Below are 140,213 nucleotides of genomic sequence, written 5' to 3'. Positions count from 1 at the left end.
CACGGGCTCCTCCTGCGCTCTCACTCCGCCCCCTCCCTTCTCTAACCCCCTCCTCCTCTCTGATCTCACTCCCCTCTACTGAGCCCCCCTCCCTTCTTCTAACTCCTCTCCACTCACGGTTGCCCTCCTTTCTCTGAGTACCACCTCCCTGCGCCTCCTCCCCCTTCCTGAGCCTCCATGACCCACGGAGTTGCCTGCCTTCAGCCGGGGCCCTCTTCCTTTCTCCCCTCAATCCCTTTCCCCTCTCGATGAGCCCAGATGTTGGAATTGAGAAGGAACTCCCCCATGTCTTGCCCGGCTGCTCCTCCCCCAACACAGCCTGAACCAGAACCAGTGGCCCTACCAACACACTCCCCCGGCAGGGCTCTGCCTCATTTCTTTAGAGCGTCAGCTGCAAAGTCTCTTCCTCTCCCCAACACTCTAAGAATAAGCCTCCACCACTGTACCCCGGCTGCTCCCCTGGATATACGACCCATGTATATGTGTCCTGGTGGGGCGGTAGGGGGTGGGGTTCCTGGGATTTTGTGAACAACTCCGGGAGGAGTGGGGAGAGCATCTTTAGTGTCTCTGCAGGTCACCTCAAATCTTGGGCCGGGAGGGCTCCATCCTGGCTCGGCCATAGAAGCACAATCTCCTCGTGAGCCACTGGGCCTCTTCTAGCCACATTTTCCTCTTTTGAGTTAAGACCCCAGGTTTGTAGTTAGGAGGGATGTGGGTGCATGGGCTAAGTCACTTCAGTCATGTCCAGCTCTTTGCAACCCTATGGACCATAGCCCGCCAGACTCCTCTCTCCATGAGATTCTCCAGGCAAGAACACTGGAGTGGGGTGCCTTGCGCTACTCCAGGGGATCTTCCCAACCCAGGGATCAAACCCACATCTCTTATGTCTCTTGCATTGGCGGGCAGGATCTTTACCACTAGCACTACCTGGGAAGACCCCAGGAAGGGGATGGGTGAATTTTAAATCTCAGTTCCAATGAATAAACCTAACCTTCATACACTGGGAATGGATTCTACCTCTGCTGATGGAACCACAGGCTTCCTGACACGCAAATTTATGGAGCAGAGAGATCTTAAAATCTTAGTGCTGGCAGGGCCTTCAGTGGGGGGTCGGGGGTGGGGGTCATCTAGTCAAACCCTTTTATTTTATGGTTGAGGACACTGAGGCCCGCAGACAGGAAGGGACCTGTTCAAGCTCACACAAGGAGCAGAGATGGGCCCAGAAGGAAGATCCTTGAACTCCATCACATGCCCCTCTCCCCCGTCCCCCCATCCAACCCCTGCCAACCCCCAGTGCCCTGGCTGGTTCTCACGCAGGAGAGCCTGGGGAATAGAGGACAGAGTGGTGTTGTGGGAGCCACAACAGGCCCCTGAGGCAGTAGCCTAGGATTGCCCCGAGACCTTGCTCTGTGACCTTGGGAACATCACATCCCTTGCAGGTCTCGTTTTGCTCCTCTGTGAAAGGGAGACGGTGGCAGCTTTGGCACCCGGTTATGTGAGGACGACATGAGATAATGCGTGAGAAGTGACAGGCCTGTGGCAGGGGCTCAGAGTGTGTGTAGGAGTTAAGGAAGGCGGTGGGGGGGGGCTCTCCCCCATCACCTCAGAGGCACCCTGGCTGGCTGCTGGGACCAGAGGAGCTACAACTCTGCCCCACCGGCAGCAAGAAGCAGGCAGAGGAAAAGCCTGTGGGGGAGGCTGACAACAGCAATGCTGGCAGTTGCTCTGGACCATGGCCTCATCACAGGGGTGAGGGCTAACCGCCCAGAGAGGAACAGGCGGCCACCAGCTTGCCGAGGTCAGCAAGAGGCTGGCAGGCAGAGAAGGTGAGAGTGGGTGGGGCGGTGAGCAGATGGGCCTCCCAGACCCAGGCTCCCCCTCTGGCAGGTGTGGTGGTGGCGGGGCTGGGTTGTGGTGGGGGCACCCAGCTGGACAATTCAAAGCGTGTTCCACCTCCAAATATCCCAGTGACCTTGGGGGAGTCGGCTCCTCACTGCATCACACCTCCTCACCCATACGCCTCAGGCTTCTCACCTGGAAAGCTGGCATCATGAATCAAGAAACTGACATTTAACTGGGTCTTGATATCAAGGGGCCATGACAGGATATCATCCACTCCTGTCCCAGGGAAGACAGCTTGGGTGGCTTCATGACCTTGTGAAAGTCATTCAAGTCTCATTTCTCGGTTGTGAAATGGGGACATTGATGGCTTCCTTGTTAAGTTTTCATGAGGATGAACTGAGTTAGCTCTAGCCTAGTATGGAGCCTGGTATGAGACCCTCCGCCAATGTCTACCCACTCTGAGAAAAGAAAGATGTGCTTCAAACAATACTGAAAACATTCTCCCCTTTGTGCAGCTTCTCCTTAAAAATTCTTACTTGTGTTTGCTTTATTAAAACTTGCCCAGCATTGGATAGCTTAAAATTAGTTTCCTATCCAATAAATAGTTGAATTATTTCTTTGACCACCAAAGCAGATACTGTTAACACTATACCTGTTTTACAGATTGGGAAACAGGTTCAGAAAGGTTAAGTGGTTTACCTGAAGTCACACAGCTTAGATGTGAACCCATGTCTCTCACACTTCAAAGTCCATGACTTTCTACCCACTCAACTCCACCTTTTAAAATCCAAACCACTCTTTATTCGCTCTTTAAGAATTCCTCCTCCATTGCTCACAGGAGAGTGGGATGGGGCATAAAGTTAGGGAACCAAAAAGCTGATGTTGTGTGGGAGCAATTTCTAAGCCAGCTTGGTCCTATTTCTGGCTGGGTAAGGATCTGACACCTGCTGAGACCATGACCTTAAGATGCCCCCTCTACAGAGAAATTCTCCAAACCCTGCTCAGGTCTCTATTTAGGCACCTGCCTTTTCTCTTGTCATGGGACAAAAGGTCAACCCAGGCCCCTTGAGCCAGAAGTGGATGAGTGAGTGAGGTCTTGGGAAAGTGAGAAGTTATGGCTGGGATAGAGCACAGACACTGGAGCACCAGGTCAGACCTGGGTGCCCTTCTCTTGCTCCCCTTCAAACCCATCCCCACAATGGACCTGTCGCCAGGAGCAGGAACTGCAGGAGGCTTCACACTGTCCAGGCAGGAGCTCTGGGAGGGAGGGTGAGGAGGAGGCAAGAAAGAGGCTGCGTCTCTTCTCTCTCACCAAGAATTTGTTCTGGGGTTGGTTGGACTCACTGTGAGCCCCCAAAACCCTCCCTGGGCACCCAGAGAGACCACAGAGAACCCCCCCAAAAAACTCCTAATGGTTATTATCTCTTCTGTGTCCTTCATTTTCTCCCCCGTGAGAGAGTAAATGCCATCCTGTGTGAGACCCAGTTCTTGTTGCCAGCTTCTGCCTCCCCAGGGGCATTTGGGCAGCTGGGAAAGGGGCCAGACTGTCCCTGATGCTGCCACCCTGTGCTGGACAGAGGCCCAGCACTCAGGTGGGGGCCTGCTCCCTTCATCCCTCCCAGTGACCAGCATCTCCACAGAGTCTCTTCACTGGTCTTTCCCTTCCCTAGGGAGCAGGTCCTTCTTCTCAATTGCAAGAGGGCAACTGGACTGCAGTTGGGTGCCTCTCTAGCATCCTTATGGACCAGGCCGTGGTCATTTAAGCTCAGTGGAGTCCTGCCCGTGACCCGGCAGGGTTCTCACTTTCTCCATCCCTCTCAGTGAAATGAACAATGTTCCTCATCTCTGTTCCCCAGGTGCCTCGCACCCCCCGACCAAACACACAGACAGTCCCCCACCCGCTATCGTCCGCTCTGGGTTCCGTGGACTCTGGGCCCTGGCCCAGCTGGGGAGGCCCAAGATCCAACCCAGCCCCAACCCCTCTGGGAAATGCCCCCGCCCCAGCCGGGGCTCTCACCTCCCTGCTGACTGCTGCTCTCCGCCGGGTGCTGGAGCCAGGCCCTCTGGTCCCGCTTGTCTGGGTGGCCTCCGGGCCGCCTCCTCGGCTCGGCTCGGCTCGGCAGGGTAGCTCCGCGGCCCCCGCGGCCCCGCGCCCTCCGTCTCCCCGCGGGCGCCGCCGCCGATTGCTGAAATGCTGGACAGCGCACCACCATGGAGGCGGCCTCCCAGCCCGCCGCTTGCCGGCCAGAGCGGCCCAGCACCTACAGCGCCCTCCACAGGCCTGGAGGCCGCCCGCAGTCGAGGCAAGGGACTGGGCGTCTGTCGTGGAGGAGGGGGATGGGGGAAAGAATCTCCACTGCAGTGACCTGTTCCACGACTTAGGGGTCGGGGGAGGAGCAAGAGATCCCGCTGGGATGCCCCCTTTCATCGTGCATCCTGGTAGCCTGACCGAGCCCAGGCGGGGTGGTGGGAGACATCCCAAAGGATGGAGATTTTTGAGAACGGAATCGCTGGACCTTCCGTGGTGCTGCGTTGGCTGTCTGGAGTCCTGAGTTCAAGTCCCCCTTTGGTTACTCTCTTCGTGACCTTGGAAGCCTGTCGTCCTGCAGCTCCCACCTGCGTTTCCTCTGCTGGACAGTGAGCCGGCTGAGTGGAGGGAATTCAGGGGTGGGGCAGACTCTGCAAGGAGCATTGTAAGCACAGAGACCTTTCTGTCGTGGGAGGAGGCCAGGGAAGACAAGGCGTTTGCTTGGAGCCACGAGCAGTGACCCTGTGCTGTCTTAGGAGGCAGGGCTGAAGTCCCAGAGCAGGTCGGAGGCTGCAGAGGGATGGGGTGAGGCAAGGGAGGCACCTGGGGTGCAGATTATAAGAAGGCCTTTGCGGGACTTCCCTAGTGGTCCAGTGGTTAAGAATCCGCCTCACGGTGTGGGGGACCCGGGTTTGATCCCTGGCCAGGGAACTAAGATCCCACATGCCCTGGGGCAGCAAAGCTGGTGTGCTGCACCTAGAGGCCGCAGGCCACAATGGAAGATCATCGTGTTGCAACTAAAACCTGATGCAGCCAAAATTTAATAAATATTATAAAAGAAGAAGAAGAACATCTTTGCATGACCCTGAGAGTCATCCAAGTAAATGTTTGTTGTGAATCTTACAAACCCATCTGTATATATGTGTGTCTGTTTCTATATTCCGTCTGTACCCTCCTCCCCTCCCCTCTCCTTTCCCCCAAGTTTCTTCACCTACTGTATGTCTTTGGAGTGTATGGTCGGGGTCTGTGTGTGAGTGGTTGGGATCCGGGCACTGCAGGCCCAAGTTTGGGGGTGGGGGAGAGGGGTGGGGGAGAGGGGTGGGCTACAGCTGCTGCCGCCAGTACTGCAGCCTCATAGCCCCAGGGGCGAGTCCTCTGCTGGTCTCCTGCCTTCTGGCAACATGAATATTTCATATACTGGGGCCTTGAGCTGGCCTAGCACCAATGTGTTTGCTTCCCCTGCCTTGGAGGGGGCTGCCCCGTTTTGCCTGGTGGAGACTCCCAAGACAGAGCTGGGAGTAGGCAGATCAAGGGCTGGGAGAGGGCCCCTTGCCTGGGGAGCATGGCTGGGTGTGTGGAGGGGCAAGGGTGAAGGAAGCCATAGGAGGAACAGGGGGGCGGCACCCTCCCAGGGTAAAGCCCGTGCCTTAAATGAAGTCACATTAGTATTTTGAAGCGTCACTGCACTGATTCGGTTCCTGACCAGCCCCAGCCTCAGCTCTGTTTGGGGCTAGTGCCTGGGAACACACTGCCCCGAGCTGGGCACCCCTCTTCCTGCCCTCCCTCTTCTGCCTCTGCAACCCTGCCCCGTGGATTCACAGTGGGAACTGCTTTAGTGAGAACGGCGGAGGGGCCTGCAAGCTGGCTGCAGGCAAGCCTCCTCCGCTGCCTTAGGCCCTCTCTTCTACCAGACCTGGGATGAGGGAGCCCTGGAAACCTAGGCAGCCTCTTAGCCCGAGTCGCCCCCTCACCCCTTGTACTCCCGTGCCCTGGTTCAGAGGAATAGACCTCTGTCTTGTTTTCCCTACCAGCCTGCCAGTTTTCCAAAAGGGCTCCTTTCCTTGTGTTGTTTATTTTATCAGTGGCATCACCATCTGCGCTGGTTTTCCTCCGCTCGCCCCTCTGGTCCATGCTTCTCCTTCTCTGCCCTCTTCTGGGTCTTGGGAGGCTGACCTCTGCAGATTGATTACCAGGTTCCCTTCTTCTTGGCTACCAATTGGGTTCATCACTAGCAGAACGAGGGGAAACATCACTAGCAGAACGAAGGGCGGAAGGAGAGAGGTTAGGTGTTTATTCCCTCTCCATGGAGAGCAGTTCCTCTCCAGCTCTGGTCCAGCATCCCCACATCCACGGCTCCATTTTCCTGGGCAAGCTCTGGCATTAAGTTCCCTCCTGGTGGCACTTCAGGCCTGGAGGTGCTAAAGGCTCCCGCTGTGATAAGTTGCTGGGTGCTTCTCTGTCCCTCACTGGTTCATTCTCCTATCCCCACCCCCATCTCTGTGTATAGTCCCTTCATCAGACTCTCTTCCATTAAACTTTTGGAAGTGCTGGCGACTTCATTCTGGGTCCCTGGCCCATCACCTTCCCTCTTAAGTCCAGTTCCTAAGTCAGAATCCTGTGAGTCTTTGAGCTTTCCAATTCCCCCTTCTCCCTGCAGACCTCCTGGATCTGTATCTTTTCTTCACCCCCAGGGTGTCTACATGGCCCAAGTCTGGGTCCTGGATGCCAGCTAGTGCCTGTTCCCTCCCCATTCACTCTCCCCAGAAGCATACATCTTTGCTTGGCTAGCACTCAATCAATGAACCCTTCCAATGAACCTCATAAAATAGCATCTCCCAGTCCCACACTATCATTCATTCTTATTCTCCTTTAAAAAAGTTTATTGTGGTAAAATATTCATGACATCAATTGGCCATTCTAAGTGTTTACAACTCAATGGTGTTAAGTATATTCACATTGTTGTACAACCATCGTCCAAACCCAAGCTGAAACTCTACCCATCAAACTCCCCTGGTACCCACTGTTCTACTCTCTGTCCCTGTGAATCTGACAACTCTGGGGACCTCATGTCAGTGGAATCATACAGTGTTTGTCTTTTAGTGACTGCCTTATTTCACTCAGCAGAATGTTCTCAAGTTTCTTCCATGTCGTAGCATCAGTGGACTTTTGGGTTGTTGCCACTTTTTGGCTTTTGTAAATAATGCCACAGTGAACATGGGTGCACAAATGTCTGAGTCCCTGCTTTCAATTCTTTGGGTTCATACCTAGATGGAATTATTGGATTATATGGTAATTCTCAGTTTAATTTTTTCAGGAACCACCATACTGTTATCCATAGCAGGAAAGACCCTGAGATGAGAGGCTGGGCTGGGCCAGGCTCTGGTGCTTCACTCCCCAAAGTTCCAAGGCCCAGAGAAGGACTTACAGTGGCTTTGACCTCAGAATTGGCCCTGCCCTTTCTCTCTTATGGTTCCTGGGTGGCTCAGATGGTAAAGAATCCACCTGCAATGCAGGAGACCCAAGTTCAATACATGGGTTGGGAAGATCCTCTGGAGAAGGGAATGGCTACCCACTCCAGTAACCTTGCCTGAAGAATTCCACGCACAGAGAAGCCTAGTGGGCTACAATCCATGGGGTTGCAAAGAGTCGGACATGACTGAGTTACTAATACTTTCTCTCTTACTCTGCCTTGTCTCTGACACCCTCTCTCCGTGCCAAGCTGCGTCTGGAATGTGAATTCCATGACGGTGGGGCTGTGTTGCGCCCCCCTCCCATCACCCACTCTAGCCTGGAGGAGGCAAGAATCATTGCTTCCTGAGTTGAGTTGTCTGGTTTTCTGTCTATCTCCAAGCTGCTCTCTGTTCCCCACGCCCATCTCCCACTTTAGTTTTTTGTTTGTTTGTCTCTCTACTCCTCAAACAATGGAGACCTCCCTTTCTCTCTGGGTCTGCCTTGTCTCTTTCCATTTATCTTTCTGTATGATGTGACAGAGATGAGCCCCCTGGGGGCACTTGACTTAGGAGTCAGCCCCCTCCCTTCTGGCACTTCTCAGAGCGTTTCTTCCACTCTCTGCATCGAAACCACCTTAAGTGCTTGTTGAATGTGTTGGTATCAGAGTCTCTCTCCAGACATACTCTAATGGTTATCTACTGCTGTGTAACAAACACTCCAAAGCTTAATGACTCAAAACAACAACCCATATTTCACAAGTTTGTGGGTCAGAAATTTGGGCAGTTCTTGACTATAGGATTCTTCTACTCCACGAGGCATTAAATGGGGACACTGGGTGGTTTTCAGCTGATGGGTGGGTTGTGGACTGGAAGGTCCAGAATGCCTTCATTCACATGTCTGGGGCCCTGGTGGGGATGGCTGGGAGGGCTGAGCTCAGCTTGACTCCTCTCTTTCTGTGAATCATCTCAGGATTCTCCATATGGTGTCTCCAGCAGAGTCGTCAGACTTCTTACACAGCGGGTGAGGGCTCTGCGAACAAGTGTTCCAAGAGACAGGAAGGAGAAATTAGAGAGGAAGTAGAAATGAACTGAACTTCTAAGGCAGGTCAAGGCTCAGCAGACACAACATCACTTTCCCCATTTTCTACTCGTCAAAGCAGCTACAGAGTCCATTCCATTTAAAGTAGTGCTTCCACAGGCTTCCCTGGTGGTCCAGTGGTTAAGAATCTGCCTGCCCATGCAGGGGACACGGGTTCAATCACTGGTCCAGGAACTAGGATCCAACAGGTGCATGCATGCTCAGTCATGTCTGACTCTTTGCCACTGTATGGACTGTAGCCTGTAAGGCTCCTCTGTCTGTGGGGTTTTCTAGGCAAGAATACTGGGATGGGTGGCCATTTCCTACTCCAGGGGATCTTTCCTACCCAGGGATCAAACCCACATCTCCTGCGTCTTTTGCATTGGCAGGCAGATTCTTTACCACTGAGCCACCTGGAAAACCCCGAGAACCCACCTGCTGCAGGGCAACCACGCCTGTGCGCCGTAACCGCTGAGCCCATGTTCTAGAGCCTGTGCGCTGCAACAAGAGAAACCATCGCAGTGAGAAGCCCATGCATTGCAACTACAGAGGAGCCCCTGCTTGCAGCAACTAGAGAAAGCCCAGGCTTTCCAGCAGCAACGAAGAACCAGCGTGGCCAAAAAGAAATAAATAAAGATTAAGTGGTGGTGCTTCCTCACTCTTAGCCACAGGTAGGGGACAGAGATCACCCCTCGTGATGGACAAGGAGTTGGTGGCCTTCTTTAATCTGCCAAACCTACGAGTCACACCCTTTGGGGGTAGACCCACAATTGCGCTCCTGAACTTGAAGAACCAAGGCTATGGCCCTCATCTGCCCGAGACCTTGGCCTCCTCATCCCCTGGTTGTGCCTCACGGCAGCTGGAGCACCATGGGAGGGAGAGTTTTGAGTTGAGTTCAAAGGGTGGGGAAGGTGCGACCGACCCAGTGAGGGGAGGGAGGTCTGGAGTCAGACCCAGGCCCGAAGTCCCGGTGTGCTGCTGACTAGCTCTGTGGATCTGGGAAAGTGATTTAAGCCTCACTGAGCCTCAGTCTCCTCATCTGTAAAATGGGGCCAGCAATACCTGTCTCTGAGCATTATGCTCCTTCCCTAATTAGAGATCATCTCATGGCCACAGGCTGCAGTGAACCGGTGATGCAGGTGCCAGGTCAGTGATGTTTTGCTGTCTTTTATCTGGAAAATGACAAAAACCTGGGCATCAGGATCCCGATACCATAGCTGTTCACTCTTCTCCTGATCCAACCCCAAATGCATTTCCCCCCTGTTGTCCGTTCTGTCTCCTTGCTCCCTTCCTTGTCGCATGGCTGCCCCCTTGGAGCCCAGCACTCTGCTGGGTCCTCTCTGCGTTCAGGGACCACCATGTCTCTTTCTCTGGGTGCCTCTCTGCCTGGCCCACGCCAGGCCTCTTCCTCTCGTCTCCCTCCCCTCCTCCCAGCGCATCACTCTCTCATTCCCTCTGCAGAGCCTGGGAAATTGAGGAGTCCCTTGCGGCAGGGCTGACCTTGAAGCAGATCTTTAATAAAAAATGAGCAGAGGCGACAGCCTTCCTCCCACTCCCCCGCCTGCTTCCCCTGTGCTCCCCTCCTCCCTCCAGCCTGGGCTCTCCTGTCCTTCACCTGTAAGTCTCCCATAAGGGGCCATTGCTCTGGATTAAGCATTGCCCTCATTATGGTCCTTTTTGCTGTTATTCAATCGTTCAGTCGTGTCTGACTCTTTGCGACCCCATGGACTGCAGCACGCCAGGCTTCCCTGTCCATCACCAACTCCCGGAACTTGCTCAGACTCATGTCCATCGAGTCGGTGATGCCATCCAACCATCTCATCCTCTGTCGTTCCCTTCTCCTCCTGCCTTCAATCTTTCCCAGCATCAGGGTCTTTTCCAATGAGTCAGTTCCTCTTATCAGGTGACCAAAGCACTGGAGCTTCAGATTTAGCCTAAGTCCCTCCGGTGAATATTCAGGACTGATCTCCTTTTGGAGGGTACAAGTCCCTGGGCTGTGGGAGTGTGAAAGGAAGGAGGTTTTGTTAGAATGGGTGAGGGGTCGGGGTGGGGCAGGGGTGATAGTGTAGAGAGGAAGGGGGTTATGCTCTGAGTCTGGGGCCCTGCCTGTCTCTGCCTTAGAGTCTTTCATGAGAATTCCTCTCCTTGCCGAGGCCTCACAAGGAGCTCAGTGGTTCAGCCCCATCCTGGGCTGGAGTTGGGGGCCTGTCGTCAGCAGCCAAAGCTTCACCCGCAGACCCAGGTCCCACTCGGCCTGGGTGCAGGACTGAGAGGGTTCCCACTTTGAGCACTGCCGTATCCCAGCCTTTGGCCTCATTACCTCTGAAGCTCCCAGTGAGCCCCTGGGCCAGGCACCGGCCCATCTCACAGATGACAACACAGGCTCAGAGAGGTCCAATGCTGCTCACGGTCGCCCAGCCCACGGGTGGGCGATGACTTGGGCCACCGGCCCTGCCACTCAGCTGCTGCAGAGATGCCTCCTCCTGGGTCACCCCCTTCTCCTGCCTTCAATCTTGCCCAGCATCAGGCTCTTTTCCAGTGAGTTGCCTCTTCCCATCAGGTAGCCAGGTACTGGAGCTTCAGCTTTAGCATCAATCCTTCCAGTGAATATTCAGGGTTGATTTCCTCTAGAATGGGCTGTACCATGCAATGTGTAGGATCTAACCAACAACCCCTGCCGTGGAAGTGTGGAGTCTTAACCACTGGACCACCAGGGAAGTCCCTATGTATATTTTATTTTAATAAAAAGTTTGTTTTAGATGCTTAGGGGAAGGGAGGGTCAGGGTGAGGAGATAAAGAGAGTAAAAGAAAACAGAAATGGTAGCAGAGGGGCAAAGAAAGGGGATGGGTGGGCAGAGGACAGCCCTGCTCCTTTCCCCGTCACTGTGGCCTGGGATGTACATTTCCTGTTTCCTCAGCAGGACACCCGTAGGCCCTTAACTCATCACCTGTCATCTCGCCATCCCACACTTGGCGCCGACTGCATCCAGGTCCAGAAAGAATCCAGGTTATCCCCGGGGGTGGGTGCCATGGCCTGAGGTCCCTCATCCCCAACGAGTGTGTAGTGAGCTCTTCTTAAAGCCCTTGAGCGCCACACCTGGGTCCACGTGTTCACACCAGGACAGGCCCCACTTATTTCCTGGGGCCTTTCCTGGCTGTTCAGTGGCCCAAGAGAAGGCCGCAGGCCCCACCCCAGCTGGAACCCAAGTCAGGGTGAGCTGGGGGCCGAGCGGGGAGGCAGAGCCAGGGGCCTGGACCCCTCCACGTGCCCCTGCGCTCTGGGGAGGGGGTCGCTGGCCTGGGAGCGGCTGTCTGGGTGGGACAGGCGAGAGGGAGGTACTTGGGAACGACCTGCTTGCGTGTGTGTGTGTGTGTGTGTGTACACACAGTGGTATAAATATGATGCATTTAATTGCACACTACCAAAAAGCCTCCCTTTTTCTCCCCCTGGCCCTGCTTTAATGATCCCTCCAGGGACCCCAGCAGCCTGAACCTACTTCCCGAATCCCAAATCCCGGCAGCTCAGACAAAGCCAGGCTGGCCCAGCCCTGCGGGGTGGCGGGGTGGCGGTGGGGGGGGCCCTGCTCCTGTGCCCTTCCTGGGACTGTCCCAGGCCCCCAGCTTCCCCTTCTCCCAGCAGTCCCCACCCTCAGACCCGGAGACTCACCCCTGGGCCCCAGGAGAGCCCTGACCTCCAAATGAGTAACATGGCAAGGATGATCACCATTTACTGAGCGCCCACTGTGTGTTGTGGGTTTATTTATTTATTTTTAATTAAAAAAAATACATGTTATTTTTTGGTCATGTTGTGTAGCATATGGAATCTCAGTGCCCTGACCAGGGAAAGAAACCGTGCCTCCTGCACTGGAAGGGCAGAGTCCCAACCGCTGGTTCAGTTCAGTTCAGTCGCTCAGTCGTGTCTGACTCTTTGCGACCCCATGAACCGCAGCATGCCGGGCCTCCCTGTCCATCACCAACTTCAGGGACCGCCTGGGAATTCCCCAATGAGGACGTTAGACACTTAATCCTCTCAGCAAGCAGGGGAATGGCCACAATCATTTCCATTTTACTAGTGAGGAAGCTGATGCCCAGAGAAGTTAAGTAATTTGCTCCAGGCACTACAGCTTTGGGGGTGGAGCGTGGAGAGGAGTTTTGGGGTATGGAGTGAGGCAACCCCTTCTTGGCCTCCAGCAGCTTCATCTCCCAGGCTGTCCTTCCAGACTACACCAGTCCTGTTGGACTCTCCTTCTGGAGGGCTCTGTCACACTGGGAAGCTTGGAGTCAAATTTATAGCGTAGCAAGATGCCAGGGAAACTTCTGCAATTCTGGTCCCAGCTCCACATTTCTGTTCCTCCGAGTACCTTCTGTGCTGCTACTTAACTCTTTCTTGAAATCACTTCTTGTTTGTGCCGAGCCTCGTCTGAGCCGTGCTGTCCAGGGTGCGGCAGGCTCGACGCGCTGGTTTCCCATCTTGAGATGCTCGTCACGATAAATGTCCGAAGTCCCATCAGGGTCCCTTGGAGGGGCCTGGCCTGGATGGTGGCCTCCTCTGTGGCCTCTTCCGCAGTTGCTGGGACAGCCCCCCTCCAGCAGCCACGGATGACCCTGCTCCTCGCTGTGGAAAGCGCCCCAGGGCTGGGGTCTTCTCATGTGTCAGTGGGGACTTGGTCCCACCTGCCAATCACCACCTGCAAGGTCACATGACTGAAGCCTTAATTTACTGATCGTCCCACACTGTATCTGTGTCCAGGAGGTGCCCGGCACAGAGGAGCTGGCCCGTGAGTGCTGTCACTTGAGTCGTGTCCAACTCTTTTGCAACCCCATGGACTGTAGGCCACAAGCCTCCTCTGTCCATGGGATTCTGCAGGCAAGAATACCGGAGTGGGTTGCTAAGCCCTGCTCCAGAGAATCTTCCCGACCCAGGGTTCAAAACTGCACATCCTACATCTGCAGCATTGGCAGGTAGGTTCTTTATCATGAGCGCCACCGGGGTAAAAGGGGTCTAAAGCTGCACTGGGCTTTCATCAAGGCGGGGGCTCCTGGGCAGCCCCTCCCTGCTTCCCCGATTGTAACGGGGGCCTCCTCACGGCTGTGAGATGACAGACGTGGAAGGTTCTGGGTGAGGACAAGATGCTTGGTGATGCAAGCAGGCACCACCTGGTAAACATCAATGGGCAGTGGGAGGGGCTTGAGGGTCCCATCGCTTCGCCCTCCCCCACCCCTCCGTTCCTGAGCCAGACATTTCCTCCCCCCACCCCCTCCCCCAGCTGGGGCCAGGAGCACCTGCTCTCACAGGTCTCCGCTTTCACATCTTAAATACTGCCTGCCACTCAAAACATACACCCCATGTATACACACACCAGACACCTACACAGACACACACACACCACACGAAATCACCCAGGCCCGTGAAAGAAGCACTCCCAGTCACCCCTACCCCAGCCCCAAGCATCCAATCGCAGTCCCTGGCAGGAGTGGAGTTAACCTAATTACCTTCCCGCAGTCTGCCTGGCACGGGGCTCCGCCTGGCTGGGAGAGCATTAGCACCAGCAGGAGCCCGGGAGGGAGCAGCCTGGCCCAGAGGAGTTATTTTTAGGCAATGGAGGTGGGGTTTGTAGTCAATCTGGGCTGGAGGCTTCAGGAGGAGGGGGCTTCACAGAGTGATGGTGGGGGGTGGTGCTTAGATTAGGGGGCGGCCTTTCCTAAGAGGGACCAGGCTGGCCCAGGGCTCTCTTGGGAAGGAGGGGAGGGGGCCCAGAGAAGGAGAAAGAGACTTCCCAAGATCTTTTACCGAAGCCGTCCCGCTGGGCCAGGTTGCCAGCTGGGAGAATGTGAAATGGCTCTAAAGTGGGGAGAAGGCTCTGTGGGAGCTGACGGCTCCTCCCCCCACCCACAGACAGACAGACAGACAGACAGACAGACAGACTCAGGGTGTGAGCAGGGTGGTGCTTTCCCATCAGACCTCGTGACAAGCAGCTGGGCAGTGGCAGAGTGGATGACTTCCTGAGGGCACACCAGCCCCTCTGTGAACGGCCGGTCCCCTCCATCAGCCCCTGATCCCCCCATCCTCTATGGAGTGCCCCCAAGATCTTGCCTCCCTGGGTGGGGGTGGACATCAGGAACCTCTCCCAACTTCCCTTAGGGGGCATCAGAGCATGGGGAGTCAGCAACCCAAGAAATCCAAGGGTCTGGTGTCAAGACACGGAACCAGACTTCGTGTTCTAGACAGTGAACCAAGCTAACGGGCATTTACACTCAAACACAAATACATTTGGGGGAGCGGTTGTTGGTGGTAGGTCTTTTTATGGTATATGAAATCATATAATACCCATTTGTTTTCATGCAATAGGTTGTGGACCCACTCCAATATTCTTGCCTAGAGAATCCCGTGGATGAGGAGCCTGGTGGGCTGTTGTCCTTGGGGTCGTGCAGAGTCGGACACGACTGAAGCAACTTAGCAGCAGCAGCAGCAGCAATAGGTTGTAGAGAGGCTTTTTTTCTCTCTTTTTTTTTGTCAGATCAGTGCTTCCTTGGAGAGGAAGTGTGTGCATGCTAAGTTGCTTCAGTTGTGTCCGACTCTATGGACCCCACCAGTCTCCTCTGTCCTTGGGATTCTCCAGGCAAGAATACTGGAGTGGGTTGCCATGCCCTCTTCCAGGGGATCTTCCTGACCCAGGGATCAAACCTGCATCTTTTACGTCTTCTCCTGCATTGACCTGCAGGTTCTTTACCGCTCTCATCACCTGGGAGGCCCTGGAGAGAAAGAAGGGGCAGGTAAAACTGCTGGGAATCACCCCTAGCCCCATCTCTGGACCCTGCTCCCCTGGTTGAAGCCAGGCTGCACTGGGGGGCTGTGGGGGGCTGTGGGGGGGAGGGTGTCAGGCCTGCCGGCTCTGCTGGGGGTGCGAAGCTTGCGCTCTGGGACTGCCTCCCCCAGTCCCGCGGAAGGCGCCTCATACCACAGTGGTACTGAAGTATGTAAGCGTTGGCTAATGGGTTTGGGAGACGTCAAGCTGCCAGGTGGGACCCCTTTACCATGGGGCCGACCAGAGGGGCCTGGGGTGGGCAGCAGCTATGGATTACGTGGTCTAAGTGTTTTCCGACCAGGTCAGCTGTACTGGGGCAACCTGTCAAAGATCAGCCCGCCTGGCTCTGCCTTTCAGCGCCCAGTTCTGGGTGACCCTGTTCAGCTTCATGAGGGAATTTAATTAGGCATCTACACCCGGGCTGCCTTAGGGAGGTTGCCCCAAGCCGTGAGCCCGCAGGCCCAGGACGACAGGCAGCGGGAGGACGTGGGTGGCATCTTAAAGTGGGTTAATTGACGAGATCCATCTCAAGCCCTAGGGGATTAGAAAGTGGAGCCGTTGAGAAAGGACTCTGCAGGAACTCAGAGGCAGGCAGGGCCTGGCCCAGCTCCCTCGCAGGGCCCAGCTGCCCCTGGCACGCTGGAGGTGTCCACAGGCTAAGCCTTCCCTTCCGGCCACCCAGCGGCTCGGCCCACCCTGGGTTTGGGTTACTTAATCCCTACCCCCTCGGGGTGTTGAACGGAGTGGCCTGTCCCTACTGTCCACTCAGGGCACTGGAGATAGGAGGAGCCCATGGTTACTTGGTTAGCGTTAAGTGGGAAGTTATCCTCGGCCTACTCCTCTGGTGGGGCGCGTGGCCTTGAGTTATGAGGTTATGGTTATGGGGAGGTGGAAAGTAGTCAAAGGCGCTCAGTCATGTCTAACTCTGTGGAACCTCCATGGACTGTATGTAGCCCACCAGGCTCCTCTGTCCATGGGATTCTCCAGGCAAGAATGCTGGAGTGAATAGCCATTGCCTTTCCCAGGGGATCGTCCCGACCCAGGGTAGAACCCGGGTCTCCTTCATTGCAGGCAGATTCTTTACCGTCTGAGCCGCCAAGGGCGGGGCTGGGTATGGGTTTTCTTTAGAAACTCCCCCGCCTCAACCCTTCTGTGTCTCCAGGTTGGTTTCCAGACCTCCCTGGGCTCTCTCCCACCTTCACTACCCCTGCCCGAAGGTGGCTGCCCTCTCCCGTCGGGGTGAGCAGAGCCCATACCCAGGGCGAAAGCTGAACCTCCAGCCACCGCCTGACCCACAGTCCCCAGGACCGGCACTGCAGCACCAGCCTCCAGCTCCCTCTGCTGGCAGTTTGAGAGAACTGCCTGGGAGGTTTGGCCTCCCTCCTGAGAGGTCAGGCTCATTCTGGACTAAGCTGTCACCCCCTCTGCCTTAGCAGTGGGTAGGCAAAACTCCGTTTTCCTTCTAATTACCCCACGTGGCTGGGTCTACCCGGGACTTAAAGGGCAGCTTCTTTGCAGGACCGTGCATGTCGCCATCTAATGACCCCCGAGTGGGTGCCCCAGAGCCTCCTCTCTGCTATCTACAGGCCGGCTGTTGGCTTCCCCCAGCAAAGACTCAGCCAGCTCATCGTGGTCATTAACACCATCCACTCAGTCCCTGGGTTTTGTTCCTTGCTGAGCCGGACGAGAGTCGTGTGTCAAGAGGTGAGCAGAAGGCAGGGGCTGGCAGCCAGTTCACAGACTGCGAGGCGGATAATTGGAGCTTGAAAGCGGGGCGCATGGTTAGTTGAACCTATGCTGCCAACGGGCTGATGGTCTGCTGGAGGGTGGAAATGAGGCTGGGAGGTGCTGGTGTTTCCTCCATGTCCCCATCACCCTCTGCCTCCCTGCCACACTGCTCCAGTCCTTGCCCATTCTGCTGCCAAGTGTCACATGAGTGGTCCTTGTGGCATGTCTTTTCTTCTTAAGTGTGGCCGGCTGCAAAAACCTCACCTGGATCTCTCCAGGCTCCTGGGCCACAATCTGTATGTTGACAAGCCCCCTCCTGGGACCCTGTCACCAGCCTGCTCAGCACCTTTGACATCCTCCCAGTTTCCACACTCACAGGACAAGGTCCGAGCTCTGCAGCCTGGCATTCAAGACTCCCCGACTCCACCCTGGTTGGCCTCACTCCCCTCGTTGTGTGAGCACTGGCCATACCTCAAACCCATCTTAAGCCCATTCTCTTCAGCCCAGGAGGCTCCTGCTGCTGCCTGCCGTGTCCAGCCTGCCCTTCCGGCCAGCTGGAATCCTACCCCCCCTGCAGGGCCGGCTCTGATGGCATCTCCTCCTCCTCCCGGCTATCTCAATGGGCAGTCTCCTCTGGTCCTGGCTTCTACCAAGACGTCCTTGTTCTCTTTGGAGTCATCTGGTACTTGATCTGCATTTTTCTTACTGATTCTCTTGTCCCTGACTTATCTGTAAGCCCTGAAAGGCAGGAGCCTTATTGTGAAATGTCTTAGTGAAAAGAGCTCTGGGGCAGCCAGTGTCTGAAATGTGTTCACTGACTACCCCATCCCCTCAGAGTAATTTGGAAAAATCTGAAATATTATAGGTTCTTGGTAATTGCTCTCAGAACTTCTGAGGGGCGGGCACAGGAACCTGCATTACTTTCTTTTTTTTTTTTTTTAAACTTGACAGATTTCCTCAAGAATATGTCTGCCAATGCAGGGGACACGGGTTCCATCCCTGGTCTGGGAAGATTCCATGTGCTGAGGAGCAACTAAGCCCGTGTATCACAACTACTGAGCCTGCATGCTCTAGAGCCTCTGCTCCGCAACAAGAGAGCAGCCCCCACTCGCCCAGCTAGAGAAAGCCTGCATGCAGCAACGAAGACCCAGCGCAGCCAGAAATAGATAAATAAAAACTTGGCCACAGTGTGCCTGGGCTCTTAGCTCCCTGACCAGGGAATGAAAGCACCAAATCCTAACCAGTGGACTGCCAGGAAATTCCCTTAATAATTATTTTTAAAAATTGAAATATAGTTGATTTACAATATTGTGTTGATCACCGCCGCACAGCATAATGACCCAGTCATACATATGCATACATCCTTCTCATATTCTTTTCCGTTATGGCTTATCACAGGATATTGAATATAGTTCTCTGTCCTGTATAGTAGGACCTTCTTGTTTCTCCATCTTATGTATAATAGTTTACATCTTCTGCTGTAACCTACAAAACAGTTTACATCCCAATCTCCTACTCCATCCCTCCCCCTCGGCAACAACCACCGGTCTGTCTTCTATGCCCCTGAGTCTTTCTGTTGTAGATAAGTTCATTTCTATCACATTTCAGATTCTGCATATAAGTGATGTCATACGGTATTTGTCTTTTTTAGGAGGATAATCTCTAGTTGCATCTATGCCGCTTAAATGGCATTATTATTTCATTCTTTTTCATGGCTGAGTACTATTCCTCTGCATATACATAGCACATCTTCTTTATCCATTCCTCTGTTGATGGACATTCAGGTTGCTTCCCTGTCTTGGCTAGTGTGAATAATGTGGCTATGAACACAAGGGGGCATGTATCTTTTTGAATTATAGTTTTGCCTGGATGTAGGCCCAGGATTGGGATTGCTGGAAAGTGAAAGTGAAAGTTCCTCAGTCGTGTTGGACTCTTTGTGACCGCATGGACTATACAGTCCTTGGAATTCTTCAGGCTGGAATAATGGAGTGGGTAGCTGTCCCTTCTCCAAAGGGTCTGCCCAATCCAGGGTTCAAACCCAGGTCTCCCGCATTGCAGGCAAATTCTTTACCAGCTGAGCTACCTGCGTCATGTGCTAATTTTTAGTTTTCTGAGAAACCTCCATACTGTTTTCCACAGTGGCTACGTCAGTTTACATTCCCACCAACAGTATAGGAGGAAGGAACCTGAACTTAAGTAAATTGGAGGACGTTATGTGGTAACCACCAGTCTATGAAGATGGGCACTGACTGACCTGACCATCCTAAACCAAGACAACTTGCTGAGTCATCTGCACTAGGTCCTGCCTGTCAGGGTCACAAGGATCCCAGGAAATAGCAAACGCACCCCAAAGAGAGCTGGGACAGTGCTTCACATACAGAAACACCAGGAGGAATTAGTCCAACAGCACCATGACGTTCACAGCCATGCTCTTCCTAGGAGTGAAAACCCAAACCATCTGATTATGCAGCAAGAGTGGAGTACATCTTACAGTACATTCACCTTAATGATTACCCAGCAATTAAGCAAGAGATATGGGAAAACGCATATATACTTACAGTAAAAGAATCCCATGTAGCAGCTGATCTCCCAAGTTGGTTCCCACAGGACCAGGGCTTGGGGACTCAGGCCCTTGAGGCTTTTCCCACCATGGACCAGGGCTTGCCTTCTGACTTGCTTAAGCCACAAGGATGTAGCAGAAGTGATGCTGTGCTGGTTCCGAGCCTAAGCCTTAATGCCAGGCAGCTTCTGCTCTTACACTTTTGGGAACCCTGAGCCATCAAGTAAGAAAACACCTGCGCAGCCTGCTGCGGGAGCCTCATGGGGCCCGGCTGTCCCTTCATCACTCCCCGTAGCAGCCATGAGCCCGAGACATCATCTTGAACCTGCCGGGCCGGCCAGGCCCCTACACCTGGCGGAACAGAATTTCTGATTCACTGCAGAATCGTGAGAAATCCTGCACAACTACACTGTACGTGTTATACGGTAATAACCAGGACAGGTTACACAGTGGCACCAGAAACATTATCTCTGCTTCTGAAATATGCAAAATTAACAGCATAAATACTATTATCAGTGACAGTTTCCTGCTTTATTATTTGACTTCATTTCAGGTTTTCAACAATGAACATTATCACTTGTGTAAGAAAACGGCGATGTCACACTTGACATTTAATTGGGGGACAAGAAAGCTGCAGATAGATTGTCTGTCCACTGGGCGAAGCGCGCCCCCACCTGCCTTTCAAGGGAAGGTCATCACCTGTTGTCAGGAGGTTCTCTCTCCGGCACAGAGCTCTCACTTTCCATTTCGGAGGCCATGGCTTCTGGGGAGCAGCCTGTGTCTGAAGGGAATCGGGCCTCCCTTTAATCCCCCACATTTATCCTAAGCCCAGCTTATGCCACAAAGCTCCTGCCGGCTACTGACGAGGACAGTCCTCGTCATGTCCTCCCATGTCCTCGGCCCTGTGGCGTCAGCTGGTGTTCTGTCTTGGCTGTTCCTGCCCCTGCCCAGCCTTCCTCACGATTCTGTCATCACTGCTACTGAACATGAGGGCTCAACGAGAAGAGGATGAAATCCAGCCAGTGGTGCTCGTTGCTGGGCCAGAAAAACCACGGGACAGGAGACAGCAGCCTGGCGGTGGCCACTGACAGGCAACAAGCGGGTGAGAGGACACAGAGGATTCAGGCCTGAGCGGGCCCTTCCCCCGGCTCCTACACCCCAGGGCGTGACCGCTCACAATGCAGGGTTGGGAGAAGCAGTTACTGATCGAGCTTTTAGACCTGAAGCTACTGAGACCACGATGCTTCAGTCTAAATTTTAAATAACACGGAGTTCTGACTCGTGATGGGAGAGACGCCAGACAGACACACTGCAGTAGGCTCTAACGGGGAAGAAGCCACAGTATTTAACTGGAGGAGACCTTGAAAAAGAAAATCAAAGCCTGCTTTTATTGATGCACCGACAGACTGACCGAGATTGGGAAGGGGTGGTTCATTAATACAATCTTCCTCAACCAAGCAAATTGAAACAACAAAAGTATCTGCAAAGGCTTTACAGTGACATGATGCCTTAATAAGTTAAGGAGACCGACTGCTCACTAAGCGCCTTCTCATTTCATGCTCTTGACAAATTCCTCTCCTTTCTTGATGGAGGCTTTCAGCTCAGGGATGGCCTCAGCAATCATCTTCTCTTCGAAAGGGGAGACCTTGCCGATGCCTAGATTCTTCTCGATGCCCTTTTTCTGAAGGAGAGAGGGGAGGTGGTAACATTTTACAATAAAGCTTCCCTGAATGAGTTTGTTACAGAAGAGCCTGCTTGTAACTTTGCCAGCCCTGCCTAGCCTGTCTACATCAGCGGCCGGCAGCTTTGGGCAGCCTGCGGAGGGAGTCACACACATCAGGGATGGGATGGGATGGGGTGGGAAGGGATGGCTGTGAGCCGTGCCGGGAACTCAGGCTTCCATCAGCCAGCCCCGGGCTGGGAGCCAGGCCCCGGAACTTGCTGTGCGCGCAGCCCGGGCGCTCACACACCAAGTCTGTCTCCTCATCCACCTCCAGAAGGCTGTGAGGACAAACCTGGGTCAGCTGGTGCACAAAGAACTCAATAATTAGTACACGAGTTATTCTCCCCAACACAGAGCTTACTTCGGGGAGCTAGTTTCTTTCCCAAGTTGGTTAAGGGCTGAAGAAACACTTAAATGTCCACCTGAACCCAATGTAAGTAAGTAGGTAAACGCTGGTTATTAGGAAGACAGCAGCCTGGCCTCCAGGCCGCCTCAGACGCTCCCTGGTCGGAACCATCAGCCCATGGGCTTCACCATGCCACACACACCTGCTCAATGGGCTCCGGAACTAACCTCTTCAGAGTGAGTCCTGGGGACTGTGGACACCAGGGGGCTATGGGAAGGGCTTCTTCTGGGCATGAGAGGAAGGCGAGCACACACCAGCCTGATGCCAGCAGGTGCCCACGGCGGAGACATGGAGAGCTGCTCCCGGAACACCCGGGAGGAGTCAGGCAGACCAGACAGCTGCCCCAGATCAACCTGGCTGAAGCTGGCAACTTAACTAGAAGGGCCCTGTCTGAGCGGCCCAGGAACGCCGGCCCTGAACTTCTAACAGCGGTCCAGGCCTCGGTGGGCCCTGGGCTCAGGACAAGCGCAGGCTGGCATGGGGAAGCCGCTACCAGCAGCCGTCCGCAGGCCGCCTCGGGACACGAGGGTCCCGTTAGGATGGCTGCCCTGGTGGTCACTGCCAACCAGCTGTTGGAGCTGTGAGAGCCCGTCAGGCCCCCAGGCAGAGGTGTCTCCCTGCTCCTGATTCGGGGGCGCCTCTACCCTCTAGAGGAGCGGGGACGGTCCCTGGTCACGGACATTCAAGTCTTGGAGCGAAGGCTCCGGGTGGAGCAGGTGGCTCTCCACTACAGAACACGCTCCTCCTTCCAGCCGAGCCCCGGCCCCCAGGTACGTACCCCCAGCAGCAACGGTGTGGAGAAATACGGACAGTCCGTTTCTTGGGACTTAACGAAGGAACACTCGACAACTCCTTCCTTTCCGTTCATTGCATCCACGAGGGAGAAGACAAACCGGGCTCCGGCGTATGCCATAGACAGGGTGGCAGAGCCTAGGAGGATACAGGCTGGTGAGCCACGCCAGCGCTGTGACCTGGAGATCCAGGCGCGCTCTCCCGCCAGCTAAAAATCCATCTGCGTAACCTCCAGCCTTCTAGTCATCGGGTACAGCAGCATTCCCTGACCTGACGAATGCAGGAATGGCACGGAATTAGCTCTGCTGACCTCAGGCGCTACTCCACGCCACCCGGCAGGCAGGCTGAGCTGCCCTCTGACTGGATGGTGGCATGTCAAGCGGATGGATGTGAAACTGAGAAAAGGCCCTGCTCCGTGCCAGGTGCTCCTGTCTTCAGCGCAGACTCTAACCAGGGCCCGGGGCTGCCCCTGAGACCTACCTGCTCCAGCCTTCGCCTTGACCACCTCTGTGCCGGCTTCCTGGATCCGACCGGTGAGGGTGGTCAGCTGGTCCTGGGGAAATTCCACCTTGGGGGTGCACTGCAAGCAGAAGGCACAGGGAGCACGTGAGCAGGCCCAGGCTGCAAGGCCCCACGCCCTCCTGGCCCCCGTCCCGTGGGGGCCGGGCATCACGGCCACATGGGAACTCAAGACCCTTTCCTGACAGAAAAAGCTGACTCTGTTGGGAGGTGAGGTGAGATCCCTACTCATTTTTTTTTTAAAAACTTGCTCTTTTTTGGACTAATTTTAGACTTATAGAAATGCTGTAAAAATGGCAAGAAGATTTTCCTCACCCAGCTTACCCTGATGTTAACATCTTACGTAACCAGGATGCAGTTATGAAGAGCAGGGAATTAGTATCACGCGTGATGAACTAGACCACAGACCTTACTCACCAGTCACCAACTGCCCCCTACTTCCCTCTGCTGTTCAGGGTCCTGGCAGGGCCCACGGCACTCAGGGATCTCGCCTCTGACTGCTCCCTCCGCCCTCCCGTCTTTCATGACAGCAGTCAAGAGCACTGAATGCCCACTCTGTGGGATGTCCATCAATTCAGGTTATAAAGTGTTTCCTCAGTATTTTCTTCCGAGGTCATGAGGTGATTTATCTCGTTCCTGGAGGTGTTTACCTTGTCTCTCCTCATTTTTATACAAGGCGGCCTTGCCTGCTCTGACCTAATCGGGAAGGCAGCGGGTGCTTCCACCGGCAGTTTTCAGCGTGTGTGGGAACTGGCTGTCCTAACACCTTTTGGCCACACTCACTCCCACAGCCCCCAGGCCATCAAAGGCCCAGACAAGTGGGGTGGGGCTGCATCCATAATAGGAATCCTTTCAAAGCCACCAGGGAGGGTGAGGTCTGCCTGCCCCAGGGCCCCACCGTCGACCTCTGAAGGGCATGTGTGGTCTGGGGGCCTCCGGGCGAGGAGACAAACACATGTGACACGCACCTGAGAGATCAGGGGGATGATGGTTTTCCCAGCGTGGCCACCGATGACGGGCACGTTGACTCGGGCGGGGTCCAAATCCTGGTCAGGAAAAGCATGAAGTCGGATTAATTTTTAAACAAGCACTCTGAGTGTCAAACACGTCATATACACCTGAAGCACCAACACTGGGAATATCCACAAAACTCAAGAACAAAACAAAGAAGCCGGGCAAGAGGCCGGCGGGCGACTCCCGCCGCGCTCACCTCTCCCACCACCCCCGCGCTCGCACACTCTGACACCAGCTTGAACACGCGTAGCGAGCAGGACCTTGGCATCTGGTGAGGACACTGTGAGGCTTTCCCTCCACAATGGGCTGGAAACTGCCTCCCTGGAGGGTCCCAGCGGGTCCCCCTCAGTCTGACAGCTTCCTGGGATCAGAGGACGACAGCCCTCCTTCCCACACCTGCTGTCACGCCTTTAGCCCAGACTCACATGCCCACAGTGTGTTCACCATGAACAAAGCAGATTCTCTTCCCCTCGCATGAAAGCGAGATTCTAGAAAAGCCAGGGGTGAGAAGTCTGTCAACTCAGTGATTGGGACTGAAAGGAGGGAACCAAGTGGAAAGGGGTCACGACACCATAGTTCATTAAGCGGGGCTTGTTGGGATGGCTGATTCACTTGTTAAACCTGAGGCATCATGCCCCCCGAGAATCTGCGACTCAGGTATTACTTATCACAGAAAAAGACGCTGGTGGGAGTTATGGGAGGAGGGTGAGCAGTCCCCTAATGCTCTGGCTGCTAAAGAGAGATGCCCTGAGTTAGGAACCTGCTTCACCCAGCAAGGGGAGCCCAGTCACAAGGGTGGGTGGGCCCAGCAGCAGAGGGCTGACAGAGCAGGGTGCCAGGCTGGGCCCCAAGAACATGGCACCAACAATCTCACTCTAAACACACGTGCTGAACTGGTTATCCAATCCAACTGTCTCCGGAATTGTCGTTCAGTCGCTCAGCCGTGTCCAACTCTTTGTGACCCCATGGACTGCAGACTGCCAGGCTCCCCTGCTCTTCACTATCTCCCAGAGTTTGCTCAAACTTGTTGTCTCCGGAATTAAAGCGTCTCTTTCCACTTCACTCCACAGAGCTCCCAGGCCCTGGGGCCATGTCTCAGTATCTGCCCCCACATGGAGAACACAGCCTGAGGAACACGCCACAACAAGAACGACAGTGCGGGCACTGTGCCATCCACACCCTGGAGAGAGGCGCAGGGCTCAGGGGCGGAAGATGGAGGTCAAATCCTATGCGAGCCCTTCTCACCAAGCCACGTGCACAACAATTATTCCTAACTGGCGGGAGGCTGGATGGGAACCCTCCTCTGTGGAGTCACAACAAATGGCCTGAAGCTCAAGAGGGACATTTACTGGGGAGGGAGAAGTGGTTCTGCAGGGTCCACAACCAGGGAGATTAGACAGCGAGTTGCAAAACACACTGAGGACTCTGGACCCCGCGCTGGTGCCACACCCACCCCAGGACGGGTCTGGCAGCTCAGGAAGAAGCTGGCAGCTGGCGGGAGCAGAGGGGAGTCTAAGTCACTACCAGTTCCCGAGGAGCGAATCAGGACACAGAACCGGGGTAACAACACTGACACCATCTCAGGAGCTCGCCCAAGCCCTTCCTGTTTGCTGATCTTATCATTTGCCTAACGATGAGCAGGTCAATCCTGCGAAGGCCAGTTATCAGCAGCGGAGAGTACGAGGAGCACAACCTGCTCCAGCCAGCGAGAAACCCCGGGAAAGCCTGCACCCTGGATGGCGCAGGGAGTCCAGGCTGGTCCACGCAGGGGCCGGCCAGTCTCAGCCCACAGGTGTCTGCCGTCTGCATTCCCCACAAAAATGTGAGAGCTGCTTCCCATGAAGGAGGTGAGCTATGAAGACCTTTAACACCACCCTCAAGTTACACGTGATCTCTCAGGGCCCGAGTGTCTTCCACGCCCATCAGTGAGCCAAGGATGGACATGGAGGATCAGAAAGGCCGCGTGAAAGCTGTCCGATGCAGCTCTTACCTTCAGCTCTGCGACAAAGGCATTGGCTCGGACAATGTCCAGGGTTGTCACCCCGAAGATTTTATTGGGGTTGTACACTCCGTGTTTCTTGAAAACTTCCGCTGTGATTGGGATGGTGGAGTTAACCTAGTAAATCCAAGAGAAAGGCACAATTCGCCTGCATTCTGAGAGCAGAGCTATGCGACAGAAGGAAAACTCTCATCAGACTATTAGTAAGCCTGAAGGTGCCACAATAAGTTGCCCTGTCTGGTACCTGAGCCGCAGCAAGGAAGGCCTCCTACTCTAAAAGACTGCTTCGTCCCCTCGCCCCCAGCCCTGTGAAAGAGGACGCCCTTCACTGCTGCAGGCACTCTTCCCCTTGGTGACCTCCGACCCCAGTGTTCACATGTGCAAGTGATCTTTCAACAGTCAACTTAAAAATGGGAGGAAGGCTCCACAGGCCAAGTTCTGCTCCAGCTGGGCCTTAGGCCCTAAAGACCATTCTTTAAAAAAAAACAAAAACAGCCTAGTACAGGGCTACAAGCACAGATGGCCCAGGGCCAAGTCCCAGCTCTGGCACTCTGCATCATAACCCTGGCAAGTTACAGCAACTCCCTGGGACTCAGTTTCTTTATCTGTAAAACTGGAAGACAACTACCTCATGAGGTTACTATGAAGGTTAACAGTCTTAATACACGGCAAATGCTTACCATATTACCTGGTACATGGAAAAAAAATAAGACAAACCAGCAAGATTTATATCAGGTAACGATTAATCAGCTCCCCAACAACTTTTGGCCAGTGGCCCCCGAGGAAAGGGCAGCTGGTTGCAAAGGGCAGGACCCTCTTCTCAGAGGCCCTGGTCACAGGCTCTGGGTGTTCACCTGTGGCCACGTCCCTCAGTCAACAGCAGTGTCACCGCACTTTCACCCAGGTCCTTCTCGTACTCGGAGACCAGAGTCCAGATTCAATCAGGAGGGAGGGACAGAGGAGGCTGCTGTCAAATGCAACCAGGGGCCCTGCTGGGGTGGGGATGCGAGCCCTAGCTGACTTTTTGGGGGGACGCAGCACCCGACCCGGAGTTTCTGAACTGAGGAACAAGCTTCCTACAAAAACCAGCGAGCAGGGCCTGGGTAGGGGCGGGTGGGGGTGGCTGTGTATGTGATCAGGTGTGAGTGTGAGGAGAGAGAGGAGGCCGGAGCAGCGGAAACTGCAAAGCCTGAGTGGAACACAATAAAAGGAGTTAACAGGCAGTCTGAGGAACGGACCTTTCTCCAGGTGGAGGGACTAAGATACCGAGAGGGGAAGTGACCTGCCCAAAGGCACACGGCTGATGGGAAATCCAGGTTACAACTCACATGGTGTAGGCCAGAAAGAATCGTCAGGAAATAAATTTAAGGGCCTCTCGGTATTCATCCCCTTTATCCACTTCAGCACACAACCCGCTTATTCTCCACTCTGAGCATAGCCGCACCCTGAACTTTCACGCGGCACTTGCGGCCGCCCATCTGCCCGCGGCGGGCACTCACCGGATTTGAGATGATGCAGATCATGGCTTCCGGGCAGTGCTGGGCACACGCGGCGGTCAGGGTGGCCACGATCGTGGCGTTGGTATTGAACAAGTCATCTCGGGTCATGCCTGAGAACGATCCAATCCAATATTGTTCATAAACCACAGGATGAATTTCCAAACATGTGCCAAGTGCTGTGTGTTTATTGTTATGAAACTCAAACATGAGTGACACAGGGTCCCTGTCAAGTAAACCCATCTTGTAGGGAAAACGGCCCAGTGTGACAAGTGCTAAGACAGAGGTCGCTGCGGGTGGAGCATGGGGAGGGGAGAGAGGGGGGTTATTCCCGAGGAGGATCAGTAAGCCTTCCAAGGCAGAGGTGCGTGGAGAAAAGGGCGTTCCGTGCAGAAAACCCAAGAGACTGGGCGAGGGGACCCAGTGACCCATGCAGGGCTCTGTCTGCATCCCACAGGCATCTGGGAGCCTGGAATCTTTTCTGCAGCAGAGAAAAGACCAGCTCCATTTTTCAAGGAAAACCACATCCTCAGCTGACTTCCAGGGAGACGCTAGGCAAGGCTTTCAACACACACCTGGTTTTCTTGGGACTCCCGCTGGAATGACCACCACATCGCAGCCCTTCAGGCAGTCTGGCAGCTGCTCAGGTCCAAGGTAGCCTGGAAAAAAAAACAAACACTCAAGTGAGCAATTTCAGTTTCTGACCTGCAGAGGCCAGCACATCTACGCAGACAGAGCCCAGGAGGACAGCCCCACACAGGTCCAAATCTGACCACAGGCCTCAAGACAGGATGGAAGGGCTGTCTGTGAAGGGGTTCCTCTCCTTGAGAACTACCGCCATGGTCTGGATGACTCTAGTTGGCAGGACAGTCCCTTTCATTCCACTTTCCCCCAGCCTCTGTGGCCCAGCCCCCCTACAGAACGGAATAACCATCCAAGTCAGCCACTTGGCCTTATCTGACCCGACTTGCCAGCACCTCTGAGCCCTGCTCAGCTCCCAGTAAGAGCTGCTTATTCCATGTCACCGTCATCCTAACAAAAGCCCCACTTTGGGGTCAGACCAGAAGGTGCCCTGGAGGCCAGGAGAGAGAACCCCTGCCATGATAAACAGGGACTTTGTTTACTCCTATCACCTGTGGAGAAGAAGCTTCACTTTCAAACATCTCAGGGGAATTGGCTCCAATGACCAAAATCTGCTTGGATTTGACTATTCCTTGTTGCGCGTGCTTCTGGAAACTCTAAAACACACAGCCCAAGAGAAAGCAAGCAAACTAGTGCACAGGGACCTTAGCAGGCACACAAGCATGTGACCTGACAAGTCAACCTTCTGGGGTGTCTACACCCACCGAGGACACGTGCAAACACCATCAGCACAGACGGGAAGCAGTACAAGCTTCCTGCACAGCAATCTGACATTCTACAGTAAAAGCTGCACCACAGCCGGACCTACTCATTCTACTTTTAGGATCCTAATGAACAAAACGTAAAGATAAAAAGATGCTTATCACAGCTTACATAAATATTTATAATACAGCGCAACACAAAACAGCCCAGTGGCCAACAGCATGGGTATAACAATAAATAAGCTATAACTTAGAATACCTCTTTAAAAATGATTTTACCAAGAATTTGGTGACGCGGATAAACGCTGCTATAATGTGAAGGTTAAATGAGCAGGCTATATATAACTGTATGTGATTACGAACGACTTCTTGGATAATATACCTATGTTCATTTCAGATTTCCCTAAGTGGCTGTGCTTTGAAGAGGCTGGCGGAGGAAGCCCTGGGGTGGAGGGATGGCCCGGCCCGGAAGGCACGAGCAGCACACCAGGGACAGTACCGCTTACTGCCCCACGTCCCTGCAGGAGGTTCCCCCTACCCCTACACTCCTATTATTAAATTATAAAAAATTTTAAATGGGAACATCAGGCCACTGTTGTTTTTCTCAAAGACACTACTTGCATTTTTAGAGACAAGTCCAAAAAGTTGCAGTGATTTATAAAATTTAATTCTAAAATGGACACGGAAACCCCAAGTCTCTGAACACCTAGTTCCACCCAAGAATCTCACTCTAAACCTGGATCCTGGACTACTGGGGAGAAGACATGAACGGTCCATGGGGTCAGCAAGCCCAATACCTTTCACGGTCGCTCTGGTCTCGATGTGGCTCAGGTCAGCGGCCACTCCGGGCGTGTGAGCGATATCATAGAGGGTCAGGCGGCTCACCAGCGGGCTGTTCTTCAGAAGAAGCGAAAGCGGCTGCCCAATTCCTCCGGAAGCCCCCAGCACGGCTACTTTAGCATTGTTCTAGAAAGAGGCACACAGACAGAACTTTGAAGAGGGAATCAGCATTAACAGGATTCACATGGTAAAAACCGCAGACCTTGGCCCCTGGCCTCTTTTACTGCAGTGGTACCAAACGAAGAGGTGATAGTATTCCTACCATCCCTAAGGCCTTCTGGACGTTCAGGGCATGCCTCAGGAAAATGGGGGGACCTGTGCCTCCAGATGCTGTGAGGGTTGGGGCACATTTCTCCCATACCCTCGAGAGACGAGCTAACTACTCACTCGGCTGCTGGACTGCTAACAGAAGCTTCTCCTGCAACGTGAGGTTTTAAAACCTATAAACAAACATTTATGGAATCCTATCACTGGGCCAGCGCTTGGCCCTGGGGGCTGTAGGAGTGAATCAGACCCCGGTCAGCTCCCGAGTGGCCAGGCAGTGAGATGCCCAGTAGCTGAGGGCAAAGAGCGGTCCTGAAGCGAAGGCCTGCCCTAAAGCTCACTCCCCTTACACAAGAGGCACTCTTCCCTCTAGGTCTCGAGCAGGGCCTAACCCAAACCCCAGCCAACCTCAGGGAGGCTGTCTCCAGTCTAAACTCACAAACGAGGAGGAGGGCCTATCCTGGCAGGCAGGCCAGGAAGAAGACAATCTGAGAAAAGAGCAGCCGTGGGAGTTCCAAGGCCGGTGCAGTCCTGTAGGGCAGCATCTACACCACGGTTGCAGGCTGTGTCCCACAGTGACGGAACTCAGCAATAATGGGCTTCTGTCAACAAAACCAAACCCAGCAAACCAAAACAACCAAAACAAACTCAAAAAAACCACCTGACGCACAGTGTGATCTGCTTGAAGAAATTAAAACTTGCAAGGGCATATACTACAAGTAAGATTCGAATTCAGGTTTGTTTGTTTTTTTTAAGTTGGACCCCTGACTTCACAGAAAACTAGCTGGACCAACCATCCAGAACTTGAAGTCTGGCATCTCACCCATCTCTGAACCTTCAATGATCACCCCCACACCTTGTCCTGAATCCCAGGAACTCCCAGATTCCAACTCCACATCTCCAGTTCTGTTAGGCATTCCACTGGTCTCACTAACCCAACTGTGTAAATAAATTTATCCTCGCTACCTCTCCCATCCCTGTCCCCAAATGGCACCTGTGTTCACCCACATTCAAACCTTTATTCCTATCTCCTGCCTCTTTCCTTATTGGAGACACCCAGTTAAGACACAAAGGAGCTGGCATCTCAAACATCTTCCTAACCTGCCCCTGATTTCCATTCTGATTCCACTGTCTAACTTAGGTCCTCAGCTCTACCTCTCAACCATCCTCCCCTAAATTCAAAGTTTTCATCATTGCCTTGCTCAAAAATCCTCTCAAATTCCTCATGCCCAGATTTCTCAGCCTGGCTCCCATGACTGACCTGGGTTTCAACACGGGAAGCACAATACAGTCCCCTTGGTGTGTAGGATGTAAATGTCAAAGATTATGTCTTAATTTTTATCTAACCGGTAAAGAATTAATATCTACCAAGAAACAGACAGACCTGGTGTCCTCAACTAGGGTCCTTGGATCAATCAGTCCCTGAACAATCAAACAAGATGAATACAACACACTTTCAGTGGAATGAGGCCATGTTACTTTTTGTATAAGGTTTCATCAGCTCGGCTAATATTTATAAAAACATAACTTGTAAATGATGGGATCTTTACAGTGAGATGAGAATCTCTGGTATTGCAGGACAGCTCATGATCTCTTCCTAAACAAGCTGTTGCCAGATTTGACATCCTTTTCCACTGTTTGGCACACTGTTTAGCAATGGGCTTTGAAAATGGATATATAGTAACACTTCCTCCACAAGTTTGCTTTTTAAAGTCTGTATAACAGACTTGAACAGCTTATTTTTAAATTTCTTTCTTGTGTTATATTATATATATATATTAGAACAGTAGTACACACAAGAGACATAAATACATGGAGGTTGAATGCTCATTCCATTTTTCCTGTTAAGGACACAGGATCTAAAGTCTCTAGGCCGATGCACCATCTGGCTCAAGCTCATCTTTCTGACTTATACACCTGCCTTGTAAATTACTCTGTCTGTATGTCTAATAGGCATTTAAAACTCAATCTATCCAAACCTGAGCTCCCAATATTAATACCACACCCAACTCCCATCACTCTTTCCGAGCAGTTTTTCCTACCTTAGTAACTCAACCCCGAAATCCAAAGCCTTGGTTTTCTCCATGTTCCTCTTTCTCTCAAAACCCCTCATGAAATCATAGCAGCAAATCCCTGTCTTATCTCCAGTTAGTTCCCTTCCCCCACTCCTCAGTGTCACTGTTCAACACCTCCACCGGTCCTATGGGTGCTAAGTTTACTCACTTTTGGCATAAGTGTCGCTTTTCACTCATCCTGGTATCACCTGCAGCACCCAACACAGTTCTCGGCAAGAAGATACTCAAAGGTATTTATATGTATATTTATTTTCCAAATGAACTGAACACACAGGAGACTGGTCTGAAGGGCAGAGGCTAAAAAATGCAGAACCTCATGTTTAATAATCACCTCCCTTTTAGGGCAAGGTACTTAAGAGGAGATGTGGGCATTCCAGGGTTCTCATACTTGGGTTGTATTAGAATCACCTGGGGCACTTGTAAAAACAGAGGCCCCGCAGGTCCTACCTCCTTCACTGACACTCTGTCTCTGATCTTTATCAGTATTCTGGTGATTCTGACACACACCAGAGTTTGAGAATCGCTGCCCGAGACGGCTAAAAATAGCTTAGGCTTAAGCAGTCCCAGGCCAAGCCAGGCCCAGGCCTCCCACCGCAGGAAGTAGCCTTCAAAAGGTCTTTAAGAGGAAGCAGAGTCTTCGGGTTCTTAGAGGGAAGGTTTGGTGATCCAAAAAAAAAAAAAAAAAATTACAGTGGTCAGGAGAGGGAAATTTTAATCCTCTGGCCAAAAGACTGTGTAACCTTGGACCAGTGTTCTACCCTGGGTAGCCCTGTCTGCACTATGAACTTAAAAATTACACAAGTGCTTACAAGCACAAAGAAGCTCCAAGAACAAAGTTGGTCTCTCAAAATACTACGGAAGGTAAGTTACTTTAGCCCCTACAGCCCTGGCTTCTCAAGCTTTAGGGAGCACAGGTCAAGAGCAGACTCTGAGGGTGAACTGGCAGGCTCGAAGAAGCGTCCCGGTACTGGAGCTGGACTACGTCCCACCTCCCTGACTCCGGGACTTTCTCCCCCGCACCTCCCGCCCGGAATCAGGGTCGACCCAACCGACACAACTGCGGGGTCTGCTCCGGGCGGCTCTGCGGTCCAAGCTGACTGACCCGGGGGTCAAGGCTGCTCGCGAGCCAGGAACACACGTGGCCTAGGCCGGGGAGCCTCCACCTGCAGGCTGCCCCTCGCAGGGCCTACCTGGGCCGAGGTGCTGAAGCTGCGGCGGAGAGCGGCGCCGGCAGGCCGGGCGAGGGCGGAAAGCATGGCTGGGGCGGGCGGGGCGCGGACAGGCGGGCAAAGGAGCTGTCAGCAGACAAGTGACTCCAACGACCTCCACACTGCACAAGACCTCCCGGCTCTGCTCCGCCTTGTCTCGCGAGAGCGGCGCTGCTTCCGGCGCCCCCACTTCCCAGCTCTCGCGGTGTCTCGGCCACATCCGGGCTTTAGGGGAGGCCCGCTGAAGGATGCTACCCGGAGCGCAGTCCTGGGCTGGGTCATAGCGCGGGTCGTGTTGCGTGCGGCCCGTGAGGCAGACGCCATCAGAGTGGGAGGGAGAGTCCGCACTCGAGAGGTGGAAGAAGACGGGCTGTAGGCTTGGAGAGCCTTAGAGGAGCCATTTTGCAGGTGGGGCCCCAGACAGAGGCTCTGACAGGGCGACCGGCCGAGGTCAGGTCGGAGGCCCGACGGAATGGGTGCGAACCGAGCCATCCCCCTGCGCCAGTTCAGCCAAACCCACCCATCTTGCCCCTGGGGACTGGAGGGGCCCCCGAGCTCTGGAAAGCTCTGGAAAGGAAATGGGGGAGGGGAGGTTGAGAGCCCCGGGATGGAGGTGGAGGATGGGGGCTCCTCTAATCTGTCATTCCTGTGCACCATCCCTGATTATACACAGTCCGCCCACTTGTCGTCTCTCCCGATGCCCAGGACCTTCTGTTAAGTTTACAAATCGTTAGGGACACCACTCCCGAGAATGACAGACCCTGAGCACTGACTCATCGCTAGAGGTTATAGATGTGGTAACAGGTATCCAGGTGATAGAACTTGCAAAGTCACGCTGTCCCTTCACCTCTGGTCGGCCCAGCCGTGCTGTCCACCTGGCCACATTGTTTCCGCTTTAGGAGCCAAGAAACCATGTTGAGCACAGTTAAAGTGGATTTGTTCAGAGTCCACCACAGAGAAAGTCAAGACATGGTTTTTGCTCACTAGAAGTTTGCCATTCAAATGTATCAGCATACTTAGAAGCTTCCTTTTCCCTGCTGCTCTTTTCTGGGGGTGCAGAGAACTCTTTGCCCTCAAAAAGTTCAGGGTCAAGTGGGGCAGGTAGGTATGTTGCAGGCTGTTACCTTGGAGAAGTGTGCAAACCCAGTGAGGGGGAACCAATGACAGCCTACTTGGGAACGGGGAAGCAGGAGGGGAAAAAAAGTAGTTAGCCCAAGTACTGACGAACCTATAAGTAGGAGGGCATGCATGATGACGGGCTTACTCTTTCCTGCCTCCTTTCCATTCGTTCATTGAGCTACTAAGATCACTTGCTTCACAGATGAGCAAGGATCCACACATTTTCTGCTTTTAAGGAGCTCACAGTCTAGGTGAGGGAGGCAGGTACATTGCAAGCAGCATGATATGGGCAACACTAGAGAATTATGAGGGGCTATGGGAACACAAAGTGTAGGTTAAGGGAGTCAGAGAAAGCGAGGTTCGGAGAAAGAATGAGACCGATACTCTACAGGAACAGATGACCTTTAATGAGTAATGAGGCGAGAAGGGGCAGCAGTCAGATGAGTGAGCTGCTGCCCTAAGTGGAGAAAAGAGGAGGTATATATAGGCAACAGAGATGCGGAAATACATTGTCTTGAGGGGTCTGTTTTTCTTCAAGATTGTTTGGATTAGTTAACTTTTATTTAACTGGGGCAAGGAATTCCTGAGACTGGCTGGAGCCTGGGACCAGCTGGGAGCTAGACGTAATCAATCTTAATGTCCATTCCTTCCTTGGGGGAGGTGAGGGGGCTGGGGAGTTCTTTGTTCTGTATAGAATGGTGGGGAAGACCCCACCGTTGGAGGGGAGTTTTAACTCCAGGCTATTTTGAGCCGTGTTGCTTTCCTTCACAAAGGAGGTCTATTTAACTCAGATTTGGGGTGGAGGTGGGGGCCATGTGAGAGAGGACTTTGGAGGATGAAACCTCTAAGCTGAGATGTAAAAGAAGAACAAGAGTTAGACCATTCAGCTCCACAGAAGGGAGAGATCCACACACTTGGGCTTTGGAGTTCCCAAAGGAGGGTAACTGGGCAGTTAACAATAGAAAGTGTTCAGATGAGCAAAAAAGGGAGGGAAAAGAGCCCAAAGGAAAACCTGGAGGAGGGGACAGTGAACAGATGATTTCTGTTGGGAGTTGGGACATGAGAACAGTGTCCTTTATTGTATCGCTGACAGTGTTCTCTTGTTCATTGTTCACCCGTGTATCTTACCGCTAGAACTGAGGGCATTGTGCAGTCAGGTACTTTCATCTCTTTATTGTCCAGCACCTGACCAGGTTGAGAGTGGGTTTCTGAATTTGGGGAGAGTCAAGTGGTTTTAGATACAAGAATGGGAAACCCAGATTGTGCAGGGCTTATGCATGTTAGCTGAGTTATTCCTTGGGAAGCAAGTGTTTATCAGAGGCTTTTGTGATGCCACCAGAACAGTGTTTGAGGAAGATTATACTGACCTTGGTATGTCAAAGATTCCAAGGGGAAAATGTGCAGGGCAGGGAGGTTGTTCAGGAGGCTTATCTTCCATAGTATTTTGAGAGACTAACCTTGTTCTTCTTGCCACTTCTGTGCTGCAAGAGTCTTAGGAGATGATAAATAATCTGAGTTATGATGGTAGTTTTAGAAATGGGGAAGTGGGACCAATGAAGGAGAGGGAAGAATTCATAAGAATTGTTTGTGCCCATCTGGATTTAAATAAAAGTGCTGTGGAAACTCAGCCTGAGAGAAGTTGTGTGAAAGGAGAGCTGTGTGGAGAAAAAGTAAAGAGCTCTATTTTAGATGGGCTGAATTGGAAGTGGTGATGAATTGTCCACATAAAAATATTAGTGGACACTTGGGGGATTACTCCAAGAGGAAGTATGGGATTGAAACCCCTGAGAGAGGTCAAGGCTGAAGTCGTCCCTGTAGAGGGGAGAGTTGAGGCCATAGGAGAGGAACTTGAGTCAGATTCTCATGTTCACTGCTACATCTAGGGCTGGGGCTTCTCCCCATCCCTGCCAGCTCAGTCAGCCGCTGTCAGCATGTCTAGGGCAGGGAACCTCTACCTCCCATATTCTCTATTGGGCCATCCCCACCCGACGTAGAGAAGTGTCCTCATATTTCAGGGGATTAAAAAAATTGCCATGTAGTTTACATATGATACAGTATACAGATCTTAAGTGTGTAGTTTGATAGTTTTGACAGTTTGTAGTCTTGTAACCGCTACCCAAAACAAGCTATAGGAACATTTTCTTTATTCCAGAAAGTTTTCTTATGTCCCAGTCCCCCAGAAAATATAAATACCTGACTTCCTGATTTCTATCACTATAGATTAATTTTGCTAGTTCTTCATTGTATATCTTTATGCACAATATAGGAAATACACTGATACCCTCCTTGCTGCACCCCCACACAAGCCATACACATGCACATATGCCAACCATTTTGTTCCTTGCTATAGGCTTCGGACCACAGCCATGAGCTATCAAATTTTTGCTCTTAGGTGCACATATTCTGTGCTAGCTTCTCTTCTCTTCAACCCTAAAATTTTACCACAAGTGAAGTATTTTACTCAAGTGAAGTATTTTAAATCTTTCAGATCCTTGGAGCTAAAATGAAGAATTAGAAAGATGTTAACTGTCCAACCTGTATGACAGTTTTATTTTCCTCTAGGGGATCTAGAATATTGGAAAAAGGGGACATAAATTTTAAAATAGAACTATGTTTATATAGCTTAATTTTCAGTTGTGGCCCATACCTGCTGGACATCAAAGGATTTGGCTTCCCAAGTTACATGCCAGCAGAGCAGATAGGAGGTGGTGGACTGGTGACAGCAGAGGCAGCCTGAAGCTGCTGGTCAGCAGCCCCCAAGAGCAGAGATGCCAATGGTGGCAGTTCTGAGTTGGGAGCAAAGCCTTCAGTCCTCCAGGCCAGCCAGAGATCAGGGAGTGAAAACAAAGCTGGGTTCAGAGCTTGATCATATCCAGGATCCCATGTCAGGAGCAGAAGGTGGGGCTCAAGCCTGTCTGAGCACCTCATCAGTATTTGTTTTATGGTTTTATATAAAAGCTCGATATCAAAATATTCTTAGGACCTAAACGGTGGAGCCAAGAACCTCTCATACCCTTCAGAGTTTGGAGCAGGAATTCCCTGGTGGTCCTGTGATTAGGACTCCATGTATCCACTGCCAGGGGCACAGGTTCGATCCCGAGTCAGGGAACTATGATGCCTCATGATGCTCAGTGTAGCCAAAAAAAGAAACAAAAACAAGTTTGGAGTTGTGCTGGAAGGGCTGTTAGCTGTGTCCAGCCCTCTGCCCGCCCAGTCCAGTGGCGCTCCTCACTGTGCCTCACAGGGCTGTGTCTTCTCTCAGAAGGGTGCTGTTAGGGTCAGGACAGTGCAGACCCTCCTGAAGTTTGCCAGCAGGCAAGGCAGATCTTGCCTGACAAGGGAAAGTGCGCCCTTTGGGAAGGAGAGATGTCAGAAGGAGTTGTTTCCTGGGGCTGGACTAGGTTTTACCTGAAAGCCCAGAGACAGTCTCTTAACTAGTGAATGAAGAGATGGAGGTTGTCATGGGGAGAAGCAGGTGGAAGGGTGAGGATGGACTCTTGAGTGATCAACCAGGTATGTTAGGAGCCAGCTCTTTGGTTGGCTTCATGAAGTTTGAGGGCTGGACACAATCCATCCCCTTTCCCTGATGCTCACCACCTCCAAAATGGCCTGAGGTCAGGACTTTCAGAGGGAGAGGACCTGCGGGTATGAGTTGGGAGGTCCTGTAGGAGGGCTCAGTGTGTGGCATCTAGATATATGGCATTAGGTCAGGATGGGCCCATTGGTGAAGGCAGGAATGGTGAGTAGTAATAATGTATTCGTTAAACACGCGCTTATTGAGCATTGGTCTGCATCACAAGTCCTGGCTACTGTGGGGATACTGCAGTGAACAGGAAGGGCAAGGTCCCCACTCTTATGAGCCATGCATCCCACTATGAAGAGACTGATGATAAAAATAAGCAAACAAGTGAGTACAGTAGTGCAGATGAAGACAATGAACTCATACTTCACAAAGATCACCCTGACTACCATGTGAAGTTTAGACTATAGGGAGAAAGCAGAAGCAAGAAGCCCGATTGGGAAATATTGCGTCCTTGGGAGAGAGATGCTAGTACTTTGGTCTAGAATGTTAGCCCTGGAGATGGGCTTGAAATATATCTATTTAGGTGTTGCTTAGTCACTAAGTCATGTTCGACTCTTTTGGGACCCCATGCATGCACTGTAACCCACCAGGTTCCTCTGTCCATGGGTTTTCCAGGCAAGAATACTGGAGTGGTTTGCCATTTCCTTCACCAGGGGATCTTGACCCAGGGCTCGAACCTGCGTCTCCTACCTTGGCAGGCATATTCTTTACCACCAAGCCACCGAGGAAGCCCAATATCTTTAGGTAGTAGAGCTAATAGGTGGGAGCTAATGGAAGGGAAATGAAGGATTAGATATGTGACCTCGAGTAACTTGGTGAGTAATGGTGCTGTTTATTGTGACAGGGAAGACTAAAAGACAAGAAGATATTGGAGATGTGGGCCTCTGTAATTTAAACCTTCTTTTCTGGCCACATTATACTTGAGCTACCTGTCAGGCATCCACATGGAGTATGGAGATCAGTGGAGAGGTCAAGCAGAGGCTATGATTTGGGAGTCATTGGTATACAGGGAGGTATTCAAGGGACTAGATGAATCCCCTAGACTCTAGGGGAGTGGTGGTTGTTGACTAACGGTGACTTTGCCCTTCTTGCAGGGGACATTTGGAGACGTCTGGAAACACTTGTAATTGGAGGGTGGGAGTTGGTACTGGCATCTCCTGGTAGAGGCTGGGGATTCTGCTAAACATCGTATGGTGCACAGGTCAGCCCCACAACCAAGAAATACCTGGCCGCATGTGTCAGTGGTGCCAAGGCCGAGAAGCTCTGTCCCAGAGTGAGAGTGTAGGTAGAGAAGAGGGGAGATGACTGTGTCCGAGGGTGTGCTCATGGGGAGAGTTAGAATAGGAGCCATCTGAGAGGGAAGCGGGAAGCCTAGAGAGTGGGGGTTCCTGGGAACGGGGAGTGTTTGGGGAAGGAGGCATTCAAGTGGGTTACAGAGGAATGACTAAATGGATTAGGCAGGAGGAATATTTGTGATGACCTTGATAAGAGCAGGTTCTGTGGTTTGGGGTTAGAAGTTCCAGGGGAGAAGTTTGTACCAATAACTAACAATTTCCGAGCACTTCCTCCCTGCTCAGAATGTCTTCTGTGTGTAATTTCATTGATCCATACACAACAAGTACTATTATCCTTGTTCTACATAAATGGCAATACTATTTTTACCCCATTTTACAGAGGCAGAAACTGAGACACAGAAAGGCTAATCATTCCCTGAGGTCAGGCAGCCAAGAATAAGTGGCACAATAGGGTTTCAGACTAGAGTTCAGAGGTGAGGAAGTGGAGGCCGTGTAGACACATCCCTTTTGAGAGGTCTTGGCTGTCAAAGGGAACAGAGACAGGCACAGAGGATGCTGGTGTGCCACTGGGAATGACCGACATGGAGACTGAAACTGACAGTGTTGGAGGGGAGGCTGAGAACTGAGGTGCTGGAGGAGGTGAGAAGGTTCCAGGGCCCAAGTCGAGGGTTTAGCCTTTCTGGGGATCATTGTACTGGTAGTTCTGAAGTGGACCCTAACTGTTCACTTGAGCAAGATTGTCCCTGGACTTGACTGGCCTGCAGAGGTCTGCTGGCTGCTCCTGGTTGCTCCCTCCCCGGCTAAAAGGTAACCTCCTTGCAGGAAGCTGCTGCACAGGCCCAGCCTTCCCCACTCAGTGTCCAGGGGGCTTCAGAGACAGTCGTGCCCAGGAACCAAGAGCGGCCCTGTAAGCAGGAGCCACAGCCCAGGCTGGCCGGGCAGTTCTGTCAGTACAAGTGAGCGATGTTCCACCTTCCACGAAGCACCACGATCTTTACAACAAGCCCACAAGGCCTCTCATGAGGGACCTGCATCAGCCTCCCCAGGGTCTTCATCATCACTCTTTTCCCACTGTCCCCAGGCTCCTTTTGAAACCTCAGGTGCTAAGTTCCCTCCTGCTCTCAGGAGTGTTCCCACCTCCTTCATCCTCTCTGTCTCCTCCACCAGCCTAAGTCTTGCCTAACCTCCTGTCTCAGCTGTCACATCTCAGATAGCCCTTCTCTAACCACCCCCCAGAGCCCACCGACTAGGTTCCCTCCTGTGGCCACCTCCCGTGGCACTGGATGCTGACCCTTTTATAAGGCTTTCCCTACTTAACGAAGTATTTGTTTGTCCAATGTCTGCTTTCCATGCTGGACTGTAATCCTCGTAAGGGTAGGTCTAGTTGACCAGTTATTTCCAGCGCCTGGCATGTAGTAGACATTCAGTGATGATTTACTGAAAGAAGAAATGAATTGGTGACTGTTTTACAGCCTGTTTTATTCAGATACGTTGTGTGCAATGTTTGTCTCCCCTACACACATTTCACTATAAGTTCTTGAAGTTTCCTTGATCACTTTGATGATTATTTTCACCTTGAACACATCTTAAGAAAGTTTAATTTTGTGACTTGGTAGTCATTCATCTAAAATAGAAAGATGTGCTAAGCTTTTGGGCTTCCCTGATAGCTCAGTTGGTAAAGAATTTGCCTACAATGCAGGAGAGCATGGTTCCATTCCTGAGTTGGGAAGATCCTCTGGAGAAGAGATAAGCTACCCACGCCAGTTTTCTTGGGCTACCCTTATGGCTCAAATGGTAAAGAATCTGCCCGCAATGAGGGAGGCCTGGGTTCAATCCCTGGGTTGGGACGATCCCCTGGAGAAGGGAAAGGCTACCCACTCCAGTATTCTGGCCTGGAGAATTCCATGGACTATACAATCCATGGGGTCGCAAAGAGTCGGACACAACTGAGTGACTTTCATTTCACTAAGCATTTTTTTTTTTCACTAAACTTTTATTAATACATTATTGATTCTTTCCTGTAGGATGACCGGTTTGGTTTTGTGTGAACCAACAGAGCTTTACAACATCTTGAATCAGGTCACAAAACTATCCAGATTGACTGAACCCAACTACCTCTGTTTATTGGGTAAGTACTTTATGGCTGTGCCAGGTCTTAACTGTGGCAGGTGGGATCTTCCACTGCGGTGCGCAGACTCTCCCTTTGTAGTGTGTGGCCTTAGTTGTTCCAAGGCATGTGAAACCTTAGGGATCGAACCTGCACCTCCTGCTTTGGAAGAGGGCTTCTTAACCACTGGACCACCAGGGAAGTCCCAGTTTCACTTGTTTTTAAGCCAGATAGACCGTGTCTCTGACCTTTGCTCAAGACGATGCGATGAAGATTCACTTATGTTGTTGCCTGGAGCTAGAATGTAGTTGGTTCATTTTTGTTATTAGATCATGTTAAAGATAAACAAAGGGGAAGCAGAATTTAATCGGTAGTGCACTATTGCAACAGGGAAGAGCCCAGAGTGAACAGGACTCCGGTTTGCAGAGGCCTTTGAGATGGAGAGTGAAGGAGTAGAGAGGGGGAACGTGGGGCTCAGAGTCAGGGAAGTGAAAAACTACAAACTGGGTGGGAGTTGGACCATGTGAAACCCAAGGGGGCTTGCTAACTGGTGCTTGTTGAAATTAGGCTCTTACCCTCCTCAGAGGTGGGGGACAGGGGCCCTGTCTTCAGGTGTCAGCTGGAGCAAGCAGTAAGTTCTTTGGCGGCCTTGAGTGTCCTCAGGCAGACACTTCACAAAGGCAGGAGTCTGTTTGGATGTACTCTTGAGCTGTTTCTGAAGGTAAAGATGTCTTCAGATGTCTGTATTTTTTTTTCCCCCATTGATTTGTAAGTTCTTTATAAATTCTGGATACAAGATTTTGTTAGTTATTTGTATTCGAGCTATTTTCTCTGTTTCTGGCTCATCGTTTTACTTTAACATATTTTAATGCTCTCGTTGGTCACGTGTTCCTTTGCAAAAGCAGTTACTCATTCGATACTTTTCGTTTTCAGATGTGCGGTCCAAGCGGGAGTATGATGAAAGTCACGTGATTACAGCCCTCCTCGTGAAGAAGGTATACCGACAGAGTCCGAATGTGGGGCAGACGGGCTACCTTACTGGAGGGCCGGAAGAATGGGAGATTTTATCCGAGGTCCAGGAGGTGGCCCCTCCTACTGGACACTGTGGGGGGCAGAGGCAGGACCCCATGTGTCCACTACGAGGGTCTCTGACAGTGTCACACACTCCCTGAGGTTTCTCCCTGTCCTCCATGGTCAACAGCTTCATTAAGCAAATGTTGATTTAATTCTTTGATGTGCCAGGCAATGTTACGGACCCCGGGGTTGTGACTTTTGTCCATTCAAACCTGTCTGCTTACTGCCCTCTTCATGGCAGATTTTGGCTTTGGTCTCCCATCACCCACACCCTTCTGCAGAGGATGTCAGTAGTTCAGGTAGTCACGGCTACTCTCTCAGCACTTGTGCCAGGGCTCCTAATCGGCTGTGGGCTGGTCACTAGACCATGGTTCTTTGGGCAGGCTATCATCTCTGGTCCAATCAGCCGTGGACAGCTTCTCCAGGACGGACTGTGGGTGTGGAAGACTCTTGGAACGTGGCAGCCTCTCTGGTCCACTCTCAGGGCTTCCGGGCCTGTGTGTGGTCAAGGAAGGGGGCACTGTCCCACCTCAGCTCCTCCCAGTGGTGGAGTGCAGGGCGTGTGGGCTCAGCCTAACCCACCCGCCAACAGGCTTCTCCGGTGGTTTCTTTAGAGGGCAGGCAAATATCTAATCCCGGAGTCTGTGGATCTGGAGTGTGTGGAATACTGTGTGATATACGATAACAGCACCATCTCCCTGGAGCTAATGCTGAAAGACGAAAGCAGTGACGATGACAGCGCTGACGATGGCAAGCACAGTGAGTCTTTACCAGAGCAGCAAGAATAAGAGTTAAGTGACTGGGCGCTTTTGCCACATGCCGGGAGCTCTGCCTGGGCCATCTCTGTAGAACAGCCCTATGGGAATGGCAGAGTCAGAACCAACCTGGGAAGGGTCTAGGATGTTTCCTTCTTTGCAAGGTGACAAGAGAGCCTGCCGTGGTTTCATGGATGCTGGCGCAAGACCTGAGGATCCTGAGTCATAGATAAAAGGCTTTATTTCTCAGAGCAATAGAAGTAGCCAGAAAGCAGCGGGTGGTATTGTTAGAGAACTCTGAGCTTAGGGGGCCTAAATCTTTTCTAACAAACATGCAGACAGCCTGCATGCCCCTGACTCTGGAGGGAGGAACTCTCTACCATCCAAGGCTGTTTGTTACAGATATCCTTGAAAAGTCAGTGCCTTGGTTCAAAGGACATGTAGAAACACGAAAGACCGTGGAGAGTTGGCTCCTAGTAAGTAATGTCTCCATTTTATAGAGGAAGAAATTGGAGTCCAGGAAGGTGAAATAACTTGTTCCCCATGTTTGGGACCGTGGGTTTCTACTGCTGTGTAACAAATTACTCCCAAACTCAGTAGTTTAATACCATAATCATTAGTTGTCTATTTGTTTCTGTGGAATTCAGGAGCACTTAGCTGGGAGGTTCTCGCCTGTCCTGAGGCTGTAGACATAATGTCAGCCAGACTGCTGTCCCGTGAAGGTGAGATGGGACCAGGACGATATGCCTCCGAGATGGTCACTCCCGTGGGAATAGCCAGGAGTCCTGTGTTCCTCACTGTGTGGACTTGCGCAGAGGGCTGCTTAGACGGCCTCACGACAGGGCGGCTGCTTTCCCCAGAGAGAGTGGGCCAAGACAGAGGGAGAGGAGGGGACAGCCACACACCTATTTATGACCTGGTCTTGAGACGGGAATACTAGAAGCAAGTTCATTAGAAGCGAGTCACTGAGAACAGCCTACCCTCAAGGAGAGGGGAATTAAACTAAAGGGAGGCATTTGAAAGTGTTGGAAGAGTTTTTAAACCACCACACCTAGTAAGTGGTGGGGCCAGGATTCAAACCTGGGCTCTGTCTGGTCTCCCACGGCCTAAATCCTGGAGAACAGTGCAGTCACTGCATCCTCGAGCTGGGCCGTGGCCAGTCCTAGTCTGCTTCACTGAGTCTCCACTGCATTCTCCATTCAGCTCCTGCTTTGAGCTGGCCACACATTGCCGCTGCTTGCTGGCTCAGTGACTGATATGGGTGGATGAGTTCCATGGGCTGGGCATTCATACCAGTGGCCACTGGGTGGCGTTAGGCTTCTACCTGTAACACAACTAGTTTTCTCAGGAGGTCCTTAGCCAGGAAATTGTCCCCTCTTCTCTACATTCATCCCTGGTCTGCAATCCTAGGAATGTTGGCTGAACCCTGAAGTCCTAGGAAATGGTGGTCGCTAAAAAAAATCCCGTCTACACTCTACCTGATCTCACTTTAGCACTATGGAGCCGCCATCCTCACTCAGAAAGAAATCACAATCACAGAACAACAACCCCCCCAAACCACGCACTTATAATTTGCTTACTCAGGGAATATTGCACAGTCAGGGACAACTGCAGTGGCCAATGGCTTGATGGCCATAGTGTTCTTTGTTTACTGATATGGCAAGCAACATTCTTTGTCCATAGTATATACCAGAGAGAAATTAAACATGTGCACGTAAAACCTTTTACATGGGTGTTCCTGGCAGTCTTATAATAGCCACAAAATGGAAACACCTGAAATATTCATCCACAGATCAGTGGATAAACCAAAAATGGAGAGCCACACAGAGGAATATTATTCAGCTATGAAAAAGGACGGAGTGCTGACACTTGCTGCAACATAGATGAACTTTGACAACATCATGCCCAGTGAAAGAAACCAGACACAAAACACCACATTTGTATAATTCCATTTCTATAAAATGTCCAAAATAGATCAATCCATGAGAAATTAGGTTAGTGGTTGCCTAGAACTGAATGTTTTCAGGGAAGTGAGGAATGAAACCCTCTAAGTGGTACATGGTTTCTTTTGGAGGTGATTAAAATGTTCTGAAATTGACTGCAGTGATGGTTACACAACCGCGAATACATTAAAAACATTCATTTCTATACTTTAAATAGATGACTTGTGTGGTATATCATTTACGATATTGTACATACACATACATGGCTCAGCTGGTAAACAATCCACCTGCAATGTGGGAGACCTGGGTTCGATCCCTGGCTTGGGAAGATCCCCTGGAGAAGGGAAAGTCTACCCACTCCAGTATTTTGGCCTGGAGCATTCCATGAACTGTATAGTCCAGTCGGTCGCAAAGAGTTGGACACAACCAAGTGACTTTCACTTTCATATACACATACGCATTTCACTTATGTTGGATCGTCCTTCCTTGCAACAATATGGAAATGAAAATGAAATCTTGGCATTTACAAAGATCAGCTTACTTGGCGGTGAATTGCTTTTTAAATTTTAGTTGTAGCTTTCATCTCTGTTTACATTCGCTTCAGTTTCCTCGATAATTGTTTTTCAGAGTGGAGTGCCTGTCCACTGGCCCTCCAGGCAAACAGTGAGCACACAGGAGACAGTCGTCTCTTTGGTCTCTGCTCTTAGGAATAGTGCTTGGAGCGGCTGTGGAGTGTGGCAGAACCCTAACCCACCTCACCCGCCACCCTATCCTTATCCTGAGAGGAGGCTACGAGCACTTCTCGGCCATGTACCACTTCTTCCGGACACAGAAGATCATCTGGATGCCTCAGGTAAGCTGGGCACTGAGCACAGGCAGGCCCGGGTGGGAGCATGGCCTTTCCCTGGGGACCGAAGGGGTAGGGGGCAGGGCTGGAGAAAGAAGAGGGGACAGATGATGTGGAAATGGTGGAAGAGGTGTTGACGATGACTTGGGAATGAACTCGGGCAGCCAGGAGGTCCAGTCCAGTCCAGTGTGATGAATTTATAAGTGCCAGATGGAGGCAGAAGCCAGCGTGGTGTTTCATCGATGAGGCCAGTTGAGAGAGCAGGGATCCGCGGCGGGGGGCTCTGGGTGATGGGTCGTGGTCAAAGCCACACAGGCAGGGCCATCCTTAGCTGTCTGGCCTCACAGATCCTGGCTGGGTCCAGAGGATACAACGAAAGGGTGAGATAGCAGCCCCTGCCTACAAGGAGTCCTTTGTCTGATGGGGGAGGCAAGGGTTATAACAAGGTGTGGCCAAGGTGTTACACAAGGTGTCCGGAGCCAAACCAGAGGGTGAATAAGGTGAGCACTGGGGGGCAGTCACAGGCAGACGGGGCGATCCTGGGGGGAATTTTACAGCATCTGGTTTCTTGAAGAGTCAGGAATGAAATGGAATGCGAGCCTGCAGGGGTTTCATTCTTTCCAGCAATTACTTCAGCTGTGCTCTCACTCTTGCCGTGGGCAACATCATGGGCCGATTCCATACTTTCAGACCACTCTCGGTTATGAAAAATTTCAGCTTCATCATATTATAAAACAACTGGAGAAATGTGCTTATGAACTGGAATTTGGTGATAGTAAGGAATTCCACCTGATGCGAAGAGCTGACTCATTGGAAGAGACCCTGGTGCTGGGAAAGATTGAGGGCAAGAGGAGAAGGGGATGACAAGAGGGTGAGAGGGTTGGATGGCATCACCGACTCGGTGGACATGAGTCTGAGCAAGCTCCGGGAGTTGGTGATGGACAGGGAAGCCTGGTGTGCTGCAGTCCATGGGGTCACAAAGAGTCGGACAGGACTGAGTGACTGAACAACAACAAGGAATTATTGTTACATATTTTTTTAGGTTGTGATGACATTATTATGGCTGTTTCTGAAAACGTGAGTCTTTATCTTTTAGAGATACATAATGTGATATTTATAATTAAAATAACATGATGTCTAGAATTTCCTTCAAAATAATCTGGGGAGGGTCGGGAAGTTGGAGGCATATATGAAACGAAATGGGCCATTTGTTGATAATGAATGTTTGCTGAAGGGTGATAGATCCAGGAGTTTTTTACATTATTTTCTCTACTTTTGAAATAATTTTTTAAAAGGGAATAAAACAGACCAGTACAAGCTAGGCTAGTTTAACGTTCTAGTCTCAACTCAGGTCTTCTTTCCTCTCCCTTCTCAGAGTTGGGCAGCCTTCCATTGTCTGGGGGTGGGGACTAGGAGTGGGGAGGAGTGTATGGTAGCTTCAGGGATACCTGCTTACTTCTCCTCTTCTGGTCCTGGTCCCTTTGGTGCTGGGGGTCCGTGTGGGTCCTGTCTTGTGTGACTGGCTGCTTATCAGTGGTGGGGATGTGCCCTCTTCTCACTCTGCCCCGCCTGGTTCTGTGTGCCACACATGACGGCCTTTGAGGCTGGTTTCCTTTCCATCTGCTACCAGGGATCCTTCAGAGAGAGCCAGCCGAGAATTCCTGACAGGCATACCCCCCAGGTCCCTTCCCTTCCCTTGGCAGCTCACGACCTCCCACCCCATCCACATTCCTTCACCCGAAGCCCAGAATGAGCCCCCGGAGGGTGTGACGGTGGGGATGAGGCTGCTCCTGGCCTTGCTGGCCTGGCTGCTCCCGCCAGCCCGTGTGAAAAGGCAGGGACCCACACCTGGGGTCATACTTGTTCCCAAACTCAGGGTATACATGTGACGCTCTCCAGGGGACTTCCTCACCTTCTTCCGCTGAGCTGTGATTCTTAGCTCAGCAGCTATACAGCGGTCTTCCCGGGTCCCTCCAGGCACCCCTCTTTGCTCCCAGAGGAGCGTCCTTACTGGCTTTGCAGTAACGAGAGGGAGTCTTTCTTGTCTGCAAACATCACATGCTCATGCCTCACCTTCTTTCTTTTTCTTTTTTAAAAAATATTTATTCATTTTTGGCGGCACTGGGTCTTCATTTCTGTGCATGGGCTATCCCTAGTCACGGAGAGCAGGGGCTACTCTTGTCAAGGTGCTCGGGCTTCTCGTTGCAGCGGCTTCTCTTTTTGCGGAGCACGGGCTCTAGGTGTGCAGGCTTCAAGAGTTGCAGTGCATGGGCTTAGTTACCCTGTGGCATGTGGGATCTTCCCAGACCAGGGATTGAACCCTTGTCCTCTGCAATGGCAGGCAGATTCTTAACCACTGGATCACCAGGGAAGCCCCTTTATTTTTCTTTTAAACTTATAGGAAGGTGGAATTGGCATAGGTTAAACAGCACATATTTAGGATGTACAATTTGGTCACTTTTGACATGTATACACCTGAGACTGGTCCTTGCCCCAGTTTTAAAGTAGTTTGGGAAGGGAGATAGGGTGGTGGTTGGGGGTGTCTAGCAGGGCCTAGACAGGTGAGTTCTATGCTGCTTGTTGGAGGCCCTCGTAGGATGTACATTCCTAGATTGGCTTCTCCCTACTTTGGTACCTTTGTTACTAATTCAGGGGCAAGAGTGAAAGCCCCACTCTGTTCCTGTTACATGTTCTGACATGTGAAGCAGCAGTGTCTCTGATGCTCCCCAAGGAACTCAGGGGGATGGAGGCACAGAGTTTGGACTCTGAGATGGCTCCTCTACTTTAGACTGAGTGACTTCTAATTTCCTGTTTTGTATGTTGTTATTGTTTAGTTGCTAAGTCATGTCTGACTATTTGTGACCCCATGGACTGTAACCACATTGGGCAGTGGGCTCAATTTGGACATGTTAGTTTGTGGTACTGATTTCTTTTACATTTGTCGACATGGTTGTCAAAACTGTGTCCTCTAGAATTAACCGGCAGTAGCTGTTTAGAGCAGAGCATGTCACACCCACTCCCCCATGGCCCTTAAAACCACCGGGAAAGGAAACTGGTTTGAAAGCATCAGGAAGAGCCTTGACAGATTTGTGGTGAGATTGAGTGAGATTTTCCACATGAAACCAGGAGGAGTTCACTTGGCTGCAGCAAGCTGGGCGTCCTGAGGGAGTGGTCACCGTGAACCCTGGGGAGTGCTCTGGGTCACATTTGTGGGTAGTGGGCCTGCCTGCCTGCACATGGAAGGGCTGAATGTCTCACAAATTTGAAGGTTGACTTGGAGTGGTGTCTGCTAGTTGATAAAAAAGCTTTTGAGATTGACAGTTTGGGAGGAATGTGGGCTGGTGGTGGGTTCACTGGGAGGGGAGGTGTGCTGAAACCAGAAGGCGCTGGAAGGCTCAGGTGGACTGCACACTAGCTTGAGGTACTTAAGATGTTGTTTCTGGGTCGAACTTGGAGCCAGAGGTAGTTTAGAACTACTTTGACCTTTGAAATTATATTGGTTAGCATTTCCTATGGAAAACTGATGAAAAAAAGGGGGTTTCTAAACAGTTTGAACATTCTTTGGCATTGCCCTGCTTTGGAATTGGAGTGAAAACTGACCTTTTTTCAGTCCTGTGGCCACTGCTGAGTTTTCCAAATTCAATGCTAAAGCAGAAGCTCCTCTACTTTGGCCAGTGATGCAAAGAGCCAACTCATTGGAAAAGACCCTGATGCTGAGAAAGATTGAAGGCAAAAGGAGAAGAGGGAAGCCGAGGATGAGATGGCTAGATGGCATCACTGACTCAATGGACATGAGTCTGAGCAAACTCTGGGAGATGGTGAAGGACAGGGAAGCCTGGCATGCTACAGTCTATGGGGTCGCAAAGAGTCAGATACAACTCAGCAACTGAACAACCGCTACCACCAGATCATATTCTATAAACATCAGTTTATACAATGTTAGTGGATTTCTTTTTCTTTTTTTCTTTTGAGGTTATGCCTAGGTTTTATTTTACTAAATATAACAAGTAAGTTTTCAGTCTATGCCAACAGTAAACAAGTATCCACTGTTTTATTACAGATATCTGAACTACAAGAGGTCACCCAAGGAACCATTAGAGGAATTTTCTTTAGTTCTGGAGGCATGCTTTGAGAACAGTCTTAGACTGGTGTGCTTCTCTGGCTGTTTTCCAACTTGTTTATAAGTCTCATTAATAATTGTTTAATAATTATTTTTATTAATATTTTTATTAATAATTGTTTCTAACCACCTGATGGGTGGTCTAATAATCTTTCCTTGGAAACACTCAAATTTTATAATCCACCCCCCAGCTTTATTGAGGTATAATTGACATATAAGACTGTGTAAGTTTAAGGCATGCAACATGATTTGATACACATATATGTTGCAGCTTCCCTGGTGGCTCAGATGGTAAAGAATCTGCCTGACATGCGGGAGACCCAGGTTTGATCTCTGGGTCAGGGAGATCTCCTGGAGAAGACAATGGCTACCTACTGCAGTATTCTTGCCTGGAGAATCCCGTAGACAAAGGAGCCTGGAGGGGCTACAGTCCATGGGGTCCCACAGAGTTGGACAGGACTGAGCAACTAACACTTTCACTTTCACTTCATATGTTGCAAGATGATTACCATAGTAAAATGGACACATCCATCACCTCACACAATTACCATTTATGTGTGTGTGAGCTGATGAGAACATTTAAGATGTACTTTCTTGAAATTTTTCTTAAAATTTCAAGTATATAATACTGTGTTATTAACTGTAGTCACCATGCGGTACATTAGATCCCCGGAACTGATTTGCCTTATGTCTGGAGGTTTATAACCTTGACTAACATCTCCCCATTTTCCCCACCCCCACAGCCCCTGGAAATACCATGAGTTTTGCTTTTTCAGAGTTCCACATGTGGGTGAGATCATGCAATGTTTTGTTTTGTTTTTACTTATTCACTCAGCACAGCACCCTCAAGTTCCATTCATGTGGTCACAAATGACAAGATTTCCTTCTTTTTTATGGCTGAACAGTATTCCATTGTATATACATGCCATATTTTCTTTATCATTCATCCATTGATGGACTTCTAGGTCATTTCTGTATCTTTTGTGAATAATGCTCAAATGATCATGTGGAGTGCAGGTATATCTTCAATATGGTCATTTCATTTCCTTCAGATATATACCAAAAGTAGGATTGCTGGATCAAATGGTAGTTTTGGTTTTAATTTTTTTGACATAATTTTTTAAATTAAATTTTATTTTATATTGGGATGTAGTCACTTTACAATGTGGATGTGGTGTTAGTTAAAGGGGTACAGCAAAGTGGCTCAGTTATTTGTATACATATATCCACTCTTTTTGAGATTCTTTTCCTGTATAGGTTATTATAGAATACTGAAAAGAGTTGCCTGTGCTATTCAGTAGGTCCTTGTTGATTATCTATTTTATATACTGTAGTGTGTGTATGTTAATCCCAAACTCCTAATTTATCCTTCCCCCTACATCTTTCTCTTTTGATAACCATAAGTTTGTTTTCAAAGTCTGTGAGTCTGTTTTTGTCTTGGAAGTAAGTTCATTTGTATCATATGATTTTTTGTGTGTATGTGTGTGTTTTTTTGTATCATATTTTTAAGATTCCACATTTAAGTGATACCATATAGTGTTTTTCTTTCTCTGACGTGTTTCACTTAGTTATAATAATTTCTAGGTCCATCCATTGTTGCTGCAAACAGCGTTACTTCATTCTTTTTTATGGCCGAGTAATATTCCATTGTATATACGCACCACACCTTCTTTATCCATTCCTCTGATGTTGAACGTTTAGGTTGCTCCCATGTCATGGCTATGTAAATTGTGCTGCAGTGAACATTTGGTTAGTCTCATTCACGATCCCAGACTGCCTTTCTAAGCTTGTTTGCTGAGCCGCATTTCAAGAGACAAAACAAAAACAGCTTCTTCTCTGGGGATTGTTATGACAGCAGGCTTTCTCCATCCCCTCTTCAGGAACTGGATGCCTTCCAGCCATACCCTATTGAGATAATACCAGGCAGAATCTACCTGGGAAATTTCAAGCAAGCCTGCGACCCTAAAATTCAGAAGGATTTGAAAATCAATGCACATGTCAACATCTCCATGGAGACAGGGCCATTGTAAGTAGAAATACCATTGATTTTTTTTATATTAGTATTATTTATTTATATAAGACCTCTAGTGGCATGCACTGATAGAATTGAAAGGGCTTTTAGAAGTCAGTTTACATTGGAATGGGATCTGTGTTGTTTTCATCTATTCCTAGCCTGCTCTTGGCTTCCTGGCATGAGCATCGCATCCTCTGCCCCAGACTGAGACCTGACACTTGCCCCACACCCTGTACTTAAATCTCACCAAAAGTAACGCTTTTTTGGTGCTTTGACATTCTGATGCAAAGTCATCCTGGTTTACCCTGCTTTTCCTGTCTCAGGCCCTCTGAGAAGCGACCCCTCTGTTAGTCCACCTGGGCTGCTGGAACAGAATACTGCAGATCAGTGGCTTACGAACAACGGGCTTTCTCACGGTGTGGAGGCTGGGCAGTCCAAGATGGCAGATTCCATGTCTGATGAAGGCTTGCTGTTGGTTCACGGATGGACTCTTCTTGCTGTGTCCTCACCTGGCGGAAGGGGCAAAGCTTTCTAGGGGTCCCTTTTACAAGGGCACTAATCCCACTCATAAGAGTTTCTATTTCTGCCCTCATGAGCTAATTATCTCCCCAAAGCCCCACCTTCAAATACCATCACTTTGGGAATTAGGGTTCAACATATGAATTTTGGGAAGACACAAACATTGGATACAGCAACCGTTATGCCTCAAATTTTCCCTGATGCTAGGGACATACACACACACACACACACACTCTCTCTCTCACCATTGTTCATGGAGCGGGAAAGTTCTTTACAGCCTTGCTTGTCAGCCTGTGTCTTTCCATCTACGTCCAGTCACGATCACCAAGGCCTCCACTTCCTCTAGTTCCTAATCAATCCACTGTTAGGCTTTCCCCAGCTCCCTCGACTTTGCCCTGCCCCTCCTCTTCAGTAGCATATGTAGGTCTTTATCCTAAAGCCTAGCCAATTGGATTAGCCATTTGTTTGTGTGTATACCTCTCCCATCAGGGGAGAGCTCCTTGAAGCTGGAAGAGGCCCTATTTGATTTATCTTGTGTCCACTAGGGTCCAGCTCAAGGCTGGGTACCCTATAGGCATTGAGCAAGTGTCTGAGGAAAGAATGAATGGTTGGTGATAGATGGATGAATGGATGGTGGGGGGGGGGGTGGTCGGGTGGGGAGGCAGCAAGAGAGCAAGGGGAAGGGAAGGATGGATGGACAGAATGAATGAATGAATGCATGCATGCATGGTGAATTGTGCTTGTATTTGTCACAGCAAGTGCTCATGCAGAAACTAAACCAGAATATTTTTATTCTTGAATCCACTGCACCTTTCTGCATGCCACAGTGAATGACCAGCAGGCTGTGTTCTTCATAAATAACATTTACCAAGCGCTCAGTGCACACCAGGCATTGTGCCAAGCTCCATCTTCTCATTGAATGGGCCACAGGCCTCATCTCCCTCTTCTCTCCCCCTTGTTCATGAAGCTCTCACCACTCTGATCCCCATGATGTTTCTCAAGCATCCTAAATATCCTGGCCCTCGGAACCTTTGCCCTTGGATTCTCCTCTACCTGGAACAGTCTTTCCTCAGATAACCGCCTGGCTTGTCCTGTCACCTCCTTTAAACCTCTTCCCAATATCACCTCCTCAGGAAAGCCTTCCCTGACCACCCTATCTAAAACAGGAGCCCCACCACTGTCCATCAGTCTTGTCAATTGACTGTCAGTCTTGCTTCCTCCATTTAACATAGCAGACTCATTACATAGTTCTGTCCTCACCGTCTGCACTGTGTTCAAGGAAAGCACCAGGTTTGGTTAATAATAACAACATCCCGTTTATTGAATATGGTGCCAAGCAGATTGCTAAATGCCTTACGTAGATGAGTTGATTTAATCTACACAACACCCCTCTGAGGCAGGTGCTCTTTTTCTGAGAGGGTGTCATTTATTTGCCCCCATCTCCCTGCTGCCAGCTCAGCATCCTCCCCTTGCGGTCCTGTTACTGTGGATAAAGGACACCACAGCCAGGCTCCGGGCGAGTCTGCCTGATTACGTGCTTTTCTTCTGTTTAGTTTTGTAGGTGACGCTGACAGGCTTCTGCACATCCAGATAGAAGATTCCCTGGAAGCAAGCATTACACCCTTTTTACGCCTCCTCTGTCACTTCATTGGTAAGGGGCATTCTTCAACCAGGCCCCGACCGGCCTGTGCCCGGGGAGCAGAGGGGGCCGTGGCGCCTCGTACCTATTGCTGCCGGTGACTCCCAGCTCTCAGGAGAAAAAGGGCAGGGCTAAGCACAGTGCAGAGCCTCGTGAGGCAGGCAGTATACCGTTACCACATTTTCCAGATGGAGAAACTGTGGCTTCGAGTGCCCAAGCCCCACAGCCAGTGCTCACTGGTTGTGGTTCACATCCAGGCTGCACAGCCTCTGTCAGCACCCAGGTGCCCGTTGGGTACGGTCCTTCCATCCCCACCTGGGGAAGTCAGTCAGTGGCCGACCTTCCTGGGAAGGAAGCACAGATAGCTCAGAGAAAGACTTTGTATGATGATGCTAAATGCATCATTTGCCAGGCAACGAAACAGTATCCTAGAGCTGTCACGTGACCCGCCTAGACCGTGGTGTGCTGGTTCTGAACCTACTCCTGGATCCACTGAGGCCAGTCGTCTTCCGGATCCTCAGGGAAAGAAACCACGCACAGCCTTCCACCTTTCCTTCCCTCCCCAGACATACACCTGGAGCTCAACTCCGTCATCCTGGTCTTTTCCACCTTGGGCATCAGCCGCAGCTGTGCGGCCATCCTGGCCTACCTTATGCATCGGAACGGGCAGACCCTGAAGGTACGTATTCCCTGGTCCAGGAAGTGAAGTCAGAACTGCACCTCAAAGGAATGGGTTCCCAACACTGCCTTGGGACCTTAATTGATGGTGAGGGGTTGAGAGGGAAGGGTCAAGGGCTTTACCTAACATTCCACACCCAAGGACAGGGTGCCAAGATCTGGGCTAGAGGCCTGAGGCTGGGCACCTGGGGCAGGCAGGACCCAGGCTGGGCAAGGCTGTGGCCAGCAGCACCATCTGCAGGACCCCCACCGCTGCCCATCTCTCTACTAGCGTTCGTTCAGGGTTCTCTAGGGGAGGTACGTTTTGGCTGCTGCAGTGTACCTGTTGGCCATCTGTATGTCTTCTTTGGGAAAATATCCATTCAGAATCTTAGCCCTTTTAAAAATCAGATTATTTGGACTTTTTTTGTTAGGTTTTTTTTTTTTTTGCTGTTGAGTTGTATGAGTTCTTTATATATTTTGAGTATTAACCCATTATCAGTTATATGATTTGCGAATATTTTATCCCACTTCTTATGTTGCCTTTTCCTTCTCTGTTCAGCTCAGTTCAGTCACTCAGTCATGTCCAACTGTTTGTGATCCCATGAACCACAGCACGACAGGCCTCCCTGTCCATCACCAACTCCTGAAGCTTGCTCAAACTCATGTCCATTGAGTTAGTGATGCCGTCCAATCATTTCATCCTCTGTCATTCCCTTCTCCTCCTGCCTTCAATCTTTCCCAGCATTAGGGTCTTTTCAAATGAGTCAGTTCTTTGCATCAGGTGGCCAAAGTATTAGAACTTCAGCTTCAGCATCCGCCCTTCCAATGAATATTCCGGACTGATTTCCTTTAGGATGGACTGGTTTGATCTCCTTGCAGTCCAAGGGACTCTCAAGAGTCTTCTCCAACACCACAGTTCAAAAGCATCAATTCTTTGCGCTCATCTTTCTTTATGGTCCAATTCTCACATCCATATATGACTACTGGAAAAACCGTAACTTTGACTAGGTAGACCTTTGTCAGTAATGTCTCTGCTTTCTAATATGCCATCTAGGTTGGTCATAACTTTTCTTCCAAGGAGCAAGCATCTTTTAATTTCATTGCTGCAGTCACCATCTGCAGTGATTTTGGAGCCCCCTAAAATGAAGTCTGTAACTGTTTCCATTGTTTCCCCATCTATTTGCCATGAAGTGATGGGACCAGATGCCATGATCTTAGTTGTTTGAATGTTGAGTTTTAAGCCAGGTTTTTCAGTCTCCTCTTTCACTTTCATTAAAAAGCTCTTTAGTTCCTCTTTGCTTTCTGCCATAAGGGTGGTGTCATCTGCATATCTGAGGTTGTTGATATTTCTCCCTGCAATCTTGATTCCAGCTTGTGCTTCATCCAGTCCAGCATTTCACATGATGTACTCTGCATGTAAGTTAAATAAGCAAAAGTGACAATATACAGGCTTCTTTGTAATCTTTTTTTTTTTTCCTGACTGCACTGCACAGCATGCAGGATCTTCTAAGTACCCCCACCAGGGATTGAACCTGTGCCTACCTGCAGTGAAAGTGTGGAGCCTTAACCACTGGACCACTGGGGAAGTCCAGATTGCCTTTTTAATTTGTTGATGGTTTTCTTGGCTGTGCAGAAGCTTTTTAGTTTGATGTAGTTCCACTTGTTTATTTTTGCTTTTGTTTCCTTTGCTTTGGGTGTCGATTCCTAAAAGTCACCACCAAATTGACGTCAAGGAGTTTACTGCCTGTGTTTTCTTCTAGGAGTTTAATGGTTTCAGGTCTTCTATTCGAGCCTTTAATCCACTTTGAATTGACTTTTGTGTATGGTGTAAGATAGTGGTCCCATTTCATTCTTTTTTTTTTTTTTTCCTTTGGCTGCATGACTTGCAGAATCTTAATCCCCTGACCAGGGATTGAATTTGGGCCCCCGGCAATGGAAGCAAAGAGTCCTAACCACTGGACTGCAAGGGAATTCCCAACGGTTTCATTCTTTTGCATGTGGCTGTCCAGTTTTCTAGCACTACTTATTGAAGAGACCATTCTTTCACCATTGTATATTATTAGCTTCTTTATCCTAAATTGACCATATATGTATGGGCTTATTTCTGGGGCTTCTCTTCTGAGCCACTGATAAATGTGTCTATATTTTATGCCAATATCATACTGTTTTTATTACTATAGCTTTGCAATATAGTTTGAAACCAGGAAGTATGATGCCTCCAGCTTTGTTCTTCTTCCTCAAGATTGCTTTGGCTATTTGGAGTCTTGTTGTTCCATACAAATTTTAGGGTTGGTTGTTCTATTTCTCTGAAAGATACCATTGGGATTTTGATAGGGTTTGTGTTCAGTTTGTAGATTGCTTTGGGTGGTATGGACATTCTAACAATATTCCTCCAATCCATGAGCATGGAATATCTTTCTGTTTACTAGTGTCTTTAATTTCTTTCATCCTTGTCATGGTTTTCAGTGTACAAGTTCATCTCCTTGTTAAATTTATTTCTAGGTATTTTACCCTTTTGACACAATTGGGATTATTTTCTTAATTTCTCTTTCTGATAGTTTTTTTTATCAGTGTATAGAAACACAGCTGATTTTTGTGTATTGATTTTGTATCCTATAACTTTACTGCTTTGTTTATTCATTCTAACAGTGTCTTTGTGAAGTCTTTGGGGTTTTTATATATAGTATGTTGTATGCCAAGAGGGACAATCTTACTTCTTTCCGGTTTGGATGTCTTTTTCTTACTCTGTCTAGAACTTGCAAAACTATGTTGAATAAACGTTGTAAGAGTAGGCATCCTTGTCTTGTTTCTGATCTTAGAGAAAAACTTTCAGCTTTTCACCGTTGAGTATGATGTTAGCTGTCAGCTTGTCATGTATGGTCTTTATTATGTTAAGGTATGTCCCTTGATATATTTTTGAGAGTTTTTTTTTTAAAGAGGCAAATGCACACTTGTGAACATGCTTTTTATTACCATGTTCTCCAGATATGTTAACACATGGTTACTATTTGTGCAACTTTGCCCTGCGTCATCTGGCTTTTAAAAGGTTAAGTTTTGGCCCATGTGGGAGATTAGGGGTTCCACTTCCCCACATCTACACTTCATATCAAAACAGCACTCATCTCTCTACTTGTGATGAGAACACCTTATTCTGCTTTCTCCCACCTTCCTCATATTTTCTCAGCATTTCCCCATAGTAACTTCTGCCACAAAGCCTTCCACACTGCTTTGAAGCCCACTCACTCACTGTCTCCCCACTACCCAACCTTCTGGAAGCTTCTTCCTTTCTTCCATCCCCTGCTCATTTTGGTCCCTGTTGCTAAGAATTTTATTCTTTTGATGCTAGCATAAATGAAATTTTCCTAACTTCCTTTTCAGATTGTTCATTGTTAGTTAGATACACAACTGATTTTGTATCCTGCAACTTTGTTACATTCTAACAGATGTGGGTTTTTTTTTTTTTATTTACTCTTTAAGGTTTTTTACATATGAAATTCTTAAGTTCATATCAGCCGCAAACAGAGCTGCAAAACTTTGTATTTTCCAATTTGGATGCCTTTTCTTTTCTTTTTTCCTAATTTCCCCAGCTAGGACTTCCAGTACAATGTTGAATAGAAGTGGTGGAAGTGGGCACCCTTGCCTTGTTCCCCGTAGTCTCAGAGGAAAAGCTTTCAGTCTTTGACCGCTGAGTATGATGTGACCTGTTTGATATGTGACCTTTGTTATGTTGAGATGGTTTCCTTCTGTTTTACAGTCTGCTGAGGCACCGCTTTTGCCTTTGGCCTTTTTCCTCCATCAGATGGAGACCAACTGATGACCTTCCTTCATGAGATAACCTTTCCTGTATTTTGGGATGGGCACTTGAATGAAGGCAGCTTCAGTTTTCCTTCTTCAGAGAATTTGCCCAAGTTCTCGTCTTCTTTCCATTAATTTACCCACTTCCGATGCAGACTTTGTTTTTATTTATTTATATCCTTTTGGGCTGTGCTGGGTCTTTGTTGCTACCTGAGGGCTTTCTCCACGTGCAGTGAGTGGGGCTTACTCTTGGTTGTGGTGCATGGGTGGGCTTCTCACTGCAGGGGCTGCTTGTGTTGCTGCAGAGGGGCTCTAGGGCACGCAGGCTTCAGGAGCTATGGTGCACCGGCTTTGTTGCTTTGAGGCATGTGGAATCTTCTGTGACCAGAGGTCAAACCCGTGTCCCCTGCCTTGACGGGAGGATTCTTAACCACGGAACCAGCAGGGAAATCCAGTGCAAATCTTTTTGAGGCAGCACTGGGTGGCAGGCATGGGCATGGTGCTTCCTCGTCCACAGTAGGCTTCACATGTTTTCTCAGCCTTCACAGAGCCATCTGACAGAGGAGTGACTTCTGTCTCTGCATTCAGTAGCAGAGGTGCAGATGGGCTTGCCCAAGGCAGAGCCAGCCCCTTGACCCCTACGCCCTAGTCTAACCCCCGGCTGCTGCTGTTTCTTTGTCCTGCCCTTAAGCTATGCTGCTGGCCCCTGGGCAAGTGTCTCTTGTTCCTCCTGAGCTGGCTCTCTTCAAGGTGAAAGGGGCCCAGGTCCAACCCTGAACTCTACTTTTCTCTCCTTGGTTCACAGAGATCCTGGGCCTACCTCAAGAAGTGTAAAAACAACATGCGCCCAAATCGGGCTTTGGTGGTTCAGCTGTCAGAGTGGGAGAAGGTTGTCCTTGGAGACATCGTCACGGACATCCAGAATCCACCCTACTGATTCTGTGGTCCAGCTATGGGGCCAGAAGAACCTGACTTGGGGGCTTTTTGTGGGTAGTCGACCAGGGTGTGTAACCGAGGAATAAGAAGGCCTTTGTTGCCTGGAGCCTTGTGTCAGCCTCCTGCAGTGGTTCTTCCCGGGTTCCTCATTGGTGCCACATAGAAGGTGTTCAGACTCAGCAAGAACCCATCCCTTGGGCGTCTGGATCACCCCCACTGCACTCCCAAGGCTGCCTTGGGAGGAGCATCTGGCTGCCAGAGCAGCTGCCCATCCTGTCTCCCATAATGTGGTCCTTTGGGAGGCTGCCCCACGGGAGCTCCAAGTCTTCCCCCAGCCTTGCATTGCTCCACAGGGGTGTCAAAATGCCCACCCACTGGAGGAGATCCCCAGCCTCAGAGATGCCAAGCCCAGCCTTGGCTCAGGTGCCAGGCTTCACAGCTTTGAGAGACTCATGGCACAAGAGCATCTCCTTGCCTCATCTCCATCACTCCACAGTGCTCCCACTGGTCCATTGCTTGTGGGCTGGATCTTTCCTTTTGTTGCTCCCCATTCATTTTTGCCTGGCTGTGTTCACCACGAAGAGATTCCCATCCTCCCATCCCCCACGCCAGTTCAGTTCAGTTCAGTTCAGTCGCTCAGTCGTGTCCAACTCTTTGTGACCCCATGGACTGCAGCACACCAGGTTTCTCTGTCCATCACCAACTCCTGGAGCTTGCTCAAACTCATGTCCATTGAGTCGGTGATGCCATCCAGCCATCTCATCCTCTGTCGTCCCCTTCTCCTCCTGCCTTCAATCTTTCCCAACATCAGGGTCTTTTCAGATGAGTCCGTTCTTCACATCAGGTGGCCAAAATATTGGAGTTTCAGCTTTAGCATCAGTCCTTCCAATGAATATTCAGGACTGATTTCCTTTAGGATGGACTGGTTGGATCTCCCTGTAGTCCAAGGGACTCTAAAGAGTCTTCTCCAACACCACAGTTCAAAAGCACCAATTTTTCGGTGCTTAGCTTTCTTTATAGTCCAATTCTCACATCCATACATGACTACTGGAAAAGCCATAGCTTTGACTAGGCAGACCTTTGTCGGTAAAGTAATGTCTCTACTTTTTAATATGCTGTCTAGGTTTGTCATAGCTTTTCTTCCAAGGAGCAAGCATCTTTTAATTTCATAGCTGCAGTCACCATCTGCAGTGATTTTGAGGCCCCCCCCCCCCAAAAAATAAAGTCTCTCACTGTTTCCATTCCAACCCCATGCCAGGGTTTCTAGAAATTCCTCAGGTCTTAAAGGGAGTTTTAAAAAAAAAAAAAAGTTTTCCTCAGAAATGTGATTCCAAGTGAGGGTAGCACCCACTGAGAAAGCCTGGAGTCAAGGGACAAGGGGACTGATGGAGCATTTAACATGTCTGCCCACATTCATTCAGCAAACATTTCCGCCACCTGGACAGGACCGAGGCATGCAGGTGAACGCCATGTCGCCTGCTAGAACTCTACAGAGGGTTGGAGGAGCGCCCCCCACCCCCTCCTCTCCGCACCCCAATAGAAGCCTACGCCCTCAGGCAGTGGCTTTTTGCTCAGGGGTAAGGGCTTTTCAGGCAGTATAGGCTTTAGTGAGCATCTGAACTGGAGCGGAGCCTGGGATGGCTGCAGATCTGTGGCTTAGGCGTCTCCCGGTAAGCAGGTCAGAGCCACCGGCAAGTTTTCAGCAGGGACACGGTAGGGATTGGCTTTGTGTTTTAGTCAGGGTAGCCTGGTGTCTGTGTGAAGGGGCAGTACCGGTGAACTTGGAGACAGGGAGACATAAAGAGGCCCTCGTAAAAATCCAAGCAAGAGAAGAGGCTCGGAATTGCCTCCCTGCCAAAGAGCAGCTTCCCCAGGGGGCAAGTGTTTGAGGCAGAATGCCACCTCCCTGGGCCTTGGTTTGTTTACTCCCGGCGTGACCGGCAGGGACACTGCTGGCAGCACCACGCAATTGGCATCCCGGGTAGAGCCCCGGCGGGGGCTGCCACCGCCCTCCACGTTGGAGCGGCCAGGCCAGCGGCTCCCGGAGCATGTGGCCCCGCCCCAGCCCCGTCCCGGACCCGGATTGGCTCTGGCGGGGGGCGGGGCCAGCGGGCTCGCGGCCCCAGGCTTTTCCCCATTGGTGGTTGCGGCGGCGCGAGCCCGGAAGCGGACGGGGGCGGAGGCGGCGGAGGCGGAGGTGCCTCGGGCCGGCCGGGGTTGCGGTTCTGTGCTCGACTCTCGGCTCCTCCGGCCCGCGGCCCGGCCGCAATGCATCCCTCGCCTCCGGGCCCGCTGGGCGACTGCCTACGGGACTGGGAGGAGCTGCAGCAGGACTTCCACGGCATCCAGGTGAGCGCCAAGGCGGGCTCCCATTGGTTCCGAGCCATGTCTGTCTGGCTCGGGGTCAAGGGTCGGGTAGCCCCGGGTCAGGCTGCGGAAAGCTCGGGGTCAGGGGTGGGGGACCCTGGTGTTGCTCCTGACGGCAACGAGGCCCTGGGTCCCGGTGTCCCCGGTTGGACCCTCCTTTCGGCCTCAAATCAATGTCCGGCGGTGGTATCTTTCGCCCGCGCAGCCGCCGCGACTCTGGAGTGACCCTACTGACCCGGGCAGACCTCCGGTCTCTCGTGAAGATCTCGGAAAGAGGCCCCGACTACGACCTGGTACCCTCCCAGGAGAGTCAGAGCTAACCAGGGCCAGTCTTGGGTCAATCACTGAGCAAAAGCGCCGTGGGCGCTGGCCGGGCCAGCCTTCCCCTCCTTCGGGCCGCGCGGTCTGGGCTGAGTGTGGCTGGGGAGCAGGACGGGAGGCCGCCAGGCCTTGGTCCGGGGAAGTGGGATTTAGGTGAAGTCCCTGGATGGGGGCGAGGCAGGTTCAGGGCGCAGGACAGCTTCCAACCACACAGGACCACGTGGCTGCTGCAGAGAGTGAGGGGAAAGTGGGTGGGCGGGGCCCTGCCAAGAGACCTCATGGGCCTGACAGAGGTGGGAATCTCTCTGAGACCAGTGGAAGCCGAACGTGAGGAGGGTGGCGGTATTGTCTGGATCTGGCTGCTATGGGCCGCTGTGTTTTTCCGTGGACAGGCGGACAGGGGAGTGTGTGACTGGGGGTAGGCTGAGGTGGCCCCTCCTTGAGCATGAGAAACAAACCCCAGCCAGGGTAGAGCCCAGGCCCGCTGGGCACTTGATCAGGCCTTTGCCTCTCTTGGACTGACTCCAGCCCTTTCCTGTCCACATTAAGCCTGACTGCCCCCTGGCCTGTCCTGGCCAAGCCGCTATCATTCGTGCTTTTCCCCAGGGCCCTGAGCAGAGCAGACCCAGGTTCCCAAGCCTGGGCACCACCGTCCTGGCCTCAGCCCCTGCCTGACCTTCCTCACACTGCCCCTTGCCCCCCCATCTCCAGGCTGCTCCTTCTCGAGACTCACCCCAGGGGGCAAAGTGCTCTGGGAAGCCCTGGGCCAAAGGTGCTGCGGGGAAGGGTAGAGGAATGGTCTTACAGCAAGAGGTCCAAGGGCTGAAGCCTGGTGACCTTTAACCCGGGAGGAAGATGCTGGGAGTGCCAGAGCTGCAGTCATATTGGACAACCTCAGCTCCCCTCGCCCTTACAGGCTGTCTGGACGAGAGGCTCTGAGAAGGCCAGGGATGGCTTCAGGCCACCTGCTTGGTCCAGACTGTGGACCTGTGGGCTTGGAATGCAGACTCAGGATGGGCAGAGAGGGGTGGGAACAGCTAGTAGATAGGCTGAGACTAAGAAAAGCTTCCAAGAATGCATCTGTTTCTGGAGCTGACGTGCTGGGGGGCTCCTGGGCTTGCTGGAAGAGCCCTGTCTCCTTGCCTGCCTTGGAGAGAGAGGACCCTTGGGGAGTTCCTGAGGCTGGCTCAGCTGGCTGCCGCCTCTCCTGCTGAGACCCTCTTGGGGAGCCCTGGGCGAGTCTGTGCCCCACCCCCTTCCTAGCAGGCTCTGGCTCAGGGGTCCCCTAGCCAGCCTGAGTCTTCCTCCTCCCTGGTCCTCAGGAGACCCACCGGCTGTACCGCCTGAAGCTGGAGGAGCTGACCAAGCTGCAGAACAGTTGTACTAGCTCCATCACTCGGCAGAAGAAACGGCTCCAGGAACTGGCCCTTGTCCTGAAGAAGTTAGGACCCATCCCCTCCACAGGCCCCCCCCCCCCCATGCCCTCCCTCCTCATACCCCTGGCTGTGGACCGGGAGTGGGTGTCAGACCTGGTGGGGTAGGGAGCTGGTGCTGACTCCCAGGTGCCCCCGGGCACCGCCTCTCCCCTCTCTGGGCTGCGTCTGCTCTCCTGCCCCCCAGGTGTCGGGTGTTCTGACTGTGGCTTCTGCGGCCCCACCTGCAGATGCAAACCCTCCCTCCCGTCAGAGGCCGAGGAAGCCGCGCAGGAGCTGGAAAATCAGATCAAGGAGCGACAGGGCCTCTTCTTCGATATGGAGGCCTACTTGCCCAAGAAGAATGGGTGAGACTCCCCTCCTCCAAGCTCGGTTCACAGCCCCATCTTCCTCTGCCTGGTTTCCTGGACCCACTCTGGGCTGAGCCGTCAGACCCAGTCCTCCCTCAGGGACAGCCTCAGTGACTGCCCGCTCACTGTGATGACGGGTGCTTTGTGCCGGATGTGCCGAGAATCAGGGAGAGCACAGACGGGTACCTCACCACTTGGGAGGCCGGAGAAAGCCTCTTGGGGTAGGTGACGCCTGGGCTGCGTCATGAAGGATAAAGAGGAGGGAGCCAGCTGGACCTGGAGAGGTGCAACAGCAGGTGTCACGTCCAAGGCACAGGGTAGGAGGTGAAAGGTTGCGGAGAGACCAGAGCAGGAGCCAGCCTGCGGTGCTCCCCTCTGGCCCAGTGGGCAGGAGAGAGTGACAGCTCAATTATGCACTTAGATCAGCCGCAGTCACAGCAGAGGACGTGGCAGAACCCAGGGCTCTGGGAAAACAATCCAGCAGAGAGACAGCTGGCAGTGAGAAAGCTGGGGGAAAGCATGTCCCAGAAGGCAGGGGAGGAAGGAGTGGCCCGTAGCCTGAGATCAGATGGCCCCCGGGGGCAGCTTGGGGGGGTGGTCAGAGGTAACATGGAAGGGGAATGTTTCCTGGAAGTCCGGGTGACCTTGGAGAGAACCGCTTCCAGGAGGGTGGGGCTGGAAGGGTGATATTGGGGATGACAGAAGAGCCGAGGAGACAGCCAGGTTCAGGCCACGCTTCTGAAGCTTGGAGGTGAGTGGAAGGAGAAACTAGTGCCTGGAAACTAGCAACTAGAGCTCATCGTGAGGATTGAGGAGTCGCTTCTGTTTGGGTGTGTGAGTTTGTACATAGGAAGGACTTGAGCATCTCTGCCTGCTGAGAGGTGGGGCCCGTGGAGGGTGAGACTGCAGGGAGGCTCAGTACGCAGTGGAAGGAAGTCCCTGGGGCCGTGGGAAGGGGTGGTCTGGGAGGAGGGGCTTGCAGAGAGGAGGGTCGGGAGGCAGCAGGGAAGATGTCACCTGCCTGAAGGTGACAGGGTGGAGGGTTTGGGGGAGGGCCGCGCCTGGGAATGGGAGCGGGAGGAGCTCGCGGCACGCGGAGAGGCAGCCTGGCCTCCGGTCCCATGCTGTGCCCTGTAACCTCTCCGTGGCCTCAGGCTGGCCTCTGAACCGCTGTGAGCCCCGGCCTAGGGCTTGCATGTGAACATGCAAGGAGCCCGTATGGGTGCCGCCTCTTGGTACAGGGCTGTGACTCTCAGACGAGAGGAGCTTGGATGGGGTAGGTGATGGCACCCTTCGGGGTTGGGAGGAAGTCGCGGTGCAGTCATGGGTGTGGGTGGCTGCAGTGGGCTTGGGGCTGAAGGCTACCTCTCCTCCCCCAGATTGTATCTGAGCCTGGTCCTGGGCAACGTCAACGTGACACTCCTGAGCAAGCAGGCTAAGTAATTTGTGGTCGCCAGGCTCCTCCCCGCCCCCTACCTCCCGCCCCGGGGTCCCTTCCAGCCTGCCCCAGCCTCCCTGGCTGAGCCTGGGGCTCGGGGGCCGCTGCCCGATGGCACTACAAGCAGCCCGTCCGGTGGCCTGGGTGGGCCCCACCTGCACCCCAGCCTGCCCCACGAGTGTGTCCCCCCAGGTTTGCCTACAAAGACGAGTATGAGAAGTTCAAGCTCTACCTCACCATCATCCTCATTCTCATCTCCTTCACTTGCCGCTTCCTCCTCAACTCCAGGTGGGTGTCCAGTGGGGGGTGGGGGCTGGCCCCCTGGACCCTCTCCAGGCGCCAGCATCCGCCCTCTGCACCCCTCCCCGCAGGGTGACAGACGCTGCCTTCAACTTCCTGCTGGTCTGGTATTACTGCACCCTGACCATCCGCGAAAGCATTCTCATCAACAATGGCTCCAGGTGGGCGAGGGTGGGGGGGCGGAGCGCCCCTGGAGCTGCCCTGGAAAGTGGGGGCAGGGGGTGCCATGGCCCTCTGAGAAGCAGGGTGGGTACTGGCTCCTTCCCACTGCAGCCCCACTTCCCACCCCCCGAGCCCTGATCCTGGGGCTGAGGAGACAGGGGTGACGGTGGCTTCCTGACGCAGGATCAAAGGCTGGTGGGTCTTCCATCACTATGTGTCCACGTTCCTGTCGGGAGTCATGCTAACATGGTGAGCGGGTCGGCTTGGTCCCACGGCCTCCGGGGGAGCAAGGGGCAAGGAGAAGGGGGTGGGGGCTCCCCTAAGCGCCCAACCCGCCCTCTGCTCTCTGCTCTCAGGCCCGACGGCCTCATGTACCAGAAGTTCCGGAACCAGTTCCTGTCCTTCTCCATGTACCAGAGTGAGTGTCTCCAAGGTCCCTGCTCTGCTTAGGGCTCACCCCCCAGGGAAGGGCAGGCAGGGACGTGGGACACCAGCCCCGTCCTGATGCCCACCCCCGACCCCGCCAGGCTTTGTGCAGTTCCTCCAGTATTACTACCAGAGCGGCTGTCTGTACCGCCTGCGGGCCCTGGGCGAGCGGCACACCATGGACCTCACTGTGGGTGAGTCGGGCGAGGCCGCCACGCCCTGCAGTCCTGAGGGAGCCGGGAGGGCCTGTCCTTGCCTCTGGCCCGGGGTCTGAGTGACGGGTCCTCTGCCCACTCTGCCCCTGCAGAAGGCTTCCAGTCCTGGATGTGGCGGGGCCTCACGTTCCTGCTGCCCTTCCTCTTCTTCGGACACGTAAGTTGTACCCGAGCCCGCCCGTCCACCTGACTGTCTCGAGCAGGGACCGTGTGTAAGAGCCCACTCCCTCCCAGTTCTGGCAGCTTTTTAATGCGCTGACGTTGTTCAACCTGGCCCGGGACCCCGAGTGCAAGGAGTGGCAGGTGAGCCAGGCCCCCGCCTGGAGAGGCTGCGGGGAGGGCCGGCCTGGCCTCCGTCCTGACCCCGCTTGTTCCTCCAGGTGCTCATGTGCGGCTTCCCCTTCCTCCTCCTCTTCCTCGGCAATTTCTTCACCACCCTGCGGGTCGTGCACCAGAAATTCCACAACCAGCTGCATGGGAGCAAGAAAGAATGAGGCTGGGCCCTCCCTGCCCGATGGCACCCCCGGCCTGGAAGGGGCTTCTGAACCTCTGTGGAGGGGGTGGGGGCTCCCCATGTCTGGGAGGGTCTCTCTGCCCTCCCCTGGGTTTTGTGGGCTCTGTGGGCCCTGATGGCGTTGCTGGAGAGGAGGACCTGGGCCTGTGTCCCCGCCCTGTGGGAGCTGGGCGCCTGTGGCCTGAATAAAGGAAAAGGCTCCAAGAGCCTCGGTGTGTGTGCTCCTGCCGGTGAGACGGGCCTGGGGGGCCTGTGCCGCCACCGCACGGGGCCCGGGGGCTCCCGAGGTGTCTCTGGGGTCTGAGTTCAGGAGACCTAGATGGAGGCCTCAGATCTGTGCAAGCACTACCCAGCAAATACAGAAAACAACTTTATTCCAAGGGCGAGAGGTTATTTAAAATTATTTACACTCATTGAAAATCACGGGGAGGGGCCAGGCCTCACTTAGCTGAGAGGTGGACCTCTGTGTTCACCCACCAAGGGCCCGGAGGCGTTCACATCACAGCCTGTCACCCTCGGCTGTGCCCCTAGGCTGATGGCCGGAGGGCGCAGGTCCAGCGGGAGCAGCCTCTGTCCTGGGCCTGCCTCCGGGGCAGGTAAGCACCCGGCAGAGCCACCCAGGAGACCACAGAAGGGAGTGAGGCACGTGATTACATGATAGGGAGGCAAGTCTGTAGGGCGCAAGCGGCGGAGCAGGGTGGGCAGCCTAGCTCCACACGTCCATGGAGTAGCGGCCCTTGGTCATCAGCTTCTTGACGTAGTCCACAGCCTGGGCATGCTCCATGGCACCTTGCTCGGCCACGATGTCGTAGAAGGTGTTCTGCACGTCCCTTGCCATGTTCCGAGCGTCCCTGCGCACAGGACGGAGGTGGCACTGGGAGAGGGCCCCTCCACGGGCAGGACAGCCCCCCTGCCCCTCCTCACCCCTCCTCTGCCCCCCTCACCCCCCTCTACCCCCTTACCCCCTCTGCCCCCCCCTGCGCCCCTCACCCCTCCCCTGCCCCTCTTCTGCCCCCCTCACCCCTCCTCTGCCCCACTCACCCCCCTCTGCCCCACTCACCCCTCCTCTGCCCCCCTCACCCCACCTCTGCCCCACTCACCCCTCCTCTGCCCCTACTCACCCCCCCGCCCCCCTCACCGCTCCTCTGCCCCCACTCACCCCTCCCCTGCCCCTCTTCTGCCCCCCTCACTCCTCCTCTGCCCCCACTCACCCCCCCTCTGCCCCCACTCACCGCTCCTCTGCCCCCACTCACCCCTCCTCTGCCCCCCTCACCCCTCACCTCTGCCCCCCTCACCCCTACCTCTGCCCCCCTCACCCCTCCTGTGCCCCACTCACCCACACACGTAGATGTGGGCGCCCCCCTCATGGATGAGTTTCCACAGGTGCTCCTTGTCCTTCTTCAGTAAGTGCTGCACGTAGACCTGGGGGTGGGGGTGCCTGTGAGGAAGGCCCATCGCACTCTGCATACCCCCACCCCCGGGGCCTGTCCCAGGCCTCACCTTCTGGGGCTGCTCCCGGGAGAAGGCTACGTTGAGCTGGGTGAGGGTGCCGTCCTTGTGGAAGCCGGCCAGCTCCTCACGGTACAGGTAGTCCTCGTCAGAGCGCCGGCAGCCGTAGTAGAGCAGCGTCTCGCCCACCTCCTTGCCTGGGGCAGGGGCAGCAGGGGTGAGCGAGGAGCCCCAGGCCCGGCCCCCTGCCTGGAGCCTGCCTGGGACCCCGTGCACTCACCCTGCTGCCTCAGCCAGGCCCGCTCCTGGATGAAGCCTATGAAGGGGGCAACGCCGGTGCCGGGGCCCACCATGACGACGGGCGTGGTGGCCTTGAAGGGCAGGCGGAACTGGGACTTGCGCACGAACATGGGCACCAGGGCCCGGCCGCCGTTCTCCCCGGCCGGCTCCTTGGCCCGCAGCCAGCTGGTGGCCACGCCCTTGTTGATGCGGCCCGTCTTGGTTTCGTACTCCACGGCCACGGCGCAGATGTGCACGGAGTTGGGGTGCACCTGGGGGTGCGCAGGAGTGAGCGTGGCGGTGCCCGAGGCCCCTTCCCTCCTGCCACCCACCCCGTCATGGGGTCTCTGCTCAGGGCCCCTTCCTGGCAGCCGGCCTGACTGGCTCTTGGCACCAGGCCCGGAGGGCAGGGTGTGATCTTACGGTCCAGCCTTCTGGATACACAGCCCGGGAGTCTTGAGCAAAGTGCCCATGGACATGGGGCAGAGCTGAGACTGCGACCCAGAGACCCCGGGCTCTCTGAGGAGCCAACACTGTCTTCTCTAGGGGGTGGGCCGGAGCCCCCACCTTGGAGGACGAGGCGATGGAGTAGTAGCGGGCCTGCAGACGGGGCAGCAGCTCGCACAGGTGGTCGATGGGGGGCCGCAGGGACGGGCAGTCCTGCAGAATGGCCAGGATGTGCCGCCGGGTCTCCAGCACCCACCTCAGGTACAGCTCCTGGGGGCACAGATGTGGGTGAGACGGTGAGCGGCCCTGGGGCCCAGGCAGCTCGGGGAGCAGCCAGGCTGGGGGGCTGGTGCTCAGGGTGCCGGGGGCAGGCCCACCTTGCCCTCGCCCGACGAGGAGGCCATCTTGCGCAGGTGCTCCTGCTCGGCGGGCTCTGAGGCGTACTGGGCCAGCTCGTAGAGCACGTTGGTGCGCGGCGGGTTGGTCATGTCCAGGTAGTAGGTGAGCGCCGTGCGGTAGGAGGTGGGGCAGGGGAAGGGGTGCTTCTTGTTGGACTCCTCTGCAAGGAGAGGCAGGGTTCAGGGTGAGGGGCCCCCCGGGGCGGGTGGGCTGCCACAGGGAAGGGGTAGGCCAAGGCTCGGTGGGCGGGAAGCCAGGCCAGCTCTCTCGGGGTCTTCCTTGGCTTTGGGGCAAGGCTTGAGGCTTCTGGCTGCTGGACAGGCAGTCTCATCAGAGGCAGGACGCTGCTGGGGGCGGCCTGTCACCGTCCCCATCCAGGACAGTCACTGCTCAGACAGGGCGGCCGAGGGGGAGCCTCCCGGTGGGGCCTGCCTGCCTGCAGCCTGGACCTGGTCCACTGTGGGGACGCCAGGCTCTGACAGTGAGATGCCAATACTGGGCCTTCAGCTGTGATGACAGGCCCCCTCCAGCTCAGGTTTTATTCTTGGACACAAGCGGAGGTCGGTGCATGGGGCGCCCACATGCCAAGCGTTTGGGGCAGCATCTTGTACACTCAGGCGCTCCGCCAGCCCTTGCCGAGGGGCTTCCACTGCCACAGTCAACAGGCCGGCCTTACTGACACCTCCCCACGGCCAGGCCCAAGCAGCGCTGGACCCCGGAGTGACTCCACCTCCTAGAGGCATGACCGCACGGGTGTTGGCTCCTGCGCACCAACGAGCCCCAGAGAAGCACAAGGCTGGCAAACCACCCAGAGAGGAGAGGGCCTGGCCCAGGACGGCTCAGCCTGGAGGGCTGTGGGCCTAGCTTTGGGGGAAGGGTTGAACTTACTGAAGCACGACCTACATAGGGTGTACAAGTCACGTGAGCAGTGCCTGGCGGATTTTTGCGAACTGAACGTCCTTGTGTACCCAGCGCCCACATCAAGCAGCAGGTGTTCCCCGTGCCCAGGCACCCTCTTGTGTGGGCTCAGAAGCCGGGGCTCAGGCCTTGTACCACGGGGCAGGTGTGGGCGCTCCTTCTGAAGTCCCACTTCTGCCTCACGTTCTGAGCCTCCTCAGAGCAGCCCTTGGCAGAGAAGGGCCCCCCACCACAGGGGCTCAGGTACTCCTGGGAGAAAGTGAGCGCCGACAACCCCCCACCCCAGAAAGGTGCTGCTTCAGAGGCACAAGGCCTCCCCCAACCCCCACCACCGCCCCCCTAGTGAGAGGAAGACCGGTCCGTGGTCCACGGGCCACCAGGTCCCCTGCCAGCACGAGGAATTCTGGTGCAGATCAGTCCCCTTCCTGTCCTCTCAAGGCCGACTCTGGAACCCTGAGAGGTGCAGAGGAGCAGCCCAGGCTTGGGTCACCGAGGACATGGGTGAGCGAGCCGGCGGGGCCAGGCCGAGCTGCGCCCCAGGTTGGTGGGCAGTGCGGGGCACTGGGGGTCGCAGTCAGAGGCTCAGGCGGGGCAGCCTTGCCCTCGGCAGGGTGCAGGCTGAGCACCCTCAGTGGACCTAGAGTCTGTCAGGATTGCTGCCACGGGCCCCTGGAGCTGGAGGCGCCTCCAGTCACCGGCTGTGGTGCTCTTCCCCACAGGACATGGTGCTGCGCGGGCCTGGCTCTGTCTTCGGGCCCCCGTTCCCTCAAGGGAGTATGGCAGTGAGGGGGTGGGGAGCCCTGAAAGAGGGCCTGCCAGACCCTACAGCTGCCTTCCCCCTCTGCCTCCTGGCTTGTTCTGCAACCTGCCCCTTGTGTCTTGGGTGTGAGGGCTTCCAGGACACCAGGCTTTAGGTCTAAGCAGAAACTCAACCTCTGAGCCTTGTCAGGGGGCCCATTCCCACCAGCGCCCTCAGGCCCAGGTAGGGGGAGGCCTGGGACCCAGGACTCACCGTCAAGGTTGTTCAGAGACATGATGACATCCAGGTCGGCACCCAGGATCTCGCCAAGCTGGTTCACCAGGGCAGAGTCATTAGCCGGATAAACAGCCACATGGTCCCCGGACTCATACCTGGGGGTGATGCGAGGCTCAGGGGGAGGGTGGAGGGCAGTTCTGTGCGGGAACAGGAGGCCTGGGTGGAAGGTTTGGGGAGGGGGGTGGCAGCAGCTGGTACCTGATTTTGGAGTCCGAGATGTCTAATTCCAGGTGCATGAGGTGTCGCTCGGTTCCCTGGTTCAGCTTCCGGTTGGTGGTGACGACAGCCAAGAACGGGTTCTTGGCGTCGAAGGGGCTGGGTGGGGAGAGCAGTGCAGTGAGCCAGGCCTTCGGTCTGAATCTCCGCACCCACAAGGACCCTTCTGACCACACAGAACATGGGAACCTCAAAGCTGGCCTCCCGGGTCAGGAGGAAACCTCTCCAATGAGGTACAGGGCTTTCCTAGCTCCCCCCAAGGCGGTGCTCCCGGCACCCCCAAGGGGGAAGAGCTGGGTTATCAGTGTCCCTGTCTATAGACACAGACACTGGGGCTGGTCTGAAACCTAGGGGAGCCTCCGCCCCTGGTACCCACTGTGGGCAGAGCACAAGGAGGGCCTGGCCCAAGAAGGTGGTTCCATAAGACGGAGCAAGGGCCTGGGTCCTGAGTGACGGCCCAGGACTGCGTGTGGCAGGAGCCAGGCTTTCCCCCTGGGAAGTCACTGCAACGGGCTTTCGGCTGCAACCGCAGTGGCTGCCTAGAGTGGGGCTGCTGGAGGGTCAAGGAGGACCTTCCTGGGCGGCTCCAGCAGGAGTCTGGGTGGGGCCCAGGTGCAAGTGAGGGGCCCCAGAGAGGAACACTTTGGACAAAAAAGTCCAAACATGGTGGCAGATTTGAAGGAAGCGAGCCCTTTGGCCAAGGCTCAGCCTAGACCCAGGGCTGAACTTGCTACGTCCTGGTCCAGGAAGCGGTGGGCATCCCCCACCCCCGGATATTTAACAGGCAAATGAAGTACAAACTGAGCAAGTGCCAGTCTTTCCAAGGCCACGCTCTGGACCAAAGAACCACCAAGAGGGGAGGGGTGCCCAGGACCCTGGGCTCGGAGCAGCCCCCTGTCTCTGCTCTGGGCTTCGTGCCCTCCTCTGGGTGGAAACGGACGTGTGGGTGGCCCCAGCCAGGGCCCCTCCCAGATGGGGGGATGAGGAAGCCCACGGGATGGGGCCTGGCAGGAAAGGCCTGCGGAGACACACGCGGCCAGCCCTGGCCGGCCTGGCTCTGTACTCACGGTTTCTGGTTCTCGTAGCTCTTCAGGCGGCCCATCTCGCCCGTGTACACCTTGGCCACGTCCATGTCCGCATGGACCACAAGTTCGTACTGACGGATGCTGGAAGTGGCAGACCCAGGGTGAGGCCGAGGGCTGGGAGAGGCAGGAGGCTAGGGGAGGGTCCCCAGGAGGGAGCGAGGCTGCGAGGCCATGGGGCATGCCTGGGCGACGCGGGGCCAGGCGTGACCCACAAGGAAGGAGATGCGTGAGTGCAGGGCAGGCAGGAGAGGTGGGGCAGTCGGGCCAGCAGCCCTGAGGAGACCGGGAAGCCCACCCTGACCCTCGCGTGCGGGCACAGCGCAAGCACCTGGGCCTGGGCCCCTTCCATACCCCGACTGAGCCTCCCCCAGCCCCACTGCACCCACCAGGCCGGTTCCCCACCCACGGTCCCAGGTGCACGCACTCACCTGGACTCCTCTCCCGTAGCTTCCACCCCGAAGTGCTCGCACACAGCCGGCCAGAACTGCTCTCGCCACGTGATGAAGTCCTCCTCCAGGCTGCGGACAAGAGGGGATGAGCCCGGGGCCAGACGGGGCTGCCAGGCCAGCTTGGACCCTCTGTACCCTGGCTCCCCCTCCAAGCTCGAGAGTTCATTTCACACCAGCCCGCCCAGTGATGTAACCCAGGGCAGCAGGAAGCGTCCAGAGGGTTTGCAGTAACCACAGGAAGCCCCGTCTGAGCTGGGTGAGCCGGGAGGGTGTGGACAAGCAAAGAAGGCGGGCCTGGTGGTCCCCCGTGGTGAGGCAGGTCACAGGGGTGAGCCGACACCACGGCTCTGCCCTGCCCTCCTGGGCCCCGGCCAGCCTGACCCTGGGGCTCCCGACACTTGACAGCTCGGGGGGTGCTGAGGGTGGCTTGGGGTGGGGGGACTCACTTTCCGTCGTCGTCGCCCAGCCCCAAATCAAAGATCCGCTGGGCACCGAGCTGCTCCAGTCGCTTATCCACGTACTTGCCCATGGCGTTGAAGTGCTCATAGGTCTTGTTCCCGAGGGCAAACACCTGTGTGTGTGAGGGGCCAGGGTCGGCGGGTCCGGCCAGACACCTTGTACCTCCGGGGAGGCCCCGGAGTGGCTCTGTTTCATGGACCCACAGCTCAGGCTCCTCCACGGCCACCTCGGCCTGGACCCTGGCAGCAGCAGGGTGTCCACCCCACCCGCTCCCTTGCCTGGCCGAATCCTGGTCATTCCACTCCTTTCTTGCCTTTTGTCTCTAGAAGCTGATGCCCCGGGCACGACGGGGCTGGGACAAGGGAACGGGGCTCTTGGTGCCGGGCCGGGCGGAAGAGAGGGTTACCTGTGAGCCCTTCCCGGGATTCCCGCCTACAAGCTCCCTGTCAGGCCTGGGCTCAGCCGGTCGAGGTGAGAACTGGAGGTGTCCTCTTGGACACGAGCTTCTGGAGGTCACACAAGCCCACCCGGGTGACTCACCGCGTACTTGACCCCAGAAAGGTCCACGTCCGTCTCCTGCAGCCAGTCATAGAAGTCCTGGGCGTTGTCGGTGGGGTCCCCCTCACCGTAGGTGGCCATGCAGAACACGGCCAGGGCCTTCTCAATCTCTGGCAGGCTGCTCAGGTCGGCCTGGGGGGACAGAGGCAGGGCCAAGTGACTGTGACTAGGCCAGCTCCGAAGTGCAGACGGGTGAGTCCTGGGCTGGTGGACAGAGTGCATCTCAAGAGAAAAGGGGCAGCAGGCCCAGGAGAACACGGTGAGGCCTGGGTGTGGACGGCAGCAGCGGGTTCCAGGCCAGGAGTAGGCACTCGGAACACGGTGCCACCTCTGGAGCACCCTACAGAGTCCCGGGGCGCCTGAGTTCATGGGATTCCTAACCAACTGTCTGCCAACTCGAAACCCAGATCCTAAGACAGAGGGATAGTGGGCCATCCCCAAGACCAAAGGATGTGTGTGTGTGTGGGGGGGGTAGGCAGGGGCTGGTTTGGTTTGGGTGAAGGAGGGGCACAGGTGGGAAGCAGCTGGCACTCAGAAGACAGGGGTTCTCAGCGGAAGTTCATTCATCACGCTGGAGCGGCAACAGCCCACGTGATGACTGGCAATGACCCTGCGGGGGAGATGCAGGAAGGTGTTCCCTGGGGCGTCTTCCCAGGACGAGCTGCTCTGTCAGCCCTGCCTCTCCTGGGGCCTAAGGACCACTCCCCCTTCTCTGCCCACTGTGTCCCCAGGGGGCTGCTGGCCTGGTTGTCTCAGAGATAGGCGAGCAGACTGCTGGAAGTTTCCTGCACTTTGGAGAGTTACGATTGGCAAAGGAGCCAGTGCTGGGAGGAGAGTAAGCAAGGTGAGCTGGCCCCCACAGTCTCAGAGACGGGCTGGGTGTGGCTGGGGCCAGGAGGTGGGGACTGTCCTGCAGACAGCGCTGTGTGGGCCTGAAGGAGTCACGTGCCGAGGATGGCTGAAGGAGGAGACGGGGGAGGAAGGATCCTGTAGCTCCAAATGGGGGGTTTTCCCTCAGTGTCTGGGCTCTCCTGGGCCCTCCCCAAGCCCAGACACACAAGTTTACAGCCTCCGTGCAAAGCCGAGCTGCTGGGTCCCCGGAGATGGCTCATCCAACACCCTCATCCCCTCACTGTAGACGAGGCCCCCAGTGAGGCCAGGTCACCCAGGCAGCCGGGGGAGTGAGTTAGAGTCCAGCTCCCCTGCCACTGCAGTCTAGGAGCGGGGGTTGAGGGAACACGAGAGACAGTTCCTCTCCTGACCTGCTGAGATCCTGTCCTCTTTTAGGCCACACCCAATCCACGAGGTGCCCGGGCCCCTTCTGGGGGCACCTGCCCAGAGCCTGTACAGCCTGCAGCATGGAGAGCTGGGAAGGGAGCGCACACGCACGCACCTGGGCCAGGCGTTCTCCATGTCCAGAGGCCACCTGGCTGCAGGGACAAACGACAAGAGATGCCCAATCCTGCCTGTGCCTTTGCCTAACTCCGCCTCTGTGTCTCCACGACGCAGACACGCCTGCCTTAACACCCTAGAACCGCACTGCCTGGAAGGAAGGGGTCAGGGCGCGGCGAGCACTCACCAGGTCGTACTCCTCGGGGTCAGCTGCCATGCCCCGCATCCCATAGCGGTGGGCGTCCTTAGACAGGCGGTTGGCAAACTCCTCAGCAGTCCCCGTCTGGGAGCCGTAGAACACGATGATGTTCCTGCCCTAGGGATGGCCGGACACACGGGGTCAGCGAGGGGCCAAGAGCCACAGGCTTCACCGGAGACTCAAGGTGACCACAGGGGCAGGCAGGCCCGTAAGGGCGCCCTCGTTCTTTCCTCCTTCAGGTCCTTTCTGAGCCACCCTCGGGCCAGCATCTCACTACCACAGCCACTGCGGCGGGTGGGGTCAGAGGCCGCTCAGCCAGCTCCAGCTGACGCCATCAAGGTAACCCAACACACACAGCTGCTCAGTCACAACTGTGGACACATCTTTAAATGACACTTGAAAAAAGCAGAAATAACGTTCCGTAAAGAAAAAAAAGAAGTGACCAAAGACTATGTATAGCATAATCCAATTTTGTTACATACCCACCCGACTGTGTGCACAGCTTTACAACATTCACGCAGAAAGGAAAAAGAACAGCATGAAATATATCAAGAGTCTCTAAGTGGGAAAATATGGGCGAGTTTTCCCGGATGTTTGTAAAAGTAATAACACATGCTTTATAAAAACCTAGACAGTGGGGAGAGGTACCACATCTAGACTGCTCACAGGCTCTGACTCCGACCTCCTCTCACGGCACCCTCCGCAGCAGCTCTGGAAAAGCCCAGCTCCATCCCCTAGACTCCCTGCAGTCAGGGATGCAGCAAACTGGTCCAGCCGACCGGATGCACTCTGCAGCATCCGGAAGCGAGGCACAGGCCACGTTCCGGTTGGTCCCTTTATGCAGAGCTCAGCAACAGACCTTCCAATGCCCAAACTGCCTAGAGGGGTGTCTGGTCTGGCATGGAGCCCTGACTGACAGGTGCAGGCGACAAAAATAAAACGTAGGGATTACAACTGCTGTATGTTGTTCTCATACCTTTTTCATTTCCTGAATTTATTACAAATCATTTCAAAATCATTTACAAAGGTATTTTAAAATGATGCTTATGACATCAAGGAAAGGAAAGTAAACATGATATAAAACAGTAGCTATGGTAGTTATGGTAGCATCAAAATATATAAAGAACCTTAGAAATAAGCCAAACCAGAAACACATAAGAAGCTACTGAGTGACAAGGGGCTTCCCAGGTGGCTCAGTGGTAAAGAATCCGCCTGCCAATAGAGAAGCTGCAGGAGGCTCAGGTTTGATCCCTGGGTCGGGAGGATCCCCCTGGAGAAGGGAATGTCTACCGACTCCAGTATTCTTGCCTGGGAAATCCCATGGACAGACAGCCTGGTGGGCTACAGTTCATGGGGTCGCAGAAAAGTCAGATATGACTTAGCGACTAAACAAGAACAATAACAACAACTGAGTGACAAAGGGCCCAGCCGAATGGGAAGACCCTCTGGTTCTGCACAGAGATTCAGCATACAGGGTGCCGGTCCTCCCTCTGTAATACAGAAATAACACAGTCCTAATAAAAACTGGAATAGCTCTTTTTTTCCTTCAACAACATGATCCTAAAAAATCTTGTAGAAAAGTAAGTATGAACCCACTGCTGGAACACCATTTGGCAGCAGAAAGGAAAAAAGTGCTGGCACAGACGAGGCCTGAAGACATGATGCTGAGTAAAAGACGCCACCAAAGGCCAGGTACTGTCTGATTCCATTTACATGAAACATCTAGGAGAGGCAACTCTATAGAGACAACAAGTAGATGAACAGTTGCTTAGGGCTCAGGGTGGGGAAACTGGAGTGACTACTAATAATAAAGTGTTTCTTTTGGGGAAGATGAAGATGTTCTAAAATTGACTGTGGTGATGGTTTGTGCAACTAAGAATACACTAAAAAAATCACTGGTGTGTAAGCTTTAAATTGGAGAACTGTATGGGACATGAATTAAATCCCAATAAAACTATTACCCAAAATAAGTGAATACAGGTGAAGTAACAGCTAGGAAAAGTGAAAAATAAGAGTGATGGGGAGAGGGAGGAAGTGCTTAGTGCTACAGATATTAAAAACAAGTTATAATAACTAGACAGTATGATATTATTTATACACAGACAGCTGGATCAAAGTATCAGAATAGAAAAATGTAGAAATAGACTCAAATACCAATGAGAATTACATTTATGACCAAACTAGTGGAGAAAAGATGGACTTTATTACATGGAATTTATACAGCTAAGTAAAAACATGTTGGACCCAAACCTTACATCTTACACCAGGATAAATTCCCAACAGACTGAATTTAAAATATGGAAAACAGAAATCATAAAGATACACGAGAAAACATGGAAGAACTGTTTTATCTCTTTAGAGTGGGGAAGCCTTTCAAATGATGACTCAAAGTCCAGTAGTCATAGAAAGAAAAGTAAAACGGACTATGGAATTTTTACAGGGCAAAACAAACACACAGTAAGCTGAGTGACACACAAACTATCAACGGGGGAAAATATTTTTAAGTCTTATCACAGACAAGTGTTAACTTCCCTAATAACTCTAAAGAATTTCCCGAGAAAGATCAATCCCAACAGAAAAAGTGAGCAAAAGAGTTGAACAGAGAATCTATTAAAAAAGAAAAAAGAAAAGCCATCCCATAACATATGAGAATTTGCTTTAACTCATTCATAGAAAAAATGCAAATTAGAACTAGAGAGATAAATCTTTTTTTTTAAACTAGAAAATCGGCAAATCCCCAAACTCTGATAGTAGACTCTGTTGGCAAAGCTGTGGGGGAATAGATTTTCTCACACCCTGCCAGTGACTGCCCTCATGTGACCCCTGTGGGGTGGGGTGCAATTTGGCAGCTTCTATCACAAACAAATGTACCATTTGATTCAACAGTTCCACATCTGGGACTGTACTGTACTTGCAAATATGCAAACTGATCTACGTGGTCACAGCGGCTCTCTCTATAAGAGTTAAATGAAAGTCATTCTGTCGTGTCCAACTCTTGGTGACCCCATGGACTATACCGTCCGTGGAGTTCTCCAGGCCAGAATACTGGAGTGGGTAGCCTTTCCCTTCTCCAGGGAATCTTCCCAACCCAGGGATTGAACCCAGGTCTCCCGCTGAGCCACAAGGGAAGCCCAGGGGAAGCCACAAAGGAAGAGCTAAAGATAAGCAATATTCCAAATGCCCATCAACAAGGCAATGTTAAAGCAAATTATAGTACTTGTGGCCACGAGCGGAGTCATTATGCAATTATAATAAAGGATGAGGGAGGTATCTCTGAATTGCTTTGAGGCAATCTCCAAGACATATCATTAAGTAAGAAAAAAATAAAAATAAGGTCTATAGCAGTGTATGTAATATGCTACCTTTTGTGTTTAAAAAATAAAAAATAAAAGTCCATTTGTTTTCATTACATGCACAGAAAGAAGTTCTAAGAACGGTGATGGGTGACAGGGACAAGAGAGGAGCTTTCCACCTGTACAGTTTGTGTTTTGGATTTAACCACATGAATGAAGTACCATGTCATAAAATTTGATACTTAAATAAACAAAAACAAAGAGAGAGAACTATAGCTGCGCTAGGACTACAGCCACATCTGGCCGTGGACACAGCCTGGTCTGGGAGGAAGGAGACGGGCGGCATCTGAGTCAGAGGGAGGGTCTGTTCCTGCAGTTTGGTTTGTTCAAGAAGGAAACACTGAACAAGCAGAGTAAACTGTCCTGGCAACGGCAGAGCAGCCTCAAGGCTCTGGTTAGACTAGAATGTACACACGTGGGAACTGAGTCCGGTTCCCACCCGCCCTCTCTCCTCCTGTCCAGCAAAGCTGGCCTTCTGCTGGACATCCCCACCTGCCAACCAGGGCCGAGCAGAGAGCGAGAGAGAACTCACCGTCTTCTTCATCTTTTCCACGAAGCTTCTGTCTTTGACAGAGGAGGTTCTGAAAAACAAAAGTGTCTGATGGGCATGGGAGACACCGCAGTGCCCACGCCATCAGCTGCCTCCAGTCCAGTGCCGGGGCTGGAAGAGGCAGGACCCAGGCTCCCGGACCTGGTAAACCCAAATCCAACACCTCGCGGGGCCAGGGCTGACGCGTGGGTACATGAGAGCATGAGAATGAAGGGTCACGTTCACTTCCCAGACCCTCACCATCCCATGGTCCCCTGGCTTTGTCTCACCTCTCAAGACAACCAGGAGTCTCCCGCATAAGATTCTGACCACACTACTGCTGCACTCTAAAACCTTCCACGGCTCCCATGACCCACAGGCTGGAGGCACACAAGTCCCTTCAGAATCTGTCCTGGCCTCGCCTGCCAGCCCCCTCCCGAGCCCACCCCTCCGTGACGGTCCCTAGGGTCCTGTCACCACCACTGCCTCGTGTCTGGACATCAGGATGGCTGACAGACACACCCTGAGAGAGACCCACAGCGGAGAAGCCAAACTAAAGAAATGGGGCCCTCCGATTCAGAATCCACCCTCCTCCACCGTCTAAATGCTCAGCCACAATGACCAGCTGGCCATCTCCTAGTTCCTCCGTGCCCTTGGACCCACTGCACCTTGGCCTAGAGCGCCCTTCCTTTAACCCTTTTCCCACGGACTCCTGCTTATCCCGAAAACATGAGGCCCAAGCTCCCCTCCAGAGCACCTTCCCTGCCACTGACATGAGACTGTCCGTTACCATCTTCAATGCGTCTTCACGCCTCCATCCAAGCACTTCCTTCAGGGTGTTCTTGCTCAACCTGAGGGCTGGGTGTTGCAATGGGGGGAGCTGCCTGTGTATCTCTTTGCAGTCAGCACGAGCACTGAGTGCACTTGGCCTACGAGGCCTTATCGGCTCTGGGATGCTCGGTCCTGAGTCCTCGCCCGGCAGGAGCTTGGCTGAGGTGGCCTCAGAGGCCTTTGGAGGCTCCCCACCCACCTGAGGGCCTGACATCAGTGGAAAAGCTCTCATCACTCAAAGGACAGAGGCTTCCATACAAGCTTCAGCTAAGTGGACTTGAGTCCTCACTGAAGACAGGGACTGGGGCACACCCACCACCCACTGAGCACCTGGCTGCCCATCCTCCACCTCCAGGCAACACGGGCCAGCCAAGGAGGGGTGGGCAGGAGACTACACGAGGTGGCCCCTACCTTCCCAGGGCCTGTCACCAGGCTCGGAAAATCACGGAGGAAGTGGAGGGGCCACACCTCAGGAGCAGAGAGGCTCAGGGTCAAAGCCTGGTTCTTCTACTAAACGGGCCCCCAACTGGAGAAGGCAGGCCTCTCGAGGCCTCGGACTCCGAGGTTGAAAACCCTGCATCTCCACCTTTGCAGCCGCCCCGGTGGGGTGCTCTGCACTGGGAACTTCTCTAACTCTCAGGGATAAAGAGGGAAGAGGAAAGTATTTGGGTGGCTCTGTGATTTCAGCAGGGTGAGGTGTGAGAAGACCAAACAGATGGGGCGTCCGCAGGCCACAGGCTCCAGAGGGAGCAGGCCCTGTGCCTGGAGAGACAAGAAAAGCCTGAGGAAGAACTGGGCTCTAGTGTCAGGGAGGAAACGGTTCCCGCGAGGGAAAGCCGCAGCAGCTGAGGGGCTCCTGGATGAGGCCCAGGCAGCCGACAGGGATGAGCTCTGGGGAGGAGGGCCAAGGAGGGGGAGCTCCCCATGCAGCTGCAGGGAGGGGGGTGTTCCAGGCCGGCAGGGAGGGGAGAGGGGCCCTCTATGCAGGTCCGGCTGGGGGTGTCAGAGGGCAGGCACAAGGTGCTAGGGGCCCCCACCCTCAGGAAAAGGGTGCTCCTGAGGCAGGCGTGCACTTCTGAAGGCCAGCACTGTCCTCAGCTTCAGCCCCTGGGGAAAGATCACGCCCACAGAGCCACAAGGGGGACGAGAAACCCGAGGAGGAGGGGGACACCCTGTCCGTGCCTCCAGTCACTGCCCGACATGAGGCAGGCTCTTCATGCTCCCACCGCTGACGCCTGGCTGCCAGGCCCTGAGCAGGGCCACCCCTGGGTACCCTCAGCTGGCCTCCCTCCTCCTGACCGCTCCGCACCGGGATTCGCACTCGGAACCTGATCTTTCATGGGGCGAGGAGTGGGTAGGGAGACTGCGGCCCTCCTGGTTTCTGGTCTAAACCGCTTTCTTCGGAGGCAGAGACAGGCAGCCTGCAAACCAGGACCGCGGGGGCCAGGGTGGCCGTGCCCCAGCGAACCCCTGGGGGCCCTTGAGGCCGTGCCCTCCTCATGCCTCCAGACGTCCCTGCCCGGGAGCAAGTTCCCTCCACACCCCAGTGGGGGTGCCCGGACGCTGTCCGGAACTGACCTCGGGATGGGCTCGTCCTGATGAGCTGAGTAGGCACACCCCATGGCTTCTCATGCCCAGCCGCTCTGGACTGCGGGGTCAGGCAGAATGCTGCACCCCTGGACGTGTGCGGGGGGGCCAGCAGCTAGCAGGTTGGGCCCCGTCCATTCTCTACCAGTGCTGGAGGCGGGCAGCCCGGCCCATGGATGCCACACATCCTCCCAGACGCCCTGGTCCTCTCGGGAGCCCCGCCGAGCCCCTGCCTGCCTCCAATCCCAGAGCCTGGGAGAGCGGCCGCATCTGGCGGGCCCAGCGGGGAGGAACCGGGACTCCCAGCTGGAGCCTCCCATGAGCCCCTGCGTCTGGCACACACCCCTCCTCCTCCTGTATGGACCAAGGGAAGGAGGAAACCTCCCCAGCCCCAGCTGGGGTCTCCTTGGTAACTGTTTATAGCAGAGCCCTTTCTCCCCACAGCCTCCCCCTTTTCCACTTTAAGAAAAAAAAAAATGAAGTCGTGCAGGCTGAACAAAGCTCCTCTGGACCCTGGGAGGCAGTGGAGCAGGTTGCTATGGCAGGGCTGCGTCCCCATAAAGGAGCCTGCTGCCGGCCGCCCTGGGATCCTGTTAAATTACATCTGACTCCCAGCTCCCTCCCTACAAAAGAACTGTGGGTGACACAGCCTACGACCCTGGGTCCAGTCACCTGGGGTAGAGGGTCCGTGAAACTAGCACATCTTGGCCCCTCACTGCAGTGCAGGGGACGCCCAGCAGGGTGGGCTAAGATGGTTCCACGTGGGGAGCCCCCCTTTGAAGGCACCCAAGTAGACGGCCATCAGGAGAGGCCTTAGCTAGCCCAGGCACGGGGCTGAGACCACACGACTCCGGAGCACAAACGGTTCCAATTAGGCTCCCCACCCCCAAACTGGGAGCAGAAGTGTCTCTGGTTTCTGAGGTCAACTACAGCGGGGGTGGTGGGGGGACTGGATTGGCCAGAGGGAGGGTGGACAAGAACACTGAGTCACTTGGACCAAGATGAACCACCAGGGCTGGCGTGATTCATTCTCTCTCCAGTCCCAGGCCACGCTCAGAAGGGTTTCTGAAATTCAATTTTCAGCAAAGCGGAATTGATTTCTTCTAAGATTTTCCCTTGCTCCCAGAGACATGTGGGGCAGCTGCTTTCGAGTGACTCCCTTCCAGAGCCTCATGGGTAGCGACAAGTTCTCAGGCCCCAGGGCGGCAGGCCGGGAGAAGGGCCAAGTGCTGGGTGACACCGATGGTGGCAGAGCAGGTGGTGGAAGGCGGCAAACCCACCGGAGCCTCATGGCAGAAAGCTAATGGTTGGGAAAAGCTGCCTAGGGTGAAAACAAAGTGGCTGCCTGGAGCTTAAACAGGAAACAGCAGCTTTCTCCACTGCCTGGGCCCAGAGCGGGAACCACTGCAGGCGGAAAGCGGCGAGGCAGGTGGGAGCTTGCAGCAGTGTGGGAGGCCAGGGTCAGAGTCAAGAAAGGGGGGGACCCCTGCTCACAGAGCGCTCCTGTCCACTTCCTTTTCTGCTTCAGGTAATTGCCCCGCCCACCCCCACCGCAAAGGGGGAAAGGATTCTGCCCCCTTTGACTTTGGAGGGGAGTGAAGCCTGGGGCTGAAGCAGTAACTCCAGGCCCAGGAAAGCTCAGAGGCACCCTCGGTCTGCTCCCCCGCCCCCAGCAGAACAAGGCTGCATCTCTCCGGCCGCCCCAGCGGTCCCCGTGAACACTTACTTCACTGCCCTTCCCAGAGATTCCTCCGTCACTGAGGGTGCTCTGAGCCTCGGGGAGGGGGGGGCTGCTGTTCCCCTGGTGGACCCCCCGGTGGACACCATGGGCCCTGGTCAGCAGGATGCCTCCCGATGACCGTCCTCCAATCCTCTCCAAACTGTATCCCAGGACCGGACACAAACCGTGGCTCTCGGGGCTGCCCTGGCACCAGCCCTCCCCTCGGCTCCCCATGAGGGTCAGATAAAACGCCAAGGCCCCACAGGCCCCTCCCTGGCCTCAGCTCTCCTATCTCGGTTCCCTTCACCACCCCCAACTCCCTTGGTGACTTACACCCAGGCCCTGCCAGGATGCACCTTCCCCAGAGCAGGCCCCGTTCTCCTAGTCCCGGCGTCAGCACACACGGCCCTCTCCTGGCTTCCTACTCAAGACTCCAGACTCAGCTTGGGGGACACCTCCCTGCTGACATCCCCCCCAGTGGTGCCTCGGGCTGTTTGAGCCTTGTCCACTGTACCACCCTCGTGTGTCCCACCTACCCGTGAGGGCCTGAGGATGCCCCATGTCCCTGCGCCCTGGTGCCTGACCCCCAGAGATGAAGCCACCAGCACCGAGAGCCCGGGTGACGCCCAGTGAGGTCAGAAGGTTCACTGACACTCGGCCCTGTATCGCTTTCCCAGACAGGTCATGTCTGAGCTTTGGGGCACTGGCTAGGATGGCGAAACCTCCCCAATCCCATCAAGGGACAGGAGTGGTCCCTCGTGGTCAGGTGGCATCGAAAAACCCCCAACTCCGAGCACAGGCGTGACGTGAACATCCTGAGTCCACGTCCTCGCCATATCCCCCATGGATGCAGGTGGCTTTGGGCACGGTCCACCCTCCACGGCCTTTTCTCGTGCTTTGCTCTTTGTAAAACCCGTTTGTGTTTCCAGAGCCAAGGACCCTTGTCTAGGAAAGGCGGCCCTAAGCTGGGTGTGCAAGGAGTCAGCAGGCAAGACAGCACTCGGAGATAGAGAATGGTCAGAGATGGTGCTGGTGGCCTCGACTCCTGGTCTTCCTGGCCTTTCTGCTGAGAGCAAGTTGTCAAACAAAGGTCACGGAGGAAAACGAGCTCCTTTGTGGCTTTGCAGAAGCAATCCCCAGTGAATGTAGTCAGTAAAATCTGGACCGCGGGAAACTGGGGGAAGCAAATGATCTGGTTTCTTCAACAAAAAATGCTGTGAGGGAGTCACAGGGGTGGAATGAAGCCCTCAGACCAAGAGAGACCTATCATCGTGTGACGGGGAAGCAACTGGGCATAAGAGGCCACAGTCCCAATGAGCATGACTTTCCAGAAAAGGCAAAATTGCAGGGACAGAAGTAAGAGCAGCAGTTGCCAGAGGTGGGGGCTGGGGAGTGCCAACTGTGAAGGGACCTGGGGTGGAGGTGCTTCCTGGGGTGCGGAATGTCCTGCATCTTGACCATAACACTGGTTACACAACTGCACACACCTGTCAGGACTCATCAGACTGTGCACTTTAAAAAGGGGAATGTGCACGGCAGAAACCAGAATGATATTGCAAAGCAATTATCCTCCAATTCAAAATAATTTTTTTTAAAAAAGGAGAATTTGGGGGATTTCCCAGGTGGTCCAGTGGCTAAGACTCTGTACTCCCAATGGAGAGGGCCTGGGTTCCATCCCTGGTCAGGGAACTAGATCCCACATGCTGTAACTAAGACTCAATGCAACCAAATAAAATAAAAGAAATATATTTAAAAAAAAAAAGGAGAATGTTACTGCATGTAGACCTGACCCCTCTGAAAGACAGACTGAGAAGACTGAGTAATCAATTGTGATGTATGGTTTTAGATCTTGAATCTTTAAAAAAAAAAAAAAAAAAAGGGTTTAAAAAAAATGGCTCAGTCACTCAGGGAACAATTAACAATGCTGGCCGAGTATCCAATGATACTCAACGTGGACTTGAAGGGGTTGGAGGGAGGTGGTGTGTTAGGTTCAGAAAAGGGAAGTCCTCCAATGTGAGAGAACTGGAATACTCTCCTCGTTCAGGTTTCTGTATAGTTTCACAGGAGATATTTCTAATTTCCTATGAAATCATGTGATTTCTTTATTCATAATTCATACGAGTTACAGGACTAATGATGAAATCATATGCCAGCTTTAAGATAATCTGGCAAGAGCGGGGAATGGCCAGGAGCGGAGAGCTGCTGAAACTGGGTGACGGGGGCATGGGTTCCCCTCCATGCTTCGGTGTTTGCTTGTAACATTCTGTAAGAAGCTTTGTTTCTCCTGAAAGCACTCTTAGGCGCCACAAGAGGAGCAGGCTGCGGGGGTGAGGGCTTCCCAGGGCTGTGAGCAGAGCCGAGAGGAGCACGGCCGGGGTTGGCTGGGGGCGCAGGCTGCCGTGCGGACCCCCTTGACACGGGTGGCCCTGCTCAGCCCCAGCCCCAGCTGGCCGTGGTCACGGTGGGCTCACAGCATGGCTAGGTCCTCTGGGCTGCTTTTTTTCCCCCGTTTTTCAAAAAAGGCTATATAGAAGTAAATTTTAAGTGAAATTGCTAGGGCTTTCAATGTTGTAAATTAAAAAAAAAAAATGTAAGCCACACCCAGTCTGTGAGCCAGTTTGCAGGAGAGGCAGACACACATGCAGATTTTAGCATTTACTAAGTCAATGGCCTTTCTCCAAGTATCTTCACTCCGACAGGACTGAGCTGGAGACCCAGAAAGAGGACAGGACAGGAATGGGACACTACCTCTGCACCATGGGAGGAGGAAAGAAACAAATTCCCACCCAACAGGAAGGAGGCTGTATTATATGTGCGAGCAAAGTGCATGCGGGCACGGAGAGGCCCCCTGAGCTCCAGACCCCACCCTGGGGCCCCCCCATTGGGAGCTGCCCTGGCCCCAAGTGCTCTGCCCAGAGGTACAAGCTGAGCAAAGCGGGAGGAGTGAGAGGGAGTGGAGATGAAAGAGGGATTATTACTATGAGGATGTGCTGCTTGTAACTACTCTCTATTACAAGTCTTTAATTGTTATTGTAAACTGTTCAAAACACCTCCCCAGGGGGGTAAAACCAGGTTCTCGGATTAGAAGGCTCAGGCTCAATACTGGAAGAGGCCAATTAATTGAGAGATCCGATCCAATCCCAGCAGGGTTTTTTTGTTTCATTTGTTCTGGTAGACATTGACAAACTGACTCTGAAAGTTATAAGGAGGCAAGTCCCTGCAAGTCCAATGGTTAGGACTCTGCGCTTTCATTGCTGGGGTTAGGGTCTGAACCCTGCTTGGGGAACTAAGATCCCACAAGCTGAGCTTTGGCCAAGTTAAAAAAAAAAAGTTATTTGGAAATGCCAAGGGCCCCCAAAAGCCAACAGAATCTTAAAAGAACAAAGCTGGAGGACTTGGACTACCAGATGCCAAGTCAACAGTTACTATAAAATCATAGAAAACAGAACAGTGTGGTACTGGGGAGAGGACAGAAAACAGATCAACGGAACAAGGAGTCTAGAAGTCAACCCCCATCTATCTGGTCCCCTGATTTATAGCGACAGTGATGATGCTTTAATGCAGTGAGAAAAGGATGACCTTTTTTACTGTAATAAATGGTGCTGGACTGAATACATGGATATCCGTAAAGGAAAAAATGAATCTCAAAGGGCCCTGACAATTTGCGGATACCCAATCAATCTCAGCTGGATGGCAGATCTAAGATAAAAAAATTCAAGAGTGACGCTTTCAGAAGAAAATACAAAAGACAAGCTCCATGACCATAAGATAAAGTTTCTTAAACTGGACACCACAGCATTAACCATAAATGTGAAGGCCAACCAAAAGTTCACAAATTGGACCAGTTTAAGAACTTCTGATCACAAAAAGATAGATACTATTAAGAGAGTTTAAAAGGCAAAAAGATACTGAAAATACGTAACTATCTAACAAAGGACTTGGATCCAGAATACATGAAGAACTGTGACAAATGAAGAAGGTCAATAACCTGACAAGAAAAAAAAATGGGCAAAGTCTTGAAAGACCTTCACAAAAGATACCTCAGTGGCCAGTAAACATGAAAAATCACTGAAATGTGATTAAAACAGGTACCACTACATGCCCACTAGAATGGCTAAAATTTTATTGTTTTTTGTTTTTAATTAAAAAATTGTTTTTTGCCTGTACTATGCAGCCTGTGGGGTCTTAGTTCGCTGTAGTGGTGGTGGTGGTGGTTTAGTTGCTCAGTCGTGTCCAACTCTTTGCGACCCCATGGACTGCAGCCCACCAGGCTCCTCTGTCCATGGTATTCTCCATGCAACAATACTGGAGTGGGCTCCCATTTCCTCCTCTAGGGGACCTTCCTGACCCAGGGATCAAGCTTGATTCTCCTGCATTGCAGGAGAAACCAGAAACCCCTTAGTTTGCTGACCAGGGATCAAACCCAGGCGCTGACAGTGAAAACAACAGGTCCTAAAAACTGGACCACCAGGGAATTCCCTAGAAAGGCTAAAATTTTTTAATTGACAAAAGTATTGGTGTTGGTGAGGATGGGCAGCAACTGAACCCCTGCATGCTGGGGGCAGGACTGGAAGCTGGTACTCGCAGGCTGGAAAACTGGCCGTATCTAACAGAGGTACACATGAGCCTTCCTTCTGACCCCACGTCCACGTCCACCACACACCCAACAGAGCTACGTCCACATGGGAACCGTGTCCACTTACATTGGGCATTGTGGGAACAATGCCCAAGGCTTGAAGCAATCTAAAGTGCCTCATGACGGAAGTGAATAAATCATGGTTTACTCCCACAGCTGAACGCCATGTAATGATAGTAACGAGAGAACTATCACTACACATGACATGGACAAACCTCAGGAAAAATGGCCAAACACTACACATCCTGGGACACAGCTGACACTTGTCAACGAGAAGTCAGGAGAGCAGGCGACCTAGGGGCGGTGAGACTGGTGGGGGAAGTTTCTCACATGATTATGTCCCTTTTGTGACAAATGATCAAACCATGTGCTTAAGATCTGTGTACTTTTATGTCTGCATGTTATGCATTTCAATAAAGAGCTTATGAAAAATACCACGGAGGCCTTCGAGAACTGACCTTTCCTCGAAGCCCTCCCTGGGCTCCTGAGGTTCCGAAGCCCAATCCAGCCTTGTGGTGAGGGCCGCCCCAAGGCCAGCATGCCCTGGAGATTCACCTGCAGACATGGGGGCTGCTTGGGGATTGCCTGCACCCCGAAGTCCAGGGTCAGGGGGCTGCGGACTCGCATCCTGTGCTTGCTGTCAGACACAGCCGCTCCCACTGGCTTGGTTTTTAAAAAACATCCCAAAGGTCTGGACTCACTATCCCAGGTGGTGAAGGCCTGAAAAGGCCTTAAAAGACCAACTGGAAGGCACTGGGAATCAGTGAGAACTCCTGATCCAGCTGTGGGCTGCAAACAGTCCCCACACCGCTGGCTCTCTGCGGGCCTGGTGGGTGAGGGAGGCACCGAGCTGGGGCTGGAAACACCTGCGTTCACTGGAAGCACAAGAGGGTAGGAACACCACGGAGGGATTTACAGCAGGAGGCCAGCCTCACGGCCCGGGTGCACCAGCGAGGTGACCTCTCTGAGTCTCAGTTCTCTCACCTTTAAATTGGGATATTAACCACGTCCTAAGAGACAGAAGGCAGCCTGGCAAAGCGGGGAAAACTGGGGGCTGTGGAATCTGTAGATTTGGGTTTAAAAAAAAAAAAACAGCTCTGCTTCTTGTAAGTTAGGTGACCTTGGGCACACTCGATCGCTAGCACCTCAGCTTCCTTCTCTGCAAGACAGGGTAATGATGGTGTTCTGGAAGGTTCCTGTAAGACTGGAGATGGTATTAATGATGAGGGCTCGTCAAGCACCAGGAGGTGGGCAAAGAGCTCTATGACAGAGTATGTCGGTTAATTTTTACAGCCATATGAGGTCAGTTCTACGGTTATCTCCAATTTATAATTGAAGACACAAACTTCAAAAGATTACGTGAGGGCAAATGTCACAAGACTAATGCAGGGTGGGGTGGGGTCAGGACTCAAACCTTCATAACCACCGTCAAGGCCCAGACCCTAACCACTGCTCTGTGACAGTTTCTCCTGACAGTGCACACGTCGGACCCTGGCCACAAGGTATTCAGCGTGATACCATGAGGGACGAGAAGGGGACTGAAACATGTAGGGTGAAAATTTTAGGATTATGAAGAGGGAAATAGAGTTTCAGCACTCTGGCAAAGAGAAACTATTTGAATCTACAAATCTGTGAGGTCTAGGAGTTCTGTTTCAAGTCCATCTAGTGAGCCCAGGGACCCCGTAACGGGAGAATGCCAGGCTCTCTCATGGCACAGCGTCCCTCGGCGGCAGGGGTGGGGACACACCTGCATCTTACAGATGAGCAGACGCAGGGCCCTTTTAAACTGGGACCTGGGCACTGGTCCTCTTGAGTGCCATACCTTTTCACCAAGAATACTCTGCCATACCAGGAATGTACCGGTCCAGTTGCAGGGGCACAGGCTGGCCTCTGCGCGCCTGCCAGGCCTCCCCGCCCAACTCTGGCCTTCTGCTGGCAAAACACTTGAAATCTGGGAACATGGCCCCCTTCCTACAGCACAACTTTCTGACCTCTCCGAGAGGGGATGCCTCAGTAGAGACCCCCCAGAGCCTGTGTCTCCCGCCTGCTCACCTCTCTCTCCATCGTGAGTGATAAGGCCACCCACCCTGCTGAGCTGAAAGTGCTTCAGGAACCACTTTTTAAAGTACCTTTTCATGTCCTGACTTCTTAGCTTCTTCAACATAAAGGCCAAACTTGCGTACCTGTGGCGTCCAGCGCAGTGCTCGGTACACACACTTTGGGACACAAACACTTAAGCAGCTGCCGAGTGGCAGGGCTGGAGCGAGCTGATGCCACAGACACCACCCACAAGAGCCCCGTGAGGGTGGACTCGCTGCGTTTAGGGTTACTGACCTCCAGGGAGGGGAGTGGGCCTGGAGGCTGCATTAATGCCCAACAGACGATGATTTGATCAATTATGCACACACAGCGAAACCTCCACAAAAACCCAAAAGGATGGGGTTTGGAGCGTCCTGGAGCTGCTGACGACATGGAGGGACTGGGCAGGTGGCAGCCCAGAGGGGCAGGGGAGCCCCGCACCCCTCCCCCACACCCTGCGCTGTGCCTCTTCCATCTGGCTGTTTCTGATTTCTTTTATTCTTGCTAAATAACACTAAGCGGGTGATCTAGTGAGAACGATGTCTTCCTGAGTTCTGTGAACCCCTCTAGCAAATTAATAAAACCCAAGCAGGGGGTTATGGGAACTTCTGACCCAGGTGGTTGCTGGGACCTGGACTGAGGGGGTGGGGGGTGCTCCTGTGGGGCTGAGCCCGTAACCTGGGGGAGCTGATGCTAACTCAGGAGACAGTGTCACACCCGGCTGGGGTCCAGAGAGCTGGAGGACTGCTTGGTCAGAGACGCGTTCAGTCTGAGCACTGAGGGTCGGGGAGAAAAAAGCAGCTTTCCCTCATGCTGTCACCACCACCCCCTCCGACCGCAACCAAACGCTAAGCTCCAGGCTCCTCTCTTCATTTAAAGAGAAGGGAAATCATCCTTCAATTAAATAAATTTAAAAAAATAAAATAAAAAGAGAAATGAGCAGCTGTTAGGTGATAAGGACACGCTAAGGCAGCATAAACTGCAAGTCTCTCCTTGTCGACAGTGAAAAGGATGCAAGGGAATCCCAAAAGGACCGGTTACCTTGCGCCCTGGCTCTGAGGATGGTGCCTCGGTAAGCCCGTGTGTTTTCGAAAGGCACGATCGGGGGCCTGGAGTGAGATGTTAACTGGCTGCCTTGTGCTAAGGACCTGGTACGCCCAGAGCGTCAGGTTACCTGTCGGCGCGCAGTGACTTCTGCTCTGACTGGTTCCTGTGACGCCTGAATACGAGACAGGCATCAAAGGACCTTGACCAACGTGAGGTGCAATGTAAACAGAAGGGCTTGTGAAGCTAGACCAGAAGCAGAACCCACCAATCAGGCAAAACCCAAGATGCTCGAGGGGCCCCTGCCCTCTCAGCCGGCTTGCTCCTGCCTGAGCACCGCTGGGAGGATGGCAGAGACGTGCTCTGCGGGGGACCCTGAGCGTTGTCACTTACGTGGTCTGAATCTTGGTGAACTCGGGGACTTCTTCTTTTTTCTTCCTGAAGAGGAACCAGTATGTCACGACACCCACGATGAGAGAAAACAGGATCATGTCCGTCGTGCTGAAAAGGGACACTTCTTCAGCCACTGTCTCAGACACGGTGGTGCCGGCATCCATGTTGGAGTCTGCCATGTTCATCAGGAATCTGTCGAGAGAAAGAACGACAGGTGTCAGCCAGGGCCGCCTGGGGCCTGCTGGGGAGCCCCCTGAAGACTTCGGTCTGGGCTGCACACCCCAAGGGCTACAAGCAACAGGCGGAGCCCCGGGGCCGGAGCTGCAGCTGGGACGAGAACTGAGCAAGCATGCAATCCGCGTGGTGCCTGCTTAGCCCCAGGTGCACCAGGGCACAGGCTGGAACCAGGACTGGGATGCCCCAAACCTGGCACGCTCCACAGGTCTTCAGGGACCTGCCCTTGGAGAGCTCCAAGGAAATAACCTTTGAGCCCCTGGAATGTGCTGCCTGATAAGAATGTCTTCGCATACCTGAGACCTTGGGTCACCCAGACGGTTTATGTTAATGGTGCGGTTTAGGGGAACACCTGGGGCTCTGAGTCACATCATACTGCTAGGACCTGTGGGTGCTGGAGATTCAAGAGGTGAGCTCAGACATGGGGGAGCCCCAGGCCTTCGAGACTGATTTTCAGTAAGAATACTGGAAGCCAAGGCTCAAGGGGGCCTCGCCGGCTGGCAGCACTTGAGACATGTGGTCACCTGTGGCTGCCGGCGGAGCACATTGTGTGACTCCCGGTGGAGAGTCCGCCCACGGGCAGAGGACACCTAGAAGCTTCTGCCAGTTCCTGCTAGACTGTCGTCTCAAGTCTTCCTCTGCGGCTTTCAGTCTGTTTCCCTCGGCCACAATCAACTATGACTGGGAGCAAAACAGCTTTGTCAAGTTCTGTGAGTCCTGCTGAATCACCGAGCCAGACGGTGGTCTTGGGGGAAACCCCCCCACACACCAATTGACTGACTTCCCAGATGGTGTTCTCGGGGACTCCCCCCACACCAACCTATTTAGTCCCCTGGAAAAGGGCTCGACTGGTCCTTCTACCACTGAAACCTCGCAGGTGTGTACAGGTGAGTCAGCAGAGGCCCAGACACTCAGGCGGCGCATTCCTGCCTCTTGTCACCAAGGCCGGGCCGGCTCTGCAATCTCCCTGCGCCCTTTTGCAATCACTGCTCCTAGCCAGTGGCGAGGTCTCAGCGCAACCATGGCTCCAGGCTCAGTCAGAAACGCCTGAGTCACAGCTCAGGAGGAGGGCAGTGGGAGATTACTTCACACATGACTTCCATCAGCTGTCACTGCCTCCGGAACCACGGCTGGTCGGGGAGGGGGGGGGGCGGGGCGGGCGGGGGGCCCCGGGTCAGCTGAGGGCTGGGAGCGGGCCCCTCAGGGCAGCCCCCCAGTCTGCTTCTCAGCTTGGTCACTAATCCAAGGCACTGGTCTCAGGGGCTGAGTTCCCGAGATCACCTCAGCTCACCCTTTTCGATATCTGTTGTGAAAAGACAGTCTTAACTCGAGTACCCAGAAGTCCTGTTTAAAGAACTGACTTATAAAACAATGAATGTTTACTCAGGGTTAGTCACATCTTTCCACCCGCCCTGGCAGTGGCGTCCGGTGCGCCCCCGAGACTTCTGCTGTGGAGGGGACCTGGCCTCATGGTTTCGGAGCCCGCCTGGGGGTCCCGTCAGGGCTGACGTGCTGACCCAGGAGAGCCCTCAGCAACGACTGCCAGCTTCCTGTCCCGCCGCCTTTCTGACTCAGGCCGCCCGGCCCCCTTACTTTACCGAGGGGGCACTGACACCCACAAAACTAAATGACTGCTTCTTGCCACGCGCGCAAGTCAACCGCAGCACTTAGACCTGGGGTCTCCACAGCTCTGACTGTGTAAGAGGTGTAAAATGTCAGACAGACCAGAGCCGCAGAGGGCGGTGGAAAGGACCCTGGAGACCACCTGATTTCCACCAGAGGCTCCAGGGGGGTGAGGTTTGCTCGCCACTCACCCAAGCGAGAGGACGGAGTGGACACATGTCTCTCTGTTCTGTCCCCAGTTCCCGAGAGAAGAACAGTCCCCCCAAGACACCTGGGTATCTGGCTTGTGGTGAGAAGGAAGGGCTGGCAGGCTGGCAAGGAGGAAGTCAGGAAAAACCTTCACCTCATGCTTCCCAACTAGGATCAGAGCCGCGTGCCTGGAGGCTGAAGCCGAGAACAAACTGTTAAACAACCATCGTCCCACTGAGGTGTACACAAACCCACCTGCCCTTCTCTCCAGCCTGCGTCCCTGCCCCCAGGCCCTAACCAGGGCCTGGGATGCTCTCCTCCTACCTGCTCCCCACTCAGTCCTCAGACCTTGGCTCAACTGTCACTTCTGGGGTGGGGGGTGGAGGTGGTGTCACACTTTCCCAGCACAGTGCTTGGCACATCATCTGCTGCTGCTGCTGCTAAGTCGCTTCAGTCATGTCCGACTCTGTGCGACCCCATAAATGGCAGCCCACCAGGCTCCACCATCCCTGGGATTCTCCAGGCAAGAATACCAGAGTGGGTTGTCATTTCCTTCTCCAATGCGTGAAAGTGAAGTCGCTCAGTCGTGTCTGACTCCCAGCAACCCCATGGACTGCAGCCCACCAGGCTCCTCCGTCCATGGGATTCTCCAGGCAAGAGTACTTGAGTGGGTTGCCACAGCACATCATCTAGGGCTGGAAAAAACTTCTTATGGAATGAAAAAGGTCAATGAATTCATCAAAACACACAGGATGTATCAACTGCATGAACCACTGACATGAAGACAGCAGACTGAAAAGAACTTAGGGGCTGGGAGCATGCCCACGCAGTGATCCTCCAGGACACAGGTCCCCAGACTTCCTCGGCTGGTTAGGCCCCTGGCATCTGAGTAAATGGTATCCCTAGGCCAATAGACATACTAAAGAGTTCCATTTAGGAGTAGCTGGATCCCAGCTTTGCAAAGACACACAGAGTGTCAAAAGGAATGCAGACGACCTCACACTGGTACTGAGAAACACCCCAAGCTGCACTCGGGGGCACAGACGTGGAGTCTCTCTGAGCACCTCTGGGCGCCAGCAATGATGCCCCAAGGCACCTCAGCAAGGTCAGGGAATCAAGACCCCGCTGCACAAAATCACTCTGCTCTGCATGTGAAACGTTCAGGTGGAAGAGATCTGACCATCCTGCCTGGCGGGTGTTCTCCATTCCAAGTGTGGGGGGCTGACCGTGGACAGTCTGACGTTCCCACAGGCCCTCGGGGAGATGCTGGGAGCCCTGTGCGCGCTACCTTTCCATCATTGATTCTTTTGCACTTAGTGGGAAGCAGGAAAACCAAACGGTACAGAGCTCATGGGGCCAAAAGCAACATCTGTCAGCAACAGAAGAAAATAAAAAGGCTGTGAGAAAATAGAGGAAGTTCTTAACCAGACCAGGCTCTTGCCACAGGCCTGTTGCCAGCTAGGCAAATCCCTTATGGGCAGGAAGGAGGCTTTCATGTTTATACATGTAAAAATTAGACACAGAAAAAAACGGGGTTCATCAAAGACCAGCCAAGTAAGTCTCCCCCAACTCAAACAGAGCAGGTCTGATTCAATCTTTTATTATATATTAGGTAGGTCTGTACCTAAGTTTTCACTTTTATCATTAAGACAGTGTACATATGCAAACGGGCGCAGATAGATAGGTGCTATTCCTCCTTTTGATTGCACCAATGAGCCAGTTCCCACCGATGCTGACGGTCAAAGGCAGCAATGCCAGGGCTTCCCAGGTGGTGCTAGTGGTAAAGAACCCACCTGTCAATGTAAGAGATGTAAGAGATGTCGGTTCGATCTCTGGGTTGGGAAGATCCCCTGGAGTAGGAAATGGCAACCCACTCCAGTTTTCTTGCCTGGAGAAACCCATGGACAGATGAGCCTGGAGGGCTACAGTCTGTGGGGTCACAGAGTGTCAGAGGCGACTGAGCAGCAGTCCCCGGGGCAGCCCAACAGCCTGCAGAGCAGGGTGAACAAACCGCTGGCCACCCAGGGCCAAGGGCGTGGCAAGAGCTAAGTCAGCTTCTGCAGGGACAAACATGGCAAAAAGAGAAGGGCTCTTTCTTCATCCAGCTGTTGACAACACCTGATGTCTCAGATCGTCCTCCAGCTTTGCTGTCACCGTACGTAACTTCTCGTCAGTAACTGATCGACTGAGCTGGCGCTGACATCACAATGAGTTGGCATGAATGCAGCAACAGGAAGGAAGGAAGGAAGCCAGGGAGCAGTTTACGTGACCCCTTCACTGTGCACATCACCCAGGCAAGCAGGCACTGTTGCCTCCAGGGAGCCCAGGACCACCCCCTCTACCCACCACCCCCGCTGCAGCAGGAGTAGGGTCTCCTCAGGGTCACAAACCTCTGCCACGGTTCTTCAAGATAAGAGAGAGAATCCTCAGGGAAACCAAGCCTGCTCTTGCCTAACAGCTAATCCTCCAGAGCCTGAGCGATAAGTCAGGGCCTCCCCAACGCAGCCTGCTGAGACCACTGCTCAAAAGAGCAGCTGGAACACACTCCCCTCTGGCTAGAATGTCCTTTTAAACCCACACAAGGCCGGTGAGGCGTTCTCTGGGTTTATCCTGTCTGCCATTCACTCAGCTTCTTGAATCTGCAGGTCTGAGAACTTTTCAGCTATGTTGTCTCCAAGTTCTTTCTTGGCCCCACCCTCTTTCCCTTCCCCGTCTGGGGCCAAGATGACCTAAGTGTGTTTTGGTGTCCCCAAGTCCCAGAGGCTATGCTCAGTTTTATCACTCTGGCTTCTCTCAGACTGGGTAATTTCCACTCTTTTAAGTTCACTGGTGGTTTCCTCTGCCAGTTCTGCCATGGTGCCATCCATGGAATTTTGGTCTTTTCTTTTTGCTATGGTATTTTTCAGTTCTAAGCTGTCTGTCCGGCTCTTCTTTATCTTTTGTATGACTGCTTTTTCTTATTCAACTTGAGATTTTTCCTAGTTCTTAGGACGGTGAGTGATTTTTTTTAATTGGATCCTGAGCATTTTGGGTATTATAACACTCTAAATCTTATTTAAGTCCTCTCTTTTGTCAGGCCTCCTCTGTCACCATGCTGGTGGGGGATGGAGGGTGCCAACCCATTTCTGACACTGTAGGCATATTCCAGTGGTTTCAAACCACAGAGGGGCCACACGTAGGGGAAAACGGAGCTCTGAGGAAGAAGGGAAGATGGTCCAAACAGTCAAAGATGGGTCGCCCAGGGACCAAGCTCTGAGCTGGGGTATGAACAATGACCAGGGTCCACCAGTCAGGTAAAGGAGGGAAAAGTTCCAGCTGGAGGAAGCACGTGCCTCCTGATAAAGCAGCAGTTACTCACTTGTAACCACTGATACAAATGATAAAAGAGCAGTAGTTACAGAATCTAGTGTGACTCGAGTGGTAGGACAAGATGCATTTGTATGTGAGTATAAGGGTGGTGAGTAAGAGGCTGGCCTTTAAAAGGAGATTTAAGACCAGCGTGTGAGGGAGTGTTCTACGTGCCTAAGCCTTTGAGCTCTGGGTGGCAGTGATGACAGGGTGAGGGTGTGGCACGGTTAGAACCAGGTGGCAGGGTGGTAACCCCAAACAGTGGTTGCACCCACAGGATCAGTGCAGACGTGGAGCCATGACCAAGGCATCCTAGGCTAGAACTCATGCAGGCCCACGTTCCCCACAGATGCCCAAATGCCCTGGCTGATGACTTTTCCCCCGATTAACAGGGCTTATGGGTGGGATGTGGAGACATGTGACAGGCACTGTGTCTGATGCAAGGACGCGAAAGAGGAAGGCAGCCAGAGAAGCTGGATCTGTGAAAGCATGACTTGGCGAGAAGCGGGCAGAAGAGCGAGCTAGCATCACTCAGCATAAACGGAGCTGACAAAGTCCCACGGCCGCTGACCACCGGAACTGCAGCCAGTGGTAGACAGCCACGTGCACTTGTTTCTTCTATCAGTCTCTCTGGGGCCTCAGCCACCTGGCCTGAACCCAAAGCAGTGTGAACCCACAGATCCCCTAAGCCCTTGGCAATGAACTCTGGGGCATTCTGAGGGTACAACTTAGTTAACACTACGAAAAGTTAGCAAGGGCAATTTATGGGTACAAGAGACTTCATACGGGTGCCGTGAGATAATAGGAAAAATACATATACATACACACAGTGGCCTCTGCCCCCTGTTCCTGCCACAGAGTTTCTATCCTAAAACTCTTGGAATTTCTTAAAGTGATACAAGCACCAGGAGCATCTTCTGTTCCAATGTAACTGTGAGTGGAATCCTGCCTGGGGGCCGGTTACCAGGAAGACCAAGCCATGAATTTGTTGTTGTTATTTAGTTGCTCTGTTGTGTCCAACTCTTTGCGACCTCATGGACTGTAGCCCACCAGGCTCCTCTGTCCACGGGATTCTCCAGGCAAGAATACTGGAGGGGATAAGCTTGGAATTTTCAGTCCCTGCCCCCAACACCTTCTCCAGAGAGGGGAGAGGGGCTGGAAATGGAGTGAATAACTGATCATCCCTACAGGAGGAGGCCTCCTTCAAATTCCAGAAGCACGGGGCTCAGGGAGCTTCAGGTTGGCGAGCACAGCCACGTGCTGGGAGGGTGACCCTAAGTCTACAAGGACAAAAACTCCTGGGCTCGGGATCCTCGGGATCCGCCCTTACCCTATGGGATCTGACTCTATCTCCAGGTAGACAGTATCAACATGGAGTTAAATTGCAGGGCACCCAGTTGCCGTGCTTGGTGGGGGAAGCCCCTACACATCTGACATGAGATGTGAAGAAGAGACCCAGGAGGAAGGGCTGGGCTTCTCTAAGCCAAGTTCATATGGCTCACCCCCTCAACTACAAATCAGCACTTGTCATCTATCCCTATGGGGATTAAATCACGGGCTACTGCAGCTGCTGACCTTCAACACCCCCTGAAGGGAGCTCAGGGTGGAGAGCAGAAATGAGACATCTGTGCTCAGGAGAAAAACTGGCAGGACAGGTTTTCAGATAGATATTTTCAAGAGCTGATTTCATGAGCCCAATTCTTATACCTAGAAAAGCACTAAAATCCTTCATGGTGATGACTGCTCCTCGTGGCTAGCAGAAAGCTTCACGAGATGAGCAGAAACCTTCTGGAAAAATCTGTGCCCGATTGCATGTATTTCCCCTTTACCAAAAATCACATGCATACTGTCCTTCCCCACCACCCCCGTCTCTCTGGAGCAGTTTCTCAGAACTGAGGCGCTGTCTCCCAGGCTGCAGTCCTCATTTTGCCCCAAATAAAACTTATCTCACAGCTCTCATGTGCATCTTTAAGTCGACACCCTCCTGACCACCGCTTTGCCTTCACTGACTGTAAATACAAACACGGAAAAGAGAAGTACAGAGCTGCAGGGCTTGCCCTGGTCTACTCAAGGTCTGGGCAGACCGGCTCCGAGGTCGGCTTCTGCCTCCAGTGCCTGATCAGGAATAAGGGGTGATGGTGTGATGAGAACCCCCAAAGGGCCATCAGAACCGCCCCATCCCCAGCAGGGGATGCCACCATTCACTGGGCACATTCACACAGCAAGCCTGCAAAACAGATCCTATGCCTCCCTTTCTGAGAAAACGGAATGGGATGGGCCAGGGCCTACCTGGCCTTCCCAGAGTGGACCTGCACTAAAGGCCCACTGACAGGGTTACAAATGGTTACAAACAAAACACAACACAGGCGAAACCAGAAAGGAACCAGAGAGGTTTACCCTGAAGAGAAGACTGAGAGGCAGCTGATCCCTGCTTTGGGTGGTCAGGAAACAGAGGTGGCGGCAGCCCTGGACTGCAGAAGTGGTAACGGAGGGACGGAGGCTCCCACACTCTCCAGGAAGAACTTTCTGACCAAGATGCGCAGAAAGAAAATGAACCATGGTGAGGCGTGCCCCACTCCCATCAGTGGACATGGGTCAACACAAGGCTAGGTAATCTGCGCTTTTATGACAGACTGCCTGCCATGCTAGGGGCCCAGGACACAGACCCACCAAGTTCATGATCATAAAGCTGAACCAGCTGACTGGTGACAATACCAGGAGGAAAACCCTAGTCTCTAACCTGAGTTAACACTTCAACACGGATTCCTGACCTTCTTTCCCTTCTTTCAAAGGCTTTGAAACACACACACAGATACACACACACGCTTCTAGCTCACATTAAAGAAGAGCTATGGAAAGCAAAAGCAGACAATGACGCAGTGATACATGATCCGCCACAGTCTAAGGACTCAGGCGACGGGAAGAGAGACCGGGGGGCGCAGGACAGACTCTGAAAAGGGCAGGAAGGGGGAGGAAGTACTAACTCTCCTGATTAATCAAGATCACCAGTCCCAAGCTCAGTCCGTGCTTCCCACCGAGCTGCGCTTTCCGCTGTGAAGAGGGGCAACCCGGGGGGGTTGACTAGTCTTTCAGCCCCCTGAAGTCACACAGCTGGTGAGGGGTGCAGCTTGAATTAAAACATGTGTCTGGGGACTTCCCTGGTGGTCCAGTGGTTAAAACCCTGTGCTCCCAATGCTGGAAGGCATGGGTTCAATCCTTGGTCAGAGAACTGTATCCCGCATTCCGCAACTAAGACTCAGCACAGTCTAAATAAATAAATAAATATTTTCATAAGTAAATAAAATGTGTGTCGGTTACCAAGGGCCATTCTGATTCCTTCCCCGAATAATAATAAGAAAAAATATTTTTAAACAAAAAGTTTTCTCTTAAAAAAAAAAAAAATCCTTAAATTCTCAACTATACTAGAATTTTTAGAACTCACGATATATACATTGTTCTCAAATAAATCAACCTCAGGCAGAATGACCAGAAGGAAAAGAAGATATAAATCACCAACACAGGGAATGAAAAAGAGGACATCAGTAGATTCTCTAGACATTAAAAGGGTAACATGGGAAATTATGAACAACTTTATGTCAACATTTGATAACTTAGATGAAATGGACAAATTCCTTAGACATGAACTGTCAGAGCTCACACCAGAAAAACAGATAAGCTGAAGAGTTCTCTAAAAGAATTCAAATTACTAGTTAAAATCATCACCAAAAGTGAACTCCAGGAGCAGAGAGCTTCACTGATGAATTATATCAAACATTTAAGGAAGAAATTAGATCAATTCTGTACAAATTCTTACAGAAAATAGAAGGCTTCCCAACTCCTTTATACCTGTATTACACTGATACCAAAACCAGATAGAGATAATACAGAAAAGAGACCAAAGACAAACATGCCTCATGAACACAGATGCAAAAATCTAAAATATTAGCCAATCGAATAACACAAATGTAAAAAGGATACTACATCATGATCAAATGGAGTTTTCTCCAGAAATCAAGGTTAGCTGAATATCCAAACATCAATGTGATTCACTCTATCAATAGGCTTTTTTTTAAAAACCTCATGTGATCATCAGTGGATGGAGAAACAGCATCTGATAAAATTCAACGTTCATTCATGATGAAAAAAATTCGGTACACTGGGAGTAATGGGGAACTTCTTTAACTGGATACAGAGACAAAGACATGTTATTATAATAATATTAATAGTAGTGCCCACTTCATCGGGTTATTCTGAAGAATAAACAAGCACCAAAGAATTGATGCTTTTGGACTGTGGTGCTGGAGAAGATTCTTGAGACTCTCCTGGACGGCAAGGAGATCCAACCAGTCCATCCTAAGGGAGATCAGTCCTGAACAGTCACCAGAAAGACTGACGCTAAAGCAGAAGCGCCAGTACCTTGGCCATCTGATGTCAAGAACTGACTCATTGGAAAAGACCCTGATGCTGGGAAAGATTGAAGGCAGGAAGAGAAGGGGATGACAAAGGATGAGATGGTTGGGTGGCATCACTGACTTGATGGACATGAGTTTGAGCAAGCTCCGGGCGTTGATGGACAGGGAAGCCTGGCGTGCTCCAATCCATGGGGTCGCAAAGAGTCGGAGACGACTTAAGCGACTGAACTGAACTGAAACAAGCTGAAATTGTCAAGGATTTAGAACAGTGCCTAGCACAGGGTTATGTGCTGTCATAAATGTAGCTGTGACTACTATGAAAAGTCTTAATGATAAGAAGTAAACAACAAAAGATAAATACCCATGACCATGATAAAGAATGAACTGCTACTACCCACAATAACACAGATGAATCTCACGGACTCGATGCTGAACGAGGCAAGCCAAACACAGGAGAGGACCTTATTAAAGGATTCCATTTATGGCTGAACTTCAAGAAGAGGCAAGAGCAGTCAATGGTGACAGAGCTCAGAACAGTGGTTACCTTGGGGTCAAGGGTCATGAGTGGAGGAGGAGGCACAAGGGAACCTTCTGGCATACTGGGCAATGTCCAATATCTCATCTGGGGCAGCGGTTCCTGAGAAATTTATGTAAAAATTCATCAAGCTGCGTATTAAAGACTGTGCACTTTACTGTATGTAAGTTACACTGGAAAAATAAGTACCCACAAAACAGCACATGTACCCTAGGATGTAAAATATTTATGCCTGCATATGCATAAGATATGTGAAAGGAGCGCCAAAATATTATCTCAGGGGGAGATTTTTTTCCCCACTTTATTTTTAATGTATGACTTGCTTCTTTAAAAATAATGAGTATGTGCTATTTACCTAACTGGAAAAATATTTTTAAAGCCTTTTTCTTATGGGAAAAAAAAAAAGTCTGGTGACGTTCTTCCTTGACTGTGTCTCTCACTCAGTTCAGCATTGCCTGCACCAGCCCCCCGGAACTGGGTGCTTATGTTTTCCATTCCAAGTAATGTGATGCTATACAATAGTTAAAAAAAAAAAAAAAAAAAAAAGTTATGTGGAACTAATGGTATTCTCATTGAAATACTGTCATTATGTATACATAACACAGAAGGCAGTGACAGTCTCACAATGAAACCACTAGTGAAATAAAAGAAAAATTAGATAGTTCTCCAGAAAAATGATCCAGGAGGATATATACAAAAGTGATTTCCTCTATGAAACATCTAGAAGATGATGATGGTAGGCGGGTGTCTAAAAGGTCCTTTGTCTATTCTTTATAAGGAGATGACTGCGTTACTTACGATATTAGATTCACAGGAGCTGGATTTCTTACTGCTGATGGAGGGAGGTACAAATATGGGAATAGAGATCAGGGAATGAACGCTGTGGGGTTGGACTGAAACTAGAGATATCAGTATACACAATGGTTTCTTCATATATGAAGACGAACACAGAAATGCATGTGTGTTTGTGTGTATTTCCTAGTTTTGTCTGCTGAGAGGAAGTAAAGATATCTTAGGAGCAAGCAGCCATTTAGCATCCAAACCTTGGTTTCTCAACACCATTCTCCAACCAAAGAAACTAGGGCTCCTTGGAGAGATGGCTGACTCGGGAAAAAGGGCAGGAAAAGCAGTAGATGAACCTGGATCACTTTGCTATGTTAGAGTAAGGAAGGGCTTGAAGAATGCCTGGGACATGTCTAAAGAAGGCAGGAGTTCACCTGAAGGGGATCCCACTGGGAAATCTGGGACAACTTGAGCATCAAAATAAATACCGTCAGCAACAGATTAGAACCCATTGGATAAAAGAATGATGGAAGAGTCAATATTGAAATTAAAAAAATAAATGAATAAACACATGAGTGAGAAGGGAAAGTTCCTCCTTAGAGTACAAATGCCAGCTAATAAATGCAGCAGGAGTAAAGAAAAGGATAGAAAAACACCAACTGGCAACCATCAGACTAATAACTGTTTCAGACAAGAACCATGAGTGCTAAAACTTGTGGGTAAGTGTCTGATGATAAACTTAAGGATTATATATGAAAAAAGAGTTTTATGGTGGAGAACCTGGCTGACACCACCATAAGCAAGAGATCAAAATTCAATACTGGGACAAAGTAAAAGCACTTGACACAGTGCTCTAAGGACAAAAGGCCATTTCTGTGACATTCCACCCGAAACATATCTGAATCATATCAGGAGGAAACAGACAAATCCACACTGAGGGACATTCTATAAAAAGATGGGCTAACTTTTTGAAAAATGTCAAGGTCACAAAAGATAAAGAAAGACTGAGGAACTGCTTCAGATCAAAGGAAAGTAAAGAGTGGGTGGTTACAGTTCAGTGCAATCTCGGACCAAGGAAAAAAAAAATTTTTTTTTTTTGCTATAAAAGACATTAGTGGTAAGTTTGAAAAAAAGTTCTATGATTAGACAATTAACACAGAATATCAGTGTTAATTTCTTGATATTATTAAACCACGGCTATGTAAGAAAATGCCCTTGAATTTTAGAAAAGAAATACTAAAGTACTTAGGGGCACTTCATATGTCCATATGTACAACTTAGTCTCAAAAAGATCAAGGAAAAATATGACACTGAAAGAGACAAGTGTCGGTGTGAATGTAGCAAAGAGAAGCCTTGTGCAGTGTTAGCAGGACTCTAACTTGCTCTGGCCATGATGGAAAACACTATGAAGATGCCTCAAAAAATTAGAAATAGAACCATCATACGATTCAGCCATTCCACTTCTGGGTATTTCCCCAAAGAAAATAAAAACACTAATTTTAAAAAACACAGTGCACCCCTAAGCATTCTTTACAATAGCCAATATATGCAAGCAACCTAACTGCCCGTCCACAGATGAATGGATAAAGAAGATATAGTATATGTATAAAATGGAAATTTGCTCAGCCATAAAAATTAATGAAACCTTGCCATTTGTGACAACACAGATGGATCTAGAGAGCATTATACCAAGTGAAATAAGTCAGACGGAGAAACAAATACCATATATTTCATTTATTTGTGGAATCTTAAAAAAGAAAACAGAAATAGATTCAGAGAACAAACTGGTTCCCTGAATGCCAGAAAGGAAGTGGCGGGGGCGGGGGATGGGGGATAGTGATAAATGAAATAGTTTAGGGAAATAAACAAACTTCCAGTTACAAAATAAATGAGTCATAGGGATGAACTGCACAGTATGGGGAATACAGCCAATAATACTGTAATGTCTTTGCATGGTGACAGACGGTTACCAGACTGATCATGGGATCGTTTTGTAACATAGAGAAATTCTGAATCGCTGTGTTGTGCACCTGGAACTAACACAGAGATGCAGGTGAATTACGCTTCAGTTTTAAAAGAGAAAGAGAGGGATTTCTCTGACTGTCCAGTGACTGAGACTCTGCACTTCCTCTGCAGGGGGTGAGGGCTAGGTCCCTGGTCAGGGGACTGAGATCCTGCCTGCCTCACAGGACAGCCAAAAAGTAAATTAGTAATAATAAAAGGGAGAGAGAGAGAGAGAGAGAGAAAATAATAAAGTAAAATGTTAATATTCGGGGAATCTGTGTAGAGTATTCAAAAATTCTTTGCACTATTTGTGCGACTTCTCTGTAAATCTGAAACTATTTCAAAATAAAAATGTTAAAATAAATACAAGTTTATTGAAGAAAATGTATTAAATTAAAAAACAGAAAGAAAACACAACCCAAATGCCTATTTGTTTCTGTCCCACCCATTTTTTTACATATTTTTTTACATTTTTTAATATACATATATTTTACTATAAAATATATTTATTTTTAACATTATTGGCATTTTATACTACAAATAATTTTGTCCTGCTTTTTTCATTTACTGTGAACATTATAAAAAATCTCAAATGTTCTTCCAGCCTATGACTACACAGCAGCTTACTGGATATCTTCACTATTAAATACCACCATGATAAACATGATGACTGATACCTTTTCAAGATAAAACTTTGTGCACCTCTGATTATTTGCTTAAAATAGGGTTTCCAAATATATCTTAGAAACATTTCTGAATCAAAGGGAATAAAGATTTTTAGGACCCTTGACTCACTTTCAAATTATTTTCCACAAAGCAATTTCTTTTCAGCATTCCTCTGCAGCTTGCCCTTTGCATGCTATCCTGAGGAAGAGGGAGTAACTCCACAAAACACTGCATTCCCATTGGTGTGGGGAGGAAACGGTAAAAAAAACAAAAACAAAAAACCCTACTGATAAGAACCCATAAGGACTCCAGGGAGGCCAGGACACTGGTACCCAAGAAGGGCAGTCTTTCAACCATTCTTGATGGGTTCGCCTTGATTTCTGACATGAAAACCTTAACTTTCATGGGGACAGAACGTGGGTGTGCACACAGGCCCCGGAAGCTCCTGCAAGGAGACAGGAGACAGGTGTGCGGCAGAGGGCAGACCCAGAGGAGAGCTCAGAAGGTTTGAAATGACTCAAAGAGGTGCCGCAGCAGCTCTTCTGGGCTTTAAGAACACACAGGTAGGAGTCGGAACCCCTGCCAAACCCTTACAGTCCTCTGTCTTCACTTTTCTACCATCAGCAGACAGGGTCAGTGAGGTCTCTGTCAACCTCCATCGGTCAGAATGGAAAGACGAATGGCATGTCTATTCAAGCTCACCTGTCCACTCTGGTGTTAGCAGTAGCCTGTCCTTGTTCCAAACCATCTCACCAGGAAGAAAAACAAAGTAAACAGAAACCTACCTATCTCTATTTATTCCTTCACAGTGTTAGGGACTATGGGTAGGTTTTTGTTTACTTTGTTTTGTTTATGTCAATATTTATAGTATTATGTCAAATTTCCAAATGCCCCCATTCTAGTATTCTCTAGAGAAAGCGAGTAACTACTTTTTCATCATCTGGTGACTCTTGAATTCCTACACTTCAGTCACATCAAAGGAAACCAAGACTACTTTCCAAAAGGAATATCTGAATTGCAACCCTAAAAATTGTGACTTTTCTCACTAGGAGTGGTTTCACAGAGGAGGAGCTAAAACGCAGAGGGGAGTGAAATAGCCCCATCTTTTCTTTGATTTCTCTCTAGTCCACTGCTTTATGAAACAGAAAAACTGGGGCAGAGGGACACAATGAAAAGGGTCTGGGACTTGGCATTTAGTGAACCAAACCTGCAGACTGGTTTTACCACTGCCGGCATGAATCACTTCTCATCTTAGTCAACCAGGTGGCTTATTAGTCCTTGTTTGTCTTTTACATAAATGATGCCTGTGGCAACACTGCAAAGAATCACAGAAATACTGATAGTGATGTTGATTTGAAGACAACTGTCCAGAGTGAAACTGCACTGAGGGGGAACCGCTCCACTCATAACAAGAGTGGGTCCTTCATGCCCACGTACCCAGCACCATACTAACTAAACAGGAGAAGACAAACTAGGTCAGGAGATGTCCTTCTTTCTATGGCAAGAGATAAGACACACAGTTACTTCCCTGCCAAAACGAACAGTGCAGGTTCTGGCCAGCACAGTTCACGGTTGAGCAGAGACTGACTTAGGATGGCTTCCTGATGGGAGAGGGTACAAAATGGCAGAGATGGAGGAATTGGAGAGGGGGTGAGTGAAGAGGAACCAGAAGGGCCTGCAGGTAAAATGGGGTCATAGCTCTAAATAAAATGAGTTCGAAATTGCTCTGCCACTTATCGTTCTGTGACTGTGGGCAAAACTTGACTTCCCTCAGCTGCTTGCCCATCTAAAATGGAGGATCATCATCATTAATAATTCCAAAAGGGCTGCTGGGAGGATAATATGGGTAAAACTGCAGAGAATGCATGGCAGGCGCTCAGAGAACGTCGGTGGATCAATTCTTCAAGGCAGAAGCAGATTACAAATAAACTGCGTCGGGAACTCCCTGGTGGTTCAGTACTTAGGACTCCATGCTCTAACTCCCAAGGCCCTGGTTCAATCCCTAGCGGGGAACTAAGATCCCACAAGAGTGGCACAGGGTGGGGGATGGGGCATCCTCTCTGCTGCATCTACTGTGGGGAGGAAGCCCATTCTCAGCAATCAGACCATCAAGATTCTAGAAAAGGCTGACATCACTCTGAAGGGATGCACAATGATTGTGAAGGGCTCCCGGGCCACCCTGCGGAGGGTCTTCAATCATTTTAATGTAGAACTCGGCTTCCTCAGAAAGTAAAAGAGGCTCCGGGGTGATGAGTGGTGGGGAGACAGGAAGGACCTGGCTATCACTGGCATTATCTGTAGTCACACACAGAACAAGATCAAGGGTGTCGCACTGGGCTTCCATTACAAGATCAGGTCTCTGTACACTCATTTCCCCATCTATGCGATCACTCAGAAGACTTGCTCTCTTGTCAAAATCCGAAATTTCTTGGGCAAAAGATAACTAACTCCACAAGGTCTGGATGTGGCCAGACATTGCCTGCTCGGTATCTCAAGCCCAGGGAGATGAGCTAATTCTTGAAGGAGGTGGCAGCAGAGGTGCGTCAAATTCAGCTGCTTCAATTCAGCGACCTCCAACAGTTAAAAAGCCAGGATATCAGACACATCTTTGGATGGCATCTATCGTTTCTGAAAGAGGAACGGTTCTGCAGACTGATGAGTAAAATCTAAGATATTTGGCTACAGAAACAGCGAGTCAATGTCTCAGCTTGGGGCTGTTATTATGAATACTGCAGACTTAAAACAACAAGCATTTATTTCTCATAGTTCTGCAGGGTGAGAAGATCTTGGCATCAGAGCATGAGCAGACTCCATGTCTGGTGAGAGTCCACTGTGCGTTTTGTAGACAGCTGCTTTCTTATATTCTCACATGGCAGAGAGCAGAGAAGAAGCAGTTAACCACTTTCAGGGTTAGGATTTCAACACTGAATTTTATGCGGACACAAACATTCAGTCCATAACAGACCGACTTACCTGCTTTTTGTTTTTCCTTTGGTTGCTTGTGATTTGGTGTCATATCTAAGAAACCACTGCAAAATCCAAGATCATGAAGATTAACCCCTGCTTTCTTCTAAGATCTTCACAGTTTGGGTTTGACATTAAGATCTTTGATCCATCTTGAGTTGATTTCTGTATATGGTGTGAGGCAAGGGTTCAGTTTCTTTCTTTCATATGTGGATATCTGGTTGTCCCAGCACTATTTTTTTACCTATTGCATGGCCCTGACACCTTTGTCAAAAAGAAAAAAAATCAATTAATCATACGCAATGTGTTAAGTTCTGGAGGCTCAACTCTATGCCACTGATCTATCCATTATCTATCCTTATAACAGGACCACACTGTCTTAATTATTGCAGCTGTGAAATAAGTTTTGCAATTAGTATGTATGAGTCTTCCAAGTGAGATCTTTTCCAAGATTGTTTGGGCTCTTTGGGGTTCCTTGAAATTCTATTGTAATTTCAGAATCAGCTTTTCCGTCTCTGCATAAAAAGCCATTGGGATTTTGATAGAGACTGCACTGAACCTGTACATTGCTTGGAGCAGAGTGAGGATAATGTCACTTTAATATTAAGTCTTCCAATCCATGAAGAGGAATATCTTTCCATTTAAGTCTTCTTCATTTCCTTTCAGCAATGTTTTGCAGTTTTTAGTGCAAAAGACTGCCATCTCCTTGTTTAAATTCATTCCTAAGTATTTTGTTCTTTTTGATGCTACCATAAATGAAATTATTTTCTTAATTTCCTCTTTGGACTGCTTGCTTCTAATGGATTTTTAACCATAGGACAAATAAACATTCCATGAGTCCAGATACAAAAATGGGAGAGAAAGAACAAGCCTTCCTCACAGTAGAATTCCAACTAATAAACGTATTAGAAGGAACGAGGAAGAGACAGGACTACCATCAGAGAAACACCACAGTAAGAACTACTGCAGGTAAGATCCACCAAGGGATGTGTTAAAATCAGTGGGCAAAAAGTTCCGAGGAAGGGTAGGGTGGGGAGGACAGGATTCACATAGTCTCAAAGTTATCTCCTCCAAGATACCTAAAAAACTGCAAACGGAAAAGATAAAAACTTCACAGTGGAAAACTGCCACAGACACCAACCTAATCAAGAGGTCAAGGTAGGCACCATCAGCAATGGCCCCTGAGACAAGACTCTGAGGACACATCACTGGTTTTGTTGTGCTCTTGCCACAAATGCATAACCTCACACCAATCACAACAAAGCACTGGTCAAACCCAAACTGAGGGGCATTCTACAAAACAATGGACTGGCCCTCTCCTAAAGCATCAAGGTTAGGAAAGGAGAATTGCTAGGGACTGGAGGAGACTCAGGACACCTGACAACTCGGGGCATTGTGGGATCCTGTGTGAGAGCCTGGAGTAGAGAGAAGATGAGTGGAAAGACAAGGGACTGGCAAACTACGGTCTTCAGGCCACGCCCAACTTGCTGACTACTTGTGAAGACAAAGTTTTACTGGAATACAGTCATGCTCGTTCATTTACAAATGATCTATGGCTGCTTTCTTGCTAAAGCAACAGACTTGGTAGCTGGGACAGAGACCTTCTGATCCATAAAGCCTCAAGTGTTCACTATCTGATCCTTTATAGAAAAAGTTTGTCGACCCCTGGTTTACAGTTCATGATACCGTGCTGATCTTAATTGCCTGTTCTTGCTAGTTTTATTATAATTTTGTAAGATGCTAACATCAGAGGAAGCTGGGTGAGGAATATAAGGAAACTCGCAACTATTTTTGCAATTTTCTGTAAGTCAAAAATTGGTTAAAAATAAAAAGGTTTTTAAAAAAATCCAGTAGTATCCTTACTGTGAGGCCTTCCTATCAGCCCCCCAAAACACACCTGCTACACTGCTGCCTGTTTCTGCTTCACTGCCTTCCCCCCGGAGGATGTTCTTCCTTTTCTTTCTGTAGCCATCAAAGCTGTCCCTTCACAAGTGCCACTTCCTCCATAGATCCTTGGCTCCTGGTTTCATGGCCACACTCAGCTCTGGCACATGGCAGCCTTTGCCTCAGGTTATAGTCACCTCCACATCTGCTTCTCTCACCAGATTACGAGCTCCTGAAGCTCACATTAAGTCTTACTCATCATCATTGGACTTCTCCAGCCAGTGTTGAGAATCTGACAACCAGGAGTCCTCATAATCGCTGAGCAGCAAGTGTTAATGCCTCGACCCTCAAAAAGCCAGCCCAGAGCACCGCGGCGGACAGAAAGGCTGCAGGATCCTCATCGGCACCTCATGCGCTGCCTGCCTGCTCAGCTGGCAGAGGGCAGGCCTAGAGGCAGCACCCACCCAAAGGGCACCGTGGGCCAAGCACCACGCTAGTCACTTCATACAAGCTCTTTGGCGCTTATGATTAGCCTGTTTAGGCAAATATTTCACCCATTTCACAGACACAAACCTAAGGAACCAGCAAATTACTGAAGGTCCCAGAGCCAGCAACGCAAAGAGGGAGATTTAGGGGCCGTGTGAGATCCTGTCACTGCTCTAGCCATCACTGGCTACCCACAGATGAGCAAGGAGAAGCCCAATCCTGGGTCACCACCCTCCAGGTGGTTCCCAGGCTGGCTGGTCACCCCAGGTTCAGCCAGCAGTAGATGGTGCCTTGTGGTTCAAAGACTGACTCTGCCAGGGCAGTGAGGACCAGGCGGCCACACAAGGCCACTCTGGGCAGGGGCTCCGCACCCAGTGATGGAGGCGCTGACGGAGGCCAACATTCAGAGACGTGGCCGTGCGCGTTCCGGGGGCCAGCTTTTATCATGAGGTCAGGCTCGGGCCTCAGGTGGCACTGTTTTGACCCCCAGCTCTGCCTGTATTTTGCCTTGACATTAGGCCACTGCTGCCCATTAAAGGCCTGTTGTCAATCAAGCTGAATGAGCACAATTGAAGGCCATTTCCACGACCTCTGCCTGCAGAGTCGCACCATGCTTTCAGGTGGCAGGGTTTGGGCAGGTGGGTCATCTGAGGTTCACAACAGCACAGCATAAACGAGTCGGGAAGAATCAGCCCTCAATTCCGAGGGGATATAGGACTGTCTCCCAGTGTCTGTAAAAGCGTCCATGATTATTATACCACCTGCACTAAACCATGACCTGCTGAGCTGTGGACTGCCTGACCGTGTTCTCTTAACAGGAAGAAGAAAAATCCAGCTTATTGGTCTGATTTTTTAAAGCAAATAGTATTAATATTTTCTTTTTAAAGTTTTATTTATGTGTTTATGGCTGGGCTGGGTCTTCGCTGCTGTGGGCAGGCTTTCTCTAGTCTTGGCGAGTGGCGACCACACTTGAGGTGCACAGGCTTCTCATCACAGTGGCTTCCCTTGTAGAGGAGCACGGGCTCTAGGCATGCGGGCTTCAGCAGCTGAAGCAAGGCGGCTCAGGAGTCGGAGCACACGGGCTTAGATGCTCCGAGGCATGTGGCATCTTCCTGGACCAGGGATTGAACCCATGTTCCCTGCACTGGCAGGCAGATTCTTACCCACTTATTCGTGCCACCAGGGAAGTCCTGATATAAAAATCACGATATAATTCACACACTCCCAAATTCACCATTTTAAAGTGTACGATTCAGTGGTTTTCAGTATGTCCACCCGCTGGGCGAGCAGCACCACTAACGACCTCCAGGACATTTTCGCCACCCCCTCCCCCCCACAAAGGAAAGCTGTGCCCATCAGCAGGCACTCCCACCTCCTGATGTGTCTTCTCCTCTTTGTTCCAGACAGCAGGAAATTCAGGACAAGGCCAAACAGTCTCCCACAGCCATACACTAGCCTTATTCCTAGGTCTCATCATTTTCTATTTACCTCATCTACTTTTTCCCCTAAATAAATATTAACCATAACAACAGTTACCAGGTTATGAAGCACATACACTGGGACTTTCCACTACTTATTTTCCTCCTCACAGCAATGCTCTGAGGTTTAGGAGCTATAACTAGCACGATGATCAGAGTACCGTGTCCAAAGTCAGGGAACTGATAAGCATTAGAACCAGGATTTAAACCTAGACCAACTGGCATCAGAGCCACTCGATTATGTACTTGCATGTCCTTCACCACCTTTTAAGGACAAGGCAAAGCTTAAAATGCTATTAATATTATGCAGGGGCAGTACACAAGTTCTTTCCCTTCTTCAATTAAAAAACAATTACTGAATCAAATACCAAAAGCAGGAGGAACTTGAAACATTTAAAATGTCACAACTAGATGGAAAACTAAAATTGTACCAAAAATCCATATTATATCGTAGGATAATCTATAAAAAACACAGATCAGACCCCATACTGGCATCTCAGTCAATATGCAGCAGAAAGTTTGGCAAGACACTTGGGAGAGAGAAATCATAGGCGCTCATCCTCCACTCATCCCATTAGTGTTTCTGAGGGCTTACCATACGCCTGGCACTGTTCCATGTGCTGGCTGCCATATGCGGAAATGGTGGGGATTTCTCTGTTCCCGACAAATCACATTCTGTTCCAACCACACTGCCATTAGGGAGAGGGAGAATGAGACTCCTTTTATTACAAGCTACTTTCATATTTGGGCTTCCCAGGTGGTTCAAGATGTTAAAGAATTCGGGCTTCCCAGGTAGGTAAAGAATCTACCTGTAATGCAGGAGATGTGGGTTCAATCCCTGGGTTGAGAAGATACCCTGGAGGAGGGAACAGCAACCCACTCCAGTATTCTTGCCTGGAGAATCACATGGATGGAGGAGCCTGGTGGGCTACAGTCCATGGGGTCGCAGAGAGTCAGACTCGACTAAAGCGATTGAACACTTCCATGTTCTTGGTGGAAGCAGATGAAGAAGGAAAAATAAAGAGAAAACATTAAGAGAGTGAGACTGTATTCTTGAGCAAAGGAAGGGTGATAACGAGCAATGGTACCATGGACAGATCATGAGAAGTGATGGGGAGGAGCAGGAGGGAGAATTATGGACTCAGAGAGGCCAATTCAAGGGCTGGCGAGGCAGGAAATGACAGGGGCCACAGAAAGACCACAGCAGTGGAAAGGGATTCAAAGGCTAAAAACTGTCGGGATGGAGTGCTGGTGGCAACCCAGAGTGAATATGAGGGGAAAATGGAAATGTCCTCTGTTCCTAGAGCTTCAGCGACCAGGGGATGGTGAAGTCACTAGGAGGGGCAGAGGCCTCACTGGTGAGGGTTTCGGGCGGGACAGCCTTGCCCGTCTCTGCTGTCACGCTCAGTGACCTTTCAGAGTTTGCAAATCACATTACATAAGTGACTGTGTCCAATGTGTCCCGCCGTGTGGTTTCATAATCACCAAGGTTCTGCAACCCTAACTGAAGCCAACAAATGCCCTTCTTCACAAGACCACAAATTCCTAGTGGGACACTTTTCCCTGCCTGGAATGCATACCTCCCTAAACCCCACCCCTGAAAGAAGCCGGGCACAATTGGCTGATCCACTGTCCTGTGTTTTTAAGAACCGCCACCCCTGTTTACAGTGTTGAAAGCCGACCTCAAGCAACCTACAGATAGAGTCAGCACATGGGGTTCGGGGTGAGCACAAGTTCATGTGTTCCTACCCAGCCCTCAAACCTTTGTACAGACCCAGCCTACCCGGCTCGAGGACATGGTGTATGCTGCGAGGACCAAAGTTTCTTGAGGTCAAGGTGCTCTTAAGGCGGTCTTACCTGACCAAGGTGCTCCAAGATGATATGAAAGGCTAAGCTCAGGCAAAAGGAATGGGGTGGACAGGGCCACAGGAGAAGGCACTGGAGATAAGAACTCGGGGAGATTTTTTTAAAAAATGACTAAGCATCATTCGTGACTTTCACTTAGAAGTGAATTACATAACCCCACATGAGAGTACCCTTACAGAGTCTGTCTTCCTCTCTGATTATAACCAGGGGACAAAAGTCTGCTTTTTCCATTCTATTCTCCTACCACAGGTCACCTCCCAAAGAATCCATAGACTGAGAAACAGTCTATGGCTGAGAGCACCACAGTTTCGCCCATCCCTTTGTTCTAGTTTAGCCTTGAAACAGATTAATTTCTGGGAAGCACGTGTACAATTCTCTCAGCTCTGTACAGATCAGAATGCCTCACCTTCTAGCAGTCCAATGAAAGGATAATTCTTAGATGTTCACCCCACCAGAGTCCCTCTTTATAAGTGAAATTAAATAAGCCCCCCCATGTCAGTGGCTTTCTCCACAAGCCACCCAGAAAAAGGACCAGGTCCCCCAGCTGCTTTGTTCACAACATCCCTGAGCATGTTGCCATGCCAACCAACATCAGGCATAACAGGTTGATGAATTTGGCTCCAAAGGACCCAACCAACAGCAGCCACAAGCCTTCCAAGAGCCATGGTCTGCACAGTGGCACTCCTCTGCCACCGTTACACACACACATAGCCCCGCAGGTGCATAGCTATTGTGAACACCTCACTTGGGGAAAAGGATGAGGAAGAAAAAACACTTTTGAGGATGTAGAGCTCTAAAATGGTATGATACAGATTTAGGCAGAGTCAGCTTCCTAAATGATGGATTCACCCAGAGGGAAGTAAGAAGGTCCGGAAACCCAAGACAAGAGTACACTGTTCTGTGCTGGCCACATCCCTGACCTATTTAAAAGCCTTCCTATCATGCAGCATGGTTCACAGGACCCCTTCAGATAAGTCCCGATCACTTCCAGGCCTCAGGCAACCTACACCCTTACATGCCCCAGATCTGGTGTGCCCTGATGGGCTCAGAGAATTCTTACCTAACCTCCAAGATCCAACTCAGATGTCCCCTCTTCTGCTGAGCCTTGCAGGATACCCCACATAAAGAGAACTTGTTCCAGGTATTTCCCTGGTGGTCCAGTGGTTGAACATGGGTTCGATCCCCGATTGGAGAATTAAGATCCACACACCGATGGGCAACTAGAGAAAGTCTGCGTGCTGCAATGGAGACCCAGGGCCGCCAAAAAAAAAAAGAAAAGAAATTCTCTGAAAAAGACCTCTTCCTGAGCACTCCCCAGGGCACAGTGGGCTCAACACCAAGAGGAAATGCCTCACACACCTTAAATCCAGAAGGAGCTCAACACATTCTGTCATCGGTGTTTACTTCTGTTTGGTCCCCTCCCCATCAGCGTTTGCCAGGGCTGAACCAGACCCCAGAGGCCAAATGTGTGTCTTTCAAGTGTCCCTCCTCAGGGATGGAAACGTATCCAAGAACATAGAGAATTCACTGCCAAAAATAAACACCTCTTGAGCTGTTCCAGGAGGCAGTGGGGCTGGGACTCCTTCCTCTGCTTTATGGATGAAGAAAGTAAGGCCAGTTGTGGGCCTGTATAAGCTGGTACCTATTAAATATAAGCTGGAATGCTACCTCTGACCCAGGAGCTTTTCTCCACCTGCTCCTGAGCCTACATTTCTATCACCTGCCAGATAACTGTACAAGAAAACAAGTTTTGTCCTACAGTTTGATCATGATGATGACAGTGATGATAATAATGATGATGATAATAAAAGAACTGGCTTCATCCATCTCTGTATGAGATACTCTCATGTTTCTTACACTATAATGAGATGCATGGTGAGACATATGAGATGCACACACTTGCACACTGCAGTAACAGAATCGAGGAAGAACAATCATATTACTCAGTAATACCATGTATTAGATTTCCTTCCACTCCCCCCACAAAAAAATGTCCTCTACAATCAGAAAATGAGATAACAGTGCACAAAGAGAGGAGGGAGGGCTCTGAAGGCGAACGGCCCTTCATGAGGCCTTAGTTTTACCCTCATGGACTTGAGCAAGTGATTTCATCTCTGACACAGCCTTCCCAGGGGTGAAGTGGGTATGGAAACACCAGACTTTGGGATCATCAGAAGAACTTGAAAGAAAGAGAAAAACATATATGCCTAATACAAACTTAGCACAAAGTGTCTTGCACCTACTTTTCCTGAAATAAAAGCATCTCTGCTGTTAGTGGCTAGCGACTGGCCTTAGGATTAGGAATTAAAAAATGATGCGTCTCTGTTGGTGGGAACGTAAGATTAAGATTTTTGGAGGGAAGTTTGGCGATATCTACTGACATTTAAAGTCATACCTTTTTTTTTTTTTTTTTTTTACAAACACACATACTCCTTTGTACTATTTTTTCCATATGGAAAACGTCTCAGTGTAAGGCTATGAAGAATGTTCTCTGTCTATATTGCACATTTCTGTAATTGTCTTTTTTTCTTTTCTGGCTGTGCCACTCAGCTTGCAGGATCTTAGTTCTCTGACCAAGGATCGTTAACCCATGTCCTCTGGAATGAAACTGAGGAGTCTAACCACTGGGCTAGCAGGGAATTTCCTGTAATAATAGTCTTTTCATAACGAGCACTGAATATTTTTGTAAACAGAAAAAATGCACTTTTAGAAAAAAGTCATTTCTCCACCCCACTTTTTTTCTGATTTTAATTTTCAAATGGAACTGACATATAATTAAAAGTTAAGTCTGAAATTACATCATCATTTGACAAGCCATGTGTCAGATCCACAGAGGATCTGTGTATTTTCTTCACTGCAATAGGCTTGACACCTCAAATAGCACCTGTATAACTGTAGGTAGTCACTATCTGTTAAATGAGTACTTTTAAAAGCTCATAAATATTCTAGCTCTTCCACTTTTAAGAATTCATTATATAAAAATATTTGTGCAATTGCCAGGAGATAAAGAAAAGGCTAATCCCTGTAGCAGAACTCATAAAAGGCCTCAAACAACAAATTTTTTTCAATCATACTGGTTACTGGGCTACTGTCATTTTTAAAAGGGATGAGGTTTTAAAACAGAAATGAGGTAGCTATTTACATCGTGTTATAGAAAGACATCATGTTAAGTAATAAAAAGTAAGACTCACAACAGCATGACTAGTTTCATCTTAATTCTCTGTCTTAAATTTCAATAGTAAAAAATTCCTGCTGTTTTAAGTAAAAGAACAAAACCTAGGTAATAAGTGTTTTTATTTAAGGAAAAATATCTGGAGAATATATATTACATGACTAGCAGTAACTTTTTTGTCTCAGTGTAAGGCTTCCTGCCTGGAGAATCCCAGGGACGGGGGAGCCTGGTGGGCTGCCTTCTATGGGGTCGCACAGAGTCGGACACGACTGAAGCGACGCAGCAGCAGCAAGGCTATGAAAGATGTTCACTCTTATATCACTATCATATTGAGTATTTCTATAATAGTATTTTAAAAAATAATGAGCACATAGCATTTCTGTAAACAGAATAAAATATATTTTTATAAAAACCATCACTTCTCTATTTCACTTTTATTCTGGTGTTATCTGTGAAATGAATCTGACACATAAGTTAAATCCCATAGCACTAAACAGGCCCCTGGGCGGTTTGGTGAAAGGCGCACAGTGCTCGTGCCTGAGCTGGGACGCAGTTTCCCCGATACTCCTGGCCCCCACCACCCCATCCACAGGGCTCGCCCCCTTCCAAAGTGTGAGGAAGCAGAGATGTTGTAATGGCAGTTGGGCTCTATGGAACCATGAAAAGTTCTGCAATTAAAGAAGCCTCCCAAAGGGAAAGAAACTGAAAAAAAAAAAAAAAAAGAAGGGATTGCTTAAGAGCTACATTTTTTATGAACTTGAAAAGTTTGTGAGTAAATGTGCTGAATTTGCCAAGCAGTTCTGATTTCAAATGGTCTGTCTCCTAAGTACACATGAACTTTATTTAACTCAGATTCTGATTTTCAAAGAGTTAAGGGATCAATTCAGAGTGACCAGCAGGTCCTAAAATTTCTGGCTTGTTCAGAAACAAACATCTGAAACATCTCATGAATTGTTTACAAACTCACTCAGGAGTTTCACCTGCCTCACTCATGCAGGCTTTGGTCAAGGCTGCTGTTTCCAGGTGCTGAAGTACATCCCTGGGGTTCCTTTCCCCTCAGACCTACCTGTAACATTTTCAAGTGCTAGACACGAAGGATTTGGGAAGAGTTACCACCACTGTGAAGCTGTCAACACTACAACCCAACTGGAAGCCAATATTCCATTCTCTGAAATGCAGACCTATTTTTTTAGACATGATTTAACTAGGTATTATTAAAATCACGAGGTCAGGAACTGATCACTCCTCAAAAAGAAAATGAAAATTCCTTAGAGGAACACAAAAGAAAAGAAAGTGATTTCTTGTGGGTTCACTGCTTTACTAACTTAGACTTTTGGACTTTTTCCTGATCAAGACAACCCCATAAGCACTCAGAAGGGATTTGTGTAGACAGAACTTGCCAGTGGTTAATGAATCAAAGTCTTCTCCCCAAACAGGCCGGCCTGTGAATTATAGCAACACACAGTGAGGATACTGAATCACAGAGGTTAGTTAAATGTTCACTTAGGTGCAATGTCACAGTTCTCAAAGTCACCCTCCAAGACCCTCTCTTTCGAATTTCAAAATTAGCCATTCAAAAATGGCTAAAAGAGACTGTAAAAACCTGTGGTCCTGTCAAGATGCCAAGGTGTCAGACACAGGACTACCCATTCCAGCCCCATCTCCCTTGGTTTTAGCACTATTCTCCACTCCCGCCAAGCTCAGAGGGAAGGCTGTAGTTTGCTGGTCTTAAGAGAGGAGGTAGCCACGTTCTTTGAAGTTGCCTCGAACTTCTGTGTGGTCACCGACTCCCACAATGGTGACTCTCGTGGAGAAATGAAAAAGCAAAAAAGTCGAGGTCAAGTGCCCCCGCCGCCCAGGAGACCTCACCCTTTAACCCAATTGCTCCCAAGAGCGAAGAAGGTCACGGCTGCCCAGCAGAGCCCGGCAAACCCCTGCCCGCGAGGAGCACTGTCTCCCAGGGATGCCGCCGGCACCGAGAACGTTTCCCAGGAGAGGCCGGCCTTGCGGGCTCCCCTGAGCCCTACCCTGAGCCCACCTGGTGCTGCGCGGTCAGGCTGGGGTCCCACCCACACTCGAGCGCGGCCTACGTGACTGAACCCAAGAACTGGCCGCCTCCTGAGGCCCACTGTACAGACGGAGAAACTGAGGCTCCGAGAGGAAAAGTGATTTAGCCCGAGGATGAAGGCGTGAGGGGCTGGAGTCCGAGTTTTCTCACGCCGAGACCCAATTCTCCGTCGAAGGGGCCCGTAGCGCGCCCTCGGCCGTGGAAACGACGACCCTCAAGCATCCGCAAGAGGTCAGCTGGAGGTGGGGGGGGGGGGCACCCCCAGGAAGGGCCGAGATGGGGGCCGCGCTTTCCGCGGGAACGGTGGGCGAAACAGGCAGCCAACCCGGCCCGAGAGCCCGCCCCCGCGCCGGGAGCCCCGGCAGCCGAGGCAGCCAGAAGGCGTCGGGCCCCGGAGCCTCGGCACCCGGAACCCTGGCGCCCGGACCCCACCAATCCCACCCCAGCGAACGCACGCACTCACCACAGGCGGCCGGCTGCACTCGAGACATCTGAGCAGGACGCAGGCCCACACCACTGAGGCGCTACCACCGCCCGCGCCGGTCACGGGGGTGGAGGCGTGGCCGGCGTCGGCGCCGCTCCGCCCCAACCCCATGCGCTCGCTTCTGGGGGCCAGGCCTCCCCCCTGCGAGTCCGCGCTCTTGGTACGGCCCTGGCGGCCACGCCCCCTTAGGGTCCCAGCTTTGCCTAGAGGCCTTGGGAGCCCGGCCCCCTGTTCCGGGCCCGGCTGCAGTCCCCTGGCAGGAGGCGCCTGCGCGACCCACGGCGGTTCCGCAGGGTCGGTGGCCAGTGAGCTTCGCCGTCTGGCCTCCTCCTGCCGACCGCCGATCGCCTGTGTTCGTGGCTTTTTCTCATCCAATGTCCTCAGCTCCCTCGCCTTCGAAAATGGCGAGGCGAGTGTCGGGGTCAGTCCAGCCTAGTGTTGGAATGCTGACCTGCTTTCTGGGTCGGAGGGCAGGAGGTGAGCAAGCGGGGGGCCAGGACTGGACTGAAGAGGCGGGAGGGGGCAGAGGGCGCCTCTGGTTTGGAAAGTCTGGCTTTCTTGGTTGAGAAGTAAGAAGCCCACCTATGCGTCCTGCTTGGTTACTATGTTACAGGGTTATGAGGATTAAGTGATGTAACTCATGTTCGTAAATAGTTTAGCTTGGTGCGATAGTGCTCTAGAAATATAAGTCATTATTATTATTACTATTATTGTTACCATGCGGCCCCTGCGTTGGAAGCAGGGAGTCTTAACCATTGGACCGCCAGGGAAGTCCCTATTATTGTTATTAATTTCAGGCTCTGCTACGAATTCCTCTGGGACCAGTTGGGGGGCAACTCACTTGTTCAGAACCAGTTCTCCGTCTTTAAAAATGGGACCCACCAACAACAACCAAGCATGAATACTTTGAAAATTGTAAAAGCCTGTATAAAGAGAGGATCCTTCTCGTGGCCCCAGTTTTAGGCTTCCTATCCTTGGAAGGAAAGTTATGACCAACCTAGATAGCATATTAAAAAGCAGAGACATTACTTTGCCAACAAAGGTCCATCTAGTTAAGGCTATGGTTTTTCCAGTGGTCATGTATGAATGTGAGAGTTGGACTGTGAAGAAAGCTGAGCGCCGAAGAATTGATGCTTTTGAACTGTGGTGCTGGAGAAGACTCTTGAGAGTCCCTTGTACTACAAGGAGATCCAACTAGTCCATCCTACAGGAGATCAGTCCTGGGTGTTTTGGAAGGACTGATGCTGAAGCTGAAACTCCAATACTTTGGCCACCTCATTCGAAGAGTTGACTCATTGGAAAAGACCCTGATACTGGGAGGGATTGGGGGCAGGGGGAGCAGGGGATGACAGAGGATGAGGTGGTTGCATGGCATCACCAACTCGATGGACATGAGTTTGAGTAAACTCCTGGAGTTGGTGATGGACAGGGAGGCCTGGCATGCTGCAATACATGAGGTTGCAAAGAGTCGGACACCACTGAGCGACTGAACTGACTGACTGACTGATCTTCTAGTCTGTCCGGAACTGTTCTGATTCATCGCATTAAACCAGTCCCGCCTACAGGTTGTTTAATTGCCAGAGCCTTCAGGATGGGGCACATCTGTGTCTAACTAAGGGACTGAATGTATAACTCTTATATTACGCCCTCGAGAGTCCTTGTTTCAGTCACTAAGTCGTGTCTGGCTCTTGGCAACCCCATGGACCCGCCAGGCTCCTCTGTCCACAGGATTTCCCAGGCAAGAATACTGGAGTGGGTTGCCATTTCCTTCTCCAGGGGATCTTCTGGACCCTTGAGAGCAAGAGGGAAATTCATCCCCCAGATGTCTGATACCCTGTCTCACCTTTCCACCGACTTTGTTGAACCCCTCCCCTGTGCTTCCCAAAGAGACTTCCATGAATCCTTGCACTCTGCTAATATGAAGCCAAGACACTGAATACTCAGTTCTCTTTCTCTCTGCTAATGGCCTGCCTGGGGCCAGAGATAGATATCTTCTTTTTCTTTTTCTGATTGAGCCCGTAACTGAGTCCTATAGATTCCTTCTCCAGGACCACCCTCCCCATCGTCTCTTCTTTCCTGCTGTCCCTGCCCTAGTTTTGGCACACCTGGGTTCACCTTTCCCCTGGATGATCTCAACAGTTCCTGTCTCGCACGCCACCTCCAGCTCCTTCTCCACCTGCTGCCAAGGAAACTTCCTCTTCTACTGCTCTGCTCACTGCCCAACCTTGCTGTCCCTTATCTTTTCCTTCTTAAAACACGCTCTCAGGAGCCAGCTGGGGAAAAATGTGAGTTGGATACACACTTCACACCTTACACTAATATAAACTTCCGATAGTTAAAAGATTTGAACAATTTCTAAAAAGAAGAAAAAGGAGGGACTTGTGGGGTGTTGCAGTGGTTAAGAGTCTGCCTACCAATGTGGGGGACATGGTTTTGATCCCTTTGGTCCAGAAAGATTCCCCACGCCGAGGGGCAACTGAGGAATGGACCGAAACAAAAGAAGCCACCACAACGAGAAGCCCAAGCACCATTACTAGAGAGTAGCCCCTACTCGCCACAACTAGAGAAAGACTGCATACAGCAATGAAGACCCAGGACAGCCAAAAAAATAAATGAATTAAAAAAAAAAAAAAAAGATTCTCTGAGCCACTAATCCCAGTGAGAGAAAAGAGAGGAAAAGTCCTGCAAGAAACCATGGGAGAATTTGTGTTAATCTCCAAGAAACCTTTCTGAATTCTTAATAGAACACAAACCCCTGAAGCCATAAATGACTAAAACTACCTACATAAAAATCAAAACATGATGTGTGACAAAGACCTACAGGCAAAGTCCAAAGGCAAAGGACAAACCAGGAAGAAATATTTGCAATTGTTAATAATCAATAATCAAAGGACTACTTTCCCTAATACACAGCCCCTACTAATTAATAAGAAAAGGACTGATAATATAAATGGGCAAAAGATAGGAACCATCAGTTCACAGAAAAAAAAAAAAAAAAACCAAACACATGGCTCTTAACCATACGAAGAGTTTTTCAACCCCACACATAGAAGAGATGAAAATTAAAAATTGACCAAGATCCCAGTTTTCACCTACAATGACAACAAAATCTGAAAGTTTGATGACTCACAGGATTGGAACTGAGTAAAAATAGACATGGTCATTTATTGTTGCCACATCCAGACATGAGTACCATCCGCTTGTAAAGACAAACAAGGAAGCTCATTGCTAATAGGGAACAATCTCAGATCAATTGACAAAAGGAAAATGCAAGGTGATGGCCAGTGGGTAGAGAATGTTTTCATCTGTGTTTTAAAAACTATTCTGTGAGAGAAAGTGGAGGGGAAAAAAATGTACATACTGTGTATCTGTATTTGGATGTATATGTATGAACTCTCTGGAAAGAAAAAAAAGAGATAGCCTTGGTTGTCTCTAGAGAACTGGGACCAGAAGCAAAGGAAGCGTCATTGTGCTCCCTTTGTATCTTTCAACTTTGTGCCTTATGAGTGTTTTATTTATTCTAAGTCATACATGAGTACTTTAGAAGATTACCCAGACAGCCTCATCACTGGCCAAGGAACCAACTCTTTTACTGGCTCCCAATATGTAAAGAATAGTGACTGTACACTTCATTTTTCTTAAATCAAAATTAAACATGTGTGAGGAGGGACTTCCCTGGTGATCCAGTGGTTAAGACTCCTCACTTCCACCACAGGGGGGCATGGGTTCAATCCCTGGACAAAGAATTAAGATCCTGTAAGCCGAACTGCATCCCCCCCCCCTAAAAAAAAAGAAAGAAGAAAGTGTGGGGTTGCAAACAACAGTTTCCTGCCAACTCTCCTGTTTCACCTCATCTTCACTGCCCAGAAAGAATCAGCTTCTTACCTCATTTTGAACTTGCTTCTGGTCCTTATTTCCATGCTGGCAAATAAATGTTTTTGTGGCTGGCTGTTGTCTGAAATTTTAGGTGTTACCTCTAGAGTTCTGCTAATGATGAGTCAGGTTAATAAAACCACAGCCAGCCTCCCCTGCCCACATGTCAACATAATTATTTGTGTACCTGTTTTACATCCTCTATTAATCATTTTTATAGTTGAAGGAATAGCCTGGGACCTTTATTTCTTGAGTCTTCCACTGCAAACGATATCTTTTCACGCCATACAGCGAAGCAATCAGCAGCGAGTCCTCCCTGTTTCTCTGAACCCCTGCCTCTGCCTGCCCATTTCAGCTGCCTGAATATTTTCGTTACTGAGTTTGACAGCATTTGCCTTCTACATAACATGTTCTTTGCTTTGTTTGTCCCTTGAGCCTAAAAGTCAAGTCAGCAAGCGGCCTTAGCAGTGTCATCGCATTCAGCTGGACTGCACAGCTGAACCAACCACCCTTATGATTACACGGCTCTTCCTGTGTGTCCTCTTCCCGAAAGTACATTTCCCCTCCGCCAACATGATTTAAAAGAAACAGATTCTCAGTCTCTCCATGGATCTGGTAGATCCAGATTTTTCCTGAGACTCCCACCAAGGTTCCCTGGCACCCCCAACTCCCACCCCAGGTTGATTACTGTAAAGGATGAGACTGAATTCCTATCTGTGTTTCAGTTCTTATAAAGGGGCACAACCGTTTGTGGAATGGATGGATGGCTGTAGTCTGGAATGCGAGAGGAGAGTTCAAAACCTGGCCCTAACTTACCTTTCCTGCTTGATCTTTACAACTTTCTTCCACAAATTCTACACTGGAGCAAAACTGGATGCATCCAGTTTTGTCCATGCTGTGCATTTTTATTATTCTGCTGAGCCACTAGGAATGTTGTTCTTTTCCATGTTTATGTAATATGTCCACCTCCTACCAAAGCTCCCACCTCTGGAAGGTGCTCTGATCCCTCCAGAAGCAATGGCTACTCACTATTGTCCAGCTCTCCAAGGCCCAGAGCATTTCCTATTTTAAATCATATCTTCAGAGTATCTGACCCTCATCAGTCTGGAGTCCCTCCAGGGCAGGTCTCTCGGAAGCCTCCTCTTTCTGCCTCCCTGCCCCCGTGCGTGCGAGCGTGTATGCTCAGTCACTCCATCGTGTCCAACTCTGTGCAACCCCGCGGACTGTAGCCTGCAAGGTTCCTCTGTCCGTGGGATTATCCCGGCAAGAATACTGGAGTGGGTTGCCATGCCCTCCTCCAGGGGATCTTCCCGACCCAGGGATCAAACCCAGGTCTCCTGCATTGCAGGCAGATTCTTTACACTGAGCCACTTGGGAAGCCCCTCCCCTTCCCCAGGTTCTGCCAAGTGAAAGCAGCATGGAGGTGTTTGCAGGATGAGCCTTAGAAGATTCCGGAAAGGCAGCCTGGCGTTAAGGAGCTTGGACCTGTGTAAACGAGAGTGAGGGATGGGAGCCGGAGCCAAGGCTGGGGTGAGGGGGAGACAGGGGACTGGACAGAGGTCAAGGCAGGACAAGGATTTTGTGACCTGTCCTAACAGCTGCTCTTGGTTTTGCAAGGACTGTGTCCCCTGAAGAGAATGGGAGAAGATTTGTCCGGGTGAAGGTGTGGGTACCACCGCATCAAGGACTCATCAGGAAGGTGTGATCTTAGTCTAAGGGAGAGACAGGGACCATTAGTATAGTGGCCTTTCTCTGCTGTGGGCAGTGCTGTCCCACACTCTGAAACCCAAGGTTCTTCTGAATGTGAACAGCCTGAAAACTCTAGGCACCTACAATAGACAGACAGCCTAGGGGCTGGGGGAGGGGGCAGAAACTGGCCCTTAAAGCAAAGCTTCTCTTTGCAGCAGAAGTGTTTAAAACATATATGTTTATTTGGTCGTGCCAGGTCTTAGTTGCAGCATGTGGGATCTAGTTCCCTGATCAGGAATCGATCCCAGGCCCCCAGCATTGGGAGCACAGAGCCGTAGCCACTGGACCACCAGGGAAGTTCTTGCAACAGAAACGTTTACATCCCACAAAGCCAAGGGCTGTACCTCGCGTTCATACCTTCTGATGAGTCTGATCCCTTGAAGCCTTTCCTTGCTCTACAGACCCGAACATTTGCTGAGCCCTTGCAATGGACTCCCACTTGCCACGAGGTGGAAGAGCTAATTCCTATTTACTGAGCACCAACTAGATCCTAAGCACTGTTACCACAAATCTCAAGTGTCCACTATGATCCCCACTGGACAGATGAGGAAACAGAGGCTCAGAGAGGTGAAAGGACTATCCCAAGCTCCCCAGGCTCCCACAACTAGTAAGTGACCTGGGCCTTGTGCCCACCAATGATTGTATCGTATGTGGGCGCGTGAGTACATGCTCAGTCGCTTCAGTCGTGTCCGACTCTTTGGGACCCCATGGACTGTAGCCCACCAGGCTCCTCTGTCCATGGGATTCTCCAGGCAAGAATATCGGAGTGGGTTGCCATGCCCTCCTCCAGGGGATCTTCCCAACCCAGGGATGGAACCTGTGTTTCCTGCACTGCAGGCAGATTGTTTACTGCTTAGCCACTGGGGAAGCCCCAGTGAGTGTGTCAAGCACATCTAAATCCACCCAGCTTCACCCCAACCCTGGGAGCCACCCTTCCCCTGGGAAAACTCTCCCAGCCTGGTGGGAGCTGGGCGAGGGGAGCTCTGTGCCACTCTCACTTCAGAGTGGTACCATTTCCACACTGGTGCGGGCTCCCCTCATCCTCTCCCAGGGCAGTGCCTGCCTCCGAGGGTTCAGTTGGCCTGACTCCTCCCTGCTCTCTCCGACTCCAGCTTCCTCCTTCGTGGGCGCAGTCTTAGACTAGCTCCAAGTTCCTGCTTTACAGGAAGGAAAGGAGTTTCTTGAGCAGGAACTCGCGCCAGGCATGTTCAAAGGAGCTGCCCTGTCTACCTACAGGGCCAGGGATGAGGCGGTCACCAAAGCACAGACATACAGGCTTCCCTGGTGGCTCAGCAGTAAAGAATCTGCCTGCAATGCAGGATATGCAGGTTCAGTCCCTGGGTTGGGAAGATTCCCTGGAGGAGGGCATGCAACCCACTCCAGCATTCTTGTCTGGAGAATGCCCATGGACCGAGGAGCCTGACGGGCTACAGTCCATGGGGTTACAGAGTCAGACACAACTGAGTGACTAAGCTCACACTTGCAAGCACGTGCACACACACACACACACACACCCTCCACCACAACTGAGTGACTAAACTCACACTTGCAAGCACGCACACACGCGCACACACACACACACCCTCCACCCCCAGATTAGGAGTCAAATTCTGCTTCGGCTGCTTACCAGATGCCTGGCCTCCTTAGATAAGAAATCAGTTTCCTTCTCAGCAAAATGAGGAGGAAAAACCCTGTCCCACCCCCTTTTCCCTGGTGTTCTGAGGTTTGTTATGATGCTCAAAGGATGGATCTGTGGCATCAGGGCAGAAAGCAAGGACACAGGTGAGCCCTATCATCAAAGAGGAGCAGGAGAAGGAGCCTGAAGCCCCAATTCTGCTACCTCTAAGCCCCTGGCCAAACCTCTTGCCTAACCTCTTGCCTGGGGGGGACTCTGAACTTTCTGAAAGTCTCTAATGAGCACTTGGTCTTGGCCCCATTTTACAGATGGGAAAACTAAGGCAGGGAAATGAAGCAGCGCCATCTGACTGGTTCATCCCCCAAATCTGATCTTTCTCTGGTCAGTGGGATGATCCTCCGCCCAAATCTCTTTTACAAAGGGCAGACATCGTAGTTCCTTCTGATGTCAGGGGCAGCTGGCTCAGCCTGACCAAAGGCTGTCTGGCTGCTCAGGAGCCAGATCTTTAGAAAATAGATCGGAGGCTTCAGCTGTGAGGTTTACTAAGCCAGTTGGGTGTGTGGGGGCCTGCTGGCTGACCTGCTGGGGGCAACTGTGGACATGCAGTCTGAAGCCAGCTCGGCAACAACATGAATTGTTCCCGGGGGAAACGGCTAGGAGGAGCGGAGGGCAGAGGCAGCCAGGGAGCTAGAATGAGAAATCACTGAAACTGGGGGCTTCCAGATGGACAGGAGACAGAGGAGGCCCTGGCTAGATGTCCCAAAGGGCACCAGTCCCCTCCATCAGAATCGTCATGGGCCTATTAAAACTGCCAGTTCCTAGGGCATCCCCACCCACAGCCGTTGGATCAGGATCTCTGGAGGCCAGGCAGAAATTGACATTTTAAATAAGCTTCACTTTGTTCCCCATTGAATGTGAGAACCACTGCCTATGGGGTTAACATGACCAGAACATCGCGGGGGGTGGTGTGTCCACTGCACGGCACAGCTCAGGTCGATCCAAACACAAAAGCAGATAAAGGAGGAAGGGACAGTTGTTTTGAAGGGAGAAGCCAGGATGATGACTGGCCTGGCTCCCTGGGGTGTTAAAATTTCCCCAAACCTTTCTCATAGCCTCCCTGCTACCCCCACACTCCTAGGTTCTCTAAACCACGTCCAAAGTTCAGCAAAGAGGCAGCCCTGAAATTAAAGAACAAACTTGGTCTTTGGCAACAGCAGATCAGGTTTCCAATCTGGATTAACACCAAGGCCCAGATAGCTGTGTGACCTTGGACGGGTTCTGTGGATCTTTATAAAGGCGGCCCCTTGGGGTTTGGGTGAGGACGAAATGGGCTAATGGTTTGAGTCGCCGAGTGTATATATTGGTTCTCAGGGACCAGGATTCCCTCCTCTTTCCTGTTTCCTACAGACAACCTCCCTCCCAGCCCCCTTCCCTTTGTTCCTTTCTCTGTTATGCAACCAAAGTTTAAATCCTTCCCAGTTTGGGGCCAGCTGCCAAGCAGATGGGAGGGTGTCTCTATAACGCGAGGTTTTGAAAGCCCCATCTTCCCTGCCTCCCTCCACATTTTTGTCCACGTGCAGCTGGGACAAGACCTTTGCCTGCTCTCCTCAATATTGCAAAACACACCAGTGTTTACCTTATCTCCTGGCTTCTGCTCCCGCTGTCGCCATGGCAACCAGAACCCAGTGCTAGCCACTGAAAAAGAGTCTCTGAGGAGGAGCCTGCTTGGTTTGCATTAACATTCAGTTCGGACAGCTCTTGCTGAGAGCATCTGCCATCCGCCTGTGCTGAGCAATCACTAAGCAGAAGTGGGAGTGATTTAGAGCTGGTCCCTGACTTTGAGGGGCTGGCGGTCTCCTGGCCAAGATATAGAACCTCTTGGTATAGTTCAATGACTCTCAAAGTGTTAGCCCTCAAACCAGGAGCTTTCTCATTACCTTTGAATTGGTTTGAAATGCCACATTTCAGGCTCCTTTCAAGGTCTACCTAAATCAGAAATTCTAGGGGGGGTAGAGGGGGTCCTGAAATCTGGGTTTTAACAAAAGCCCCCCCTGCCCTTCCCCGTGATGGTGATGGAGGCTGGAGTTTGAGAACCGTAGATCTAATTAAAACCTCACCCCATCCCAAGAACTGGGAACTATTGTTCCCATGTCACAGATGAAAGAACAGAGGCTCTGCCTGCTCTGTATGCAGACTAGCTGAGAGCTTGTGAAGGGGTTAGGTTCTCGGATCCCTGCCAGTGTCAGATTATACCTCTGCAGCACCTGTGATAAGGTAACGAGCAGATATTCTTTTTCCTGGATCCTGGCTGGAGAAACACAGAGGTACCTTATTCTCTGTCCAGCAGGGTCCGGGCCGAGTGACAACGCAGGTGGAAATGGGAAATCAGGCCGGAGGGGAGAAGAGCTGGGAGTAGGGTAAGAAAGAGCAGCAGCAACCCTGGTGACAACCACCCGCCCCAAACGTGGAGACACTGAACCACATAATACCCTGCTGCCCTCATGGCCGAGATCATCTAGGCTTTTAAGCCGGACCCCCAATCCTCAGACTTCCTCTCCTGTGTTCACTCACCTGCACGCTCAGTTGGTCTCTTTCCACGCTTTTGCCCCCGCAGGCTCTCAGGGTCCCCTCTCACACTGCATCTGCCTGAACACCCTCCTCCCCAAAGTTGAAATAGCCTCTTCGGCAACCAATGGCCTCCAGCCTCTCTTTGCCCACATCCCGTGACTGGGCGCTTCCTGCCTTTTCAGGGAACCCATCCACCTATGAAATCTCTGATGGTCTTAAGTTTCGCTTTAAATGAGCTGACATCCATCCCCGTGAAATATCCACCTTTTACAATATGAGTTATTCTAATCCCCCGTAACAGAGATTACAGGCTTATTTTGAAAGTAAGACGATCCATGCCAACTATTTCCAATAAATCTACCACCCACCTTTGCAGATTAAACAAAACAGGTAGACTATATCAACCCTTTATCTTGATAACAGTAAGAACAACGAGATGAGGTGGGAGTAGAAAAGAACAGACATAAGGATCAGAGGCGGGAGAGGTAAAGTTCACCGACTTGGATGCTCCGTCTTACCACTTCTTGCCCAAGAGACCCTGGCAGGACTGCAGCGGTTTTCACAGGAGCCCCCTTCAAGAAAAAGAGCACAATATTGCAAATATGATTTCCCAGAACTTGTTTCATTTTGTTGAATGCAGTCACAGATGGATGGTTTGTAATGACAGAAAAGGTAAAACTCAGCGTGTCTTCAGTGATCGTTTTCACATCGTTTATTGTTTCAGCAAATGGGAATCTTGAAGCTTAAGTGACTTTAGCTTTGTGGAAATCTGCCTCTGACTCTGGGCCTCAGTTTCTCATCCTAGCCCCCATCCAAAGTTGCTTTGAGAAATGAGCTGAAGGAAGATGAAACCATCAGCTAAGATGTATGTGTGTCCTCTGATTTCTAAAGATGAATACTTGCAGCCTGGGCAGGAGGGCAGCTGGTTGATTATTCCCCTTCTGGGGTGAGGGCCAGATCGGCAACCCAGATTAGCATTCTGCCCTGGGGAGGCCTCAGCTGGAGCTCCAGGACCAAACCAGTAGAACCAGTAAATACAGGGGACTAGCTCTCTTCCCACCTGGAAGGAAATGCTAGTGCAGATCCACAAGGACAATAACAGGATTATTTCAATCATTTCGGCAACTCTGGCTCTGCCAAGAGAAAAAGCTGTGGTAGCTTAGGATATTAAAACAACTCTGAAAAATAAATAAATAAATAAAACAACTCTGGTTTCATTCCCCAGAACGTGTTTTTCAAGAAGTATGAGGGTTTAGCAGGAGAAGGAAGGAGCCCTAGAAACTCCTGCCTTGTCTTGGGCTGCCCAGCCAGCCTGCAGCCCCTTGACCACCAACCCCACTTTGTAGACGGTGTCTCCTTTGTTGTGGTCACACCTTCTCTCCCTTTTTATTTTTTATTTATTTTTTTAAAAATATTTTTTGATGTGGACCATTTTTTTAAGCCTTTATTGAATTTGTTATAATGTTGCTTGTTTTACATTTTGGTTTTTTGGCTCAGGACATGTGGGATCTAGGTGGCTCAGTGGTAAAGAACACGCCTACCAATGCAGGAGATATGGGTTCGATCCCTGGGTTGAGAAGATCCCCTGGAGAAGGGCATGGCAACCCAGTCCAGTATTCTTGCCTAGGAAATCCAATGGACAGAAGAGCCTGACGTACTGCAGTCCATGGGGTCACAAAGAGTCGGGCATGACAGCTGCTAGGCATGCATGAACACACCTGCTTGTGGGATCTTCGTTTCCTGATCAGGAATCGAACCTGCACCCCCTACACTGGAAGGTGAAGTCTTAACCACTGAGCCTCCAAGGGAGTCCTCCTCCTCCCCTTTTTAGAAGGTCTCCAGAGGACACCCCAGCTCCTGGCCTAAGCTGGGCGCCTGGGGGTCCCCCACTGCAGAGGCTGCTGGTGCCTGCCCCCCCGAGAGTTCAGGATCTTTCCAGGCTGCAAGCGGAACCCCATCCACTTCTGCAGTGCTACTTGCAAATGAAGCGTGTTCTCATCCCCGACCCCTTCCTGGGTCTTCCAGAGCAGTGACTTCCAAACCCTTAGGCAGAGGAATCCCTGGGCAGCATGTATGCCAAAGAGGCCCTTTCAGGAGACCAGGGGTCAGGCAGGCTGACACATTGTCACTCTGCAAGGGGCCCCAGAAACACAGAGCTAGAGAAATTAGGGCTGGTTTTCCAGGGACTCAGCCCCACACCTTTCACAGTTCTGTCCTGCACCTCCCCAGTCATGAGGGCATTTCACAGTCCTTCTCTCGAATAAAAATGCCTGCCCGGGCTGCCCTAGGGAAGAAGGAAGATGACCATGAAGACCTGGGCCCCCCACCAGGCCCTGAAAATGTATTCAAAGTCGCCAGTCCCTGGCTTGGGGCCCCAAGGCCGGAAGTAGGAAGTGGCTGCAGGAGGGGCTAAAGGTGAGAGCAGGTGGTGTGGAAGGTGGAAGAGGGTGAGGCACCCACATCCAGTCCCACCACAAACCGAAAGCAGAGATGGTCTGCCCAGAGGAGTCTTTAAGATTATCCCAGGCCACCTCCCTATTGTACGTGAGAAACTCAGACCAGAGAGGTCACAGCACTTGTCCAGCGTCGCACAGTAAAGGATGGCAGGGACGGGACTAGAGCCCTGCTTCAGCGGCCCTGTCCAGGAGTTTCCCTGCTGTGCTGGGCATAGGCTGAGGACAAGTCCCGCACCAGCTCCTTCCTCTTCCCTTCCCTTCTTCTCACACCACCCCCCATCCCCACCCCGCCCAGCCTGGGACAGGACAGACCCCAGCCAGCGACTCCACCTCCTCACCCAGGCTTGGGTTCAGCCACCCTGCCTTCAGCGACCCTCAGTCTCGGTGCCAGTTGACCTGCCAGGTCCAGGCAGCCTGCTCTCTGCCCTCCTTGCCCTGAACCTGGCTTCCCAGGAGGGCCGAGGGAGGGTGGAGCAGCAAGGCTGCCACCTCCAGTACGTAGCCTCTGGCCCCCTCCCCCTTCCTCCTGCCCTGCCCCGAGGACAAAGACACCCACCTGCGCAGCTGCAGGTGTGGATGTCCTGGATGGGGCCAACCAGCCAGGGCAGCTCCTGGGCTGAGGCACCGTTCTGCCTTCCCAGGTCTTGAGACTCATGGTATCCTTTTATGGAGCAGAGAGATGTGGAGTGACGGATTAGGGGTGGAGCCCAGGGTACCCATATCTGAGAAACGTCCCCACCCTGAGTGCTCCTGCCAGGCGCTGAAAGCAGAGCTGGTTCCAGAATGGCTTGTGCCCTGGCCGAAACCCTCATACCTTACGAAACATCACAGATGCCCCATCCAGCCAAGCCCAGCCTTCCTGTGGGGCTGTTCAGGGCCCAGGCGAGTGAGGCCATTTGGGGACATGCAACCTGCCCTTGTTCCCCATGGTCCTCTCTTGGGGTGACTCAGAACTCTGTATCGTGAGCCACACAGATATGACTGTTCCCACCTACTCTGGGAGCTTGAACAAGTTATTCCACCTGCGGGCCCAGTTTCTTCACTCTGAGATGTAAGTAATAATACGTACTTCATAGGTGACCATAGGTGACCCAGAACCTAGCACGTAGCTATTCAGTCACTATTTGAATGAATGAATGAATGGAAAGATGACTACACTGGGCGAGGGGTCTGGAAACCCATCCTTGGCAACCTTATTTCCTCACACCTCATCTTGCTTGCTCTAGACATGCCAAAGTCTCTCTCATTTCTCAGCTCCATCCATAAATATATCCCACGTGTTCTCACGATCAGGTTGTGACTCCCTTCCAGTCTGGAAGGTTGCCTCCCAACAGCCTCTGTGCCCAGACAGTCTCCCCCATGGCACCTGGCTTAGGAGCGACACATACCTGGTTCTGGCCAAGGAAACAAGGAGGGAAAGTCTTCTGAGGGGCTGCACAGGGGGGCTCCCAAGAGAAAGATCTTAGAGGACATGGTCCCTCTATGACTCTGGATGTTGTCATGTCCACTGGTGACATGGGAACTCTTGTAGCCCTCATGTAGCCACGAGGAGAACTGGCCAGAGGACAAAGCCAATAATGGTTCCTGACCCACTGGTCACACCATGCCAATTGCCCACCTGCTTCTGGACTTCTTTCCATGTGAGATAATGAAGATCCTCCTTTCTTAAGCCAGTTTGATTTGGGTTTGTTTGTTTTTTTCCCCACTCACAGCTAAATGTATCCAGCCTGATCTTCTCTCCAGCTCCTACCTGCAGATGCACCCAGCTCTGAGTTTTGTTCTGAGGACCCCAAGCTGAGCCAGGCTCTGTGCTTGCCCTGGGAAAGCTCATAGTTGTGAAGAGGGGCTGGCAGGTGATTAGTTGGTTACAAGGTTGTGAACAGAGGCTGAGAGTATCTGGAGAGGAACAAACTGACTGTCCTGGGCAGTTATAGAAGGGTTCTGGGAGATGGGTTTTGAAGGATGCCTAGGAGTTTTACAGACAGAGGAAAAGAATGTCTTCCAGGCAGAGCTAACAAGGTCAATGAAGGGGTATAACTTTGCTTAGAGAACATTGGTGAGGCTCAAATTAGGCCCATTGAGGAGTGGTGAGCAGGGACTGAACACCTCACCCAGGGGTTGTTCCCAGGAGCATACACAGGAGTCTGTGTACACTGGGGAACCAATGAAAGTTTTACACAATATGTACATCTTGGATTAGAAGAGCCTGGGTGTTCAGGAGAGACATGACCAAGATCTTGCCTGGGTGGGGATGGGGGGTGAAACGGGCTAACTGGTGAAAGAGGTGTTCTAGAGGCCCAACCTTGGGCCCAACCTTGGGCCTTGGTGACTGCGGGAGAGGGTGAGGGTGGAAGGGGAGGGGAACGTGATGGCCGGACTCCTGGCGTGTGAGGGATGAGGGGTGGCTGTCTGAGTCTTGGAGGAGGCAGCTGTGGTAGCCAGTCTCCAAGACGGCCCCCAACAATCCTGCGCACTGATAGCCACGCATGTGTAGCCCCCTCTCACACTGTATCAGGAGACTGGCTGATGTGGCCACTAGCATAGGCAGGAAGGATGGTATGCCACGCCCCAAACTGGACCATAGCAGCCATCGTAACTTCTGCCTTACTCTCTCTTGCATCACCAGCTGTGAGGGAAAGCCAGACCGCTGGCGCACTGGGTACTTTCAAGCAGCCTCATGAAGAGACCTATGTGCTACAGGAGGGGGCTTTCTGTCAACAGCCAGCAAGGCACTGGGCTCTCCTACCAACAGCCATGTCAGTGGGTAACCATGGAAACAGATCTTCTGGCCCCAGTCAAGCCTTCAGATGATGTCTTGGTTGTAACTTCAACAGAAGATTTGAGGGACTTCTCTGGTGGGCCATTAGTTAAGATTCTGCTTCCACTACAGGGGGCTTTTGATCCCTGGTTGAGGAACTAAGATCCCACATGCCACGTGACCAAAAAAAAAAAAAAAAAAGAGAGAAGCCTTGAGCAGGACCTCCCCATGAAGTTGCTCCCAAATTTCTGACCCACAAAACCTGTGAGATGATAAATATTTGTTATTTTAAGCTACTCAATCTGGGAGTAATTTGTTATACAGCTATAGATAATACTGAGACCTAGATCATCAAGATCTTATTTTTGTACCTATCCTTCCCAGAGTGGGGGAGAATTATTATTATCACTGGGAGGGATGCCCCCCAGCCCACATGGCCCATGCCTTCATCCACTTCTCTTTATAGCTTACAGAGTGTTTTTACATAAACAAACTTTTTTCACTGTCGCAACCCATTTTACAGAGGAAGAAACTGAGGCCCCATGAGTTTGAGTGACTTGCTAAAGATTATATAGGTTGTCAGTGTAAAGCCTGGACCAGAACCAGGCTCTGAGTGGATCCACATCCCACCTGATGTCCATCAAAGAATGCTGCCCACCATCCAGTTCCGCAAGGATCAAGTCATTAGCCACTACATTTACTGACCTATATACCCTGAAAGGAACTTAAGACCAAGAACAGGACAAAGCACTCTGTGCTTTGAAAAAACAGGCCCCTTAAACAGTTAGATATATCTCAGGAAGAATTAAAATAGACCCAGATTCTTGCACTTTCCCGTACATAGAAAAAAAAACAACACACTAAAATCTTTAACTGAGATATCTGTACCTTGTATCTAGCAGTGACCTTCCACTGAGACAGGTACTGGATTGCCTGTATCCCGCAGCCAAAATCATATATACATGTATCCTGGCTTCTCTATGCCAGAACGTCTTCAAAGTAGTACCCTCAGAGGTATTGAGAGACTGTTTCCCAGAATACAGTCCTCAGGAAGGTCTCTGATTAAAAACTGAGACTTAGAACTCTTAGGCTGTGTGTTTTTGTTTGTTTCTCAGTCAACACTGAGTACACAGCAGGCCCTCAGCATAGCCTAGGGCCTGACTGGCCAAGTGCAAAGTCCAGAGAGCCCAGCCCAGGAGCCAATGCTGGTGGCTGCTGCCCCAGCCTCCCAGGACCTCTCCGGACAGGTAGATCTATTAGTGGTGGCCCTGGCATTCACAGTGATTTTGGAAGGCCAGCCTCGGTCAGATGGCACCCCCTGTATTATTAAGTAGCTCTTCCCTGGTGGCTCAGATGGTAAAGAATCTGCCTGCAAGGAGGGAGACTCAGGTTCGATCCCTGGATTGGGAAGATCCCCTGGAGAAAGAAATGGCAACCCACTGCAGTATTCTTGCCTGGAGAATTCCACGGACAGAGGAGCCTGGTGGGCTACAGTCCCTGGGGTTGCAAAGAGTCGGGCACGAGTGAGTGACTAACACTTCAAGGAACCCAGCTTCCTCTCCTTTCATGTCCAGGCCCAGGAAGTCCTTGAGGCGAAGGATTAAGCTGCTGGTTCCATCCTTTGAGAAGCACGTGTGCAATGAAGGAATCAGGGAGGGAGCCCAGAAACATCCTTAGTTGGGGCTGAAGGAAGCTGGCACAGCATCCCTTGCCTTGGCCTCGAGTTCCCCTTTCCATCGCAGAGCCGTTTATGCTGCAGCAGGTGGGGGAGGGACCATGAAGAAAGAACCCTCAAGGGATTTATGCATCCACAGGGAGACAGGCAGACACCCAGCAGCTTGCAAGCAGGACAGGAGATGCTGTGGGTTGTACGAGGCCCCGGAGTGGGAGAAGCAGGGTGAATCCAAAACCAACCCACAGGCCAGAGCGGGGAGGGCTACTTGCCGGCCTCTGTCAGTGGACCCAAAGGGCCTGGTCTCAGCACTGCCCTTCTGGAAAGTCTGATCGATCGTTCTCAACAATCTCCACATACCCCACTGGCCCTCCCGGCATTGGCTGTTATTCACGCCAGCCTTCTCACCAGCCTCACTCTTACTGTTCTGCCGTGGGCTTCAAACAGAGGTTTATACGAAGGGCTATGGGCACACCCAAGGAGGTAGTGACATGCTCTACCAGAGGGGTGGCAGTCAGGGAAGGCTTCATGGAGGAGGCAGCTTTTGAGCTGAGGTGGCGGGATCTTTGGGAATTTGCCAGGATGAGAAAGGAATTCCAGGCAGGGAGGAAAACGCAAGCAATAGCATGGTAGGCATGCTGATTGCTATGGTCTGGGGGTGGATGGAGATACAAATGAGGCCATCCTGAAGGGCCTGATGACCAAGCTAAGAAGTGTGTGCTTTACCCTGAGGACATTCTTCTCTCATTTCACTCAAGGGCTTCCCAGGTGACTCAGTGGTAAAGAATCCACCTGCCAGTGCAGGAGATGCAGGTCAAATCCCTGGACCGGGAAGATCCCCTGGAGGAGAAAACGGCAACCTGCTCCAGTATTTTTGCCTGGGAAATCGCATGGACAGAGGAGTCTGGAAAGCTATAGTCCATGGGGTCGCAAAGAGTAAGACATGACTTAGTGACTAAACAACACTAACACCTTACTTGACATCTCAGCATCATTTGGCCTCTTTGTCCCCCTTTCTTCTCTTGCCTTCTGCAGCTAATTGCTCCCTGGCACTCCCTTCCTCAGCTCCTGCTCAGGGTCCTTAGTGAACTCCTGCTCCTCCACTTGGCCAGCCAGGGTCCTCTGTGTAAGGACCCCCCACACAACTCAACCATGTTCCTTTCCCCCAGAGCATTTGTGTGGTTGGTAACTGGAAAGTCTGTCATTTGTGTGGCTGTGTGATTACTGGCTTTCTCTCCGCCAGCCTGTAAGCTGATCCTGTGCGCTGCGCCTGGCACTTAGCAGACCCTTCATGAACGTCTGTTGAGCGAGCTGATGAACGAAGGACAACGTGTGTGATGAGGGGGCGGGGAGGCACCAAAGAGGTGTGAGCTGGGAAGAGCGCGGTTTGTTTCCTTGTATTCTTGCCACTCTGTTGGCTCCTGATCAGAGGGCGCGGGAAGGAATGGGGGATGAGGCACCGGCAGGGTGGAGAGGGGATACCAGAAAGGATGCTTTCAGGCCTCTGGTTCTTCCTCTGAGGACCCCAGACCATTCCAGGTGGGCCCCCAATGAAGCAAAAAGAAATCGAGAGATTCCAGGCTCTGCATTCTGCATGTGTACACAGATGTCTCTGACTCTGTGCGACACTATGGACTGAGCACCAAAGAATTGATGCTTTTGAACTGTGGTGCTGGAGAAGACTCTTGAGAGTCCCCTGGACAGCAAGGAGATCAAACCAGTCCACCCTAAAGGAAATCAGTCCTGAATATTCATTGGAAGGACTGATGCTGAAGCTGAAGCTCCAATACTTTGCCAAGAACTGACTCATTAGAAAAGACCGTGATGCTGGGAAAGATTGAAGGCAGGAGGAAAAGGGGATGACAGAGGATGAGATGGTTGGATGGCATCACAGACTCGATGGACATGAGTCTGAGCAAGCTCTAGGAGTTGGTGATGCACAAGGAAGCCTGAAGTGCTGCAGTCCATGGAGTCACAAAGAGTTGGACACAACTGAGCAACTGAACTGAACTGATGGACTGTTACCCACCAGGCTCCTCTATCCATGGGATTTTGCAGGCAAGAATACTAGGTTGCCATTTCCTTTGCTGCGGGATCTTCCTGTGATTCCCACCTCGTGTGTCTCATCTCTGGACACCTGACTTTTTCCTTGTAGGAAGAAGATGCCAACACCCAGCCACCCTCTACCCAGCCAACTAGGGGCAAAGGCAGCAAAGAGAGGGCCAGCACAGTTTTTGAGTAAGCCTTCTTTCTGTGGACACAGCTCTGTCACTGCACCGACATCTGGTCCAGAATGCAACCCACCCTCTAGCCGTTGGCAGGAACATCCTCAGAGGCCCAGCAATTCCCAGGAAAGCCCTGAACAAGGTACCAGAGCCTGGAGAAGGGTGATGTCAGGTAGCCGTGTTTGCTTCTGAGCAGGGATCCAGACCCCTGGAGAGGTAAGGTCTGCTCACACCCCTGCCCCCAACACCCCCCACCCTCCCAGTGCCCTCAGGGAGGGACAACCCCCTGCAAAGGATGAGACTTGGGTGCAGGGTGGTGAGGGAGGAGGAGAGACAACCTGGCTCTCGGTGTGGTTCTCACAGTAGGACATCGAGCACTGGGGAGAAATGCCCATTATATGGATGAGGCCCAGGTTAACTGTGATCTGCCCCCGTACTGCCCAAATTCTCAGAGAGTTAATGGTCTTCACCACATTCAGCCTCCACAGCATCCCTCATCTTCTCCCCTTGGTAACAGGACTGCACCATCTTCCAAAGCAGCCTGCTGATCCTCAGATGGGCCACGCTCCCTCCGTACTGGCTCCCGGAGCAACCTCTGCATTGGGCAGTATGACCTTCATTTTGCAGTTGAGTGACCTGAATTGGGAGGCCAAGGTCACACAGTAAAGCAGGCCAGCTGATCCCCATGCCGCTGCCCCTTCTCTCACACCAGGGAGCGGGCAGCACCCCGTGGTCCTTCCCTCTCCGGGGCTCAGCCCTGCCTAGACAGCCCCTCCTCCTCCTCTCCCAGCAGAAGACACACACACAAGCACGCACAAACACTTCCAGCACCGAGGTCTGTCTGCAGAAGCAGACACCCTGGCATATCTTTCTGGTTCTGTACTGTCCTGTACTGGAAGCTGGCCCTTTGTCTTCCACT

At 51.5% G+C, this 140,213-nt stretch overlaps 4 protein-coding genes and 1 pseudogene across 12 annotated transcripts; 3 read left to right on the top strand and 2 right to left on the bottom strand.

The window, feature by feature from the left end:
• Window positions 1–20,853: 20,853 nt before the first annotated feature.
• On the bottom strand, window positions 20,854–33,337 carry MDH2 (malate dehydrogenase 2). The gene is made up of 9 exons (XM_065924854.1): window positions 33,154–33,337; window positions 29,582–29,750; window positions 28,017–28,100; window positions 27,445–27,554; window positions 25,937–26,062; window positions 23,901–23,978; window positions 22,894–22,993; window positions 22,400–22,551; window positions 20,854–21,173 (listed from the first exon to the last, which is right to left on the bottom strand). The coding sequence occupies exons 1-9, from the start codon at window positions 33,217–33,219 to the stop codon at window positions 21,042–21,044; spliced, it is 1,017 nt and encodes a 338-aa protein (XP_065780926.1). The 5' UTR covers window positions 33,220–33,337; the 3' UTR covers window positions 20,854–21,041.
• STYXL1 (serine/threonine/tyrosine interacting like 1) lies at window positions 32,614–59,676 on the top strand. Of its 6 annotated transcripts, XM_065924855.1 has the most exons (10): window positions 33,428–33,579; window positions 38,968–39,074; window positions 41,193–41,296; window positions 42,209–42,270; window positions 42,964–43,108; window positions 45,755–45,900; window positions 51,895–52,040; window positions 54,101–54,198; window positions 54,753–54,865; window positions 59,447–59,676. In XM_065924855.1, the coding sequence occupies exons 2-10, from the start codon at window positions 39,064–39,066 to the stop codon at window positions 59,576–59,578; spliced, it is 957 nt and encodes a 318-aa protein (XP_065780927.1). In that variant the 5' UTR covers window positions 33,428–33,579; window positions 38,968–39,063; the 3' UTR covers window positions 59,579–59,676. The 6 variants fall into 6 exon arrangements, with proteins under 6 accessions (XP_065780929.1, XP_065780928.1, XP_065780927.1 ...); XM_065924857.1 differs by lacking the exons at window positions 33,428–33,579; window positions 38,968–39,074 and adding an exon at window positions 32,614–32,824; XM_065924856.1 differs by lacking the exon at window positions 38,968–39,074 and having other exon boundaries at window positions 33,425–33,579.
• A 2,060-nt stretch (window positions 59,677–61,736) lies between these two features.
• TMEM120A (transmembrane protein 120A) lies at window positions 61,737–67,309 on the top strand. Its single transcript, XM_065924853.1, has 12 exons — window positions 61,737–61,926; window positions 63,588–63,706; window positions 63,929–64,045; window positions 65,428–65,487; window positions 65,679–65,774; window positions 65,858–65,947; window positions 66,132–66,197; window positions 66,305–66,366; window positions 66,476–66,568; window positions 66,682–66,746; window positions 66,824–66,892; window positions 66,970–67,309. The coding sequence occupies exons 1-12, from the start codon at window positions 61,846–61,848 to the stop codon at window positions 67,081–67,083; spliced, it is 1,032 nt and encodes a 343-aa protein (XP_065780925.1). The 5' UTR covers window positions 61,737–61,845; the 3' UTR covers window positions 67,084–67,309.
• Window positions 67,310–67,451: 142 nt separating this feature from the next.
• Window positions 67,452–130,208, bottom strand: POR (cytochrome p450 oxidoreductase). 4 transcript variants are annotated; one of them, XM_065924850.1, is made up of 16 exons: window positions 130,187–130,208; window positions 92,162–92,353; window positions 79,875–79,923; window positions 75,978–76,106; window positions 74,381–74,530; window positions 73,828–73,952; window positions 73,361–73,450; window positions 72,915–73,013; window positions 71,830–71,946; window positions 71,608–71,726; window positions 69,656–69,837; window positions 69,399–69,548; window positions 68,833–69,103; window positions 68,604–68,749; window positions 68,440–68,525; window positions 67,452–67,954 (listed from the first exon to the last, which is right to left on the bottom strand). In XM_065924850.1, the coding sequence occupies exons 2-16, from the start codon at window positions 92,344–92,346 to the stop codon at window positions 67,810–67,812; spliced, it is 2,043 nt and encodes a 680-aa protein (XP_065780922.1). In that variant the 5' UTR covers window positions 92,347–92,353; window positions 130,187–130,208; the 3' UTR covers window positions 67,452–67,809. The 4 variants fall into 4 exon arrangements, with proteins under 4 accessions (XP_065780922.1, XP_065780920.1, XP_065780921.1 ...); XM_065924848.1 differs by lacking the exon at window positions 130,187–130,208 and adding an exon at window positions 120,337–120,439; XM_065924849.1 differs by lacking the exon at window positions 130,187–130,208 and adding an exon at window positions 108,929–109,176.
• Window positions 107,577–108,904, top strand: LOC136157403 (large ribosomal subunit protein uL6 pseudogene; annotated as a pseudogene).
• Window positions 130,209–140,213: the final 10,005 nt, after the last annotated feature.

This window comes from Muntiacus reevesi, chromosome 2 (genome assembly GCF_963930625.1).
Source record: "Muntiacus reevesi chromosome 2, mMunRee1.1, whole genome shotgun sequence".
Lineage (NCBI taxonomy): Eukaryota > Metazoa > Chordata > Mammalia > Artiodactyla > Cervidae > Muntiacus > Muntiacus reevesi.
The sequence above is the reverse complement of the archived record's forward strand: the minus strand, read 5'-3'. Positions and strand labels throughout refer to the sequence as shown.

Excerpts from the sequence above, each read along its gene's own strand:
- MDH2 (XM_065924854.1), bottom strand. The coding sequence starts at position 33,219 with ATGCTTTCCGCCCTCGCCCGGCCTGCCGGCGCCGCTCTCCGCCGCAGC. Across the intron at positions 27,555-28,016 it reads GGGAGTCCCAAGAAAACCAG|GCATGACCCGAGATGACTTG; the intron begins GTGTGTGTTGAA and ends GATCGTTCTCAG. Across the intron at positions 26,063-27,444 it reads TCTGCATCATCTCAAATCCG|GTTAACTCCACCATCCCAAT; the intron begins GTGAGTGCCCGC and ends TGGATTTACTAG.
- STYXL1 (XM_065924855.1), top strand. Across the intron at positions 41,297-42,208 it reads CAACTACCTCTGTTTATTGG|ATGTGCGGTCCAAGCGGGAG; the intron begins GTAAGTACTTTA and ends TTTCGTTTTCAG. Across the intron at positions 45,901-51,894 it reads AGATCATCTGGATGCCTCAG|GAACTGGATGCCTTCCAGCC; the intron begins GTAAGCTGGGCA and ends TCCCCTCTTCAG.
- TMEM120A (XM_065924853.1), top strand. The coding sequence starts at position 61,846 with ATGCATCCCTCGCCTCCGGGCCCGCTGGGCGACTGCCTACGGGACTGG. Across the intron at positions 64,046-65,427 it reads TACTTGCCCAAGAAGAATGG|ATTGTATCTGAGCCTGGTCC; the intron begins GTGAGACTCCCC and ends CTCCTCCCCCAG. Across the intron at positions 66,747-66,823 it reads CCTTCCTCTTCTTCGGACAC|TTCTGGCAGCTTTTTAATGC; the intron begins GTAAGTTGTACC and ends ACTCCCTCCCAG.
- POR (XM_065924850.1), bottom strand. The coding sequence starts at position 92,346 with ATGAACATGGCAGACTCCAACATGGATGCCGGCACCACCGTGTCTGAG. Across the intron at positions 79,924-92,161 it reads TTCACCAAGATTCAGACCAC|AACCTCCTCTGTCAAAGACA; the intron begins GTAAGTGACAAC and ends TTTGTTTTTCAG. Across the intron at positions 71,727-71,829 it reads ATCTCGGACTCCAAAATCAG|GTATGAGTCCGGGGACCATG; the intron begins GTACCAGCTGCT and ends CATCACCCCCAG.